This window comes from Siphateles boraxobius, unplaced genomic scaffold, assembly GCF_051911475.1.
Source record: "Siphateles boraxobius isolate OS27281-9 unplaced genomic scaffold, OSU_SipBor_1 18, whole genome shotgun sequence".
NCBI classification, from domain to species: domain Eukaryota; kingdom Metazoa; phylum Chordata; class Actinopteri; order Cypriniformes; family Leuciscidae; genus Siphateles; species Siphateles boraxobius.
The window spans coordinates 1,430,603-1,574,781 of record NW_027508788.1 but is presented as its reverse complement, the minus strand read 5'-3'; the positions used below and the strand labels follow the sequence as shown (position 1 = coordinate 1,574,781).

General features: G+C 37.8%; 9 protein-coding genes and 1 long non-coding RNA gene across 15 annotated transcripts; 1 reads left to right on the top strand and 9 right to left on the bottom strand.

Moving 5' to 3' along the window:
• Window positions 1-1,325: 1,325 nt before the first annotated feature.
• fam169ab (family with sequence similarity 169 member Ab) lies at window positions 1,326-22,503 on the bottom strand. 3 transcript variants are annotated; one of them, XM_077232793.1, is made up of 14 exons: window positions 22,047-22,394; window positions 16,501-16,637; window positions 15,216-15,315; window positions 15,013-15,098; window positions 13,860-14,031; window positions 9,058-9,237; window positions 8,611-8,733; window positions 8,294-8,388; window positions 7,706-7,748; window positions 7,502-7,619; window positions 6,167-6,323; window positions 5,756-5,920; window positions 3,874-4,068; window positions 1,326-3,783 (listed from the first exon to the last, which is right to left on the bottom strand). In XM_077232793.1, exons 2-14 carry the CDS (start codon window positions 16,633-16,635, stop codon window positions 3,139-3,141), a joined length of 2,214 nt encoding a protein of 737 aa, XP_077088908.1. In that variant the 5' UTR covers window positions 16,636-16,637; window positions 22,047-22,394; the 3' UTR covers window positions 1,326-3,138. The 3 variants fall into 3 exon arrangements, with proteins under 3 accessions (XP_077088908.1, XP_077088909.1, XP_077088907.1); XM_077232794.1 differs by having other exon boundaries at window positions 3,910-4,068; XM_077232792.1 differs by having other exon boundaries at window positions 1,326-4,068; window positions 22,047-22,503.
• A 24,291-nt stretch (window positions 22,504-46,794) lies between these two features.
• LOC143740769 (beta-1,3-galactosyl-O-glycosyl-glycoprotein beta-1,6-N-acetylglucosaminyltransferase 4-like) lies at window positions 46,795-63,789 on the bottom strand. Of its 2 annotated transcripts, XR_013204896.1 has the most exons (6): window positions 63,180-63,282; window positions 63,034-63,092; window positions 61,546-61,647; window positions 59,172-61,450; window positions 50,918-51,377; window positions 46,795-49,192 (listed from the first exon to the last, which is right to left on the bottom strand). XR_013204896.1 is itself a non-coding variant. In XM_077232791.1 (4 exons), the coding sequence occupies exon 4, from the start codon at window positions 61,447-61,449 to the stop codon at window positions 60,190-60,192; it is 1,260 nt and encodes a 419-aa protein (XP_077088906.1). In that variant the 5' UTR covers window position 61,450; window positions 61,546-61,647; window positions 63,034-63,092; window positions 63,700-63,789; the 3' UTR covers window positions 59,473-60,189. The 2 variants fall into 2 exon arrangements, 1 of the variants encoding a protein (XP_077088906.1); XM_077232791.1 differs by lacking the exons at window positions 46,795-49,192; window positions 50,918-51,377; window positions 63,180-63,282 and adding an exon at window positions 63,700-63,789 and having other exon boundaries at window positions 59,473-61,450.
• Window positions 63,790-64,685: 896 nt separating this feature from the next.
• Window positions 64,686-66,462, bottom strand: gnrh2 (gonadotropin-releasing hormone 2). Its single transcript, XM_077232684.1, has 3 exons — window positions 66,325-66,462; window positions 64,808-64,891; window positions 64,686-64,724 (listed from the first exon to the last, which is right to left on the bottom strand). The coding sequence occupies exons 1-3, from the start codon at window positions 66,460-66,462 to the stop codon at window positions 64,686-64,688; spliced, it is 261 nt and encodes an 86-aa protein (XP_077088799.1).
• A 3,559-nt stretch (window positions 66,463-70,021) lies between these two features.
• Window positions 70,022-111,065, bottom strand: ptpra (protein tyrosine phosphatase receptor type A). The gene is made up of 22 exons (XM_077232816.1): window positions 110,637-111,065; window positions 90,235-90,281; window positions 89,937-90,024; window positions 86,229-86,627; window positions 84,898-84,982; window positions 84,547-84,620; window positions 84,015-84,151; window positions 83,090-83,180; window positions 82,837-82,913; window positions 81,679-81,715; window positions 81,484-81,581; window positions 81,166-81,285; window positions 80,624-80,790; window positions 78,855-78,990; window positions 78,619-78,768; window positions 78,408-78,501; window positions 77,519-77,595; window positions 76,076-76,210; window positions 74,476-74,601; window positions 74,215-74,366; window positions 72,823-72,958; window positions 70,022-72,388 (listed from the first exon to the last, which is right to left on the bottom strand). Exons 2-22 carry the CDS (start codon window positions 90,253-90,255, stop codon window positions 72,314-72,316), a joined length of 2,475 nt encoding a protein of 824 aa, XP_077088931.1. The 5' UTR covers window positions 90,256-90,281; window positions 110,637-111,065; the 3' UTR covers window positions 70,022-72,313.
• A 428-nt stretch (window positions 111,066-111,493) lies between these two features.
• idh3b (isocitrate dehydrogenase (NAD(+)) 3 non-catalytic subunit beta) lies at window positions 111,494-120,958 on the bottom strand. Of its 2 annotated transcripts, none has more exons than XM_077232790.1 (11): window positions 120,823-120,956; window positions 119,841-120,011; window positions 119,479-119,599; window positions 119,290-119,350; window positions 119,060-119,192; window positions 117,944-118,077; window positions 117,761-117,863; window positions 117,532-117,678; window positions 117,307-117,401; window positions 116,690-116,750; window positions 111,494-111,873 (listed from the first exon to the last, which is right to left on the bottom strand). In XM_077232790.1, the coding sequence occupies exons 1-11, from the start codon at window positions 120,862-120,864 to the stop codon at window positions 111,796-111,798; spliced, it is 1,146 nt and encodes a 381-aa protein (XP_077088905.1). In that variant the 5' UTR covers window positions 120,865-120,956; the 3' UTR covers window positions 111,494-111,795. The 2 variants fall into 2 exon arrangements, with proteins under 2 accessions (XP_077088905.1, XP_077088904.1); XM_077232789.1 differs by lacking the exon at window positions 111,494-111,873 and adding an exon at window positions 112,128-113,558 and having other exon boundaries at window positions 120,823-120,958.
• A 670-nt stretch (window positions 120,959-121,628) lies between these two features.
• p2rx4a (purinergic receptor P2X, ligand-gated ion channel, 4a) lies at window positions 121,629-126,345 on the bottom strand. 2 transcript variants are annotated; one of them, XM_077232788.1, is made up of 12 exons: window positions 126,020-126,345; window positions 125,797-125,944; window positions 124,019-124,090; window positions 123,691-123,763; window positions 123,469-123,565; window positions 122,942-123,022; window positions 122,719-122,860; window positions 122,468-122,604; window positions 122,286-122,379; window positions 122,117-122,182; window positions 121,938-122,033; window positions 121,629-121,808 (listed from the first exon to the last, which is right to left on the bottom strand). In XM_077232788.1, exons 1-12 carry the CDS (start codon window positions 126,157-126,159, stop codon window positions 121,788-121,790), a joined length of 1,167 nt encoding a protein of 388 aa, XP_077088903.1. In that variant the 5' UTR covers window positions 126,160-126,345; the 3' UTR covers window positions 121,629-121,787. The 2 variants fall into 2 exon arrangements, with proteins under 2 accessions (XP_077088903.1, XP_077088902.1); XM_077232787.1 differs by having other exon boundaries at window positions 125,770-125,944; window positions 126,020-126,282.
• A 933-nt stretch (window positions 126,346-127,278) lies between these two features.
• Window positions 127,279-130,754, bottom strand: gstt1b (glutathione S-transferase theta 1b). Its single transcript, XM_077232784.1, is given in 9 exon segments — window positions 127,279-127,696; window positions 127,803-127,842; window positions 127,844-127,974; window positions 128,178-128,217; window positions 128,219-128,304; window positions 128,306-128,327; window positions 130,124-130,211; window positions 130,558-130,588; window positions 130,590-130,754. Coding segments are annotated over 9 exon segments (720 nt in total). The 5' UTR covers window positions 130,671-130,754; the 3' UTR covers window positions 127,279-127,495.
• A 544-nt stretch (window positions 130,755-131,298) lies between these two features.
• Window positions 131,299-134,416, bottom strand: ddt (D-dopachrome tautomerase). The gene is made up of 3 exons (XM_077232785.1): window positions 134,211-134,416; window positions 133,896-134,071; window positions 131,299-131,998 (listed from the first exon to the last, which is right to left on the bottom strand). The coding sequence occupies exons 1-3, from the start codon at window positions 134,316-134,318 to the stop codon at window positions 131,926-131,928; spliced, it is 357 nt and encodes a 118-aa protein (XP_077088900.1). The 5' UTR covers window positions 134,319-134,416; the 3' UTR covers window positions 131,299-131,925.
• Window positions 133,958-134,606, top strand: LOC143740766 (uncharacterized). Its single transcript, XR_013204895.1, has 3 exons — window positions 133,958-134,044; window positions 134,192-134,287; window positions 134,420-134,606. It is a non-coding gene; the product is annotated as an uncharacterized LOC143740766 (long non-coding RNA).
• A 320-nt stretch (window positions 134,607-134,926) lies between these two features.
• Window positions 134,927-137,388, bottom strand: chchd10 (coiled-coil-helix-coiled-coil-helix domain containing 10). The gene is made up of 4 exons (XM_077232783.1): window positions 137,164-137,388; window positions 136,327-136,555; window positions 135,303-135,444; window positions 134,927-135,114 (listed from the first exon to the last, which is right to left on the bottom strand). The coding sequence occupies exons 1-4, from the start codon at window positions 137,205-137,207 to the stop codon at window positions 135,095-135,097; spliced, it is 435 nt and encodes a 144-aa protein (XP_077088898.1). The 5' UTR covers window positions 137,208-137,388; the 3' UTR covers window positions 134,927-135,094.
• Between the last annotated feature and the right edge of the window lie 6,791 nt (window positions 137,389-144,179).

Sequence of the window (144,179 nt, the reverse complement as noted above, 5' to 3'; positions counted from 1 at the left end):
TCCTTGAAAATATTTCAAACTACAATTTATTTAAAAAAATGTAATGCATATAGTACGTGCATATGTATATAGTAAATGGTATAGTACTATTTCTTATTCTAAACACTTTATTGAATAAATTATTTAATACATTTTGCTAAAAAATAACTTTTTTTATTTAAAAAATAGATTTATTTTATTTTGCATATGGTACATGAAATACCAATATTTAAGGATTTAATGTGGCTATTAACATTTGATATATTCCAGCTGTATATCTTTAATGATGACGAAATAAACTCCAATAAATTATAATTCCTAATTTTCTAAATATTTGTAAATATTTCAATATTATAATTAACTTAAAACCTTTTCCTCAAAATTTACTCCAAACTACAAGATTTTAATCTGTCAAGTGATAAATTACAAATATATATATTTTTTTTTACCAGTTTCTTTCCCCAGAGGATTTACCCTTTTAACACATTCTAATTTTCCCACAGCAGCCCAAATTCTCTTCTCAAGCGCAGCCCGACCATCCAGAATCCTCTGTAACCTCTCACCTCCACCTGCTCAAGCCTCCTGCGTTGTCACCTCTCCTATCACCCTCTCGCAATCTGCCTCCCCTCTCCTCTCCTCTCCTCTCCTGCACACTTCCTCATGCGCACAGCCTCTCCTCGCTGTAGCCCGGGGCTGGGAAATCCTATTAGCCTTTACCATGGGAGAGAGCAGGAGACACATCATTAATTACACACACAAACCCACTCCTGACAGTGCCAAGCTTAATCAGCCAGGACCATAAAACACTCGCACACACACACAGAAGCTAGTGCGCATACATCACATACACACAGACGTACATGCAGGTACACACACTTGCAGAGATATAAACCATGTAAAATTCAAAAGGTGAAATATGCATAAAGAGGTGGACATCTTTGTGTTTGGTTTCCATCTATTTCTCTGAAAAACTATCAAAATATCCCTTAATATCCCTTTTAAGATTAGCAATGTTACATGCATATAGTCAATGGAAAACCCAAATTCAAAAGATGTGGAAATTGCCTAAAATTTGCTAAAATGGATAAAAGCAGGAAGAACAAGGTATGGTAAGGCAGAGGAAGCCAGCTGGGTGGCTTTTGTTAGAAAACACAAAAGAGGTGGAACATGCACTCTGACACACCTTGTTTAGCAAATGATTGGCACTGAAATATCATTCCACCCACCCTACAGCTATAGAAATCACGCCTCATCCATATGAGTATGTTCACACAGAGGGGCATTAATATTTATGCATTTGTGTGAAAGAAACTTGGTTGAATAAACTGATGAGGACAAGAAACATATACAAGAAAGGTATTTATTTACTACAGGAAAATCACAGTTTGAGAAAACTACTCCAGAAAAATATTGCTCAAACACCTAAAACAAGTAAATAAAGTTTAAAGCACTAAAGATTCAGACTCGACTCTTCCTCTCAACAAAAAGCATGACGTTTGACTCCTTTAAGTTGAGAGAAAATTCGGTAGAATACGCATAAAATGGTGATTTCTAGTGTTCGTTCATATTTTCACCTGATATAAAAATGCAAGCAACCGTCCTATTAACAATGAGATAACGGTGAAGACAAACAACAGTCTTGAAGACTCCAGCAATGGCTTTTTTTAGCATCCAAGTGCGCCCTCATGTGGTCGCCCATATTACCCATGGAGTGTTAAAACTCAAACTGTAACCGTGCGAGCTTCTTTCACAGCTTAAACACAATATGGATGCGATATGTGATTTGATAACACGTGGGTTTAGATTTTTAGAAATTAAAAAGGTGATGCTCAGAATTAAAAAAAAAAGTTAATTGAAATTCAGGACGAATACAATTCAAACGGCGTCAACACAAATCTTGAGATTACATTTCTTAAAGGGATAGTTCACCCAAAAATGAAAAGTCATTATTTACTGAAGTTGTTTCAATCCAATGAATTATCCATTTAAAGACACAATTATAAAGATCCACCGCTCCTTTTATACCTGGATGCTAATGTCAGTCCTTAGTTTGTTTGTGTGTGTGTGTGTGTGTGTGTGTGTGTGTGTGTGTGTGTGTGTGTGTGTGTGTGTGCGTGCGTGCGTGCGTGCGTGTGTGTGTGTGTGTGTGTATATATATATTAACGCATTCTCATCCTTTGGCGTCGTATGTGACGCCATATGACAAAACGGCGAAATACTACGCACATGGCACCCTTTATCGTCAATATAACACGCACTGTGATGGGTAGGTTTAGGTGTGGGGTAGGGTCTGCGTCTCATATTCAAGGATGCCACTAAAGGGTGCCATGTGCATAGTATTTCGCCGTTTTGTCATATGGCGTCACATATGCCGCCAAAGGATGAGAACGGGCTCATATATACACACACACACACACACACACACACACACACACACACACACACACACAGTAAACATATTAACCTACATGTAAACTTTATACAACCCTGCACCTGCCCCAGGTATAAACATACTTGCATATTTAAGTGTTATATAATAAAGTATTTATAGAGTAGTGTATGTATGGACATGCACATTAATTCACATTTTGTGAAAACACTAAAAAACCTGTAATTACGTGAAATTGCAGAAGAGTTTCCTTGAAACCTTATTGTTTGAGGAGACACTAAAATTTAAATGGTTTTTAATGTTTAACACTTGAAAGAACTTGAAATATCACAAAATCAGAAACAATATTAGTGAAACTCAATTCACTGCATATCTAATATAAGATCTTCACATTATAACTGGGAAATTATGGGTAATTTGCAAGCTTGGCTGCTTTAAGCAGTGGATCAGTAAATAAGTCAATTAAAAAGGTAAATACGAAGAAAAGTGTGATTAAAATCACAGTTATAACTGTTAGAAGTCAGCACTGTAAATTAAGGGCTGTGCTTACAACATACTAACATAAACTTCTGCTGTTTTTTGTTTGAATTTTGTCTTTTAGTATTACAACAAGACCTAAACCAAAACCTAGATGTTGTAAACACCACTTGTTACAAACCCTAACCCAAGTATAAAAGACGATCAACACTTTCTAGTTCAGTAGTGCTGCTAACTTACATACTGTGTTTTTTGAATGTAGTGTATTGGAGTGTCATGAAGAATGAATGTACTCAGTTTTTACTGCGTCTTTTTGCTTTTGTGGGTGATGACTGGATCACTCTGGTTTTCCTCCGCAATACTCTCCTGTTAATCACCGGAGGCACTTCCTCATCTTCAGAATTGTGTTCGGCAGCTTCACCTTCCTCTGTGCTCCCCTTCTCCTCTTCAGTGCTTGTGAGCTTTTCCTCCTCCTCTTCTTCTTCTTCTTCTTCATCAAACTCCTCATCGAGCACCTGTACGACCACAGGTTTGCTCAGTCTACCGGATGTGCGCTTGGGTGTTGGTGGGACTGGTTTTCCCCTGCCTCCTCTGAGAACTCGAACCCCTGGAGAAGAATCATGAGTTTCATCTGAGCTTTTCCCCTCATCATCATCTTCAGTGGTGACGGTGTCCTCCTCTTCTTTCTGTTCATCTTTTTCACCAGTCTCAGGTGGGTTCTCTTCCTCTGGCCCCTCTTTTTCAGAGTCCTCCATGGCAGGCTGGCTTTCCTCTGTCTCAAGAGGCTCATCAGAGGCTGTCTCACCTTCTTGGTTCATAGTTGGCCCCTTGGTCTCTATAATGACCTCTTCTTCACCTGTAGCACTAGGAAAAGTGGCCATCTCCTCCTCTGGAGCTTCTTGCTCAGGAACAGCTAGTTCTTCTGAAGCCTCACTGTCCTGAACAGAAGAAACACACTCAATCAGGTCAGTCTGAAGGACTGGAGCCTCAGGAACAGCTGGTGGATGAGTGTCCACAGTTTCCTCAACTGCAGAAGCTGCTTCCTCTTTAACTGCAGGAGTTACTTCCTCATCCTGGTCCTGCTCAACTTCCCCATCCTCCTCAACAGGAAGAGCAACTTCTGCCTCTGCTTCCGGTTTCTCCTCAGTAACTAGTTCTTGGTCGATCTGCTCCACCCCTTCAGATGGTTCCTCAGACTCCTCAGGGGTGTTGATGATGTCATCCTTCATAAAACAAATAGGATAATAGTGAATGTGTTTAGTTCTATTCTAATATGAAGGAGTAACATTGATGTTCTTAATCATAAAAAAACTGAGAAATGTCTTGAGTAAGATTTATACTTTGTATTGCCCTCATGACAATATTAACAATTTTCTTTGTTAAACATTTAAAATTAGCCAGCACTGTCAGTTCCACATAAAAAGAGTTTATCAGCACTGTCGGTGACTGAGATCTAGGGCCTGTACCATGATGGTAGTTGAACAAACTCAGGGTTACAGGATTAGTTTTGAGTTGACAAAACCAAACCAATCCAACCAGGCTTTGTTGGTACCATGATACTGATCATCAACTTTCTCTGTCAACTCAGGCTTTGATCCTGAGTTTAGGAGTTTAAGTGTGACATCAGTAGCGAACAGCCAATCACATGTTGAGAAAGAGTGAAACTGAGATTAATTTCTCGCGAGAGAAGCAACGCAATTCACTTATTAAATAAAAGTATTAAAATATTAAGAATTTAAACAAATTTACACAGCAAGAAGAAAATAGCTCTCTATGAAAGAGGACAACTAAAAGAAAAAGTCTTGCTACTGTATATCAGTGCAAGTAAAAGTTATGAAGTTATTTTATACAGCTGATAAAGGTATAGAGAGAATTGAACATTTAAGCTCACATGTAGTCATTTTATAGCTTCATCTATTGATGCTAAAGCGAATTTATATTACCTTTATATATGTATTCATTTAAACTGAGTAATAATAATTAACTGAAATTGTACATGTGTGATTAAGGGTATAATAATTACATAAATAATATCTAAATCATACAAATTTATTATTCTAAATATGCATCACTAAAAACCAGACAATTTTGTCTTTAAAAATCATTTGCTCTGTAGTGACCTTTAATTTGGAGTAGAAACAGGTGGAGTGACTTTATCGCATCAGTCATGTGACACTTTGCTCACAGCTGATTGGTCCAAGTTCGGTTTGCAACCTCTTACCTGGAACATAACCTGCCCCGGACCAGGTTAGCCGTGGAGCGCAAGTTACTATGGCGATGAACACTGCTAAAAGCCAAACCACTTTCATGGTCCCTAAAACCCAGGGTTGACGCAAACTAAACTGAAACATAGCTGGCTAGCCACCTAAACCGGCTTCATGGTATAGGCCCCTGTTGTTGTTGAGATCTGCTGTTGTTGTCAAAAGTTCAAGGTCAATAAGATGTGTTTTGAAAGAAATTAATACTATTATTCAGCAAGGACGCATTAAATTGATTAAAAGTCAAGGCTAACAATATTATAAAATATTTTTATAAATATTTTATTCTTTTTTACTTTTTGAACTCAAAGAATCCGGAAAAAAATGCATCACCATTTCCACAAAAATATTGAGCAGCACAACTGGTTTCTTTTAACACTGACAATAATAAGTAATGTATCTTGAGCAGCAAATAAGCATTTTAGTATGATTTCTAAAGGATCATGTGACACTAAAGACTGAAGTAATGATGCTAAAAATTCAGCTTTGCAATCACAGGAATAAATTACATTTTAAAATATTAAAATAGAAAAGAGTTCAAAATAAGAGAGACATCTTACCAAGTTCAAACTTTGCATTTTGGTTGCGTATACAGATTGCTCAAACCATGCAACAGTTCAACCTTGACCTCAACCTGAACTAAATATCTTACCTGTGCTTCTCTCTCTACCTCCATCTCCTCATCAGCGCCATTTTGGGTGACAGCTTCGGGCTCTAGTGGGCATACTTGCTCAGCCTGTGCATCCTCTGATGTGTCTGCTGACATCTCAATATCCACTTCCTGGCTGACACTTATTTCTCCATTGACTTCTGCCACCTTTAAAGAGAGACAGAGAAATTGAATACCTGAGGTTTGGGTTTTACACATGAATGATGTGTAAAATTTTGCATCTCTGGTACACAAAACATACCGTTCCACAATTGTTTTATGAACCACAAACATAATTTACATTGACAACCTTTGCTTGTAAACTTGTTCATCCTTACATATTATACTAAACTAATGATGAAGTAATGTACCAGATAAGACATCCAACCGCTGTGTTTAGCCCCCGTCCCTCACCAGAATTTCGGTGTCTGTTGCAGGGGCCTCGGCGGTCACAGCCTCCTCCACCTGCACCGAGGTTTCTTCTTCTTGTTCTCCATTTTCTTCATCCCTGTGTTTTTTAGTCTCAGGTACAACAGCATCAGGTTCTGTCTCAGCTTCTGGTTCAACCAATCTGAAGACAAAATTACAGATTTTAAATGACACAAAAAAAGAAAAAAAGAAAAATCCAATCCTACTAGATTTTTTACATTATATTTTGTGGCACAGAAATATTAAGCTGCACAACAGTTTTCAACATTAATAAAAGATTAATTGAGCAGCAAATTAGCATATTAGACTGATTTCTGAAGGATCATGTGACGATGAAGAAGACTCTGTAATGATGTAATAAGTAATGATGCTGGAAATTCAGCTTAGAAATAAATTACACTGAAAAATATATTAAAATAAACTTTTTCATTGTAATAATACTAAACAGTATTACTGTTTTTTACTTTTTTTTAATTAAATAAAAGCAGCCTTGGTGAGAATACAAGAGACTACTTTCAAAAACATCTCACAGACCCCAACATTTAGAATGGTAGTATATCATGAACTAACACTAAAAATAATGTTAATTTATACTAATACATTACCATTTCAAATAATACAGCAATAGTTTGTATATTATGAACAAACATGAATTTATATTTTATATTATTTTATATCACCGGAAGCCATATGGTGATTTTATATCATTATATGGCTGTATATTATTGTATCATGTTTGTGGAGGCGTGAACATTCATATTAGGTGCAGCAATATATATATATATATATATATATATATATATATATACAGAATATTTTGATTTATTATTATCATTATTTCTCTCTGTATTACTCTTGTTATTTTATTACTTGTCTCAGATAATGTTCCTTTTTGTTATGTTTTGTGAAAAATATAAATGAAAAAACATGAATTTATAATTAATAATCCAGTATTTATAAATTAACATTGCCCAAGCTTAATAAATGCTGTAAAAATTGTTCATCATTAGCTCATGACACCTATTGTATTAATTAATGTTAACAAATTGAACCTTACTGTAAAGCGTGTATGTGGTTTTCAGGGTGATTTGGGTCATTCCTTCCTACATTGCACGCCTACGGGATTTTTTTCCACATTAAATATGCTTTATTTGTACTATATTTTATACTGTCAGTATTTAATATCAACCGTTTACTATCACACCCATAGCAGAGGGTCATTTTAAGAGCCCATCTGTTGCATTGTGATATCATGCATTTGATCTCAGTGGCACACATGCGTAAATCCCCATTACTGCAATCTTGAGGGGTTTTAGAGACCTGCTAATTTTTTCAGGTTGTTTCTCTACGTCACTCTCTTCTGGTTCTTCCCTTGGCCTTTTCTTTTGTTTGCGTTCGATGCTCCGCGTACGTGTGGAAACGGGCAAGTCGTTCAATTCTACAGCACGAGGAAGAAAGAAAAAAAGGGTTTTAACACCCACTTGAATTTAGCAGGAAAAAGTGTTTTAAAACAAATATTCAGACCTTCTGCTACTGTAAGATGTTTGTTGACAACCACCACATCTTCCTGTAAAACCAAAATTAAAACAAGTCACTCTTTTAAGTCAAGGGTTAACAGATTCTTTAAATATCTACACGTAAATCTTTTATCTCACATGCAGAGGGGGAAAAAGCACAACAAAGTAGGAATGTGATAAACTACATATTGTTGTATAAACAACTCGTTTAAAAATATCCACCAGAAACCACCAGTTTGAATGTTTTTCTTAGCAATATACTGTTGCTAAACACAAACATTCAAACGTGTAACTGACAAATACTTAAGTTAGGATAAATAGTCTTTTAAAGTTAAAAAAAATCATAATCCTCAAAACACGTAATAAAGACCTAAATATTATTAATGAAAGGACCATTGAGTTGGTGCTTTGAAGTCATACACCATTTGTCTTTTATCAAGGAGTTGAATTACAACAAAAAAAGGGATACATTTAGAGATATAAATTCTCTGAGGTACGACATGCTAAAACCTTCTCTGAGAAGTTGTCTAGCCTTTTTAATAAAATATTAAAACTAAAAAACATCTAGGTATAAGGATAGGATCTTCAAATTTACTGTGATGTCCAGGCAGCTCTCCTCGGTCATCTCCACCTCTTTAACTGCAACCTCTCCATTTTTGCCTTCCTCTGCTGCCCATGAGCTATTGTTACCTGTATGGAGATAGACACAAACAATAAACTTAATATCTAACCTATAAATCAACTGTTGTTGTTGTGAAATTGAGCTGATGGTGTGATGTTACTTGCAATGAGATATACCGGTAAAGGCTGGCAAAAAAATCCTACAGCTAAAAATGCCAGCATTTTACCAGGAGTCCCGAAAGTATTATTAGAGGGTCAGTGACATAAGGCAGAGACAGTGCAAAAGCTTACATTGCAGTATGAAAGAGCCAAGTTTGCTTGCCACTTTCACTTTCTGGTAGGGCCCTCCAACTCCTTCCACCTCCCACAGCAGATCCACATCGACTGGGTACTTGCTCAGGTACTGTCTGCATACTGGAGAACATCATACTTTTTACTTACTCTTTTTATATACTTGGTAAACATATTATAGATTTTTTAATTCATACTATAATTCTACAATATAAAGTAAATAATACACACATTTAAAATGAATTTTCAAAATTTGATAATCAGACAAAATGTCAATACAGCTTTGAGCAAGTATCAAAACAGGTTCTCAATTCAATAACATTGTGGAGTCATTTGCTTACTAAAGTTTAACACTGTGACCCTCATTCAAATCTTTTTCCTTCCTTCTAGAGCATAAGGCTACAAACTGGTAAAGAGGCATACAAGAAAGTGAAGCAGATATCTCACCCTTCTGCATTGCCAATGTTAAAGGGTATTTTAAGCCTAGTTCATCATCTTTAAAAGAGTCCACAAAGTCCTCCAACATCTGCAAGCCATAACCGTTACCCCGGTGATCCTTCCGCACAAATATAGAGTCCATGACCGGAAGTAGGTAGCACTGGCTCACAAAGGTATTACACAAGCTACCTGTGGGTGAGAATGAACACGGATGGAAGAAACATCTGGAGCAAAACCACTGCATGTTTTACTGGTTTCCATCTACAATACCAGTAAAAAAAAGTTTAGATCTTTATCTTGAACACTGACACTTATTTTCACTACCAGTAAAACTTATATTGGATGATAATAATAATAATAATAATAATAATAATAAAATTACCCACATAAAGTTATAGCCATTCCACTACATAAGAAAAATAATCATGCTTTGGTAAGTCAAAATTATGACCAAAAATAAAAGTAAAAAGGATGAAAAAATATAAATGATTGAAATACTATGTCATAATTATGACATAAAAATACAGAATTATGACATAAAAGGGTAAACAATGATGAACGTCATAATTATTACACAAGTCGAAATTAAGATCCCAAGTCATAATTATGACATAAAAAGCCTACATTTGGGCAATCATAATTGTGACAGTAACAATTGATATGACGACAAAATTATGACATACCAAGTACTAATTATTAGATGAAATTCAAAAAGTAATAGATAAAAGTCATAATGATAAAAAGTCATAAGATAAAATAACCTAATTTAATAAGGCTAACTTAATCAAAGCTTGTTTTTTTCCCCTTATGTGGCAGAAATGGGATTTTATATGACACTACTTCTAGGTCTATCAAATAATTTTTGGGGTAATAATAATAATAAATGACTTTTTTATTTTTTTAGCAATCTTTGAATCTACAACCTTCCTTTACAAGCCCAAATCTTTAGTCAGAGGTCACATTTCAGAAGCTTATGAGCTTGCCTTCTTACAAACTAGGCAACACCTGGTTTAACAGGTGCTGGTCATATAATTAGAATATCATCAAAAAGTTGATTTATTTCACAGGGATTAAAGTGAAAAAAATTCTTCTGACTGACATTTTTTTCAGGCCAAGTCATATTCCTTTAACTTTATTTAAATAGTCGAGACCAATAGCGTTTAAAGGGGAGATGTTTTAAACCACTTCAATATTGCCAGTTTGCGTATTTTAAAAGCTATTTTAATCTATGAAAAAAAAATTACTTAGCTTGACAAATACTCAACCATCTACATAACTTTTCAGTGCATGTTTTTATTTATCTTATAAGACCAAACAATGCTAAATTATATTAATATATAGTTTGTTCCATGGCAAATCGTTTTGGCTGAGGGCAAAGTGAAGTTTCATAACTTTATATATTTAGGCTATTTAACTTTAACTTTGTAGCCTATTAGAGAAATGACTAATGTTTGACTGAATTGTTTGCTTTATTTCTCATTGCATAGCTTCTTATAGCCTACCTATTAGGCTACTCATACTTTTATACTGGATATTATTGATCATTAAAACTGACATTTAACAAAAAGAGACATGGTTGTGTAATGTTATATATTCTAAAATATATAAAATATTCTTTATATATTTTACTATGCATTCTCTTAACCCTAACTGTATGTGTACATGCATAATAAAATAAAATGATACAACCCTGTCTATGTTTGTTAAATGTCAGTTTTAATGATCAATAACGTTTCATATTTTTAAAATGAAAACAAAAAGAAACAGGGTTGTGTTTTATATTTCGTGTTGTTAGAAATATATGCAGTTAAGCTAATCAATGTGCGTTCTCTGAACCACATTTGTGTGGCCATTAATATGTTTATGATAATATGTTCATTTATAAATGAAAAGAGGTGTTTTGTATATATTTCGTTTTATTGTTGCCTAAAACATACACAAAGAGATAACCGGAGTAGCCAGAGCGAGCTGAGTGACGCGATCAAGAACGCAGCAGTTCCATTTGCAGAATAACCGGACTCGCGTCCTCTCGTCCTCGGGAGTTCGTTCTCCTGAGTCGAACTTGGCAAGTCCGAAGTTTGCGTACTTGGTATTGAAAAACGGCCAATATTGACCCGCGTTCTGTTTTCTATCATGCACCGTGCACGTTTGCGATGACGTAATATGAACGCAAACGCACCAGGGTTCGATAGAATCAAGTTGAATGTGAAACCAGACCAACGCTGCGGGGGGCGCCGGGCACAAACGCGCTCGGATTCGGGCCGCAGCAAACCAGCTGTAGCCTAGCCTGACATGCACTTCTCCAAAACTACGATTAATTGAGTGAACACGGAGCAGTTTTTCCATGAGCGGGAATTGAAAACCCGGACTGGACCATAAGCAAAGTGATTACAGAATGCTTAGAGTGGAGAGAGGAACGTGCTTTCGCTCCAATACAGGCTTTATCACATCCCCCTCAGCAGGGTGAATACACCTCGTCTTTCCTTAATTTAAGACCTATTCAAACTAAAATTAAGACATTAATCACACTATTTGAGAAATGAAATCCTATTTACGGCCTTAACATTATGCAAAGTGAATTTAAGACATTAAGGACAGACGGGAACCCTGCAATTGACGGAAATCCGTCATAGACTCGCTGCAATTAACGGAAGTCCGTCGTAGCGACGGAGAACTTTAATCCCTGATTTCAGTAATTCCATTCAAAAAGTGAAATTTGGATATTATATTCATTCATTACACACATACTCATATATTTCAAATGTTATTTAATTTAATTGTGATGATTAAAACTGACAACTAATGAAAATCCCAAATTCAGTATCTCCGAAAATTAGAATATTACTTAAGACCAATACAAAAATAGGATTTTTAGAAATGTTGGCCAACTGAAAAGTATGAACATGAAAAGTATGAGCATGTACAGCACTCAATACTTAGTTGGGGCTCCTTTTGCCTGAATTACTGCAGCAATGCGGCGTGGCATGGAGTCGATCAGTTTGTGGCACTGACAAAAGCTCATTGCTAAAGAGGCTGGCTGTTCACAGAGGGATAACCGCAACCTGGAGAGGATTGTGAAACAAAACTAATTCAAAAATGTGGGGGAGATTCACAAAGAGTGGACTGCAGCTGGAGACAGTGCTTCAAGAACCACCACGCACAGAAGTATGCAAGACATGGGTTTCAGCTGTCGCATTCCTTGTGTCGAGCCACTCTCGAACAAGACAGCGTCAGAAGCGTCTAAAGACAAAAAGGACTGGACTGCTGCTGAGTGGTCCAAAGTTATGTTCTCTGATGAAAGTAAATTTTGCATTTCCTTTGGTAATCAAGGTCCCAGATTCTGGAGGAAGAGAGGAGAGGCACAGAATCCACGTTGCTTGAAGTCCAGTGTAAAGTTTCCACAATCAGTGATGGTTTGGGGTGCCAAACAAACTCTTAATTTTAATTGGCCAGCAAACTCACCTGACCTTAACCCTATAGAAAAGCTATGGGGTATTGTGAAGAGGAAGCTGCAATACACCAGACCCAACAATGCAGAAGAGCTGAAGGCCACTATTACCCCTTTTCCACCAACAAGAACCAGGTGCTGGTTCAGAGCTAGAGCTAGTGCCGGTTCGGAGTTGGTTCAACTGACGAGCTTTCAAAGAACTGGTTTGCCTTTCCACAGGCTAGAGAGCCATCACAGAGCCAGATCTTACGTCACTGCATACATCTCATGTTGCCCAGCAACGCTACCGCGGCACACACAAACACACCAGGCTTCTTCGAGATGGTTCGGCACTGTGAATCTCGAACTGCGAGAGCGATCCAAAAGCAGAAGGAGTCGTATGCTCTCCAAACACTCCCGCAGCTCCGATCAGTCCATGCCGCTCCGATGCATCTCGAACAAGCCTTCCATCAACAATGGCGATCGTTGCGTTACTATTTATGCTCATGGCTTTGCAAACCTACATCGGTATCCAAACACGGCGAATCCAGCATGTTCGTGCAGCTCGCCGTAACTTGCATTAACGGAGATTACAATCGAGCTGCTATTAGCACGATTAGCTGCTATTTAAAAAATGGCGGTCACAAGTTTTGTGTTTGTCTTGTTGGTCACGGTAACCCCGCCCCCAGGCGCTGACGTAAGCGGTTCTTATTTCTAGACCAGCAATGATTTGGTGCTACTTAAGAACCACTTTTACTGTTTCGGAGCTGGTGCTTTGGTGGTCGAAAAACAAATAACCGATTTGAAACTAGGCTCTGGCTCCGAACAAGCACCAGCTCTGCCTTGGTGGAAAAGGGGTATATCAGAGCAACCTGGGCTCTCATAACACCTGAGCAATGCCACAGACTGATCGACTCCATGCCACGCCGCATTGCTGCAGTAATTCAGGCAAAAGGAGCCCCAACTAAGTATTGAGTGCTTTACAAGCTCATACTTTTCATGTTCATACTTTTCAGTTGGCCAACATTTCTAAAAATCCTTTTTTTGTATTAGTCTTAAGTAATATTCTAATTTTCTGAGATACTGAATATGGGATTTTCATTAGTTTTCAGTTTTAATCATCACAATTAAATGAAAATTAACATTTGAAATATAGCAGTCTGTGTGTAATGAATGAATATAATATCCAAATTTCACTTTTTGAATGGAATTACTGAAATAATCAACTTGTTGATGATATTCTAATTATATGACCAGCACCTGTATATCTCACTCATCCTTTAATGAAGACACTGTAGATTATTTATGATATAAATTTACACAGCAGGGAAGAATGAGCAATGCGTCTATCGCACTGTCAGACTCTCCTTGGAGAAGGACTGACCTTTAGATTTGACAGAGTAGAAGCCCACCGCCTCTCCATTCTTCCAGAGGATTTTGGCAAAGACGTCTTCTCCGTGGCACAGGAACGGCACCTCGTTAGAACCCATTTCCGCCGTCCGGTAAATGATGCGGTTCAGCACATATAAGACTATCCTCTCGCCCACAGACCTTACCTGCCCAAACACAATTATACACAAAAGAGAATGAATGGTGTTTGAGGAACATAAGGTTTGCTAGTGGCTTTTCAGGCCTTAAAATCACATGTAACAGAAGTAGTGACAGATCTTTTCATCTGTATTGTGACTATCGAAAAACAAAAAATTGTAGTGCTGGGTTCTATCCATCAGTTTCTGAATGCATGTAAGAAAGGGGTTTAAGTTGACTAAAGATTGGAGAAGTCTTACATTCGTCACCAGAGTGAAGTCTGTCATTTCACTGAAAGATTATGACATTTTGATTAAAATTACAAGTAAAAATAAATGAAAATAAAACACTTGTTCACAATAAGATCGATAATTTTTATTTCATGCCGACTTTAAAACAACAGGTGAACAACATAATAAAGATGACATTCCTGCAGAAGATCCAGTCTGTCTCACAGGATATTACAACACATGGAATGTGTTACGCTACACAGCACAGTGGAATGAACAAATACAAGCCCAAAGAGGATAAGTGCATTGTGTATTCTTGAGTGAGTAAGAGAAAGAGTGCCTGTGAACATTTAATTAACTATTTCAGGATCTTGTTTTGAGGAATTATGAAAGCAAGCCCATGTATGCAAAGCATAGAGTCTGAGACAAAGGCTCACTGATCAGCAACAAACTACTGCCTGCTTGCAATTATTCGTTTGCCCAAACCACAACATTTTACTCCTCTAACACTCCCTAATGTTTCCTCTTCTCTCACTCCATAATTAAACATTCACACACATACCAAAATACATTTTATATATATCTAAAAAGACAAGATCATCATAGGAGTGCTTGTGAACATTTGCAAGTCCTTAACAAGGCCTCAAAGAAAATGCCAGATTCCTGTTTTTATTGACTCGGCAAAGAAGCAACCTTCTAAATAGACACTGTTCAAAGTACAACAATGTGTCTGAATAATTTCATCAAAAACCCAAACCATTCTAAAAAATTAAAGATTACCTTCGCAAGGCCTTCTCTTGTAGTATTTGACGTTCTGAGAATATCTTCCACTGTGTACCACTGATTAGCCAAGAACAATGCCACAGCTAAGATAAAAATAAGCGAAGGGAGAAGAAAAGAAATATAAGAGTCTAAGAAACTGACTATCCTATAAGTCCATCCAAGATGTTATCATAGGTAAAAGGGGCAAGAAAATGGGTTACCTGTGAACTGGTCCTCAGGAGCAAACAGAGCTAGGACTTTGTGTTTGAGGTTGGTTCCATAAAGAGGAACAAACCCAACATTGGCAGGACTGATACGGATCTAAAAGAGAAGCACAGGATTCTTAAAGGAATTTTCACATTTAAAAAATAAATAAATAAATAAATTACATTTACATTAATTAGGGCTACATGATTTATTGTATTTTAGTTGGGATAACGAGATCTGCTTCTCTCGATTAACTAAAAATAACTGTTGCAATATTGGCCCACTGGTTATTTGTAGTGAAAACGTAGTGATAATTTGTCATTTCCGCTATCTTGAATTGGTAAAGAGCCTCCACTATCTTTCCTGCTTGCAGTTGCCAGATGTCAAGAGCATACAGTCGTGCTCAAAAGTTTAAATACACCTTGCAGAATCAGCAAAATATTTATTATTTTAACCAAATCAGGCATCATACAAAAATCATATTATATTTTATTCAGAAAAAAGTTTTTATTTTTTTGACAACTTTTAAACAGGATGATGTCATCCAGATTTTTCTTATTTTGTAAAAAAAAAAAAAAAATTCAATTAGTACTGGAAGCAACAGAATGTTTCCAATTTACCTTGTTCTTCAAATTCCAAAAGTTCTCAGCCCCCGGCTCTTAGTTCACCCAAAAATTACAATTCTGTCATCATCTACTCACCCTTCATACATCATCTTGTCTCGTCATTCCTAAACCCTTCGTTCATCATCTTGTTCTCGCACGTCAAGCAGGTTCGGTTGAGCTTCTGTTTATATTCGCTGATCAATGTTTATATGTGAATAAAAACCTAAATTCAATCTGTTTATCATATAAAGAGATCGAGTCTCTTCTGAAAATTTAGACTAAACGTCTCAATTCATATGGATTAGTTTTACGATCTCTTTATGAACTTCTTGAAGCGTCAAAGTGCCAGTTACATTGCCGTCTATGGAGGGATAAGAAAGCTCTCAAATTTCATTTAAAAATATCTTCATTTGTGTTCCGAATATGAACGAAAGTCTTACGGGTTTGACGTACAACCAGACAAGGGTGAGTAGTTAATGAAAGAATTTTCATTTTTGGGTGAAATAAACTTTTAATTTTTTCAGTACAAAACTTGTATATTATTTGAGCTGTAAAGTTCCTATCATTACAGTTGTTTTAGGGGTTATATTGCCATGGCAAAAAAAAACTTGTAAAATTGGATATAACTTTATGCAAAAAAGGGTTATATTTAGTGTCATCTGAGCTCTGGTCTATGTGTGTGTGTATATTTTACCTTTCTGGTGCTGGGCAGGGTAAGGTATTGTGTGTTATCTGGGTTGCTGTAAAGCAGTTTGTTCATGTAGCTCTGGGCTGAACTTTCCAATTCCTCATGTCTCCCAGACACCAACATATCAACAGGGAACTCCATCCCTGCAGGGGTCAGAGGTCACAAAAATCACAACTTCAGCACTCTGTCATTCAACTGTTTTATTAATCAATTACTATATTAAATTTGATCAGAATTCATTAATGAATCATTTCTGTCAAATGCTTTCAACCTACAAACAAAGGAACATACTGATGAATGAAAAACAGCAAAAAATACAAATTCCTCAATAACACAATAATATCAATTGTTTTTAAGTGATCTCGGTTTAAACCCCTATATTTATATATTTCTTTCAAATACAATTTTTGTTTATATTTAGGTCCTTCTAGTCCTCCCTTTGGTCCATTAGCTGCATGGTATCATAAGGTTGTACAGAAAGATTAGTGCTTTTTGTTATATTGCCATATAGGAGCTGCCATTACTAGTTATGAATAGAAAAAGGTTTGTTATGAGACAATGTAGGATTGATCCAAATGAGAGCCAGACAGATTAATGGGGAACTGCACGTTGCAATCCCTATTCTGTCTGTCAGAAATTCTGCAGTCAACATTGAGCTTTGTTAGCGTAGTTAAGCATGACAATGGACTTATCAACATACAATTGTATTCTCATATAATCAGATTGTGTACAGAATAATTCATTGGTCATAGGGGATGTTTATATGCTTATAAGTGTGGTGTGCATCTCTACTAATTGGACACTGAAATCAAGGTTTTGCTTCATTAAAACTCAACACTTCCACTCAAACAGCTTTCACACTAACTCATAATTCCCTGCACATACTATTTTTCGACCATATCCAAACCTAAAAAAAAATCCAACACATTTTATCCAAACAAAGCAGAGACAAAACTCACATTCATAAACAAAGTATCTGTTCCAACAGTGCAGACACTATCCTGAACATCACAGTTGGCTGCTGTCCATCCTCAGCTGGCCTCAATAAATCCCCTCTCAACAACTATCTGTGTCACACTGACAATCAGACCGAACAGTAGCACGCACACACAAATTCCCAATCACATTTACACACACCCAGGCAAGCTCGATGCTTTAAGAAAAAAAGAAAAGAAAAAAATCATAAAAGGCCAAGGATGAGTGTAGGTGTCCATCAGAGCACCAAGAACCATGATCGACCACTTTTTTACTTGCCTTAGAATTTATGATACAATGTTCTTCTCTTGTTACAATGTCAGGATTCTACAGCTGTGACTTTCAAGGACACAGTGCACACACACAAGAAATCAATATTACATCTATCCTTACAAGCACACCCACACAGTCATATGCATCAGCCTTGAGCCACAAAAACCCAACCAGGCACCAAAACACCCCCATCATATCTGGCATTCTTCCAATGGAATGCATGACCTCTTTACATGTGCCAGAGGGGCGCACACCACAGGACCTGAGGCCCGAACGGCTTGCACACTTATCAGGGAAACCAACTTATATTTCATGCAAATAAATCAAGGATCATAGCGAGACAATGCACAAAAAGAGTTAAAGTTGGCATGAAACAGAAGTTGCGAAAAAATGGAGAGGAGGAGGGGGGGGTGGTTAATTTTGTCCATTGGGAACTGATTGGATCGTTGTTTTTTGCTACTGCTGGGATCTCATCTGAGTGACAGGCTGTCCCACCCTTGCGCCAGTAAACGTGTCATCTTCTTTCAGATAAACACAATTGGAGTTCATTTAAAAAAAAATCCTGGTTCTTCCAAGCTTTATAATGGGAGTGGTTGGGGGGCGAGATTTTATAGCCCAAAAAACTGCATCCATCCATCCATCATAAAAAATAATCCATATGGCTCCAGGGGGTTAATAAAGGATTTCTGAAGCGAAGTGATGGGTTTGTAAGAAAAATATCCATGTTTAAAACTTAAATTAAAACTAAAATTATAACTAGCTTCGGGCGGACAGCTGTATGCAGCGATTCGCGGCGGAAGGGTAACCCATGACATCCATTCCGCATGACGTGATGACGAATGTGGAAGCGCAGAGGATAGAGCAAAACAAGACATTTTAAAGAGAAATTTTGGAGGATTTCAATATAAGAGAAGAGGAGCTTGAGTGTTGCACAGCCCTATTTGTTTAAACCGCGTGAGGCGTCTAAGCTTACGACACTCCTATACGTCATACATCGCGTCAGGGGTTACTCTTGTGGCGCAAGTCGACCTGAGCAGTAAGCGTATGGTCATCTGCCGGAAGCTAGTTATTATAGCTAATAAAGTTTTAAATATGAATTTGTTTCCTACACAAACGCATGTGTTCACTTCAGAAGGCCTTTATTAACCGCCTGGAGACGTATGGATTACTTTTATGATGGATGGGTGCATTTTTTTGGCCTTCAAAATCTCAACCCCCCCCCATTCACTCCCATTATAAAGCTTGGAAGAGGCAAGATATTTTTAAATATATCTCAGATTGTGTTCGTCTGAAAGAAAATCATATACGATGGCTTGAGCGTGAGTAAATCATGGAATAATTGGATAAAATATCCCATTAATGTAATATACTTGCATTTGCATTATCCAACTAATATCATATAAAAAATAATGCTCTCACTTTTGATTTACTGTTAAATGCAGGTTTAGCATCGGTCAAAATCAAGTTCATTAATGTGTGCAAAAGCTAAAACCAATCAATAGCATGTTGTGCAGCGCCACATGTTGCGTAACAGCTGTCTACAGGAAAGGCCGGAAATAAACGGCTGGGGCCCCCAGTGCACTCTCTGCTCGAGGTGTATAGAATGTGCTCGGCAAATGTTACTGAATGTTACTGGGCAAACACTCTTATATGCAGACAGAGAAAGCTTTGTCATCTAGAACTTAATGCACGCACACATTATGTACACAAACAGGATTTTAACTGAAGTATTTCTAAGCATAATAATTCAGGATGCACTATTGGATGTTTGGGGTTGGTAAAAAAAAAAAAAAAAAGTGAAATAGAATTTGTGCTCTTTTCTTTTTTCTAAAAGAAAATTGTTTCTTTTAAATAGAAATCTTTTGTAACATAAATGTCTTCACTTTTGATCAAGTTAATGCATCCTCGCTGAATAAAAGTATTCTTTAAAAAAAAACACCCCCAAAGTGTGACAAATTGACAAGCATAAAAAAAAATAGCACATAGACCTCTAAAACCAGTGAAAATCAGTCTCTTCCTTAAAACACACACTATGTTTGCAACTAAGCACATTTCATATGGAGTATAGCATTCCAAACTACCAGGGCTCTCGCTTTGGCCAAAATGAAAGCAACCCCCACTCTTGAGTGAAGACAGCGATCCGAAACTCCTTACAATCCTGTGTCCACAGCCCTGGTTCACGAGGGCTTTTTGAATCTATTTTTGCCTCTGTTGTAGTATCACACACGCAAGCAGAGCAGGTAAAGCCAATTAACTTAATCAATCCAAAGCTAAAATCAGCAGGAGGGGTTATTAGTGCATTACAGCCACTGCACGTGGAAGGGAACTCATGTTGATAAAAAAATAAAAAATAAAAACTTAGAGTTGCTGATATATAGCATTTGTGACAACTAGCCCCAGTCTCTTTTACATACTAAAAATAGTAGAGGCCTAGTCATCTGACCTGAACAGGGAATGGCTGGTCGTAACACACAAGCAGACAGTAAACACTGTGGGTGAATGTGTGCGTGATCACCACAGCTAACCTTACATAACATGTGAGCCAATTGACCTCTTCTTTCATACTCACCGTGTCAGATAAAATTAGTTGTCAAGCACGAAAAGAAAATTCTGGTTTCTCATGGTTAATCAACACTAATGCTGACAATTAAGGTCAAAGGCTATTAAGACGACGCAAAACATGTTTTACTAGTTCCTAAATGCTATGCCACTGTACATATTTTGAAAAAGATATCATAGACGGTGGAAACATCCTGTTCTCATGAAAACAAGGAGGGTGTGTGTGAGAAATGTGATGTTTCTGAGGGAAGGGAGAGTTGTTTGAACTCTAGTGCTGGATTGAACTGGTTTGGTCAAAAAGGACATGACTAGAAAGCAAACTGCACAATAACTTGGAGATGAAAGTTAAGACGACCAGAGTTCAAAGCCAAAACAAAAACAAATTTTAACAGATATTATAGAGACATTTAAAATAATTTGTTGATCACACGTAAATGCACTTACAGTTATTGGTTAACAAATCAAACTACATTAAATTGTGGCGTCATTTTTTTTTTATACCCTGGTGGTAAGCAAAACTAAATACATGAATCTTTGAACAGAACCGCTCTCTTCTCTCTCGATCTCTTGTTCAAAAAGAACAAAATGTTCTCTTTCCATGGAAGGAGGATTAGCTTTACGACCACCTCACAAACTCCAGTTATCGGAAAGAATCGGTTCTTTCAAACAGTTCGTTTCAAAGAACCGGTTCAAAAACTGATTCATGTTTCATGATGAGCTTTATTGTAAATGTGTGCAAGGTTTTTTGCAGCCATGATTCAGTCACACAATTAAGTTGTAAATAAATGCATTCCATTATGGTTCAGCCTACGTTAACATCTGCTATTCGTAGTCAAGTCATTTAATTTTCACAAGTTCATTAACTCACTCATCATCGGATCTCATGTTTGTACCAAAGAGACGGATCGGTTCAGATCGGTGTTGTAACCGGTTCACTGAATCAAATTTAACTAAAGTTACGATTCGTTCACGAATTGGACATCGCTATAGCTCTCAAATTTAGCTCTATTGACTTATAATATGCGATAATGGTCTTTAAAAAAAAATATAGGCCTATATTACAATTATAAACGAAGCATCTTTGTTTTACAATGTGCACTGTGCAGGATACGATTCAGACTAAGGGGGGTGTGTCAGAAAATGTGTCTAATCATGTTGCTCTACGACCAACAAAAAACAGCTTCATGACTAGGCCTACATTAAAAACTACATTAAAATAAAAACTAAAAGATTGTTTTATCGTATTACATTGAAACGCAAACAGAGGCGACATGAAGAATCCAAACAATCAAGAAAAAAGTCTAAATGATAGTGAGAGAATTATAAAGTTCATATACCCGTAATTAATATAATGATGACACCATTTATTGTAAATGCACGCAGATTCAGAACTCATAAAGTATCCTAAATACGAGTTTCGTAAAGCGCGTGAGTGCGCAAACCCATCTTTTACCCAATATTTGTGCGCCTCACCTGAAGTCGCATGCACATTTTGTTCGTTGATTTTCACAAAATGTCCACGAATATAATGCAACATTTAACAAAATAACGTCACAAATACGACCACTCTTGAGTGATTATGAAAGATACAACCGTTAAGATAGATTAGAGCTAATTATATTTAATACTGAAACGTCTAAATAAACTGCATCTCCCAATACTGGGCCGTGCCAATTCAGTTCGTTTTAACAATACACGAGAAACTATCTCACATGACCGCGACTGAAGGAAAACTGTCGACTCACCTTAGCCCTGCTGACGATGTGGTTTTTGAGCGTTTTAAATGTTCCTTTCGGGCGAGTTTTTTAATCCAATAGCCGATATACTCACGGAACCTCCGACTGATGTTAATAGCGTCAGCTCGTGGACGCGGTTAGCCCTGCGCGCGCACGCATCGAGCTGCTTTCTACGGGGTGTGCGAGGTCTCAAACATCTCCACAAAAAAGTAAAAGATTTGAGAAATTCACTATATTTGTCTTATTTGTTTAAGTGTCTTGAGAGGCAAAATCCCATCTATCAAAATTCCAAGAAAAAGATTGTGGTGCATTAGGTAAGGAAAAGTCAGCTTTCACAGGTTCTCGTGTGTAGAATGTGACTTAGCCTATAAGTGCAAGAGGATAAGTTTTTGGAGGTGTAAAAATAGACCATAGTCTTGCATTGGCTATCAGGATAAAGCTGGTGTCATGTAAATCTGATGAATATGTACAAAAATAGCTGAGCTACAGTAGATGATTGAGAAATTGATTCTTTGAGGGAATGCAGAGTATGCTTCATAACAAATTGTTTAAGAGCAACAGAGATTCTGTTCTAAAGTGCCAGACAGTTAAATGAAGTACAAAACTGCTGAAAATAATTAGGCTAAATAAAAAGATCAAACAGGCTGTAAAAAGTTTTCGAATACAATAAGGGTTACGTCCAATTTTTAATTTCAGGTTTAGTGTCCTATGTAATTCATGTATTAAGGTTTACGTAAGCTTAAATGGATTAAAAAGACACATATGAAAACTAAATTGAAAACATTCTTAACCGAAAATTACTAAAAACTATAACTTACATAAAATAAATTAAAGCTGATAAACATGACAACCGCATAACAAAATTACTAAAAACCTAAACTAAAATTAAAATGAAACCTGAAAACTAAAAAATACTAGAATAGTACATACATAATACTAAAATAGCACATCCGTTGTAAACTTGCAGATATTTTAGAGGGATGTGCTGAATTGTGTCCTGTATAGATTAACATATAATGACAGTGTTATTCATCCCTTATAATAAGCAGATTAGGCCTACATTAATCAGTTTTAAGACAGTTTTACTTTATTGGTATGACAAATATTCATATTCTTTGAAGATGAGCTGCATGATGATTTAACAATTCGCATAGATGTTGATGGGCTGAGGACATACACGCATTATCACGCCTTATTCTTTTAATTGTGTTAACTTATTTATTGGTATTTTTTGCTAGAAAAGATGTTTTAAAAGAAGGAATACTGCAAACTGCTCAGTCGAGAGCTATTGATCATCCTATGTTAACAATGGATCACAAAAACAAAACCAGCAGAACTTGTGGAATGGAGAAATGATAGAATCAAAATATAAAAATTCTTTATTGTGCCAGCAATATTTCAGGACACAGGACTTCATCAAGGCTATAAAAAATAGCAAAGGGAGAAAACCCATTTAAATGCAATCCAACGCAAGATTGCAATAAATAAGATCAGAGCGTACCAAATCAAAGGATCAATCATATGACACACCAAGAAAGAGGCCACCAAACAAACCAAAAGTCAAGTCACCTTTATTTATATAGCGCTTTATACAGAATGTTTCAATGCAGCTTTACAGTGATAACAGGAAAATCATGCATTTAGGAGGAAAATTATGCATTTCGGCTGTTGTTTAGCTGAGGTCAGGTCAGTGTTGATTCAGTTCAAGATGTAAAGATCATCAATTATTAAATTAGTTCAGTTCTGCAAAAAGTGATGTCATCGTTCAGTTCAGTTCTCATTCAACAGCCTCAGTACAGTCAGATCAATAACATTGTTGAATATTGTCCCCAACTAAGCCAGAGGCGACAGTGGCAAGGAACCCAAACTCCATCAGGTGACAAAATGGAGAATAGAAACATTGGGAGAAACCAGGCTCAGAACAAAAAAACTGGCCAACGAACAAACACGGTATCATTATGATTCAGGCCGCATCACAAGTCAGAATTCAGATTGAGATCTGTTCTGTAGCATTAAAATATTGGTCCAGGTCGGATTCATCACACCGGTATGGAGCTGAAGCTGGCCAGGGGTCTGACCAATAGAGCAAACATCTCTTTTTTCTGATAAATCTGTTTCGGTACTGGATTTGTTTGTAATTGCACTCCTATGTTCAGTAATATGATCTTTTATGTGACAAAAGGTTTCCATGTCATTTTCACAAGGGCATTCCCCAACAAGTCCACCTTTTTGGTTTTGTAAAGTTGCACCAGAAAAGCCCCATAGGACTTCTTAACAGTAGTTTGCCAGCTCATGCTCGATTGCTTTGTACACAGCAGGGGGCGGCAGAGAACAACTTACACAGCCAGGCAGTCAGCATTACTGCGAACTCCAGGACCAGAACCCATTGCTTATACTTTACTCTGCACATTCAGAAGTTTTTCTGCAAGATTTTCTTCTAAACATTCCATAAGAACAGGATCCACTTTTGGGTCTACTTTATTAGCAAACCAGTGGCCATAGTTTAGGAGCCATCTGAGTTCAGCAGCACCACAAATTATCCACACTGTACGCAATTTAAACATGGAAACATATTTTAACTATATCACAAAAATGAGCGTTTGATGTTGCTTTTATAAAACAGATCAATGAACTAGAATGTTAAATAACTTACATTTTACAGACATGTATTGACAGTTTTTTGTCTATTTGTGCTCTGTCAAAAAAAAAAAAAATTGTTTCACAGAAAACTACAATTTCCAGTGTTTTATTCAATGTTTTGAAAGTTTCAATGAGTCTCTTTTTTGTTTGAGATGCTAATGCCACTCCTTCCAAAAGTATGCTTGCAGTGAAACCAGACAGATTATTTTATTTAACCATAAATAAAAATAAAGGAAAGGAGAAAGGTTATAAAAATAAAATTGGTAACACTTTATAATTAACATGAACTAACAATGCAATACGTGTCGTTCATGTTAGTTCATAGTACATTAACTAATGTTAAGAAATATAACTTTTGATTTTAAGAAATGTTGGAATTAACATTGACATAGATTAATAAACGCTATAGAAGTATTTTGCATTCTTAATTCATGTTAATGGATTTAGTTTACCCAAAAACGAAATTGTTGTTCCAAACCTGTGTGAAGTTCTTTCTTCTGTTGAACGCAAAATAAGATATTTTAAAGATTGTTGATAATCATACAGTTGACAGCCATTAACTTATAGTAGGAAAAATATACTAAGAAAAGCCAACTGGTTACCAATCAACATTTTTTAAAATATCTTCTTTTGTTTTAAACAGAAGAAAGAAACTCAGGGTGAATAGTGATGACAACATATTACATTTTGGGTGAACTATCACTTTAACTAAAGTAGTTAACTTTTTTTTAACTAATAAAACCTTATTGTAATTGTATTAGTAATAGTTAGGCTACATGTTGCTATGGTGTCATTTGGTATGCTTAATCATATTTAACTAACAAAACGAAAAAGGCAGTCAGTGCACTAATCACAGTGCAAAGGGTAACAGGCCCTCAGCAATATTCCATGCATACAGTTATCAGACGCACCCATGTCATTTATTCACAACCTGATCTACAGGATTCCATCCGCCCTTCTTTTTCCCTTTATCCCACTTCTGTTGCCATCTTTATAGAGCTGCTGTAAAGGCCGAAAGTGTCGAAAGGGATACAGTACAGGTTAACTAAGTCAATAAAATTCACAAGATAATCTTGAAGAATGTGATCTTATTGAACATTTTTAAATCAGGTCCCTCCTGCTTATCTTTTCTCATAATGACCATCATAATCCTGGTGTCACACTCATGTTGTCAGGGTCCTGCCCTGGGGCCTGTTTCGGAAAGGAGGTTAGGTGAAAACTCTGAGTATGTTAACCCTGAAAAGAGGCAAACTCTGGGTTTTCCGTTTCAGAATGTGAGTTATGTCAAACCCGAGAGCGCAGAGTTAGTCAAGCCCGTTTCTGAAAGAGGGGTAACTTATACTCAGAGTCAGTTAGCATGGTAACTTACTCTGTGAACCTAACCTGGGGCCTGTTTCAACAAGGAGGTTCAACCAACTCTGAGTTAAAACTTGAACTCTAGGTTGACTTACCCTGAGATGGGAAACTCTGAGTTTTCGGTTACAGATCAGCAGAAATTAGTTAGTTCAATCAACTCTAAGTTGTCTGACTCTGAGTTAAGCGTGTGCACCACAACTATAAAAAGCCATTATCAATGGAGCGCAGATATTATCAGTAACCATGGCAACAGTGCCAAACAAAAAGAGGAATTACTGTTATACAGTGTGTAATTAATTACCAAGTAATTTAAATATTGTAATTTAATTAAAGGGATTACTCTTATTTACTCTTAATAAAAAATCTGATGTAATTACATAAAATTCTGCATAGACCATAGAACAATTCTGTATAAAACAATAGTTGATTTAACATGCATTTTTAAAAGGTATATTTTAAATGTAACCTTCTCCCTCTACACACTTTGGTCAATTCAAGAATAATTAATCCAATTGTATATTGTTAATTTGAAAGCATTAAAAGTGCAGTTTCTTGTGTCTCCTTGTATTGTTCAAGTGGTTGAGGTTGATATGGGATTTATAAAGTAATTAGTAATAAGTAGACCAATACATTCTACAGATAGTAATTATTACATTAATCTAATTACACTGTTGAAGATTTCATTTGTAGTTAGTAATTAATAACTATTTTAGAGTAACTTACCCAACTGTTATAATATCAGAGGTGAAACTGGAAGAACAGTAAACCTCATTTGAATTTTTATGTAGGCTAGGTCATTAAAAGAATGTGGCAGCAGCTGAAAATGAAATATAAAAAACATAATTCAATCAGGTAAGGCTTGAGCATATCATGGGTGTAGGCTACCTGACTTTACAAACATTTTCCTTCTTAAATAACTAATAGCATCCAGTGTCTAGCAGTGCAGCAGCATTTTTGGCTGAGGGAATTCCTGGAGGGACTTCATCAGAGCCAGTCACTCCCAAAGATCCAAGGGCCTTCATAAAATCTAAAAGGTCTTTGTGTTATTTTTTATATAGGGTATTTTTGATACTTCCATTTATTTTACTTTGGGTTGGGTTTTTCGTTGGTCCCAACAGATTCTGATGGTAATATCTGTCTTTTGGAGCCCCCTGTCCCAACAGAACCCCAGGCAGTTGTAAGTACGGTAGCCTGCTCAATACACCAGAAATACACTTCAGTGTCCTGCAATCCTGTGAAACTCCTCTTTGATGGATCTCAAGTTCCAAAGATGACCAAATAAATTGTGAAAAATGTGTGTGTATTTAACAACTGTGGTGGTGGTTACGGCATATATCTCAGACTATCCTTCCATTCCATTTAGTAATCTCTTTCATTTTTGGAAGGTGCGATGATGGGAATATGCATGTCATCAATGCATCCAACCACATTGGAAATCCTAAAGGAAAATCTAATTATTAGGCTACTTTCAGAAGTCACAGCAGGATGTTATCAAATGAACGTCATTTATTAGATTAGCCTCATTTAAACTGATTTCTCCACCACTGTCCTGCAATCCTGAGAAACTCCTCTTTGATGGATCTCAAGTTTTTGTGACCAAAAACACAAAAACTCTCAGAAAGAGCGTCAGAGCGAGGCACATTTTCCTTTGACATACCTCACATTTTGAAACGGAAAACCCAGAGTTTGCTTCATTTCAGGGTTAACATACTCAGAGTTTTCACTTAACCTCCTTTCTGAAACAGGCCCCTGTTCCTGCCTCCTTGTTTCCCTGTACCACGCCCTCTTGTCTATTAAGTCCTCGTTTGTCTGAGTGTTGTCACCTGTTTCTTGTCTGAATGTGCTCACCTGTTCCTTTTGTTCTCAGCTCCCTTTGTGTTCTCTTGCCCTCATGTTTTGCAAGTTTGTTATCATTGAGTGTGTTGTGCTATCTGTTATTTATTGCTCAGTGCCTGGATACCTTGTATTGTGTTTTGTTGTGCTCCCTGTTTGTTCCAGCCCTGCAAGCTGGCTGCTTCCCTCTCTCTACCAAGCAGCAAGACCGGTGCAGTGACTGATCGTGATCTTTAAATGTAAAATCTTTGACTTTTTTTTTTAACTTCTATATAATATACTTTACAAAAAAAAGTGTGCTATAAAATCAAATTTTATAAATGGTGACTTGACACACACACACACACACACACACTGTAAAATACACGTCATTTTTGAATACTTCTGAAAACTTTGATAACATAGTAAACTTGCACACATACAGTCAATTTAATAATGAACAATATTCGCCTTAATACTTCAGTGCTGGTGTTACATTTACTTTTATATACAAAAAAACTGGCATGGGCTGTGACCGAAGGCTTGACTTATTGCCTCACTGCCTTGTCAGGCAATGACTGAATTACAGCATAATGGGTTAATGATATACAACAATATTGGTGCATTGATGATAAGATAACTAAAACACGATTTAATTATTACAATATAATTTCTCAATAGAAATTACATCAAAAGTGGAAAAAGTTGGTCAAAAACCTACATTTACACACACACACACACACACAACTAACCACAACTTTCAGATGCCACCTTTCCAAAACAAATAAATTTTTTTCAGACAAATCATTCAGATGTCATTCAGTCATTATGCTGTGTATGACTTTTCACACCCATGACAGAACAAGGAAGAATTGTATGACTTTTATAATTTTTATTATTGAAATTAGGGGTGTTGTCTCAACCTGTTTGGAAGGAATTGGATAATGATTATGTAATGATAAAGTCACTCTGACTGTCATCATGGCTGTTTTTCATATTTGACAAGTGATATAGGCTAATTGTGTAATAATCTCAAGCGGCTGATGAAAGTGGAACTGGGCTGCAGTCTCCCCCCACACGACGACGGCGAGATGCTAACGTTACATCAACAGGTGCTGTTTCTCTAGCCACATGCGCTGTCTCCAGTGCCCTGAAAATTTATCTTCCACCTGCTTTTAAAGGAGACTGAATCATTCACAAGTTGGTCTCGACGTTTTGAAGTGGCAGTGCAGGCTATGAGTTCAACTGATACAGATCTGCATATGGTGATGGCTTCTGTCCTCCCTACTCGCCTAGCAGATGCTGCATTTCTATATTGGGAAAGCCTTCCTTCTTCGATCCAGAAGGACTATGATTCAGTAATGGAGAAACTCAGGGACGTTTTTGGACCAATATACTCCCTGCCATTCTTCCAGACACATGTGAATGCTCGACCTCGTCGACCAGGTGAAAGTTTGGATGTGTACAGTGCAGACATCACTCGTCTTGTATTAGAGGCCTTTCCCAACTATTACCACAATGCACTAGAGGGTGAAAAATTTCGCCGCTTTGTTGCTGGCTTGGACCCAAATCTTCAGTCAAAAGTCCATGAGATGGGTGCGGAGGATCTTGAGGATGCCCTGCGTATCGCCAGCCGCTGTGAGAGGGCACGTGCAGCGCTCCAACTGACAAATGTAAGGTCTTCACACACTCAATCTTCAGAGCAGGTAGCTATGGTTCGTCCTAAACCTACTGATGATAAGCTTCTGCATGCAGTTGAGCAGCTGACTCTTACTGTCAACAGCTTATAAAGCAAAGTACACCTATTACGAGAGAAACACAGCTACCTGGCTCAGCGTCTGGACTCCCAAACTGAAAGGTTTTCCTCCGACGATGCTCGATACAGTGCACGCAGTGTCTCTCCACAACCCTATCATAACAGACAACACCGCAGAGACAATTACTCGCCTGAGCAGTATCATGGTTGTAATCCAGGGTCCTGCTATGACCGTTGTCCTCCTTCCCCTGTTACTCTGAGAGACGATCAATGGCATGACAATGACAGACGTGACCGGCATCGCTCTCCCTCACGCCAGTCCTATCAGTACTCCAGGTATGGTCGCCATGACAAGGATGATACAAACAGATACAGACGCAGCCCTAGTCCTGCTCCACGGGGAAACAGGGATGCCAGTCCACACGCTAGAGGCAGTGTTCGCTTCAAGTCACCTGAAAGATATCCGCACTCTGACTCCAACCGTCAGGGAAACTTCCATTAGCTGCTGTTGAGGGGCAAACATCAGCTATTGTCTCACTGCCCCAGAAGGATTCCCCCAAGTTACTGCCTGACAAGAATGACTCACACTCTGATGATTCTGTCTCTTCTACAATCTTGGCTATTGTTGAGGGCATTGAAGTGTGCACTTTAATTGACTCTGGTTCTACTGTTTCCATTGTGAGCGAAGATTTTCGGAACTCTCACCCAGCATTGAAAAAACGCCCCATGACACCATCCTCTCTGCCAGCTCGCTCAGTCGATGGACAGTGCCTGGACATTTTAGGCAAGTTAACGATTGGTATCAGACTTGGACATCAGGTATGGGAACAGGACTATGAAATTCTCAAAGGTGCTTGCCAGCCAGTCATTCTTGGTTTCGATTTTCTGCGGAAACACCATGCCCTCCTTGACATACACAACAAAATGCTGCAACTTTGGGACATGAAAATTCCCCTCCTGCCCAAAGGACATGAAGTGGCCGCCTGCTGTAATGTGTCTGTGCTAGCGCCCACTAAGATTCCAGCTATGAGTGAAACCCTCATCACAGCCTGTGCCATCAGAGCAGCTACACCTGCTTCTCCCATGCCAACTGACTATTATGGTGTTCTCATGCCCAACCCATCGTGTGACATCATTGTGGCACATTCTCTCAGTGAGATTCAGAATGGTACAACTGTGGTTCGAATCTTAAATCCCTCCAGAGATGACGTGGAGCTGCATTCAGGTCAACACCTGGGTGAGTTTCATTCGGTTTCATCTGTTGACATCATATCAGGGGAAGGGACAGGGTGTGCAACCTCCCCCGTGCATGATATAGCTCCATCTGTCCAGATAAATGACAGCGACCTGTCACCTTCCCAAGTTCAGTCTCTGAAATCACTGCTTCAGAAATACTCAGCAGTATTCAATACACACTCAGAGGACAGAGGTCGCACAAGCATTATCAAGCATCAAATCCGCACTGGTGAGGCCACACCAATTAAACAGAGAGCCTACAGAGTGACGCCAGAACAGAGAGCTGAAATACAGACTCAAGTTGACAACCTGTTAAAGGCAGATGTCATTGAAGAAAGCTACAGTCCCTGGGCTGCACCAGTTGTTTTGGTGCGCAAGAAAAATGGCACATGGCGTTTCTGCCTGGACTATAGGAAACTTAATACAGTGACAATCAAAGATTCCCACCCTCTTCCGAGAGTCGACGACGCACTGGATGCTTTGTCGGGCTCTGCCTGGTTCTCTACAATGGACCTACAACATGGCTATTGGCAAGTTGAGCTGCAGGAGGAAGACCGTGAGAAAACAGCATTCACAACAGGTAGTGGCCTTTATCACTTTAAAGTTATGCCAATGGGTCTTACCAACGCTCCAGCCACATGCCAGCGCCTGATGGAAATGGTACTTCGTGGCCTCCCATGGAAAACCTGCCTAGTGTATTTGGACGATGTCCTCATCTACAGCCGCTCTTTCAGTGAACATCTCCAGCACCTGGAAGAAATTCTCTCCAGATTCCAGTCAAGTGGCCTGAAGCTGAATCCCTCAAAATGCTGTTTTGCCAGGGATCAGGTACAGTTTCTGGGCCATGTTGTATCCAAAGACGGCATTCAGGAACAAGGAACAACAGCGAGACTCCATACTATCAGAGGTTATTAGCTGGACAGTTAAGGGACAGAAACCACCATACTGGCGCTTGAAAAAAACGCACACTTGTTGAGAAGGCACTTTGGCACAAGTTCCACAGACTTACTTTTCATAATGGTGTACTCTGCCGTAAAGTTTTCAACCCATCCACAACATCAGTGCTCCATCAACTGATTGTCCCTCATGCTTTGAAAGACACTGTTCTGCAGATGCTGCATGGAAATCCTGTAACTGGTCATTCATCTGCTGATAAGGTCCTGAAACGTGCTCAACAGCTGTGCTACTGGCCCTTTATGTCACGTGACGTCAAAATGTGGTGCAAGCAATGTACTCCATGTGACGCCAGACGGAGTCCCACACCTCATCAGAGAGCTCCAATGAAAAAAATTGTTGCTACGGAGCCATTCCAAAAGGTTGCGGCTGACATACTTGAGCTTCCCATCACGAGTCGTGGCAACAGGTATGTGCTTGTTGTCCAAGATTATTTCTCCAAGTATGTCAACCTCTATCCCATTCCGGACCAGCGTTCCATAACAGTTGCGAAATGTCTGTTTGAAAACTTCATCTGTGAACATGGCATCCCGGAAATGCTTCACACTGATCAGGGACGTCAGTTTGAATCTGACCTGGTGAAACATCTGTGTGACCTGATGTGCGTGTAGAAAACACGAACCAGCCCATATCATCCTCAGTGTGACGGCATGATTGAGTGGTTCAACAGGACACTTATTGATCAGTTAGCCAAGACACTTATTCAGCAGTCTGGGGAATGGGATGACTGCCTCAACCAAGTTGCTTTGGCTTACAATACCAACCCACACTCTACAACAGGATTCACACCATTCTTCCTCACACATGGTCATGAAGCCAGGATGCCTGTCAACATGCTGTTACCTAACAACACACCATCTTTGTCTATTACGGGTTCTCCTGCTGACTATGTTGCACAATTGACGCAGAAACTTCAGTCCGCTTTCAGTTCTGCTGCATGGAACAGAGATTATGCCCACAATCAGCAGAAACGACAGTATGACAAGAGTGTTAAGCACACTCCCTATGTTACGGGAGACCTTGTCTGGTTAAATGACCCCACTACAGCAAAACAAAAACTTGCTCCTCACTGGAAAGGCCCCTTTGAAATATTAGAGTGCCTAGGATCTGATGTGGATTCTCCTGGAGTGACATACAGGATTCACTACCTCCTGGATCAGTCTGATAAGTTCCAGATTGTCCACTACAACCGTCTCAGACCCTACCATGCTCCTGTGCCAGATTGTGGACATGAGACACCTATATGTGACTTTTCGCAGTCTCAAATCCCTCATTTGACTGCATTATCAGGTGCTTTGCCCTTTAAGCCTTCAAAGTTTGCAGCCACGAAGAGCTACACCTTATCTGGCCAGGGCAATATTCTCTCATTGGTCCCTCCCACTGCCCATCCACAACCCCGACCACAGCCCCAATCCCGCTCTCCCCTGACTCAGTCTTGCTCTGCCCCCTCCTTTGGCCTAGTGGGCCAGTTTGTCACTGTCACCTCTTCCACTCCTTAGGCTCCTGGTTCTTTGCTACGCCCTGGGAAACGTCCAGTTAGACCTCCCAGATTCCTTAAGGACTATGTTCTGAACTGATACAGTTGCTTTATTGCTGTGGTTACTGTTACTTGTTTATTTGATGGGAAACGGGGACGTTTCTTTTGTGGGAGTGGGAGTAAATGTAAGGTTTAGAAGTGGAGTTCATATTTCATATTGGAAAGTTGTAATGCTTAGAATTTAATATGATTTATATTTGAGTTAATTTACTAGAAGTATATTTACAATGTTTAGTCAGTTAATTATTTACATATTTATGTGTTTACATATTTAATACAGTAGGGATGTTCTGCTGAATAAGCCTCTCTGATTCACTCACGTTTATCTCAGTCTAAGCTCTTGCTTCTGATTGGTTATTGGAGTCACGTGAAAGGCGGGCTCTTAACATGGAAGCTTTACTGAAACTCCTTTTTCCTGCGCATGATGCGCATGCGCACATTAAACATCCAAAACATCCTACCGGTACATCTCACCTTTTAGCTAAATAACATTCCCACCAATAAATGTTTTCCCTGCATTAACATAACATATTACTGCACTATTACTTTCTCATTCAGACTATTCCCTCCCCTTCTTTTTTTTCCAACTCAGTGTCTCTGTAGGAGAAGAAAAACAGTTTTTTTTTTTCTTATACTATATTTCAAGAGAAGAAAAGGAAATAACATCAGAACAGACCTCAACAAGTCAAATTCTAAAGGTTTAGTCTTAATGGTGGTCTGATCACCCTACCCACTCTGCTTCTAACACAGTCCCTAATTTATCTTGGCTGTGAAGGAACTGCTCTCAGATGAGAACGGTGTCTTCTCAAACTACCAGACTGCCCTTCTACAATGTAGGAACGTGGAGCATCAGCAGGACTCATGACTATGCCTGGGTTTGGTACATTCTTGATCCAGACTGATTGCCCAGACTGTAGAGCAGGTTTTGCATGTGCTCTGTGTCGTTTATTGTACCACTTTGTCTGTTTTACCTTCAACTCTTTGTCCTTTCTTTTGAAGGTGATGAGGTTTGGCCAGGCTGGTTTCAGTGTGGATGGACTCACTGGGAGAGTAGTTCTGATGTTCCGTCCCATCAGGAGTTGAGCAGGTGAAGCTCCTGATGCCAATGGCGTAGCTCTGTAAGCCAAAAGTGCCTTGTGAGGGTCCTCACCTTTACGCAGTAGGGTTTTAACAGTCCTCACTGCTCTTTCCGCTTCTCCGTTGCTTTGAGGATAGTGCGGGCTGCTGGTTACATGATGGAAATCGTAATCTTTTGCAAAGTCAGCAAAGTCCGATGCTGCGAACTGAGGGCCATTGTCTGTAACTAGAACCTCTGGGACCCCGTGGCGAGCAAACATCGCTTTGAGCTTCTCCATCACATTTCTTGATGTTGTTGAAGTGAGTGAAGCAACTTCTATGTAGCGTGAAAAGTAGTCTACCAGTCTTGGTATCACAAACACAGGGTGTTTTATCACTCTTCCCAGATGACAAAGTGATGCTTTAAACTGCCCTCTCACCTGTATTGACAAGTTGCTTGGTCCACACAGCTTTTTGTTCGGCGGGCTGAGAACACCGTGGCTCGTCTTTGAGTACATACTCTCTGGGATGGCTGTCACTGCTGCTCCTGTGTCCAGTTTGAAAAGAATTGGCTCGACGTTCACTGCAATGAACTTTTGCCAGACATCAGTCGAATTCTCAGACTTTACGACTCCCAGGAACACAGTCTCTATGCTCTCAGTCTCATCAACATGATATAATTCCTCCAGTCTTTTCTTTGTTTTGCAGACTGCAGCGAAGTGGCCTTTTTTGTTGCACTTCCTGCACTCAGCCTCCCTCGCTGGACAGCTGTTCAGTGAGTGTGCTTGTGGCTTTCCACATCTACCACATCCCTTGCTGGCTTCGTTGTGTTTTATACTGTCTTGTCGTCTTTGCAGCCCTTTTTGTGCAAATCTTGGTTTCATTTTGTATTTTAACATGTCCATGTTTACCTCATTTGAGTCACCGCTTGCTTGTCTTAACCCTTTCGCACGTACGATCACACCGGTGTGATCAGTCTTGGCTGGTCCCTGTAGCTTACGATCACACCGGTGTGATTAGAACGGTCAGTGCATCACGTGATCAACTTCTAAATTCAAACGTGCTTTCGCGCGTTGACTGGCGCTGAGCCAGAGACAGACGCACTCAGTGCTGTCATATATCACAACTATTGAGTGTTTTCAACCACATAATGTTTATTTTAGGTTTCAGACACTTAAATACACATAATTACTAGCAAAACAATGATTTTGAGTTTGTAAAAAACACACTGATGTCTATGGAAGCGGCAATAATTCTTCTTCCTTTCCATTATAATAAGACAACACTTTTATTCATATCAGATACACATTGTGCAAGTAGCTTTACATTTTATCCTATTCTTCTCCTAGTTCACCGGCCACCTACTTTCATGTATTTCGTGAGAAGTGGAGGAATTGACGTGTTGTAAATCCAACAGATCCGATTCTCTGAACTGTGAAACAAACTAACATGGCGCCGCCCATTGCGCATACAGCTCAACTAACGCGATCGTTATAAAGGTGTTTAAACAACAAAACACTTCCACTTGCACATATTTGACAATCGGAATATCAGTGTTTCATGCTATAGCTAATACATTTGTGTATATTTTTAATAAAAAAGGAAAAATTACATAAAAGCAGATCATCATTCATTCAGCGCTGTGTTGTAGTTGCGCTGTGCCACGTGACAAGCAATGACTCGTCACCATGGAAACATTAAAGTGACAAGTTCTAAATAACGGTCGCCTTGAAAAACTCACGCTGGGGGGTCAGTTAGAATATTTTAAACTTACGTGTGAAAGGGTTAAGATCGTCTGCTGCTTTTTTATTTCTTAACTTAGTCTTATCTTTGTGATGGCTTTACTGAGTGTGAGCTCTGGGTCAAGCTGTAGTCTCTCTGACAATCCGTGATCTCGTATGCCAACTACCAGTCTGTCTCGTATCATTTCCTCTTGAAGGACTCCATACTGGCAATTTTCTGCTAGTTTATGAACTGCAGTGATGAACATTTCAGCTGATTCGCCCTGTTCTTGGCACCTCTTGTTGAATTTAGCCCTCTCGTAGATCACGTTATGTTTACATACGAAGTGTTTCTCGAACGCTTCTTTAACTTTGTCATATATTTTTCTGTCTTCTTCAGAAAGAGCCAGCGTACACATGATATCATCAGCTTTATCTCCCATTGTGTAGATAAGCGAATTAACTTGATATTCTTGGCTTCTTTCAGCAATTCCCGCTGCTATACGGAATCTCTCATATCGTCTAATCCAATTTGGCCAGCTGCCAAAATCATTGAAGTCGAAATGTTCAGGCGGGCTTAATGAGAACAAAGTATCCATCTTATATGTTTACCTTGATGCTGTTTTATGTTGAATTTTCTTCGGGGTTTTCTTTTTTCTTTTCTTCTCGTTTTATCGTCTCGGAGCTCACTCACACTCTGTGTCCGTCTCGCAGCTGCCGCCGTCCCGATCGCGTGATCTAGTTTGATTAATCAAAACTTCATTTACACTCTCTTGTTCTCGCCGTACTGGGTCGGCCTGTTATCTTTTAGAAAGCGAGGTAAATCCGCTTCTGACACCATGTTAGATTATTCATAATGAACAGACAGGAGACAGCGGGCTCTTAACATGGAAGCTTTACTGAAACTCCTTTTTCCTGCGCATGATGCGCATGCGCACATTAAACATCCAAAACATCCTACCGGTACATTTATTATCATAAAGAGTGATCTACCACCACATACCGAACCCTCACGTTACACAACTGTGATGTATTGTTCTCTTTTAACATGTTTGATTTTAAAACTCGGATATCATGTTTTATGTGTATATGTTATGTGTGAATATTCCCAAACTCTCGGACAGTGCGATCTCTATGGGTTATGCAATGTCATTTTATTATATATAAAAAAACACATAGCCTATGTCTGTATTAAAGAAAAAAATGATTGATAAACACTTATTTGGAATGGAATTAAATAACAAGTACTTTGTGTGTCTTGTTCATTATATTTATTTTCATATAAAAGCAACAGAACTTAAATTACATCCAGTTTATTAGCAACACTGTGCACGAGCATGAATCCCGCGATATCCATCATTGATCTCGCAGGTGTCGGATCCACTGCGAGAAGCGAGAACTGTCCGGCTTGCCTGCGCTTTTTTCACTCCTCCTCTCACTACAGCCGCCTACTCTCGCCTACATTTAAGGCGAGGCAAGGCGGATCTCAAACAAGCCTATTGGCACTCTCTATGGCACTGACGCACCGGAGCCCATAGGCTTGTTCGACTTGAACTGGCGCTGCACAGACCGATCGGTTGATGACATCAAAGTACCGCGAGAGCGATTCAAAAGCGTAAGGAGCCGTCTGCTCTCTAATCGCTCTCGCGGTACTTTGATGTCATCAACCGATCGGTCTGTGCAACGCTGGTTCAAGTCGAACAAGCCTCATGAGATCCTGGACACGCCCCTACTTGATGACGCACTAGAGCCACTGAGGCTGGCCGCTCCCCTAACAATATAAATAGAGCACATTCGCATCAATTTGCCGCTCACGCTCAATCGTGAGTTACTGTCAGTACTATTATAGTTACTACAGCGCACAGTTTGCTAGTTATGTCTTCGTCACGGTAATGCATACTACCTGGATGCGATCATGTACAAAACAGATCGGTGACCTTATTTAAATTTCCTAAAAACGATCACATCAAGAAGAGGTGGATTAATTTTGTGAAGAGCCACCTTGATGGAGAGCTGAGGATCACCACCAAAACCCGCCTCTGTAGTGATTATTTTACACGGGATAGTTTTATAAACTTTCGTCGGAGACAACGGGGATTCACTGACAATCCGTTTTTACTGGTGAATGGGGCCGAACCGACTATCTCCCTCCTCGGCCTTCATCCTTCCGTCGCGCCGACAACTGGTGCCATCATCGGCAGTGCGTGCCCACCAATGAGTGTAAGTTTGTGTGCTTATGTTATTACGTTAATTAACCTAATAAGCTGCTAGGAGAATCCATTCCGGCTGTAGCGGGTGACAGTTGAGTGTGGCAACGGCAGCTTTATCACGAGTGGGCGTGGTTTCAGCGCAGCCAGCGGACACGCCCCCAGCGTTTGAGAGCAGAGACTAGGCGTACTGCTCATTTTTTCAAGATTTGAATAGCTTATTTTATGTACTTGCCGGCTTTTTTTATCATTCAAATTTGGCTGGGTGGCTAATAACACATTTTTTCTGTGATATGACCAACTCAGAACACATACGTAATTTTGACTTTACAGGGACTTTAAACGTTTGTGTGTCTGTGTGTGTGTCTATACATATATATATATATATATATATATATATATATATATATATATATATATATATATATATATATATATATATATATAAAATATGTATATATTTTTTTCCTTTGTTCTCATTGTATAGCCAAGTTAGTACCTATGGTTATTCATTATATGATTAACTACTGTAGATCACTTGTGATCAAACAGTTGTAACTGTTTGCATGTAGTTTGTTATCCTGTTAAGCCGTTCAGTTCTTTATTTTATGGTGTTTGTGTTTTGAGCTAACTGTTATGTTGCAACTCTGTTGCATCTGGAATACTGTATTTGTTTTGTTAAAGTTATTTTATTATTTGCACACTAACCTTCTTCCTCGTCTTCCTTACGGACCTAACCGTGAAAATTGCGCTTCACGTCGTAGCTGATTTATTTGCTCTTATCTGGAGCACCACCAGTTTCAGAACCCCAGCACCAGAACCCCAGCGCCAGAACCGGAAGTGAGGGAGGGGCGGAATTATTCTTATTGCATTATAGTTATTTTTGCAACAATGTAAGGACAAAATGGGCCTGAGAGTGAGTTCCTCATTTGATACATTGTAAGTTAAATTTATACAGGATTGTTGAGATAAAATGGGCCTAGCGGTGAATTGTTCATTTGTTGTATACATTTTAATTGGTTATTTTAGAACAATGCAGAATTTTCTCTCTCTTTTTTAGATTTTTGACATTATTATTTTACATAAAGAAAAATGCATGCTGCACATGTTCTTGTGAAATAAAGTATATTTTAAAATGCCCATACGTTTTTTTTGTTTTTTTTTATTAAACAATCAAAATCAGGCATTACAAATTCATATTAACAATACATTCCTTCAATATCAAAACAATTTAAGATTTTTGTAAACACAATAAATAAATAGAACATAAAATATCACAGAGGTCTAATCAGTTATCAAACTGTGTATAATTTTGAAAACCTCCAAGACTCGTCTTGTTTTTATATCTTTCAAAGCTTTCTTATACAGAGTTAACTCCTTCATAAAAACCAAAAAAAAAGGTCTTACCTTCATAAATCTACACTTATGTATAAACTGCTTAGCTAAAATAATTAAACTGTTATAGATTAAAATGCCCATAAGTTTCAAGCATTATTTTTGCTGCGGGTCTGCAGCTAGATACTATAGGTTATCTGCTCTCTTACTTATCGGCATCTCGAGAGATTGCAGAATTCATGTGACAAAATTATGTCACAAAGTTAAGGAGGAGCACGATCAAATGTTCTATATCTAATCAGCTCGAGAGGAGGCATATGTGTGTGTGTGTGTGTGTGTGTGTGTGTGTGTACACACAGCCGACTCACGTACTAGGCTACTCGACAGTTTTCTGCATCCCTCTGCCACACCAACTCCTCACTGTACAGGCAAAATGCATTGAATGATGGAGAATAAAACATTGCGCCCAAGTTGAAAATAATGTCCAAATGTGACCAGACCAACTAAGATGATAATGGATATTGCATGATATCCATTATCCATGAAGGGGCAACGTTCCGATTGATGAATCCGAACGTAGTGTTTACATGAACGCTAAACGTGATCGGGTTGATGTGCGTGTTATATGTCACAAGCTTGAAATCGGTTCACAAGATTTGTTTGACATGCGCACACTGCATGAATATACAGAGTTTCCTGCTGTCTGCGCATAATAACCATTCTCCTACATTGGTTCTTCATTTGTTTTAAATAGCAGACTTGATATTTATCCATTTCTGGTTCTGTGCTGCTTATATTTATCACACAGTAAAAATGCCCCTTTCAGTCCGATTGCCGTCAATCCGATTACTAACAGATTATTTGGTTGCATGTAAACGTACCCAGTGTTTATTTTTCAAAACGGGAGAACCCTTGAGGAGTACTTGAAAAAGTTTGTCGACCGTGCCAGCTGTGACGACGTCTACCTGATGGAGGGATTTTGGTGTGGACCAATCCTTGCTGGACCCTGAAGGATTACATACGTTTTGCACTGTGAGTGAATGGATCTCACAGTAAACGAAGAGGATGATGGCTACATCGGCTTCCAGCCTCACCTCACCAACATATTGCAGCCTGACCCAGAGGCCAGCCTGTCACCACCCCGATCAACGGATTTTATACCAGAATCCCCCAGACACCTGCCGCAAGGTGTGAGCCTATGCCCGAGGAAGGGAGAAAAGCGCCCACCATCGCCCCGGATTCGAATAACCTCAGTGAGTCTGAACAGCTTCCCTCTCCCACCACCTCATTAGACTGTCATCAGGAATGCTCTGTTTTTTGTTGGTTTTTGTGCTGTTCTCCATTCTCCTCTTCAGTCCTCAGCCATTCCTGCAACGCAGTTGTCATAATTGCCTCTGTCACCTCTACCTCTTCTCAGTGGTGTGGTTACACCACGGATCAGCTGGGAGCCAATTCCTCCTGGGAGTAATGAGCCCGTGGCTCTGCCTCCAGCCTTGGAGTGCTCTGTCCCACCTCAACCCGTCATCCTGACTTCCAATTCTACTTCTATTGTCAGTCATGTGTTTCACTTAGGCCCCATTCACACTACTGCATTTTAGTTTAGAAATGGAGAATTTAAACAAATACGATCTCCGTCCACACCAGCGTTTTAGCTGCGTTTTAGCTTTAGTTTCTGCTGGAGAGAAAGCACTGACACCTGCAGGATTTAATCTCACGGTACTTTTTATTTAACACTTAAAAGTTAAATAAGCATATCTGTTCCGTGAGAGCAACGGTACCGCATAACGAGTGTGGCTTGCATACTCCAAAAAGCAACGAAATTGTCAGACATCCATTAGTGCATGCGAGGAAAACAACTGGAAATACAGGGCTGGTTCTCTCCATACTCGACAATGACGGAATCCAACGGCGTGGGCTAAGGTATAATGCCTGTATTAAAATGTATGGAATAATCCCGAAAAAAGCACAAACACTGCAGAGATGGCAAGTACAGCAGCTGCTGGAATAGAGTGCCGAAGTTATGACGTCACTTTGTAGGCCAAAACGCGGAAGTGAGTTAGCATTTTAGCACTTCCGGTTCCCTCGCCCTAAAGTCTATGGGTTTTTTGAATGGGTTTTTGCTAAATCGCCTGAAATAAGTTCTGTGGTTAACAAAGCCTCTAAATATTTTCACGTTTTGATCTATGCCATCTATGCCATAACACACGAGTTATAACCTGCTTGTGGTTTTTTAAACTTTATTTTGTCTGCTTGTGGTTTTTTAAACTTTACATAGGCTTCAAAATGTATACATTTTCGATTAACTTGTAAAGATTATCTTGCTAGACAAAACGTGTAAGGGTCACAACTCTTTGTTGAACACAGATCTTATTTTTTGCGATTTTCCAAAAGTCTATGGGGAAAATGCATAGCTTCGAGGGAACCCATGCGCCGCTAACTTCCGAGTTGTCCTACAAAGGGACGTAATAACTTCGGCACTCTATTAGCTGAGGGTGACGTCAACAGATAGACAAACGTCAGCTAGCAGTTAAAGCAGCCTCAATCCACCAGTCACTCAACTGGCCACGCCCTTAATTATGCAGAACTTTAAGGCTTAATATAATTTAAAAGGATGAGTTGTAAAAAATTTTTACCCCCCTCACAGTTGTCATGAAGGGCAAAATTACCTATAGACCAAAACCACTTTTTGCTCCAGGCTGTAAACATATTTTTTTCTGCTGTAAAGTTGGGGATTTTAACATGGGGGAGATACAGATTTTACTCACTTTTGCAGCCTACCTCAAGCAGCCAGTCGATGAATTGCAGTTTAATTCACTTCCGTGTTGGTTTTAAGAGAAAGACGGGAGGTTGCAGTTTGGTTTTGACCCGTCTTCACTAAAACGCCCTCCGGAGATTCAAAACGCAAAATGGGGTAAGCAGCGTTTCTAAACTTCTCCGTTTTAGGTCTTTGTCTTTGCCGTTTTAGTCTGGACGGTAGGTGCAAACGTAGCAAAAGGTCTCCGTTTCTCATGTGTTTTTGGTTAGTTCCAGTTTTCCTTTGTTCAGTTTCCCGCTGCTTGGCAGTTGCTATGGAAATTCATTGAATCATCACAGGTGTTCATCATTCATCAACCTTGTTTGCCTTACTATTTAAGTTGCTGTGTTTTCAGTTCTCATTTGTCTGGTCACTTTAATGTTAAGTTTATGAGCTGTTTTAATTACATCTTTTTTTGCGGTTGAAACACTGAGTGATTACATGAATTACATTTCATTAAGTACTGTATCTTTCAACAGATCCCGGATGTTCACTCGTGCTTATTTGGTGTGTCATGAGCCGGGGTGTGTCTGTCTGTCTGTCTGTCTGTCTGTCTGTCTGTCTGTCTCTCTCTCTCTCCCTTCTCTCTCTCTCTCTCTCTCTCTCTCTCTCTCCCTCCCTCCCTCCCTCCCAGTTTGTCATCGCAATCAGCACTTGCGCATACCTGTTTTCCCTGCTCTTCTAGATCATATCAAGGTTACTTACCCTGTCTTGTCTTGTCTAGCTGCGCTAGTCTTGTTTGTTCTCTGCCCTGTCATCCTGCTGTTCGTGGCCTTCTACCATACTGCTGTCAGCGATTCTGTGTCTACTGACCAAGGACTGAGTTATCCGCTCTGCCCGCAATTACCAAATCAGGAGTCTTCTTCTGTTCACCAGCCAAGTTATTGACTTTGACCAGTTATGTGTCCACCGGACGGTTACTAATTCATTAATTCATTAAAGTTTACTTCTGTACCTGCCTTTGCTCTTGGGTCCTCTGTTCATCCTGACAGTTAAGAGGAAAAGATGATAGGTTCACCCGTTTCGATCGCTTTAACTGAGGTGCTACAGTGACCTGTTACCACAGGTAATCTGTGCAATCAAACCATATGACAGAACAAACAGAAGTGGTATTCCCCTTCAATGTGTTGTGGCAACAATCCTGTTAAACATCATCACTGCGTAAGAGACACTCAGAGTCAAATTAATAAAAGGAAAGTATTTATTCTTGCAAGAATAGGTTCAGTCTAGTAGTGTTGTCAAAAATATCGATATTTCGATAAATATCGATACTGAAATATCTGAACGGTACCAATACTAATTTCCCGAAGTATCGATACACCAATACTAGCCGAGCAGTCACTTTCACTTCTCTCCAAAGGCGCGTTGACAAACACAACACGTGACGCACTCGTCTCATTCGCTCTGGTTAAATAGCAAAAGTGAATGGAAAGATGGCGATTGCGGCGTCCCCGCGACCGGCTTTGGTTGATTGATAAAGAACACCGCGAGCGGGCATGTCGGAGTCGGAGAATGGCGTGGACAGGACACGCGCTACACACCGCGAGCGGGCATGTCGGAGAATAGCGCGGACACGCGCTTCACACTTCGAGCGGGCTGCGGGCACCCAAAAGATTGTTTGACTATCAATATCCCTCTCATCACTCATTTTGTAAAATTATTTTATAGATGAAAACAGACTTAAAGAATTGGCTCCAGGGGTACCATTTAGCAGCATATGCTCAGCATCAGGGGTGTTTGTTTTTTGGACAGACCTGCACCACTGCTAAAAACATCCTAAAACACTGTAACTCTTCTCATTTTAACTTTTCTGAAACATTAACCAAGATGGCCTAGTAATGTTGTTGATATGAGTCTGTGTTTCGTTTTTTCACTGTAATTCTTAAAGTTAACATAATCTGACTGAGGAATCGTAGACAAGTAAATATTGTAACTGTGGTCAGATGTAAATTAACTTGTGTCTGTTTAACTTTATTCAAAAATTATTATTTAATTCTGCAATTTGCCTTCATTAGCGATTATCATCAATTTGATTACACATATACTAATTAAACTAAACTGAGCTAGACAATGGCATCTCTGAATTCAATAATGAAATGCCTTTAACTGAAAATTGAATGTTTAACCTTATTATTATACATTACTGACACTCTATCCTCCAATTTGATACAGTTAAGTGCTTTGACACAATCTGTATTATTAAAAGCAATATATAAATAAAGGTAACTTGACTAGATGCTGATCCAGTGAGCATTGTTTCCGCGTGTGATGCACACACATTTGCGTTTAAATCTGTTCATCAAATTAAGTTAATGTATTAACCAGCATTTATGACCGATGACCAATGCATTTGTTACAGTATATTTTAATCTTTGATAACAGTAGGTAATAAAAACACAACAGATCATGTTAGCTCTGGTCCAATGAAAAAATATTAACAGATAGATCTCAGGACATTTTTGTTCATGTAAAATATACCTCATTGTCATGTTCTAGACTTGTTATATTTAGCTTTAAATAAAAAAAAGACCCCCTTAATATTGTGGAAGTTTTTTTCTCTGTGGTATCGAAAATGGTATCGAATATCGATATTTTTCAAGGTATCGTATCGAAGTTAGAAATTCTAGTATCGTGACAACACTACAGTCTAGTACACAGAAGTTACGCTGTGCAAGAGAGTGACACCCCACAGGAAGATATGAGACAGCCTTTATAATCTTTTCAAGGTTCCTCCTCACCCGCTGTACCTTTCACCCACCCAGATAAGGTCCTTACTGCTGTTCAGTTTCTTCTTAAAGACACAAACTGGTACTGAAATAAACTGGCCAAAACTGACCGTCCCTAATGTCAGAGGTCCTGTCCCATATGTTCCTGGAGCGTCAGACACAAGCACGTACACACATATATTTTTATACATTGAATAGGTTCTCTCTCTTATGATACCTCTTTGGGATCAATGACTATTAAAATTTCTACTACAAATGTTAAGTTTCATAAAGATGTAGAATGCAGGTCTCAACCTGCTGAATCCAAAAATGTATAGTTGAATATTCAAACATTAAACAGCTAAATTAAACTTTGGACTATAAAATAATTAGAAATGTTAAGAATGCTTATGTTAGGGGATTCATGTGTTGGGTTAGTTACCTTTATAACCATAATTTGATTCATTGAATATTAAATTAAAAGCTGCCGTCGGCAATTTAAAAAAAAAAATCATATTCAGTGAAATCGACACTATAATCCGACAGAACAACATAAATAAAGTGGTTTTAGAAAAAAACCCGAGCTTCTAACTCCACCTGGAGCGTGTTATTTGTTTTGCAAAAATCCACCGCTCCCGGAACATCGGTCCAATCAGCGCAGGGGTGTGTGAGATCTGACTGTCAATCACAGGTCGTGCACATGCCACCCCTCGCGCACCTTACAATCACATGGACATGCCTGAAGTTCGCGCAGTAATGAAGAGTGATGGCGGAAAAGATTCCAATTCCTCGGTTAACCTCAAGAGCTAGGAGGTCAAAAACAACAAAAACACCTGCTGAAAAGAAAGAAGTAAAGAAAGAAAGCGACCGTTGCCCGTAATAAATCCAGGATCGACATCGGATCGGCATTTGAAATGTGGAGAGATTTACGTGATTTAATTGGGTTCAAGCTGGATGCAGAGCGTGCAACATTTCTTCTCGACAGGTAATTGTGCTTTATCAACCAGTTACTTTATTTCTTAGTGTTTTGTTAGTAATCTAAGTATGTTGCCCAAATGTGTTGGTATGGATAGATAACGTTAGCACTTGTTGGGCAGGTTCATTAGCTTTGTTTGTTGCACTCTAATCCGTGTGAACGCAACTTTAGGTGGATAAACATGTCCAGATGAAGGGATAAAGTTCGGCTTTTTGGAAGAATCAATGCTACTCTATCTTTCTTACGAGAGTAAGAACAGTAAATCTACTGTTATTGTATGTGCTATCTGACTAACGGTAGCTCTGTTATATAAGCAATAGAACAATGTACAATGACCATGTCTGCCGCATATACCATACAGCAATAATAGCATTTCTGACAGGCGATAGTGTTTATTTACGTTTAATTGGTGGGTAATCCATTTCGTAATGTAAGGTCGTCTAACTCGATCCAATGGCGGTATTCGAATTAGCGGTGAAGGTCTTTGCGTGTTACTGTCTTTTCTCGTGGCAAAGTATTTTTGGTTAAATGCAATACATTTTATCTTATGTATTAACTCGTTTCATCTGACTCCATAAAATGAAAAGGTTTTTCAATGATATCTGTGCATCATTAAATATACGTTAATGTTTGACTATTCCTTTTAACTCCAATGAAAATAAAGTCAAAGTCTTTTAGAATAATCAAATATAACAATTTATTATGTCAGGTAAATGTATTATTACAATTCCATAATCAATTGAAAGATAATCAATGCAAACCATCAAATGTTCTAGAACAAAGAGGAAAATCCTTTACCCGACACTGTATGGCTACGTGAGCTGAGAGTCGCGAGACCCTCAACCAGACGGGCTAATCTGAATACAGAAAAAACAGCCCTGAGCTCTCGTTGCATTTTCCTTATATAGCCAGACCTTATTTGATATGTAAAACTTGAGTTTAGTGGAAATTTACTGTATTCCCCCACCATTACTGGGGGTAGAAGTTGACCATCTGCTAAGAATAGTGGAAATTAGCATTCATGAAGTTACACCTTTGGGAGTGCCTAGAGACCACATTCCTTTGTGTGCCAGTTATTCCTAAACTCTTAAAAACCTTATTACCTTTTGTTTTACTTCTTTGGGAATGAGACATTTGTACCAGTCGCACCGAGACATTTCAAATAATACCAAACATGTATAAACCTTGATGATAATAATTCAAATTAAACCATTTAGATTCTTGTGTGAGTTTGGGAGATCTCTGCCAGGATGAAGAATGGGGGAGAGAAATGTAGAATTAGGATGAGGGAGGTGAGACCTTCGTCTCAATAGTGCATGAGGGGGAGTTCAAATGTTAATTTCCTTTGTTTTCTCAGAGAGTGGCCCTCTCTTAAAGTCCTTACAGTTTTTCCAGTCTTACAGTAACAATCTACTCCAAAATAACAAAACAACAATAACAAAATACTCCATGGTGTTGATGGATGCTGATGAGACGGACGCGTTCAAAGAAAATCTGGTGCATTGACGATCACAAACTCGTGGGAGGGTATTCGTTGATAGTGGGGGAGGGGCATGAGAGTTGTAAACATTCAAAATTTTGCCTAAGTCCACTCAATCTGCCAGACTTGCCGACTGCAGCTTTAAGTAAATGTATCAATAAATGAAATCCAAGAGAAGTGCATATCTTTTCTCTGAAGCCAGGAGTATGAAACTGAACTCAACTGAAATCGTTAAAAACAATATGACATATGAAAACCATTGTAATTAAATTAGATTAAAGAACCAAATGCTTAAACTGCTCCATGCAACAATAGATTTAAATGAATCCATAACATTTACCCTGTTGAAAATGTTTAAAGGAAAACAATAGATCTGATGATATAGCCTACTAAATAGACCATTTTGGAGTAGACATCGCCATTCGTTTTGAATGGTGTGGAGGAAATTAAACAGAAAATTATTATGTATTGTGAAAATACAGAAGAAATAGTAGTGTTATTACAACAAATGAGGAGGAAATGAGTGAATGATACTATCTAATTGAAGGACCTATTAGATCCAGAACAAATAATAATACATTTTTGAAGAATACAGGGGCCTATAGCATGAAGCCGGTTTAGGTGGCTAGCCAGCTATGTTTCAGTTTAGTTTGCGTCAACCCTGGGTTTTAGGGACCATGAAAGTGGTTTGGCTTTTAGCAGTGTTCATTGCCATAGTAACTTACCCTCCACGGCTAACCTGGTCCGGGGCAGGTTATGTTCTAGGTAAGAGGTTGCTAACTGAACTTGGACCAATCAGCTGTGAGCAAAGTGACACATGCCTGATGCGATAAAGTCACTCCACCTGTTTCTACTCCAAATTAAAGGTCACTACATAGCAAATGATTTTTAAAGACAAAATCGTCTAGTTTTTAGTGATGCTAATTTGGAAAAATAAATTTGTATGATTTAGATATTATTTAGGCCTATGTAATTATTATACCCTTTATCAATCACAGATGTACAATTTTAGTTCATCAATTATTATTACGCAGTTTAAATGAATAAATATATAAAAGTAATGTAAATACACTTTAGCATCAATAGATGAAGTTATAAAATAACTACATGTGAGCTTAAATGTTGAATTCTCTCTATACCTTTATCAGCTGTATAAAATAACTTCACAACTTTTACTTGCACTGAGCGAGACTTTTTCTTTTAGTTGTCCTCTTTCATAGATAGCTGTTTTCTTCTTGCTGTGTAAATTTGTTTAAATTCTTACTATTTTAATACTTTTATTTAATAAGTGAATTGCGCTGCTTCTCTCGTGAGAAATTAATCTGTTTCACTCTTTCTCAACATGTGATTGGCTGTTTGCTACTGATGTCACACTTAAACTCCTAAAATAAGGATCAAAGCCTGACTTGACAGAGAAAGTTGATGATCAGCATCATGGTACCACCAAAGCCTGGTTGGATTGGTTTGGTTTTGTCAACGCTAAACTAATCCTGTAACCCTGAGTTTGTTCAACTACCATCATGGTACAGGCCCCAGTTCTAATAAACAAGAAATAAGTTCCCTTTCGAAAGGTCACTTCGTATTGTGTAGCTATACGCAGTGGGGAAACTCCTTTTCCTCGATTTACTGAAGCCTGTATGTAAAACGCATTTGCAGCTGCACAGCTAGCACACTGAGCGTCTGGCATGCTCATAGGCTGTGCTGAAGCAACTGCACATCCAATGGCGCGGGCGACTCTGACGTGCGACCAATGAGCTAGCCCAACGTCAGAGCCCAGCAAGGGGGCGATGCCGCTTCAGCCACGCTGTCTATTCCAAGAAAGAAGAAGCGTCGCAGCCAACGGCAACCGGAGGGTATGGAAGTTGGTGAACGCACGCCGGCCGCGTCCCCGCGTGCTTCACTTACTCCTACTCGGACGACATCACTGGTCCTGTTTGTAGGAGACCAGTGCCATCCCCCCCACGTGGAGGGCCTCGTCTCCTTCGGCGGATCTCTCGTGCGCGACGACAGCCTGTCCATCGCCGCTTCGGAGGATGAGTGGCCAGGCTCTCCTCGACCCTGTCACCGCTTCTCAGTCTGTGGCTAGTGGTTCAGCGACCAGGAAAAACTCAGACGCCGAAATGCTTCGGATCCTGACGAAGGCCGTCGCGGACCTCGAGCTAGAGTGGACCACGCCCGAGGAGCCGCCGCATAGTCGGCTGGATGGATGGTTCCTGTCGGGGCGCCAGCAGGCCCCTCGTCACAAACCAGCGCCATTTTTCCCCGAGGTCCACGAGGAGCGCACCAAGTCCTGGCGCGCTCCGTACTCAGCACGTGTGGGATCTGCAGTTTCCGCGACGCTCTCCTCTGTGGATGGCGCAGCGGAAAAGGGTTATGAGTCTTTGCCGCCCCTCGAAGAGGCCGTGGCTGCTCATCTTTGCCCGAGCACTGCAGCTAGCTGGCGAGCTAGAGCCTCTTATCCCAACAAACCCTGCCGAAACACCTCAGCCCTCGCTGGACGCGCGTATTCCGCCTCCGGTCAGGCTGTGATTGACCAGGTACCTCCGAAGTCGTCTTGTTTGGTCATCGGGTTTTCCCATTCAAGATATTTGTGAGGCGGCCGGCTGGTCCTCGCCTTCCACATTTCTATAATATGGAGGTGCCTTCCCTGCAGGCGAAGGTACTTTCGGTATGATTAAGACCCGACGGTGTCTGGTCTTGTCTACAAAGATTACTGTGCATAATCATATACATATATATATATATATATATATATATAAAATCTGCTTAGGCCGGTTATAAAATTGTGCTAATAATCCCGACAGTGTCTGGTTTTGTTAGTATATTCTGTCAGTTGTACTGACTCATATTTATTTTTCAGGCCCGAAAGTGTCTGGTCTGTTATGTATATAAATATATTTGTTGGGTTCTGGCTTGTTTTGTTAGCTCAGGGGTCCTGAGTTGCAGGGCAACCAGTTACTTAGGGTTCGGCGTTTTGCATGGCGTCCCCAAATGACCGTAGAGAGGGAACGAGTATTGCGTAGCCGGCCGCACTATAGTAACTGGTGAAGTTCTCGCTTCAGTCGTATAAACCTGCTATAATGGCTAATTCGGGGGTCTATATAGGCTAGGCCACGCCCCCTCGGTGGGCTCTGACGTTGGGCTAGCTCATTGGTCGCACGTCAGAGTCGCCCGCGCCATTGGATGTGCAGTTGCTGCAGCACAGCCTATGAGCGTGCCAGACGCTCAGTGTGCTAGCTTTGCAGCTGCAAATGCGTTTTACATATAGGCTTCAGTAAATCGAGGAAAAGGAGTTTCCCCACTGCGTATAGCTACGCAATACTCGTTCCCTCTCTCAGGGAACTGAGGTTACGATAGTAACCGAGTAGTTTGTTTTTGTTTTGTTATTTGCTGTTGTTTTTCTTGTCCATCCTCTTCTGGTTTGGGGGAGTCATGAGCAGAGGCCAGAGCTGAACACGCAGTGCTTATGGCAAGCCGTTTTAGCTTAAAATGTTCTTAGTGTTATGCCTACCCACAAGAGCCTGATTACAAAAACAAAAGTCTCACAATTAAATCCATGCCCCAAGAACACAATTATAATTATGTTCTCATCATAATTGTATTTTTACGAACACATCTTTTTTAGATCTCTCTAATTTAACTGTTACCAGTAAAATGTTATTACAATGAGTAACGCTGGGAACATTTTAAGCTAAAACGGCTTTCCATGTGCGCTGGCTGAAGCCCTGGCTCTCGTTGGCCAGGGGACGATGGGGAGTAGAGTGTCTGGATCATGCTGTTCTGGCTCTCTATGCCCTCTGGTATTGCATTAGTTTGCCGCTGTATTTATTTATCCTACCCTCTAGGGGTCAGTATCTTCTTTAGCGGGTTTGGGTTTTTCTTCTATGTTTTTTCGCGTGCGCAAGTTCAACGCACGTTAGTGATGAGCGGAAGCAACAGGCAGAAAAGTTTGTCTCACGAGGTGTTAGGAAAATGTTCCTGAGGCGTTTACATTTCTTCTCTCCTCTCAAACCCCCGTATATCTTCGAGAAGCGTTGATATGACATAATCTGTAAGTAGCCTAATTTATTGCCCATATTGTTTTTCTAAATAATCTGTTATTTGAGAGGTTATGTTAACTCTTCCTAGCGAACGTTACTAGCTTCGTGTTTAGTATGCGATCGCGCAATATACTATAAGTCGATGCTATATATAACTCTGTTGTTTTTTTTGTCATCCCGGTCGTCAGATTGTACTTATAGGTTGTTTAAGATTGAACGAATAGTCTCGGTGATTCCTGTATAGCTTTGATGAAGACTGGGTGAATTCGCGTTCGACTAAATGTAATGTAGAAAGAACAAATTTATAGCTTTATTATTCAGTAGCGGGAATTTATGCCGGGATCTCAGACACATTGATCAATATTCTGAACTGATTGTGAATTTGTGTACAATTATCTGCAGTATATTCAGCAGCCTGCATGATAGCGTCTTGGTGCAAGTTGTATTGTTTTATCACTGTAATCTGGTGATTCTTATGTTTTGTATTCTAATTATTTCTAATATGTAAAGGCACAACAATGTGTTTTGATTTGTTAAATGTATCTTTGATAGTATTTTTTTGTATGTTCACAGTTTTACAGTAAAAAGACAAGAAGGAAAAATAGTGAGAAGAAAACCGAGTCTTGTCATTCCTAGGAACCTCCTTTCCTTGTTGTATTGTTTAGCTCGCTGCATAGGCTGAGTCGCTACACACTCAGTTGAGGGCAGAAGAGTAAAAAGATTATCCATCTAGCAAGCATTCGAGATGTCTCAATCAGGAACTACGCCACCTATGTCCCAGATGGTAGCCCGGTCGGAGTGCCACTCACGTTCTTCACGCCGTTCGTCCACCAGCCAAGCTGCAGCACGAGCCCGAGCAGACGCAGAAGCTGCCCGCACCAGAGCACAGTACGCCAAACGCCAGATCGATATGGAGGTTGAGAAGGCGCGCATCGAGGCAACGCTAAACGCTCTGAAGAAGGAGGGTGAGGCTGAAGCAGCGCTTGCTGCAGCTCATGTCCTGGAAGCGGCGGCTGACGAGGAGCACCACGCCATCGACCTCACTGATCAGAGCATCTCCCCTAAAACGCCTCCTTCCATCAGACGTGCTCGAGACTATGTAAACGCTCACTTCACCAACGTCAGTTCGGAGGTCAAAGAAGAAAGGCCTGACACAGGACAACTGGTCAGTCATGACGACTCTCGCCATTTACAACAGAGCCAAACACCAGTCGCTTCCTCTCCAGATGAACATCTCACTGATTTTGTAGGCAGAGAGCAGCTGATGTCCCCTCCTACACACATAAAAATGGACATTACACCCCAGACTAGACCTTCAGTGACTTCACAGTCTGAACTGTCGGATCTAGCAGCCTACCTAGCACGCCGTGATCTGCTCACAGCCGGATTCAAGGTTTTCGACAACCGTCCTGAGTCTTACTTGTCCTGGAAGTCCATCTTCGGCAACGCCATAGTAGGCCTCAACCTCAAGCCCAGCGAAGAACTTGACCTTCTAACCAAGTGGCTCAGTGGGGAGTCACTTCAACACGCTCTGAGGATCAGGGCGGTCCATATGAACAACCCACAAGCAGGCCTCCAACGTTTGTGGCAGCGTCTAGATAAGAGTTATGGCTCCCCAGAGGTAGTCGAAGCGTCACTCTTCCAACGCTTACAGACTTTTCCAAAGATATCGAATAAAGACGCTCATCTGCTGCAGGAGCTTGCAGATCTTCTGCTAGAGTTAGAGTATGCTCAAAGTGAAAATTATCTGCCAGGCCTTAGCTTTCTTGACACCCCAAGGGGGATAAACCCGATTGTCGAAAAGCTCCCTTATGGACTCCAGGAGTCATGGGTGAAACAAGGGACAAAATACAAAAGAGACAATGGTGCAGTATACCCACCTTTCTCATATTTTGTTCAGTTTGTAAATGACTATGCCGAAATGAAAACAGACCCTAGCTTTATGTTACAAAGTCCAAACATAGTAGCTCCAAAGGTTGACAAGACACTGGTAAAACCAACCAGATACAGAGTTCCTGTTGCAGTGAACAAAACAGATATCAGTCAAACAAACGGCACAGCCCAAACATTCTTTTTCAATCCGGACAAGCAATGTCCTATTCACCACAAGCCCCATTCACTCGCTAAATGCAGGGGATTTAGGTCAAAAACACTAGATGAAAGGAAAGGTATTCTCAAAGAACACGCTATTTGTTATAAGTGTTGTTCTTCCACAAGTCACAGAGCTAAAGACTGTAAAGCCATCATCCAATGCTCAGAATGTAATAGTGATGTGCACGTCTCCGCCATGCATGCTGGTCCACCTCTGTGGACACCCAAAGACTCTAACCCTCGGTCTCAGAGCCACGGCGGGGAGTCCGATTCCCAGAGCCCTGTAACTACAACCAGTTGCACAGAGGTGTGCGGCCAAGGCCTCAAAGGTAAATCCTGCGCTAAGATTTGCTTAGTCAACGTGTATCCCCGCACATCCCCTGAAGAGAAAAGGAGGATGTACGCCATGTTAGATGATCAAAGCAACTCATCCTTAGCCAGGTCTGCCTTCTTTGACATGTTTAAGGTAAAAGGTACCATACTCCCATACACCATGAAAACATGCGCTGGTTTATCAGAGACTGGAGGGCGCAGAGCCAGTGACTTTGTTATCGAGAATGTAAATGGCAAAGTGTCCATGCTGCTGCCCATACTAACAGAATGTGATCAGATTCCAGATAATAGGGACGAGATTCCCACCTCTGAGGCTGTGTCGGCTCACCCTCATCTACAGGCAATTGCTTCGCAGATTCCTCCCCTGGACCCATCAGCAGAAATCCTTCTCCTCTTGGGCAGGGACATCATCCAAGCTCACAAGGTCCGCAGTCAGGTGAATGGTCCAAACAGTGCGCCTTATGCTCAACGCCTTGATCTGGGATGGGTAGTTATAGGCGATGTCTGCCTCTCAGGGGTCCACAAACCCACAGTGAACTCTTTTAAGACGAACATTCTTAACAATGGCCGCCCTACCTTCCTCAGCCCCTGTGAAAACAAAATCTGTATCAAAGACAAATACACAGAAAGCTGTCATACCCTCAATAAGGCACAAATTGAATTGGGCAGACACATTTTCCAGCAAACAGCAGATGATGACAAAGTGGCACTTTCAGCAGAAGATGCTTTGTTCTTGGAAATTATGCACAAAGAATTTGCAAAAGATGATGCGAATAATTGGGTAGCTCCTCTCCCATTTCGCACCCCCAGACAGCGTTTGCCCAACAACAGGGGCCAGGCCCTCAGTCGTTTAATGTCGCTCCGCAAAACGCTGAAAAGGAAACCTGAAATGAGGGAGCATTACGTTGAGTTTTTGGATAAAATCTTCAGTAAGGGCCACGCCGAACCAGCTCATGCTCTTTCTCCAGACCAAGAATGCTGGTACCTCCCTAGTTTTGGAGTTTACCACCATCAAAAGCCAGGGAAAATTAGGGTAGTCTTTGACTCGAGTGCTCAATACGACAATGTTTCTCTCAATGACGTGCTACTAAAAGGGCCAGATCTCAATAACACTCTCGTGGGAGTTCTGATGCGTTTCAGATTTGACCCATACGCAGTCATGGCAGACGTGGAGCAAATGTTTCACAACTTTCTAGTCAGAGAGGACCATCGTAACTACCTTCGCTTCTTGTGGTTCAAAAACCACGATCTGGATGGAGAAGTGCAGGAATTCAGGATGAGAGTGCACGTATTTGGGAACTGCCCCTCCCCATCAGTGGCCATCTATGGACTGAAACGGTCAGCGATGGAGGGGGAAAGGGAATACGGCAGTGATGCAAGAGAGTTCATTGAACGTCACTTTTATGTAGATTATGGACTAAAATCATTCTCTTCCACAGATGAGGCCATTGACATTCTCTTTAGAGCCCAGAAAATGCTGGCTCAGTGTAACATACGCCTGCACAAAATCTCATCTAACTGTCCTATCATCACAAGTGCCTTTCCAAGTGAGGACCTTGCAACGGACATGCAGGGCCTTGACCTCGGGCAGACTGCCCCTCCCATCCAGCGCAGCTTAGGCTTGGGCTGGGACCTGTCCACAGACCTGTTCAAGTTTCAGGTAACAGTCAATGAAAAACCCTTCACTAAACGGGGAGTGCTGTCAGTTATTAATAGTGTGTTCGACCCACTTGGCTTTGCCGTCCCAGTCATTGTAGAAGGTAGGGCCATACTGAGAGACATTTCCACTGACATTTGTGAATGGGACACCGAACTGCCTAAAGGAAAATTACAACAGTGGCAACAATGGAAGGACTCCCTCAAATATCTACGACAACTTGAAATCCCCAGAATGTACACCTCAATACCACTATCTGCAGCTCTAACTAAGGAGATCCATGTCTTTTGTGATGCCTCCACTAAGGCAGTGGGCGCTGTTGCTTACCTCAAACTCACAGATAGAGATGGACACAGTGAAGTGGGTTTTCTTCTCGGCAAAGTACGGCTTTCCCCAAAACCAGACATCACCATACCCAGACTTGAACTTTGCGCAGCAGTCCTGGCTGTTGAGGCGGCCGAGTTAGTCCAGGAGGAGCTAGACGTCACAGTCGAACAAATGAGCTTCTACACAGACTCCAAAGTAGTGCTCGGTTACATCTTTAACAAAAAGAGACGCTTTCATGTTTATGTGCACAACAGAGTAGAACGCATCAGGCGCTTCACACAAACCCACCAGTGGCATTACGTGCCCACTCATTTAAATCCCGCTGATCATGCCACACGATCACTGCCTGCTGAGCAGCTTTCTAACTCCACATGGATCAGTGGACCCGTTTTCCTTTCCAATTCAGGAAAAAGTCAAGTACAGGCAGAGTTGTTTGATCTTGTAGACCCAGAGACTGACAATGAACTGAGACCTGAGGTCACTACTTGTGCCACCACTATCTCAAAGGATGGACTCAGTAGCGTCAGATTTGAAAGGTTTTCGAGTTGGAATGTACTACTCAGAGCTATATCCAAACTCCAACACATTGCCCAGTCATTTAAGCTGAACCCAAAGAGCTCATGTCACGGCTGGCACAGCTGTAACGAACACTCATCCGAAAAACAACTCAACCAAGCCAAGAAAATGATCATTCACACTGTTCAAAAGGAGGTTTACTCCGAAGAAATGAGACAAGTTGAAAAAGGGGTACCCCTTAAGAACTCAAGCCCACTCAGCAAACTGAGCCCGTTTGTCGACTCGAATGGAATCCTCAGAGTAGGTGGGAGGCTGAAGCGTGCACAGTTGACATCGGATGAAACAAATCCCATCCTCATCCCTGGAAAGCACCACCTTGCTCAGCTCATTATAAAACACTTCCATGGTAAAGTATGCCATCAGGGACGGCATTTTACGGAAGGGGCAGTTAGGACTGCAGGTTTTTGGATTGTGGGAGGTAAAAGAGCAATAAGCAGAGTGATATTCAGATGCGTCACATGCCGCAAACTAAGGGGGAGACAACAGGAACAGATCATGGCTGAGCTACCAGAGGACAGGCTGTCCACGGACCCTCCTTTCACACATGTAGGCCTTGATGTGTTCGGCCCCTGGCCTGTCATGATCAGAAAAACACGTGGTGGGCAATCAGATGCTAAGCGATGGGCAGTCATATTTACGTGTATGAGCACACGTGCCATCCACATTGAAACTATAGAATCGATGGACACGTCATCGTTCATAAATGCCCTGCGTCGTTTCTTTGCCATCAGGGGAGCAGTCAAACTTCTTAGATCTGATTGTGGCACAAATTTTGTGGGTGCCTGCAAGGAACTGCAAATAGACAAACAGGGCTGTCACAACAGCAAACTTCACAACTTCCTCAAAGACTCCGGCTGTAAATGGCATTTCAACCCCCCACATGCATCTCATATGGGTGGCTCCTGGGAGCGCATGATTGGGGTCACACGTAAAATCCTCGATGCAATGCTCCTGGAACACAGACATGTAAGGCTCACTCATGAGATATTAGTGACATTAATGGCTGAAATCACTGCGATAGTAAATGCTCGTCCGCTCACAGCAGTTTCTACAGATCCAGAAAACCCAGCCATTCTTACCCCTGCCATGCTACTCACACAAAAGGTTGCGACTCCACCTATCCCACCAGGTCAGTTTGAAAGCAGGGATCTTTACAGAGCGCAATGGAGGCGCGTGCAATACCTTGCCGATGTTTTCTGGAGCCAATGGCAAAGGGAATACCTCTCAGGACTTCAGAACCGCCGCAAATGGAAAGCAGTAAAACCAAATCTACAAACAGGAGATGTTGTTCTGCTAAAGGAGGCACTTGAACATAGGAATAACTGGCCACTTGGACTCATCACCAAAATCTTCCCAAGCGGGGATGGACTTGTTAGGAAAGTAGAGGTGAAGATTTTCCGCGATGGTGAACTCAGAGCATACATAAGACCTATAAGTGAGGTTGTGTTGTTGGTGTCCAGGGACAATGCTTAAAAAAAAAAGAAGAAATCAGGCATTTTGGTTTATTGTATTTTATCTATATTCACATGCTGGTTATGGATGACATCTTACTGATGTCAGGCGGGGAGTGTTCTGGCTCTCTATGCCCTCTGGTATTGCATTAGTTTGCCGCTGTATTTATTTATCCTACCCTCTAGGGGTCAGTATCTTCTTTAGCGGGTTTGGGTTTTTCTTCTATGTTTTTTCGCGTGCGCAAGTTCAACGCACGTTAGTGATGAGCGGAAGCAACAGGCAGAAAAGTTTGTCTCACGAGGTGTTAGGAAAATGTTCCTGAGGCGTTTACATTTCTTCTCTCCTCTCAAACCCCCGTATATCTTCGAGAAGCGTTGATATGACATAATCTGTAAGTAGCCTAATTTATTGCCCATATTGTTTTTCTAAATAATCTGTTATTTGAGAGGTTATGTTAACTCTTCCTAGCGAACGTTACTAGCTTCGTGTTTAGTATGCGATCGCGCAATATACTATAAGTCGATGCTATATATAACTCTGTTGTTTTTTTTGTCATCCCGGTCGTCAGATTGTACTTATAGGTTGTTTAAGATTGAACGAATAGTCTCGGTGATTCCTGTATAGCTTTGATGAAGACTGGGTGAATTCGCGTTCGACTAAATGTAATGTAGAAAGAACAAATTTATAGCTTTATTATTCAGTAGCGGGAATTTATGCCGGGATCTCAGACACATTGATCAATATTCTGAACTGATTGTGAATTTGTGTACAATTATCTGCAGTATATTCAGCAGCCTGCATGATAGCGTCTTGGTGCAAGTTGTATTGTTTTATCACTGTAATCTGGTGATTCTTATGTTTTGTATTCTAATTATTTCTAATATGTAAAGGCACAACAATGTGTTTTGATTTGTTAAATGTATCTTTGATAGTATTTTTTTGTATGTTCACAGTTTTACAGTAAAAAGACAAGAAGGAAAAATAGTGAGAAGAAAACCGAGTCTTGTCATTCCTAGGAACCTCCTTTCCTTGTTGTATTGTTTAGCTCGCTGCATAGGCTGAGTCGCTACACACTCAGTTGAGGGCAGAAGACATGCTAATAGTAGGTGTCGGTAATGCACAAGCTTTGGTGTGATCCGCCAAAAACTGAAGAAGAAGTAGAAGTTACAGTAACTTGCAGCTGTGCATGTTGGCAGAAAAACAGTGGTAACAAGTGAAGAAAAACAGGCGAGATCAGAGGGATAGTCTACATGTGAATAAATGCCTAAATTAAACCTGTTTATCAAATAATGCAATCGTGTCTTTTCATCATATAAAGCGATCAATTAGCTTGATGATCTCTTGTCAAAGTGGTAGTTACATGGACTGACAATGGAGGGACAGAAATCTCTCAGTTTTCATTAAAAATTACTTCATTTGTGTTCAAAGAGGAACTAAAGTCTTACAGGTTTGGAACAACATGAGGGTGAGTAAATGATGACAGAATTTTCATTTTTGGATGAATGCCCTTTAAATAAATTAGGGATGCACCGATATTAAAATTTTGGTCATACCGATAACCGATAATTAATTTTATTTGAAAGCAGATAACCAATATAGTGGCCAATAAATCTAAATCCAAATTTTTATATAATTTTTGAGAGCCTGATTACAAAAACAAAAGTCTCACCATTAAATCCATGCCCCCAAGCACACAATTATAATGATGTTCTCATTATTATTGTATGTAGCCTTAACCTATACAGAGTTGCTTGACTTTTTAAATTATTCCATTCATATTTCAAACAGTTCAAAACTATCATGGCGAACAGTGTGTGCATCTGAAGTGTCTCAGACGAAGGAAATAATTCACTATTTCTCAGCTTTAATCGGACAAGTTTTCTCATTGGGCTGATAATGATAACATTTAAAATGAATATATATCGGCCAATACTGATATGGTATTGTTGGCAAAGAATCGCACTTCATGCTGGCTAATAACTATAAAGAAATTTACAACACAATAAAAGGGCATTTTCAAAGTATACTTCATTTGGTTTTTCCAAAAATCCCAATATATCTATTTTTTTTCACCAATGCAAAAGTATCAACAGTATAAAAATAAGATCATTTTACTGCAGTTGTGGACGCTTCTCTAAAAGTATCTCTTCTAAACATTCCATAAGAACAGGATCCACTTTTGGATCTACTTTATTAGCAAACCAGTGGCCATAGTTTAGGAGCCATCTGAGTTCAGCAGCACCATAAATACACACTTCTCGCACATGGTCTCCAGTGCACGGTGGGTAAAGATTCTCTTCTAAATAGGACCACTTAACTAGGCGAGTTTTACTGATCAGTTCTGAGATCTCAGGATCAGATCTTGGCACCTCACCTGGTACTCCAGGCACACGAACCAAAGTCGCCCAGAAATGTTCGTCAGGTGAGTATGTATCCTCAGACCAAGCCAAGAAATCCCTGGCAAGGAAACTCCAGTGAACAAAAAACACAAATTCCCTTGAGAGAGTAAAGTATGCGCTGCCCACAAACATTTCAATGTTGTGAGGTGGTGAAGATTTCTCCTCAGAAGTGGCAACAGGTGTTTCATAGTACTCGAAATTGTTATTTTTCAGGATATGATGAACACTCCAGCGCCATTCCTTTCCTTCAGGCCACTTGCTCTCCACCATGTTCCTGCCTTTCAGCTCCTTCAGATCCGACACCAGCTCAGCGTTTGTCCGCAGTGGAAAGTCCTGACCACACAGGTTGATGACATACTTCCACTTTACCTCAGAATCTAGCAGGTCAGAAAGGCAATTCAGATCCGCTTTGAGTCGTGAGATGCCTGCATACTGCACCCTCTCCAGTTTAGAGGCAATGAAGACTTTGGGGATGCAACGGGCCAGACCTTTCATTGCTGAAATAAAGTCAGCTGAGGACTTCAGATCATAATGTATGCAGTATATGTTATGCGGCATATAAATGGCCCTGAGCATCCGCTCCACAAGAGCTGCATCCTGGTGAACAACCAAAGAGTAAGCAATAGGAAATTCACGCTCAAATTCAGTGCCTTGAATTGCATCATAGCCCTGTGATGCAAACAGATCACAACCAGAGGTGGCATCAGCGATAGTCTGGTCAGTTGCTGGTACGTAGGATTTTTGCTTGCGGATGGCTAAAGTTTTGCCCACTTCCACTGGTTCCATTTCATATATTGCTGTGCAATTAATGCCATATTGTACTGTCAGCCATTGCCTCTCAGAAACTCTAGTTTTCCATCCTCTGCCTTTATTTACTCTTGAAAAAGTGATCGTAAAAAAACATATAAGTGCCAGTGTTAAAAAGATAAATATGCCAGTTCTCAGTTTGAGGTGAAGCCAAAAACTTCTCATTCTGTAGAGAAAAATGAATGCCCATGTTAGTAAAATTCATGCAACTGTAACCAATGAATTTGATGTTGTGTATGCTATATGGAAGTGTGGTCATACCTTTGCAATGCTTTGAGGTATTAAAATGAAACTTTCTCAGCATTGAAAAAAAAACCTCTGAGCGAACATAACAATGAGTTTGGTGAGCATGAGCAGTGCCACCTATTGCCATAAAAATAGAATAAAAAAGATTAAAACTTTGGTATAAACTTAAGCTTCAATTCTTCAAATTTTCCAGATTGATTGATGACTGTTATAAATATATCCAGGTTGAATGGCTGTATATGCTGTTTACATTTTAGTAACCCACTCCACTAAGCTTTCAGGCCGGCTTTTACAGCAACACAACAGCCCCTTTGAGGTAAACCACTGTGGGTAGACATGAGCACAGTTGAGACACCTTAATAACTTGCATGCGCAGCATGCAAAAGTTTTGATTTTTGCTGTGCACATGTGTATTAGTGTCCTCTTTGATCATGGGAAATTTTAACAATGTAAACATATCCGATCCAAAGATATCAGCAAAAGTTTTTTTTCTAAATTAAGACTTTCACTTCACCATGCCCACTCCACAATGAATAGCTTATTATCCTTATGTGACTGTTAAACGTAACTGGTATCAACACAAACGTTATCCTGTGGCCTAAAAACTGGCATATTTCATGGTATTGTGTCATGCAAGATCATTGCAAAATCTAGAGAAATGTGCGAGGTGACCATGGTTGAGACACACGTGTATCTGTACCCCCGATAGAGTTCTATTAAGAAATACAGTTTAGTTGTTCAGTGTTATGATAACAGGTTTAATGTCGCAATTAGCCAGCATAGGACACAAATGAAAATAAAATTTGATATTTGTGATATTTAAACTGTGTATTATTAATAAATATATTACATATATTGTTCCTGTTTTATATATTTAGTGCTAATTTAAATAAAATGAATGAATTTAAATGGATGAATAAATAAACATGTTGCCCAATTGTTCTTTTCTTTATTTGTCTTTATTTATTATGTTTGAAATGAACATCTAGTTACCTTTACATCATTAAAAATGGGTGTCTCAACTGTACCATGGTACTGTCTCAATTGTACCACATGGGTACAGTTGAGACAAAAAGCACCTTATTTTTATGAGTGAATTTTGGAAAATACAAACTACTTCTGGCTATTATTGATTGATAATATCTTAGTCTACATGCTAATGAAATGTCATGTGGTGTGTCATGTAGAAATTCACTTCTTTTCAGTATCTATTTTTGTGTGAAAATCAAAACGCAACTTTATCAACTGTACTCAGTCGACCCTATGTACAACCAGAATACATTTGATCAAATTCTCATGTTTATAAATGCAATTGGAGATAAAGTAGAAAGCCAAGTAGGCTATTTGAATATCATTCTGGCATGTTTTTTTGTTTTTTGCAGATTAATGTAGTAGGGTATTTATAAATGCTTAATAGTAAATGTATTTACATGAATCGTTAGTGTTCTACAGTTTACGTGTAAGCGGATAACTCGCCTAAATTAAAACATTAGTGAAACTTACTATGCAGTTACATCGACGTCCTCCGCAAACATGAAAGTAAGATTCTGGAGCTGCGCCATCTGGAAAAAAAAAAAGATTTAAAAATAATAATAATAATAAAATGTTAATTCCACATCGACAGATGCCAAACTAAACAAATTATTTACATAAATCAAAGACCGTGTAGCCCATAGGCTAAGAGCATGCATGTTACAAAATCCACTCGGCTTGCTGACACTGGCTGACACATTGCTTCCCTTATTTCAAATTAAAACACACCCCGACACACAGCAATACATTCTCGAACGATGAGACACTGAGTTGAGAAAAGTCCATTGCCATATGAAGACATGACGTTGATATTATAAAGAAACAACATTTATCTTTGACACGTTTTGGCCAAAGATGTAGGCATTTAGAAGATACACTTATCTATAAACTGAATTCAGTAAGCTGGAAAATATCCAGCCAATAAAGTCTTTCGCCTTAACTCACCTATTACGCAAGAACTCTAGCAAAAATGCAAGCTATCAAATGACTATCACACATCTGTTTTTGCTTATGACTTAGTTAATGTATGAGAAATAAAAAGTGATGTTCGAAGAGTTTCTCTCTCACACACACACACACACACACACACACACAGGGGCCAAGATGAAACATGTCTGGTTTTCGGGTATAGGGTACCTGAACCACACACATGAAATGCTGCTCCATTTTCGAAGTTTGTGCAGAAATAAAAGTTGGGGGCTTGCCAAAGTGACTTCCTGCTTATTTCCATTTTCATTCGGTCCCGCTAAGTTTGTAGGCCTATTACGAAAACAGTCCATGCTGGCCTGATGGTGTAGACTAGTTGTTAATGAAAAGGTCCCCCCCACCCCCCCATTTTTAATCGAAAGTACATGCTTTATTACACAATTATCATATTGGCTTGCATGACATTGATTTTAGTTTTAACAAGAATGTCAATAGTAACTTGATTATTCAAGTGCCTAATACATTTAGATAAGTTCGTTCATTTCCGCCATCTGGTGGGTAAACAAAAATACTGCCGAATCAAACGAAATATATTTTGTCATCCAAGTAAACAGCTTTAAAATATACAAATTAAAACAAAATAAGAATAGTATATATATATATATATATATATATATATATATACACTTTAATGTTTTATATATTTATGTATAATATATTATATAATGTATATTTAATATATGCTACTAACATATTTTAAATATAATACAATAAAACATATATAAATTTGCTTAGTCTAATAAACATTATTTCCCTAAATAAATAAAATGTTTGCCACTTTTTTCCAGCTGATAACAGTTATTTTATATATAAAACACAACAAACAATTTCTCTCATGTCTTTGGCAAATTCTGTGAACGTACCTAGGACTAATACAAAAAAGACACTGAACAATTAAAACAAAATACCAAAATAAAGCCTTTATTGTAGGAACTGCTGCAAATGGTTACACAATGCTGGCAGTAGGTTTACTTACAAACAGAACAAAATGTAGAACATAATAAATAAATAAATAAATAAAAATCACAGAAAAAAAATTATAAAATGATATTCATATATTTGGATGTAAATGCAGGTCTAATGTGTTCGCTGGAATGCTTGTTTCTTTGGACAAGGGCTGATGAGTCATCTTAGTGTCACTTTCTCTTTTGGAAATCCCGTATGAGGGCATTCATCTGTTAAAGCCATTGAAACAAGTTAGTCATGTCTTAGAGAATCGAAGAGAAAAATCAAGCCAAAACAAGAGCTGTATACCCACCAGTATTGTCTTCAGAATGTTTCTTCCCTGTGGTCTCAGGTAGCTGCATTTTCCTGCCTCACATAGTTTAATTTCCCCTGAAACCTGATTTTAAAGTAAAATAGAAGACAACGTGATGGCTTAAAGTTTACCAAAATATGTCTTTCCCAAACAAAGGCTAATAAGACATGTAAAGACAGTACATTGCTTCCACACAAACGCTAAATCCCATCGGGGTAAGAAACGTGACACTAAAATAATGCTGTAAACATTCACTGATAACACTTTTCAATAAGGTTTTATTAGTTAACTTATTATGAACTGATAATGAACTGCACATCTACAGCATTTATTAATCTTTGTTCATGTTAATTTCAACATTTACTAATACATACTAATACAACTAATAATAATACATTATTACAAAGTGGAATTTGTTAACATTAGTTAATACACTGTGAACTAACATGAACAAACAATGAACAGCTGTATTCTTAATAACTAACGATAACAAAGATTAACAATACAGTAACAAATGTATTACCCATGGTTAGTTCATGTTAGTTAATACATCAATTCATGTTAACAAATAAAACCTTATTGTAAATTGTTACCCATTAATTAACAATGTAGTTAATAAGTAATTAAATCTAAAATAAGAATAAACTTACACCTCAGTTTAAAATTTTGAGGTCAATAAGAATTTTATTCTTGAAAGAAATTAATACTTTTATTCAGCATGGATGCTTTAAATTGCTCAAAAGTGACAGTGACAACATTTATAATGTTACCTGCATTTTCTATGTCAAATAAATGCTGTTCTTTTGAACTTTATATTCGTATTAGGGCTAGAAAAAGAATATTAGGCATCATAACCGTTTTTAACATTGATAATACAAAATGTTTCTTTAGCAGCAAATCAGCCTTTTACAATGATTTCTGGAGAATCATGTGACACTGGCGACTGAAGACAGATTCTCCATCACAGAAATAAACTGCATATTAAAATATGTTAAAATGGAAAAAACTGTATTTTACTTGTAATACTGTTTCACAAAATGTTCCCTGTTTTTTTAATCAAATAAATCATTATGCATAGAGACTTTTTTTAAAAAAAAATATTACAAAATCATAACACAATGATTCACTGTAAAAATAAATGTTGATTAAAAGAAATAAAGATATAGATTTTTAGTGTAAATTATATAATACTTAATATTTTTTACTTTAAAAAATTTAAAAACATTTTACAGTAAATTACTTAAAATATTTTTTTATGTAATAAAAAAAAAATTTTTTTAATTCATAAACTAAAACATATATATATATATATATATATATATATAATTTTTTTTTTTTTACCCTTTTAAATCTAACTCCTCACAGTATATGAAAAAAGCAACTCACCACATGATAACCAATCAGTCAACTAATCGTTTTTCATTAGAAATGATGAAGAATTTTACATTGTGTGCCACATCACAACAAGACCATGCTTTTCGAACTGTCTTGTACTTTCTTTAGTAATATTCACACACCTCTGATGTATCGTAAATGTCTATCTCTCGCTTTCCTCCAGGGTACCAGCCATGAGACCAGTGCTGAGCGCTGGCAAACTGGGCACTTAGACACAGCAACATACCCATCAGCACAAGCAGCCTGCAGATGTGCACCATAACTGAGGGAAGAGGACAGATTTCTCACACACAAAGAGAATAAGCAATGACTGCACTGACACATTTAACAGTCAAATCAGTTTTATCAGCCTAATCATTTCAGGGGAAAAAATGACTGAAAAGCTCTAGACAACATGATGATGATCATGTTTAAAAGACAACGAAGCACAATGGATTACGCCGAATTACTGTCAAAAAATCAATAACAACAAAATCAATATTTCAATCACAACTAAACACATTTAAATACTGTTCTTACCTTTTATCTATTGGCACGTCTTCTCTTGAAATGTCTTCTCTAGTAGTTCCTCTACTGTGAAGTCCTGGTCTTGGTGAACTTGATATGGTCTGCTTTCCCTCAAGTGAACGGTTATGTTCAATCACAGAGCTTCTGAGATACACCTGCAACTCATTCTCTGGAACCTTCCTCCTCCTCTTCCTCACAATTTATGTTCCACACCAGATCTCCCCTCCCTGTCTAAAACACACACACACACAAACACACACACTCTGACCACTCTAGTCCTCAAACACTTTGCTCATTGTGGTTCCATTGGGAAGAGAGCATGTTGAAGATGAGCTCAATGCCAATTATCATCTTCAAACACTGTTGACCCCAGCGTCCCCTATCTCACCAAAAAGTAAAAAATAAAAAAAATTCATCAATGTACACATGAGTTACGCCCAGAAACATTATGCAACTACATCACACCTGCGTAAATTTGACGCTATCCAGCAGTTTGAAAAAAAAAGTGTCACGACCAAGTGTGCAGAAGTGCTAATTAAAGAAAAGAGAAAACATGTCTGAGCACTAGGGAAATTATTGTATTTGTTTTATATTTTTAATTTATCGAATTACTGTATATTAGGCTATTGTATATTAATTTAGGATTTAATCTGAAAAGGAGTATCAAATCTATACATGCTGATTCGGTGCTCAAGAAACATTTCTGATTATTATCAATGTTGAAAGCAATTGAAATCCTGATACATGTTTGTCCATATCATGTTATACATGTCTTTACTGTGTTTTGATCAATTGAATGCATCCTTACTACATAAAGTTTTAGTTTCTTACACAAAAAAAAAACAACAACTATAACAATTGATCTTACTGACCCCACAAAATAAGCTATTCTCTGAGGTCAGCTTTAAAGACATGGTACATTTTTAAGACATTAATTGTGCCATCAGCTGTCTTGGATCATTGTAGATATCTATTGAACATGCATACAATATTCTGTGGATTTCATTTTTTTTTCCAGACATGTCAACTCCAGTGACCCCAATATCAAACATTCTAGATGTGCATGTTTCATTAAACGAGTCAATGTCTAGCTAATTTCCTCTAAGCTGTAAAAAGTGTCCACCGTGACCTCACGTCCGTCGTTTGTGACCCCCTGACCCGACACAGGCCCAGAGAGAAAAACACTGTGCAAACACTCCAGTGTTAATTACAGAGGAGGTCTCCCTCGAGGTGATCGCAGCAGAGAATGTGACGGACGCCGTACGACTGACTCATCACAGAGTTCCAAGTTCTGATTGAGTTCCTGTCGAACAATGTTTAAACACGCCCTGGGGTCCGGTTGGATAATCCATCCCCATCCCAGGTTTGACACCAGGTCTTATGGGTCAGGAAGGATGGAAGACAAGGTGACACCATGTGACGTGACTCACTCCCTGATTTACCCTCAGGGATCAAATGCTCAGAGATTCAAGATTACAAATGCAGTTTATAAGAGATGCATATACCACTTCAAAGATTGAAAAACATTCTTCTTAAGCCTTTCATGCATGAATTATTACAACCTCAGTCAGGATTTTTTTCCCCATGTGTTTTTATTGCTCTTAGGGCATGAAAAACAAGATTTGAAATGTTATTTTTGTTTTTACAATTTTTTTTAGAGATTTACAGATGTCCACTTGAGTGGACAATATGCGTTTATGGTTTTAACTGAAGAGATACTATATTCAACAATACAGAAATAACACAACAGTATTGTGTGCATTTAACAAACCAATTAATAAAATGATATAAAATCATGTTAAAAATAAAATATATATAAAAAATATAAATGCAAAATATTGAACTTCATACAAGTTGAGCTTCATGTGTCTTTGATATCAGAACATGAGGATGTGATTCCATCAAAGATCGGTACAACTTGTCAAGGTAGAAACCCAACTCATATTGTGTAGAAAACGGTCATGTTCCCTCCAGTCTACCAGTGTCGATTTACCCTAATTAGCTGATAATTCTAATTGTATTGAAGATGGACACATTTCTACCATAGCTCTTCTATGATTACAAGTAACTTGCATTATTTAATCTGATTACTTTTTGATGTAAAGAGTAAAGAATTGCATTAAAATTAACATGCATTACGTACACATTACTTTTTTGATGTTACGAGTACAGTAATACAAGTAACGTGCACTGCGTAATCAGATTACTTTTTGATGTAATGAGTAAAGTAATGCATTACAAGTAACGTACATTACGCAATCACATTACTTTTTTTGCATTAATGTTAATTCAAATTACTTTCTAATAACACAAATGCATTTATTAACAGTCCAAAAAGTTACTGCAGATGAAGTATTTACAAAAACAAGTCACAGTAATAGTATAAATTGAAGCTGAAATAGCCTATAGCTGTGATGCATGATCTTCAATTTAATGGACAGATGATTTATCAGAATTTCCTCGCAATCTAAAATCAATACTTAGAAAATATAACTGATATAACTTGTTAGATATTGCTTTATACTACAATTTTAAACATTTTTACCTGCAAGAGTCTCCTATGGATGGATATCCCAGAGTAACTTGGCATTTCTGACTGGCAATCGGCCATCTTGGTTTGGTGAGGGGGAGACGACATACAACGGCTTGCCATTTGGTGGAAATGTATAGATAAACTAGGGTCTACTGTAGTGGTTTATGTGCAACTATGCCATCAAAACCCATGCATATGCAAGAATTTGCAACTTTTTTTTTAAATAGCTGTCCACTGTAGTGACATCTATGCATGAAAGGGTTAATATTGATGTTGAAAACAGTTGTGTTACTTAATATATTAATGTAAACAGTGACAACTTTCAATTAATCAAAGAATGCTATTTTTTTTATAAATTACAAAAACCTTTTGTGAATATATAAAAGCTTTTACTGTCACTGTAGATCAATTTAACGTGTCTTTACTGAATAGAATTATTATATATATCTATATATATCTATATATCTATATCTATCTATCTATCTATCTATATATATATATATATATATATATATATATATATATACATATATATCACGGAACTTATACACACAGCAGATAAAATCCCAAGCACTTTTATTAGGTTTGAACAGTATCTTGTTTAGAAAGGCCGTTTGGCATTATATAATTATATATAATTTGCATCATATATATAATTATATATACATATATATTCAAATTTAACAAAACACTATAAAAAAAGATGCAAATTAAAAAATATGCTTGTAAAACAATAATAATACCGAATTAAAAGCGGGGGGGAAAAAACATCTAATACATTTCAAAATGGTCCCAATACAGTTTAATATACAAGTATCTTAAAAAAAAGTGATAAAGATAAAAATAAAATAAAAGCAAGGCAACAGATAGGAATGAATTATAAATAACCTTACATTATGTACAGAGGGGTGCATAAAGAGAGAAGGAAAAACAGAAAGGGGAACGTTTTAGGATTCATGGAACGTAAACAGTCGGTGGTTTAAAATTTTGAATTGATCCAATCGAAGACAGAAAAGTAATCAGATAAAATCCTCAAAATTGAGTTTTTAGAGAGCAGAATCCTTTATTTTTCAGTCGTTCTCCTCGTTCTTTCATTCTCTTATCTGAGCAGGCCGTTTCAATGTCACATTCAACAGGAGAATGAAGTGAGCCTCCAGACACGTGGCTTCCCTTCTCGACCAGAAGATCTAGATTGCTCCTCATACATTAAGAGCTTAAGTTTTGAGGGATTTTAACCTGAAGTCTGGAGCTTCCTCCAGGAGGAAAAAAAAATGCATAAAAATCTGAGACACCAAAAACCCAGAAAAGCAACCAACCAGTAAAAGTTGGGGTTCCATTACAGATTATCATACGCCATATGGGCCACAATGTCCGTCTGTGGGACTGGGAGAACAGGCTTACAAAAGAGCTGGCGGGAATACGCTTGAAGCTACAGGAACGTGATGAGGCACTTTCCCACCTCTAAAGAAGGATCCTGCCCCTGAGAGGCTGCTATAGGCACAGTGTCTCACGTGGAAAAGGTTAGTGTGACTTTAAGCAAAAACGCAACAGTCGACTCACACAATATTCAAGCAAATCCATCAGCATTTCATGGAATATCAAGCCCGTAAGAAGCTGTACTAGAGATCCATAATTCTTTAATCCGTAACAATGTGGATCCGAAATAACATAAACGCAGTTTCCATCGAGATCCCTGTTAATTATGGAATGACTGATGGGCGTGTTATTTAGAGCGACACCCATTGGGTTTACATACTAAGGAGCTAAAACATACATTTCATATAACTTATGTTTCCTGACACAAGGAAGTGTGGAACGAGGACTTAACCTACATAAAACATTCGCTGGAAAATAACTTTGTTTCCACTGACAATCAGCTTTAATCACATAAGTGACCTAAATGTAAAGACAGTCATCCTACACTGACCTTTTTATACCATCTACCTGTTCTTTTTGCAAGAAATTGAAATTACTCTACGGACTGAAAGCAACAAGTATCGATCTAACTGGCTCAGTGGAGCTGGAAAGGGCTCATTGACTTCTGCACAACGACCGAAGTCCTTTATATGGGCAGGAACAGATGATCAGGTGATCATGTGTCATTTCTTCTGAATAAAACTTGAAGGCAAAGTAGGGACAACAAATGAATTGAAGAGTCCGTTAAGCTGTATTTTCCTCTGATCTAAACACTCAGGGTTTAGTTTTCTCTGTCTTTTTAAGTTTACTTTATCTTCCTCTACAAGGCAGAACACAAGTCAGGTCTGGCACGCAAAATTAACAAAATTAACACCACTAAGACGGTCTAAACATCTTACTTCTGACGGTCTACACATCTTACTTCTAAGGAATTCTAAGGGATGCCTTAGACACGCCCCAAAAAAAGGTTCCTGTTAAACACTCAAAATGTTATCCGTCACTCCAGTGAACCCAATCAAAAAGGACAGAGAAGTATTTTCATGCGTTTACTGCGGCTCCGCAATTGGTCGATTTTGCCACATTGTGCATTACGTAGCTACAAGCAACAGCAAAGTGGGATTGAGCTGCCATTCAAATCGCCTTCAGTCACTCAACTGCAGAGAAAAAAGAAATTTTCTTGTAAAAACACCCAGTGAAAAAAAAAGCACCCTCATCTTGCTACCGCTCTTTCGCGTCTGTCTCTATAGCGCCATCTTAAAATATTCATGTATGCATTTATATACCAGTAAACTATATTAAGGTCACTATAAAAACCGCAACAGAATGGCCTCTAAAACCAAAAACAGACAAACAAAACAAAACCAAAAAAAAAAAATTACAAGAGAATATTTACACTGAGAGAAATGGGTAAGGGCCTTATTAACAAGAGCAATATTACAAAATATTCAAGAAGGCATCTCTAATGGTGTTTTCTTTGTTTTTTTTTCTTTCCAACTTCGGCAGCCAACGTGTTCTCGTGCTTGCTGGCCAAAGGATTTTTTGATTCCCTTTTGCTTTGCGCTGGCAGTCCGTCTCATTGAGCTGTTTACGTGAAAGCGTGGACGTGAGTGCATGACTGGGAAAGTCTGTCCAATTTTCTGCAGGTGGGCGTGGCTTTACTTAAAGTTGGCGTAGTCAGAGAAGGCATCAATGTATTCCTGGACCACTTTGTAGCAGAACTCATACTGCTCCTGAGGGGAAAAGCAGGGAAATGAGTTGAGAGGGACTTGAGATGTTTGGATTAAAGAATTAGATGCAAAACCAGACAAAAAAAAAGGGGTGTAGGAATCTAAAAAAAAAAACATTGTCAGCATAGGCCATAAATATTAATTAGGTGCTGTAATATTAGACCAATAGTCAGCTTGCAGTCCGTTGGTGACACAAACGGTTGGCTGAGGCTTCTGCTCAATCTTAATAAAAAAATTATTATAACAAAAATAAAAATTATAAAAATTTCTAAGAGTGACAGTAAACAACACAATTTGAGTGTTTCCCCAAATAGTGAAGCACTGGTTTTTATGCCACTGACCAAAAAAAAAAAGAAAAAAAATGCTCAACTGCACTTTATTGTTCCAGTTAAATTCAGCCGGTCAACACCTGCAGCTGGAGCGGTGTGTTTTCTCACCAGTGTCTGCACCATGTGGGGTCTCTGTAGTCTTAAACTCTTCACTGTCTGAAAAACGTCCAGAATGCCCTCAGCCTTCACCCGCTCGAGGACCGTGCTCAGAGCACAGAATGTCCCTGTGCGCCCTGCGCCGGCACTGTTAACACACAAAATCACAAAAATCAATTAAGTCCCTTTCTTACTTTCCTTTCCTTAATTGCCTGACCCTGAAATCCCACTGGACACAGCAGTCTCTATCTCGGTTTCATCATTACCCAGCGCTTTGGACAGGTTTTTGTTAAGTCAGACCAAGCAAGCTCCCATGGATGCCTTCCAGCATTACAAAACCACTAAACCTTACCTGAGCTGCCAAACCACTGAGACCTGTTAAAGTTGGCATTCATGTCTAACCAAAAGGTCCAGTACCCACGCTAGAAAAATTATGGTTAGGTTGAATAACTATTTATGTAATAAGCCAAGTAGTGTACTGCTGTACCAACCATAAATCATGCGTAAAATAACGTATTTCCTGTTTTTGTTTTATGGAGCACACAAGGACCACACAAATGTTTTTTCAAGTGTAATATAGATTACCATTAGAAAGAAAGAAAGAAAGAAAGAAAGAAAGAAAGAAAGAAAGAAAGAAAGAAAGAAAGAAAGAAAGAAAGAAAGAAAGAAAGAAAGAAAGAAAGAAAGAAAGAAAGAAAGAAAGAAAGAAAGAAAGAAAGAAAGAAAGAAAGAAAGAAAGAAAGAAAGAAAGAAAGAAAGAAAGAAAGAACATTTATAATAATACAAAAGATTTCTATTTGAAATAAACACTGTTCTTTCGAACTTTCTATTCATCAAAGAATCCTGACAAAAATGAATTATGATTGATACATTAATAATTTCTTAAGCACCAAAATAGGCATAATAACTTGATTTTTGAAGTCAATGTGAGACACATGAGTAATGACTGATGGAAATTCAGCTTTGCCTTCACATGAATAAATTACATTTAAAAATATACTAAAATAGAAATGGATTTAAATTTTAACAATATAATGTATTAATATTTCGTTTTCTACTCTATAAGATACTTCTTTAAAAAAAAAAAGTACTGACCCCCAAATTTTGAAGGGTAGTTTACATTTCAGCAGTCCAAAATGAACACACACAAAAGGAAAATGAATCCAATCCAAAATGAACACACACGCAGAAAACAAGAGTAAAAATAGGTTTTGCAAGTGGAATGTAGAATACTCCTCTCAAAAAGAAGCCACCAAATTAAAAAAGAAATATGAAAAAAAGAGTTCTGCTGTCACAAAGACAAAAATGTATTACAATCTGAATATATATTAATATACAAGTATATTAATACAAACAATGCAAAATAAAGTTGAATGCTTCTGATTGGCCAGAAGTGTGGCTTACCTGCAGTGCACAGTGATTGGGTGGTTTCCAGACTGTTGCTGCTGTTTCTGAACTGCAGCGATGATGTTGATCATGCCCTTCCCGTCGGAGGGGATGCCCACCTCTGGCCAGCCGTGGAAATGAAACTGCCTCACAGCGCGAGACTTATTTTCCTGCAGAGAGAAAGAAAACGGCAAACATTACAATATAGAGATAGAATTAAAATGAATACGTAAATAACAAATCATTTTTGTTCCAAGAGATCCTCTGAAGTGAACTCACTCTGTTGTTGGTGACGAGAAGGTCCCTGACAGTGTAGCTTTCACTTTCCTCCTCCCTCTTCAGCTCAATGGACATGTCCCCACAAACCATCACACCATCATTAGACCAATACTGAGCACACTTCTCCTGCAGATAGTGGGGAAAAAATACAGATTTTTTGTTTTGTTTTAATGCCCCACCAGGTGGGATGGAATGGGATCAAACTGCGCATCAAAAAGCACTTCTGAAACAGCCTGAAGGCTCTTTTAGGTCTTTTAAAGAATAGACAGAAATGATGAGATAATATTTAAAACATCTTTATTTGTGTTCCAAAGATGAACGATAGTCTTATGTGTTTGGAACAACATGAGGGTTAGTAAATGAATACATTTTCATTATTTGGTTGAACTATCCCCTTTGAGTTTACGTGTCGTCTGGTCCTTCTCTTTCATACTTGGTTTTCTTTTTTGTTTTCCTTATCCATGTTATGTTGTTCTCTGTGAAAACTTACCGCTATCATACTGAGAAAGCAAGAGAGAATAGGAAAACATAAAGGTGTGTGTTTGTGTGTGTAAAGTCAAAAGTGTGCATGAGCTGGCATGGGTGGGGGATGAATGAAAAAAAAAATCCGATTGTCTAGTTTAGTTTTGTTTAATTGACGCTTTTTCCACACATGAAAAATGACATTACAGATAGTTAATGTTTAAAATCAAGCACAAAGTGAGTAAGCGCTCTTTAAAACAGCTATACGTAATTGAAACATTTGCAAAAAGGCATAATAGGAGTAGGGATGGAGAAATGACGCCTCTAAATACTTTTTTAAATAAGTTTTTCTCTGTTTGTTTCGGGAAAAGATTCACAGCATCAAGAGTGTTGAAATCAGTGCTATCTTGTGGCAGATCAAATTTATAACAGCCATAATCCATTACGCTCAAATAAAAGCCTGACCACTCTAAATGTGTTTAGTTTTCTGATAATATAATTCACATATTAATAAATGAAATGTAACAACAACAATACTATAATAGTACAATACAATACAATACTAATTATAATAATACCAAGAGTGTTGTTTGAGGCAAGTAAATTGTGCTCTAATTATTTTATGGTTTTTATACTGTTTATATGGCAGAATATATGATAATGTATTAGGCTATAGGCTTATATATAAAAAATGTTAGTGAATGGACTTGAATTTCAATAAACATGTAGAGTAGTGGTCTGGTTTCAAACATTCAACGCAAAGTGAAGCTTTCACGTGACAGGGAAGAAAGCAAGGCTTCGTTTTTTTGACCACGTTTCTCTGAAAACAATATTCGCTCCGGGATAAAGCCGCTCAGCAACTGGTGTAAAGTAAAAAACTTAGTTCTCCGTGTACCCTGTGATAAAATACCACAGGCGCCCCTGCAATAGAATTTTGTTATGGCAAATCCTGGGCACTTTACAGTTTCCCTTATCTAGGAGAAGTGGTTTAAGGGATTATATGCAACACCCTTAAATCATTCCCTTGGGAGAGGGTTAAAGTGTCACATTTAAGGTGCTTTATGCAACCGGCACAGATCTTTAACCACAAAAAGACACAAAGCTAGAATGATGAAAGTCAGGAAGCAGGTGATCTTACCTGTCCTCTCTCCTCCAACTCGGTCAGCATAACAATAGAGCAGCTCCTCCACTCCCAGATCATTCTCCAGAAGTCCTCGATGGTGTGCTGCAGGGGCCCCTGACATGCCATGTACGAGTCCTTTTGCCGATAACCCTGCATTCACACACACACAAAGTACGTCTACTTCAGGCACTTGTATACACTGGGCATTTTTCCAACTGTAATAATGGATACACACTACTGTTCAAAAGTTTGGGGTCATAAAAATTTAAAAGGTTTTTAAGGAATTATGCTCACCAAGGCTACAATTTATTTGATCAAAAAATACAGAAAAATATTTAATATTTAAGTTGAATTTATTCCTGTAATGGCAAAAGTCAAAAAATGTCTTCAAAGTCACATGATCCTTCAGAAATCATTCCACTATGCTGATTTGGTGCTCAAGATCCATTATCAATACTGAAAACAGTTTTTGTGGAAATCGTGATCCATTTATTAGATTCTTTGCTGACTAACGAAGTTCAAAAGAACAGCATTGACGTTAAACAGAAATCGTATAAAACTTGATCAACTTGATGTGTTCTCGCTGAATATAAGTATTCATTTTATTATTTTAAAAAGAAAAATCTTACTGACCCACATTTTTGAACAGTTGTTTATATGATTACTGTATTAACAGTACATTAAAAGCATTTATGCACCACTGCACATTTTAGATTTCCAGCACTCTTTGGGTGGTACCAAGGATATTTATTCATATTCATTTATTCATGGACAAGTACAGCAAGAAGGCACAATGCTTATGATAAAACGGGCTTTTGTTCATTACTATAGCTATCTTCCAGATTGCAATGCAACTTGGGTTTCCAATGTAGCAGCCCTGGTGATGTTTTCCTCTGTCGATTAACTTGATCGAGTGTTTCATTCAAACAAAAGAAAGAGGAAGTGAAAGGGCTTTCAGCCAAAACAAAGCTGTCCCACTCTCACTGCAGATCTGCTATGGAGGGACGGACACTTGAGGTCCGTCTCAAAACATACTGAATTGTCTTGCTCCCTAGTACTGACTACTTAAGCTGCTGTCTTCCTAATCATCATGGAACTTCATAAGTCATTGATTTGGAAAAGTCTACATTGGTAGCAAATCAGGACATTCAGATTTCAATAAAGTTTTTATTACCGATACATTTCAGTGTAGAAGGAAAATACATATATTTATAATAAGTCTCTAGGCCTTGGAACAGAGCGATGGCCACCTTCCCAGGCTGCTTATCTCAGTATGGATATCCATATAACTTCATGACTAAAAAAAATGTTTCTAAACCACACCCAAAAAGAAAAATGCAGGCTGTGTGGTCTCTCAATAGAGCGTAGAACATTGTAGCATTACCTCGAGGGTTCACTGAGCGGTATTTCGGTTAGTTGGGAGTAAATGCTGTCTGAAGTCAGACGGGTTTTACTCACATCTATAAAAGAAGCGTTGATGTAGTCTGTGTTCTCCTCCCCTCGTTTTACAGGGATGATCACTCTGTTAAACTCATCTAAAATAAACAGCAAAGGTTCAGAAAGAAACACAAGAATGCACATACTGATAAATGGACACCTCAAATTCACTGCATGTCGTTTTAGATAAAAGCAGCTGCCAAATGTATAACATGTAAAAGGATAAAAGTATAAGGTTAAAGTGTGATATAATTGGATAATATAAAGAAGTATAAACTAGGAAACTCTGAAGGATTTTCCCCAGCAGAGAGCATGTTAGAAACAACTACACTACCATTAAAATGTTAAGGGTTAGTAATATTTTTTTAATGTTTTGAAATGACTCTTATGCTCACCAAGGCTGCATTTATTTGATCAGAAATACAGTAAAAAACAGTAATATTGTAAAATATTATTACCATTTAAAATAAATGTTTTCTATTTTAATATATTTAAAATGTGATTTATTCCTGTGATGAAATGCTGAATTTTCAGGATCATTACTTCAGTCTTCAGTGTCACATGATCCTTCAGAAATCATACTAATATGCTGATTTGCTGTTCAAGAAACAATTATGATTTATTATCAATGTTGAAAACAGTTGTGCTGCTTTATATTTATCAAAGAACCATGAAAAAAGTATCGCCTTTTCCACAAAAATATTTAGTTCAAAAGAACAGAATTTATAATTACATATATATATATATATATATATATTTTTTTTTTAACATTATAAATGTCTTAACTGTCACTTTTGATTTGAATGCATCCTTGCTGCATTAAAGTATTAATTTATTAATTAACTTATGTATTTTCAAAGTTATTCTCCCAAATAACAGTCTGGTTATTAAACATGGACACAGAACTCACATGGAATGATTTGCAAAACACGATTTTTCTTCATGTTGGCAGGCAGGTTCCCTGTTCTCATCTTGTCATTCTGGATTTTAATGGAGGTAAGTTTCTAAAAGAGAGAACGAGATATATAATAATAAATAAAACAGAAAATAAGAAAACAAAATGGTCCTAAACATGCAGAACACAAGAAATAAATACAGAAAAAAAAAAACAGTTGTGCCACCTTAAACTCCGCCTCCAGGCCTCCACAGCCTGCTCCAGGTAAAGGAGCGTAGAGTTTAGACAGGTGAGACTCCAGAGACGTCACCTCTAACTCTGTGTCCCCGTACAAGTAGTGCTCTAGCAAAGCTTGGAATATAAACACGTACTGCATCTGTAGGGAAAAGAAGAGGGTGGGAGATTAGCTTCTTGATACATTTCTTGAGGTAACTTTATTGAGAGTTTTTTTTATGAGCTCACATCAGTCTGGACCATCTGACAGCGCTGGGCTCTGATCCGTGTGACAAACCCGAAGACGTCGACCTTTCTTTCTGCACCCATCATGTCCAGCATAGCGTCTATCACAATGAATGTCCCCGTTCTGCCCACACCCGCACTGAGATAAACAATTGAGAATCAGTTAATGAATGGACATTACATACCTTCAACAACCAAAAACAAGCACAAAAAAAATCCCAGTTCACATACATTACTGTTTCGAAATTTTGGAATTTCGAATTATGTTAAAATATTTTTGAAAGAAGTCTCTTATGCTTACCAAGGCTACATTTATTTGATAAAAATATTTGAAATAATTGAGTAAATAGAAAATATTGAGTAATATTGTGAAATATGTGAAACTGTTTTCTATTTTAATATATTTTAAAATGTAATTTATTCCTGTGATGCCAAAGCTGAATTTTCAGCATCATTACGCCACTCTTCAGTGTCACATGATCCTTCTAATACAGTGGTCTTCACTATTTTTTTCATGAGAGCCGCACTGATAGGACAAAGTCAGTAGGAGAGCCATTTTTACAGGAAAGTATAAAAAGTTACATCCAGTCATAAATACCATGTCTGTTTATTAATATGTCACCCCTGAACATTCAATATCCAATGCAATAAAAAAATTTTTTTTAATGATTTACCAGTCAAATTTGTAACTGAGACAACATGATTTCCCTTAATGACAAAAAAGCAGGATTTCCAGAATAGATTCATCCCAGAATGACATTAAGTTATTTTTGTCTACATTAGCCCCTCATGTATCTAATCATCCAAGAGCACATGCGGCGCTAAGAGCTGGAAATACCGCCATAACTGGCAACTCCGCAGGGACTGGATATGTTTACATGCACAACTTTTGTTTCAATCGGTCTGAATTCATTGTGATTGATTAATCCGAACGTATTGTAGTTTACATGAATGCTTAACATCGTGATATGATGCATGATCGGGGTGATGTGCACGTTTATAAGTCAAAAGATTCAAATTGGGAATAGGTTTTTTGACATTCCCACACTGCACAAATATACAAAGTTTCCCGCTGTTGTCGCGTAATAACCATTTTCCTACATTGGTTCTTTATTTGTTTTAAACAGCAGACTTAATATCAAATTCTGGTCATAATTTGGAGACTATGATGAACCGTTATGCCGTGCTGTTTGTATTGATCACGCAGTAAAAATGCCCAAAATCAGTCGTCTGTGGATGAGAATCTGAAACAAGGACTGGTGAGCCGTTGTCCTGGTTCACTTCACAAATACTGAGTGAAAGGGGAATTATAGAACGACGTGACACTCGTTTATACGACCCTTTATTCATCAGAAGAACAGCGCGTTCAGCGCGACGGACGGCGTCCTTTCAGTTTCGGTTTTCAATCGATCAAGTGAACATGTTCTCTTGATAAACTACCCCTTTCAATATGATCAAAATTATTTGAAAATAGAGCTGACACTGAGTTTTTAATGGGTTATGTTATAGTCCTACTTCTTTTTAAATGTTTTTATGAAATATCTGAAGTGACTGCTTGATCATATCACTGTATTATTTACCGCCATGCGAGCCACAAATGAAAGCTTGGCGAGCCGCGCAATGAGTAACACTGTTCTAATATGATGATTTGCTGCTCAAGAATAATTTCTCATTATTATCAATTTATAATGTCCTTGCAGAATAAAAGTATTAAATTCTTTAAAAAAAAATCTTACTGACCATAAGCTTTTAAAGATAATGAAGCTCCTTACCTGCAGTGAACCACTATGGGTCCAGCATACTGTGGGTTGCAGTTCTTGACCTTTTTTAGGAACTTCAGCATGCCAATGGGAGTGAAAGGAACCCCGAAATCAGGCCAGCTGGTGAAGTGAAACTGTGTGACCAGCCTCTGGGGCTTCTTACCAGACACATCACCCACCTTAACACACAAAAGAGTTTTTCAATCTCATCATTCACCAAACAAAATCTCAACAATATTTCTTGTAATAACAGCCTTGTCTCTTTACAGGTTACTGGAATAGGCCTTTCTAAATATTATAATCTGATATCTAGGGGGCAAGTTGGCTCACTACCAAAACTTTTATTACTGTCCTAAATACTGTCACAACCATCATGTCAAGCATATTGTCAATTTCTTTTTGTTTGTACTAATTCAGACTTAACTGACTGCTAGTAAAGTTGCTGTGATAGTCTAAGGATGTTTACACTTGTAGTTTGGTTCTTTTGGTCCAGGCGAACTCCCCCCAAAAATCAACTGAGTAATCAGCCTGTCCGATAACCCTTGTGGTCCTACCTGCTGAATGCAGAACTTGCGGATAGTATAGTCAACCAAAATCATCATGTCCTCCACTGACACGCGGATGTTTCCATAGGTCCAGCATCCCTGGTCTGGCCAGTACTGAGCACATTTACACTGCGGATATGAAGCACAGTATATCATAATCACCATCACTGCGTTGATCATACATCTTTATTAATGGCCATCTTCCTCAAAGTTGCACACTAAATCCATTATGTGAGACCGCGATAAGAGCTGAGGCTGTAAAATCAAAGATCAGCTTACTCCTCTTTGACACTAGACTTCATCTAATAGATTTCTTGTGGTATTTACCTCTTTCCTCTCTTTCAGGTTGGTTACCATGACGATAGTGGCAGTGTTCTGTTCCCAGATCATCCTCCAGAAGTCATTGACCGTTTCCTCTTTTGGTCCTGCAATAAGAAAGTTTATTTTTTTTATAATCATTAATCAAAAAGCTATGTAAAGCATTTGGATATTTATGAAAAATACTAAAACCATTTTTTTTACCTTGTGCAGCTATGAATTTGTTTTTCTCCTGGTATCCCTGGAAAGAAAAACAAAAGTGTGGAAAAAAGGATTATTATTAAAGATTTACGCATGCATCCTCATTTCCCATATTTTTACATTTAGATGACCTTTCATCCAACACTCATTTAATCTTTAAAAATACTAATGACTTAAATATAGTGTTAATTGTAATCTTCAGCAGATCTCAAAATGAAAATCCATTTTTCATAATGTAAATTATAATGTTGTGATGCCTAAATTCAGTGATGTTATTGTTAACCAAAACTAAAATGAGTTAAACGGTTTTCAGAAATTGGAATTAGTTATGGATGCACTGATATAAACATTTTGGCTGATACCAATTCTTTATATTTGAAAGTTGATAACAGATAAATCTAAATCAAAATTTTTATATAATTTTTAAGAGCCTGATTACAGTCTCACCATTAAAAGCCTTGTCCCAAGCAAACAATTATGTTTTCATTTTAATTTTATGTAGCCTAAATGACAGATATGCGCTGGGACATGCTGCACTTAACTGTATTTCCTTTTTTGAAGTGATTCCAATCATATTTCAAGCAATTCAAAAACATCATGGCGAACAGTGTGCATCTGAAGTGTCTCAGCTGAAGGAAACAATCCATTTTTTATTAGCTTTTATATATCGGCCAAATTTCATAAATAATTTGTATATATATATATATAAAAAATGTACATATATTGGCCAATACCGATATGGTGGCTGATATATTGTGCATCCCTAGAATTAGAATAAAATAAAATATAAATTTTAGATTAAAAATGTAAACTTAAATTCAAATGCCTTGGCAACTAAATGAAATAAGTTCTAAAATGACTAAAACTAAGACTGAAATTAAAATAAATTGAAGCTAAACAAATAAAAAACTAAAATTGAAATGAAAAGATAATTAAAAATATAAATAAATACTATAATACTATTTAAATAATATTATAATAAAACTGCCTAAATGTACTTGTAGCATTTAAAACAAATGATTTTATGGTTTAGGGATTTTATTTATTTAGACAAAATAGTTTTACGTTTTAAAATCTGCAGTAACATAAAAATACTTGTCGGCTAGAATTTAAGTAACAGTACACTCCTTCTCATGACTAGGCTAGATCTTGGAGTCTTACATTTATGTAGGAAGCGTTGATGTAGTCTGAGTCTGGAACACCCTCCAGAGAGGTCAAATGCACCCTACAATGGTCATCTGTGATAAAAATCAGAAACAAATTAAGAAAGGAGATTAAAAGGCTCATAGCATTAATGTTTCATTGATTACAGCCATTTTTCACATGAGGAACTCCTTTGTAGGCCTTGCAGTTCTGGTAAAAGCATGCTTTATTATCAGCTCTGGTTTAGAGATAAGTTGTGGGAAAGCCTTACAGGGCAGGATGTTGACATATCTGTTCTTCTCTTTATTCTCCTCCTTCGAGGCAGCATCACATGAGGCTTGAATGGGACATACAGGCAATGCCTGCAGAAAAAAAGAAACCAATCACACAGTTCAAGTAGGGCGAAAGCATTGACAGGGACCATCTAAACAGCGGTACAGGAATATAATCAAGTTAGATTAAAGCACTCTTTGGTGCTTCAAGCTGTATAGGAACTGAATATGGTACATAAAAAAATCTAATCTTCACTAACTAGAATTATGTGTGTGTGTGTATTTGTGTACTGTCTAATATGGAATTTTGTACTTTATTCTATGTGATCGTAAAGGTCCTGCGTTTTATGTGGTAATATCTGTGAATAAACATTGTAAGGGTCTGAGGAATTAGGGGTGATATTTGTGAATGAACATAACGTTACGCCAGAAAAAAATTCAGATTTAGTCAGAGAATAAAAGTTAATCTTCATCATCATCCCCATCATTATCATACATCAACGGGACAAATGTATCTGCCTAATGTGCACTCTTTTTAGGATGTATTTAAAATGTATGTGATGTATTTAATGCTGCCTTCATGTGTTATCAGAAAAGTCGTAATTTCAAGATCATCACATTCGGAAAGAACAGGAATAATGGAGGATACCAGGTTTATTCTTGTCTATTTATTGGGAAAAACTTATTAAAGCCAAAATGATTTTTAGTGTCCTATTATGACAACCATTCATCAAAATTATCCCCAAGCGTTCCAGTGGTAAAGAGTTTATGTCTAATTTCTAACTAGGAAACTCATATTTACGATAATTCCGATGGCAAACAAAAGCAGCATAAGATGCCATTTTTTTTGGTCATTCCAAAGTTGGTAGAAATTTCCAATCAGGTCAATTGCTGAATCAGAGCTGTGTGTGTTTGTGCACCTACGTTGAACTCTTCCCGGAAGAGTTTATTGTCATCGGCCATTCTGCGGTTCATCTCCTCCTCAAGCTTGTCGACAAGAAGGGGTGGGTACTTCCTGTTGGTGCTAGGAGAGCGAGCCAATAGTGGCACACTCTGAAGTTCTGTGAGAAAGGAAGTGTAAGGAGCAGGAAAGCGACATGGGCAGGAGAAAGAAATATAAATATATGTGTTAACGACAAAAAAAGAAAAGAGTTTTTTTTCCCCTCAATTAAATATTTTAAGAATGACTTGCAGTTTGTCCTTTATCCAGTTGTGTACAGGACAACCAATAGGGGGCAACACAGTACAATTCAAGGTCAAATGTGTTTCAATCAAATCACTCAATCAAGATGGAAAATAAAAGATGACACTAGTAGTGCATCCAACTTATGAACCAAACAACGTCCTTTACTGTTAACCTTAATATATTTGCTGCTTTAAAAGACAAACATTAAACATGGCCAAGAACAGTCACAGAAAAACACACACACACACACACACACACACTTATTCCTACCTGTGTCGTCAGCTCTACCATTGGTCAGGCGGAAGGAATTGGAGTGGCTCCCTGCCTGCTTGTACTTCTTAAACCTGCCACAACGGAGCGAAACAAAAAGCCAATCATTACCATGGTAACTGGACATTCATCCCCATGGCCCCCTGCTGACACTGTGGGTTTCCTAATGAATGGAGCTTTCTGAACACTTTTTCTCATCTGTTCTATTACGATTACGCATGTGTGTGCTGGTTCTTCTAAGCTCAACTGCTCGTAACTTTGTCTTTATGTTGTTTTTTGAGCTGGAATCTATGCTATGAGCACTTTTTGTACTGCATGAACAGCTGAAAGATTCTGAATACTGGGACTTACCGGAGCATGTACAGGACGATGATGATAAAGACAATGACCAGCAGAGAGGACAGGGCCACCATCACCGCCATGATCGCCGTGTCATCTGAGTGTAGAGGACAAAAAAGAGAGCTGTTGAAATTTTTTATTTTTTTTTACATTAGCCACCCAATTCCTGTCATCATTTACTCACCCTCAAGTTGTTCTAAACCTGTATGTTTTTACACAAAAGACGATATTTGGAATAATGTGGGTAACCAAACATTTAACTGTAGCCATTGACTTCCATTGTATGGAAGAAAATACTATGGAAGTCAATGGCTACAGTTCAGCAGAAGAAAGAAATTCATATAGGTTTGGAACAAATTAAAGGTGAGTTGATGACAGAATTTTAATTTTTGGGTGAACTATACCTTCAAAACTTTGTACATATTAGTAATTATACTAATATACTACCATTCAATAAGATTTTTTTGTTTAAGAAATTAATACTTTTATTCAACATGGGTGTAGTAAATTGATCAAAAGTGACTTACATTTATAATGTTACAAAATAAATGCTGTTATTTTGACATTTCTATGCATCAAAGAATTCAGGAAAGAAATGAATGATTTCCCAAAAAATATTTATCAGCAAAACACAACTTTAATGTTACTTAAACACCAAATGAGCCTATTAGAATGATTTCTGAAGGATCGTGTGACACTGAAGACTGGGGTAATGATGCTGAAAATGCAGCTTTGCCATCATAGGAATAGATTACATTTTAAAATATAGAAAAATAGAAAACAGATAACAATAATAGTAATAATATTTCAATACTATATATATAAACGGTACTATATATAAGATTATAACAAAGTGATTAACAGTAATATAATTCCTTATTTCAAATTATTTTAGTTAAAATATGTTGTAGTGTTTTTTTCTTTATTTTTATTTTTATCACGTAAAAATTAAAAAAAAAATCACAGAAAAATTTTTCATGTTTTATTTCAAATATATTATATTTCATCGACCACTCTGCTCCTTAAGATTTGGACAATATAGCTATTTAAAAACCCATTTCGGTTGACCACTTGTTGATTAAGTCCAAACTATTGACTGGTATTGTAAAAGTAACTCCTAACAGGTTGTGTAATAAATGGTTACTAATAAAACATAGAAAAGGCTTTGCAAATGTTAGTGACAAATAAAAGGGTTAACAGAAACTTACCTTGCCCATCATCTTCATTACATAAGAAAAACAACAGAAATAGATTAGTGAATGACATAAATACCTGGAAAGAGCAAATGCAGTTCTTTACAAATAGTTGGAAAAAGAACAGATCAATTTTCTTCGAAATGGTACCTGGAGGCTTGCTGGCATCAGCTGAGGTGGCATCCGTAGGGGCAAATGAAGTGTTTGTTTCGGGCACTGAAAAGAACTGAGTGGATGTCAGATCAGTTGTAGGGATCTCCGATTTAGACAAAACCGTAGTCTTGGCGGAGGTGAGGGATGGGGACGTGGCAGATGGGGTTGATGGGGCAAGTGGTGTTGCGGTGGGAACGAGCACAGTTGGAGGGGGGGCGACGGGAGGGGCAGTGGGAATCTCCGGCGTCACCATGCCCTCAGAGTCTTTGAATACTGTTGTTCCTACAAGTTCAGGGGACGGTGTCATAGATGGGGTGGCTGATGGGGGCGCCTGGGTGACTGCGATGAAGGGTGACGTGTGAGGAGGGTCTGTAGGTTTGGTGGTCAAGACTGCACCTGAGAGAGAGAGATTTTAAAGCTTTAAAAACAGATGCAATAATATAAATATATATATATATATATATATATATATATATATATATATATATAAATATAAATATATATATATATATATATATATATATAAAAATAAATAAATAAAAATATATAAAACATTATATTAAACCATCAATGCTAAATTGTACATTTCCGTTCAAAAGTTTGAGGTTAGTAAGATTTTATTTGAAAGAAATTCATACTTTTATTCAGCAAAGATGCATTAAATTGACCAAAGTGACATTAAAGACATCCATAATGTTACAAAAGAAAAGTTATATTAATCAAAGAATACTGAAAATAAAAATATGTATCATGGTTTCAACAAAAATTAGGCAAAACAACATTCTGTTTTAAACAGTAATAATAATAATAATAATAATAATAATAATTCACAATATTCACAGTATTTTGATCAAATAAATGCCATCTTGGTGAGCATACTGAACTTCTTTCAAAAACATTTAAAAAATCTTACCGACCCCAAAACTCTGAACAGTATTGTATGTTCAACTGAAGTTTGGGATCTCAACGTTAACACTGGACATAGAATATCTCACAAAACAAAATTAGATGTGTGTGAAAATGTTCTATCCTCCAGGCAGTTTTTGGAGGATAGAAATTTTTCTCAATTTTTTTTTACATTTTTGGAGTTGTTGGTTTATGTTTATGGATTACAAGGATTAAACTTCACATACTTTAAAGTATATCAATAACTGATATGAATATTCCAGATTGAATACAATTTATCTCAATTTATTAAGATTACATCATAACTTACAGAAAGTTTTAACTCACAAGCCAGGATCAATCTGGGCTAAAAGACTCTGCAGGAAATGCATCATCACCAAAAAATACAGAGGCCTTTTAAGGATAACTAGTTTGTTTTTCAAATGGAGGAAATGCGACTGCGTTATTCAAAGCTTTTGTGTATGGAAGTAAAACAATGTCAAATGTTTTTGAAATTAAAAGCCTGTTGAATTGCACTACTTGAAAAAAAATAGGCATTGCATTAACCATGCTTGAATTTTAATGCATTGTATTTTTAGGGCTTGCATTTTTATGGGCTGAAATTCAACATGGTTGAATATTTAAGCTGTGAATATTTCAATTAAAAACTTTTAAAACACAATTCCATTATTAAAAATTCAATAATCCATATTCACCATTCATATTTCACTTCCAAAATATTCTAACTGTTTAAAAATACAACCTATAATATTCAACAGGCAATTTTAGGTCCATTTTATTTCGGTTTGCAAATTCGCTTCCACAAATTCAGTGGTTCAAATTCGACAGTAAATTCAACATTGACGTCCAGGAACTGCAGGAAAAGCAGTAGATTGCCGAGCATAATCTACATCTGCTGTTAGTCGACCTCACCATCAGGGGGTGCAAAAGCGCTTATTGTTGACGAAGACCAGAAAAATTAGAGCAAGTCATTCATTCATAAAACTCATTTACAGCAATGCAAGTTTATTTGTGATTATTATGACGTCTGTTTATGTTAATTTCGGTGCCTTCACGGTTACTTTTCCTGTGTAGCCTACATGCATATTTCTCTACCGTGAACGAGATCATAATGTTATTCCCCGATGCGGATATACAGATCCAATGTTACATTTTTGAGGTTGACATATATTTCTCTTGGTTGTTTAGTTGCCTTAACTTCATATTGTGGCGATGTGCTGCATGCAGGCTATTAGGGTTTCCCTCAATACTTCAGGATTCCCCTGCTGGACATATACAAGGCTTAACGTAGCTTAATGGAGTATTGATGTAAAAGTCCAAACTCACAGGAAAGCAGAAGAACTCAGAATAACGCGCACAGCTCAGCGTTTCCCAGTGATAGACTGGCATAAAGATGGCTTGATGTTGGACATTCGCACATTTAGGGACCGTCTCTAAAGTGTATACGACTTTGGTATACACGTTTCTAACTTCAATAGCAATTGAACAGAACGACTTAGAGTCATAAAACCAACTGTAAAGTGTTCATGTAGTGTCAGGCATAATATGCACCCTTTGGATTTTTGATATTTATTCAAATAAATTTAAGTTTGCTATTGAAGTTAGAAACGTACATGCCAATGTTGTATGCAACTTTAGAGACGGTCCCTAAATGTGCCCAATTTTACATTTAGTCATTTAGCAGACGCTTTTATCCAAAGCGATTTACAGTTAAACTAACAATAGGAGGACAACAATTTGCAAGTGCTATGATCCCAGTTTAAGCTAATGCAATACACATAGGCATTTTAGGACTTGGACTTATATATATTATATATATATATATATATATATATATATAGAGAGAGAGAGAGAGAGAGAGAGAGAGAGAGAGAGAGAGAGAGAGAGAGAGAGAGAATAGAATAGAAAGTGTTAGTATTAATTGATCAAGTGTTGATTTTATGCCAGTATATCACGAAACGCTCAGCATGAAACTTTGCGCGTAAAGTTTACAATCGGAGTCCATCTTCTTGCCTGTAGCCTATATAGTAGCCTACAGCCTACATCCCCAATAAGGTGCAAGATTGGTCTTTCATATCACTGTATTTGTTAAGCGTTTTGTCCCAACGGAAAGGAAATCCTTGAGTATGAGGTATTGAGGGAAACCGATTATAATCCTGTTCATGGTGGAGAAAGCTGATGACATGTAGAATACACAAGGAAAGTAACAATGAAGTTATTGAATGAAACTTCATCTTTTCCGCATATACTGTCACAGATAATCATTTCCATTTTATAAATGAATGTCTTCGTCAACAACAAGCGCTTTTGCACCATCTGATGGTAAGTTCGACTAACAGCAGATGGAGATTATGCTCGTCAATCGACTGCTTTTCCTGCAGTTCCTGGACGTCAATGTTGAATTTACTGTCGAATTTGAACCACTGAATTTGTGGAAGCGAATTTGCAAAGCGAAATAAAATGGACCGAAAATTGCCTGTTGAATATTATTGGTTGTATTTTTAAACAGTTTGAATATTTTGGAAATGAAATATGAATGGTGAATATGGATTATTGGATTTTTAATAATGAAAATGTGTTTGAAATGTTTTTAATTGAAATATTCACAGCTTAAATATTCAACCATGTTGAATTTCAGCCCATAAAAATGCAAGCCCTAAAAATACAATGCATTAAAATGCAATCATGGTTAATGCAATGCCTATTTTTTTTCAAGTAGTGCAATTCAACAGGCTTTTTATTTCAAAAACATTTGACATTATTTTACTTCCATATTTGTGTGTCTTAAAAGTGCCTTACCTGAAGGGTCAGGGATTGTCTGGGCCGTGCTGAGGGCCACAAAGGCCACATGGAGTAGCAGGAGCAGGGGATACACACCCATACTGCCCTGAAACAGAATACACACAAGCCAAAATCAATCTATGACATGTTTCACTCTTATAAATGAGCACTACTTCACAAATTAACACGTTAACGGCACTATAGAGACGTTTTGGCAGCGATCGTCCGATGGGGATTGTTGTGCTTGTCAAGGATCAAATTAATTCTTAAAGTTTGGTACGGGCTGTTCTGATGGAGGTGGAGTGAAGAGACTTACCTGAAGAAACGAAACCTGCATCACTCACTCATTCGCACAATGATCTCCTGTAGATGACAGAAAGAAATGGAGAATTCATCGTTAAACTCAGCAACTACATAAATGTATGAAATTATAGATGCAAATGTTATTCACATCGTTCGAATTGGAATAAACTTTTTTTTTACTTGAGGAAACTTGAAGATTATGATGCAATTGTTTTAATTACATTTTTAACATTATTTAATTACTTAAATAAAATATAACAAAACAAGACAATTATTAATTACCTTTTTTAACTACTTTGTATCAAAATTTATATTGAATAGTGAAGTTTGACGAATATTGGTATCAACAACTGTTTTTTATTATTGTGACAAACCTACTGCCATAGATAAAATTACATGCAATTCATAATTCAGAAATAATTCATAAATTAATTCATAAATGTGTTCACAGTTTCTGTATTGAGAAGGAAAATTAGTCATTGCTCTCAGAATATCACAAGCAGAGATTTGAAGCTCGTGCCATCAATGTGACATTTTAAATTCATGAAAACAAACTATCTCGCTCTCAAAACAAATACAAATATATGAAAAAAATTACTGAAACAGATTGGCATCATGGCAATTTGGAAAAATCAAAAAAAAAAACTCTACACACGATCCAGCCAACCATGGCGCACATGGCCACGTATCAAGACAAGAGCCACAGATACTAGACAGACAACAAGATGAATAAGTGTCTTTATTCATCCAGCAGATTGCCTGCGGATTTGGTCCGAGGGGATTAAGCTCTTAGTTGTGAGATGGTTTGATGCGAGTAGTGAAAATATCATCACAGCATCCGAAGCCAAGAGCCTGAGTGTTGCGGGCTGACCGCTAACCCATGCAGTAATCCCAATGGTGTCTCACTGACTAAACCGTGATAATCCAAGTGCCAATCTGAAGGGTCAGACCCTGAAATAATCCAGCCCGTCTGCCACACGTCAAGCAAGAGCATCCGTGGTACTGCTGCTTCTCGGACGGTCCAATCAGCTTCCACCTGACATCCAAACATCAGCAGGATCCGCCCAGTAATCCTCCAAGAGATTTCGGTGGATCATCAAGAGTCAGTTTGAGCTGCTTACATGAGAATTTCAGGACTTACACCACAATTTATTGCGATGTCTACATTACATAAAGAAACCTGTCTTATGGGAATAGCTCACCCAACAAATTAAAATTGTTATTTGCTTACCCTCATGTTGTTTGAAACTCTTACAGGGCTCAACAATAAGAGTTTTGTCTAGAGAGGCACCAATTGCAATTTTCTTGGTAAACTCAGAAAAACTGTACTAGCATGCCAAGCCAGTAGTTGGTGACATCACATTGTAAAAAAAAAAACACTATGCGTAATACGCAATACGATAGCGATATCGTTTTCAAAAATGTGCACTTTGAAACCCGTTTTCAAAAGTTTGCGTTTTAAAGCCCCAATCGTTTTTTTAAATGAACGGCCAAAAGTTTTGGTCCCTTTTTTTGTTGTATAACGGCAGAGGTCGGCACCTCTGGTGTACTTTAGATGGGAGCGGGTGGTCTGACAATAACCCGGCCGCTCCAGACATCCTTTGACCAATGCGTGTCTGCCCTTGAACTTGAAGTGAACAAGACTTACTGCAGTGGTGCTGTTCACACACTTCCCAGTTCCCTGACCTGAGCAACCTGGCAAGATTTGTTCTTTGCATCCCGGCCACGAGTGCACCTTCAGAGAGAACATTCAGCCTTTGTGATCGGATTTTGGAGGAGAAATGTAGGCTACTGAAACAGTGAATTTTTTTTACTGTGTTGAGAGTATCATGAGACAAAAATAACAAAAATTTAAAAAAAAATCTTGTACAGCCAACATTTTATATTTGTTATACCCAATCACTCTCGCTTTCTTTATGGGAAATTTAAAATAAGATGAATGGGATTTAGCGGGATAGGTTGGGTCGGGAATAAATCATTCTAAGCAGATAGTGGATGAACAGACTGAATTTTAAGTGGGAGTATGTGCGGAATATAACCTAGGAGGAGTGGGTGGGAGCAAGACAAAAAAAAAAAATCCTACGCAGACCTCTACAAGAAACTTCCAGACTGGTGTGTTGAGACAAGTTACGAGCTAAACTTTGCAGGACAGCGGCCCTCTTGGACCGAGTTTTGGACACCCCTGCATTAAGTGATTACAAATCTCACCCAATGAACTATAGAAGGGCAAAGAAATTCCATAAACTTACACCATTTAGATTAGTAAGACTTTTAAATGTTTTGAAAGAAGTCTAAATATGCTCACCAAGGCTGCATTAATTTGGTTAAAAATACAGTCAAATATTACAATTCAGCAGACATTACTCCAGTCATCAGTGTCACATGATCCTTCAGAAATCATTCTAATGGCAACCACTCATAATGTGATAGCATTGTAACAGCGAGTTTTACCAAACAGTGTCTTTATTTGTTGGATATCGTTTCGCTCCGTCACGCTGCCTTAGCTCATTTTCTGCAATGAATGGCTACATGTTAATTTGTGTCCCTCCAGCGTTAATTCGGATGAAAATTCACAGTTAGGTAATGCAAACAGCTGACCATTTCCATACAAAGAAGATGCACTGACAGTGACATCCATCTCTGACAATTTAATCAAATCAGCCTCGCCACAAAGCCCGTTATTCTACAGCCAACCACACGAATTCTAAAAGCTCGTTGTCAAATAGAATTTGTTTAAAGGCTGAGCATGCACATGGCTGAGCATTCTTCAGGTGGAGGGCAAATCTGAAACGATTTGAGCTGTTTTAGGCTGAGCCTGCAGAAATCCTTCAAATGGGAGGGACAGATGGTTCTGTGTCTCCTCTCTTGCTCTATACATTAATCGTCAGTCTCTATCTGTTCCCATCTCTCTTTCTGGAGTTGGCAGGAAAGCCGTAAACCCGAGAGAGCACATTGCTTACTTCCTTCCTCCGCCGTCTGTCTGATTGTCTGCCAGATCCGTCATTCAGCCCAAAAGGCACCACACCCTCACCTAACTAACACATCACGGAAAGTAAAACGACATTTAGGAAATGTGCCACGCTATTGCATACTTTTTGTCAAATTACTCAAATATGTATGCAAGCTGTCCATCCGCATGTTTCAGGACTGATGAGTCAGGCATGGTTATCCTCTTAGTGAGTTACTAAGGAAATGGCGCACCTCTAATAGATGACACCCATAATAGGGGTTTTCCTCTGAGATCTGACATCATTTATTTTAAGTGCATAAATGGCCCGTCTCCAGCTCCTCCAAGAGGCTTGTTCCTAAAGGACGAGCCTGCAGCAGCCTCACGTTCCTCAGGCAAACCAAAACACAGAGTTGGGCGTGTGCAGAATATCTACATCCTATAGGGAGAGTTGCATCTAACTTGCATTAGATCGCACCTCAGATTGAAAGCGGGTTTTCAGAACATGAAAAAGCACTACCGCAGAGGTTGCACATTCCTGTCTTGCACAAGTTGTTCCTGTTAAGTTTTGAGTTGAGATAAAGTTTAATGACCCTTACGGTTCTTGTTGTTAAAGGAACAGCTCGCACAAAAATTAAAATGGTTATCATTTACTCACAACATCATGATATGTCTTGCAAGAGGAAATTTTGTGTTAAAGGAAGTCATAGAGGTTTGGAACAACATGATCGTTTTAAGATAAAGGTGCTTTACATGCTGCATTTGAAACATTGTTATCTGAATAAACTTACACTACCATTACAAAGTTTGGAGTCGGTAAGACTTTTCAATGTTTTTGAAAAAAGTCTCACCAAGGCTGCATTTTTGCTATCAAAAATACAGTAAAAAGATATTTCTAGTTTAATATGTTTTACAATGTAATTTATACCTGTGATCTGCAAAGCTGATTTTTGAGCATCATTATTACTTCAGTTTTCAGTGTCACATGATCCTTTGTGATCCAGCATAGAATGACAAGAAATCATTCTATGCTGATTTGCTGCTTAAGAATCATTTCTTATCATTATTAATGTTGAAAACAGTTGAGCTGCTTAATATTTTGTAGAAACCATTATGCATTTTGGTTAAGGATTTTTAAAGGGTAACTAAACACTAAATACAACTTTTTTTAGTTAATGATCTGTAAGAACGGAGCTTCATAAATGCTGTTCACTGATTCAAGTACATTTTTTTGACATTTGGGTTTAAAGTGTTTTAATTCATTGAACGAATGAACGAATTCATTCGTTGAACGGTGGCTACTGCAGTTGAATTTTCCTATTGGACGTTGTGGTACCCTCTGACATCAGAGACAGAGCCATAGAGAGAAAGAGTTGCGACACTCCCATAGACCGCCATAGGAACTTTGGAATGCGGAAGTAACGCGTGTCGTGAAACAGCCAATAGTTCAAAACACTGATAGTTCCAGCATTGAACCCCATTCATTTTCAGTGTTTCCGAAGTACGCTCGCTGGTAAATTGATGAAATTACTGTATTTTTTTACTTTTACACACATTAGCCGACCTCTCGTGAATCTAGTCAGTAGTTATATTTTATGTAGCCAGTTTTAGTTAATGTTTATTGGAAGATAATAGGTTAATTGCAGCTATAGCTTACGTGACACTTACGTTAGCTAAGGTACGGTAACCTAATGTATATAATATATAATATTATTAATAATAATATATATATATATATATATATATATATATAAATAAAAAATATATACATATACATACAAACACACACACAATTCATTTATGTAAATGGGTTAGTGGTGTGTGTATATATGCATATGTGTCAAAATGTGTGTGTAATACATATGCATTCATATATATATATATATATATATATATATACATACACAATTAATATATTATGTGTATGGGTTGGGGTTAGTTATGTGTGATTGAAATATATATACATGTGTACTGTACACAGTGCATCGTATACATGTATTTGTGTGTGTTTTCTGATGAATGGTTTAGTCTATGATTAGGGTAGGATGAAGGGGTACATTAGCCATACTGAAATGAATCCCGTTAACAGTTATTTAGCTACGTATTTAGGAGCATAGTTAATTCACTCATTAACTATCTCTCCGGTTTCATTTTATGAAGTTATTATTTACCGAACATTGCTGCAAATATAGTCGTTGCTTTCTACGTTATGGGAGCTGTCCATTTCCCACCTAAATCATTCATTTGTACATGCACAGCGTAATTATTTATATTTTATGTTGGTTGGAATTCTGAACGGACCGCCACTGCAGACCTCTTTGCGTGACCACAAAGGTAGGCTAATGGCTGAATCGGAATTTATAAGCAAGATCACGGATCAATAGCCTAATACAGCCCAGTTGTGCTAAAATAAATATCATGAGACGTCCATCATCAGATGAAAGCCAGTGTTACTATCCATGCGAACATGAACACTAAGCTTTTCCCTCCAAAAACACCCTAAAACTTATCTAAGTAATATACAGTATTTCGTTGTCACCCTGCCTCTCCAAATGCAAAACTGACATTAACTAAATGCAATAATGCAGTAACAGCTGTAAAAGTACTTGGGTGTGTGTTTTATTTTATATTTACCGTTCAATAATGTAATCACTGCTGTCTGTCCCATAGAAGAACATGACAGCCAGCGTATGTTTTGGAACTATTGGGGCTTACATGAACCACGTGACAGCCATAGCGGCGACATCAAAGCGTGTCGCAACTCTTTCTCTCTATGGCTCTGGTCAGAGGGTACCAGCTAACCACGCCTTTGCCTACAGAGAGATGTGTCTCAGGTACACGCCCCCCCTGCTGGGCTCTGCCCACTTTTCCAGCATTTTTCAAATATTGCCAGTGGATGGAGTCAGGCTCTGACCAGGGGTTTAGTTACCCTTTAATGAATAGAAAGTTAAAAAGAAAAACATATTTCATATAGAAAACAAAACATTTGTAACATTCAAATTAGTAATGATCACTTTTGCATCCTTGCTGAATAAAAGTATACATTTATTAAAAAATAAATAAATAAATCATACAGACCCCAAAAATTAAGTACACCCTGGGCAGAGCCATATAGAGTGAGAGTTGGGACAACTCCATTGACTTCAATGGAACGGTTTTTTTTACTGCAATGGCGGCTCGCGGAGCTTCTCAATAGTTCCTGGAAGTGGCAGCAGCGCGGTAGAGTAACAGCAGAACAGACCGTTTGTGATGCACTTTTAAAAGGTTAGACGTTTAAAGAATAAGACTGCATATTATCAGTACATCTAAATCAAATGAACTTATGTATTACAGCATGCTAGTTGATTATTGCTCTCTAAATTAGTAGTTTTAGGGGACGTTATCAGGTAAAATAAAGGTCTTTGGATAAAGTTAATACCGCATAACAAACTATGAACAGCCTATTAATGGTTAAACCCGTTCTATTAATGCAAGTGTATCCTTTGTTGTGTAATAAGAGGGAAAGACTTCTAAACAGGGGTTAAATATAACATTGGGGAGTGTGATAGTTGTAATTGATTAAATGAAAATATCGGTTTCATTCCATATTAAATGTTCAATAACGGGGAAAAAATCCTTATTTTAGATTTCATATTTGAGTAAGCAAAAACGTATGGTTGGAGTTTTTTATTCATTGTGTTTCTGTTGACTGTTACCTGTCTATTATGTTTCAGCTCAACTGATTAGTAGGCTATTGATGGGAAAGGGAGATGGAAGTTTAAGTAAGATTAAAAACCATTCTTAAAATGGCAGCAAGCCATTTTCTAGATCAAATCACACTAGGCTAAATGGGGTATTATAAATACCATAACTGTATTATATACTAATTACTATATACAATTTATCCCGTTTTTGTTTCCTTTATCTCTTTCAACACAAGAAGCACAAATGGGATTCAGTGGATCCTGAAGACTCCTGCACTGACGCTGTACCCTCACCTTCAGTCTCAGCTCTGTACTTTACTTGCTCCTTATTTTTAATAAACATTAAACTTCCCAGTGTTGGTCTTTGTGAAAAAGTGCAGATACACCTAAGTATGATTAGCACAAAATGTTTAGTTCTATTTAGATTGTTCCTGACTTGAGCATATTTCTGCTCTCTGTGTCGGACAGTACAAGAACAACATAGAGGAAAGGACAGACAACATGCTTGACGTGCAGTTTACTAGACATTTATAAATCCCTTTGTGCTAAATCGGTGCAAAAGTGTGTATATATATATATATAGGTCATTGACAAATAAACAAATAAATGTTTTTTTTTTTTTTTTTCAAAACTGATGTAATGTATATTTTTGTGTCATGAACAATGTATTTAAACAAGTTTCAGTTGTGAACATTTCTAAGTGTTTAAGTTCTCCTGAAAGTGTACCAACCTACTCATACTTGAAAGCAGTTTTTACCAGTATTTGATACATTTACATTTAAATTTATTCATTTAGCTGACGCTTTTATCCAAAGCGACTTACAATTGCTATATTTCAGAGGTCGCACGCCTCTGGAGCAACTAGGGGTTAAGTGTCTTGCTCAGGGACACATTGGTGTCTCACAGTGGATTCGAACCCGGGTCTCTCACACCAAAGGCATGCGTCTTATCCACTGCGCCATCACCACCAACATACTTTAATTACCATAAAAAGAGAGCCATGTTTGCAGTTGTGCCATTCTGACATGCAACTTGCTTGACAAAAGGTTTTCAATTATCTCAACAGCTATAAATCTACTGAAATGTATAAAATTTGTTTATATGAACGGTTAAAATGATACCATAGAATTTAATTTGTATTTTTTTATTCTTAAAACACCATTTAAATTAGTATTTTAGTCTGTTCATTTGACATTTTGGGGGGGTTAAGATATAACAGGACTATAAAATATATTATGTATTCATTTATATAGTAATAAGTGCATAAGCATTGTAAACATTAAGATGAATGCAATTTTCCTTGTTTGCAATGGCTTTTTAAGACAATCAACTGTTTCCTGCAAGTCTCCTGTCCTTGTGAAACCATAGTGAACATTACGTGATAACCCTTAAATAACATACACGTTTAAGAACACAAAAATACTTCAAAACAACAGCAAAACGGTCTTTAACCAAGGTAAAGTTAGCCAGAAAATATGTTAACAAAGGCAGGCAACGCTGGTTGACCACAATAAACATTAAATATTAGCAGATTTTTATCTTTTAAAAACAATATTGCTGTAACTACATACACGTACTACATCCAAATGTCAATGTATTATATACTTATAGTAAACCAACGCATTTATTGACTACAAACTACCAAAAATCACAGTTCTGCTCTCTAACTCCATCGATTTGAATTGGCGTAGAAACACTTCCTGGAACTATCTGAGGTCTACGCGAATCACGTGACAACCAAGCATTTCGAACTTCCGTTGTCGCAACTCTCTCTCTATATGGCTCTGTCCCTGGGTATCGACCCCATGACCTTGGCATTACCAGTGCTATGGTTTACTGGTTGAGCAACAATACTACATCCAATAGTCGACATGAGGAAAGAAAAAAACACTCCAAAATGCATTGCAAAGTGATTTCAGCTAAATTAAATCTGAATGTATGTACCGTAGATTAATTCTGTGCAGGTCAAATCCCTTCACGTGCACAAGCCATACCTCAAATTAGGCCTGCACGATAAATCGTTGCAAAATCGCGATCTCGATTCACCCTGTTCACCATTTAATTTTTAAATGACTTCGATTTAAAAATAAATAAAAAAATATCGGCCTTTATTTTGAAAGGGGCAGGAGTTTAATAAACCTGTTTTCATATTAATCAAACAAAGGACAACGAAATTACTCACTGCTCTAGACTAAATAGTCTACCCTTTTCAACTTTACAAAAAATCCATCTATATTTAATTTATACAGTAATGAATATGCAATGTTTCACATTTGATTACTTTATTCAAATGTATACCGATTGACTCTAAAAACAGTGTTTATTTCATTTGTAGCTTTTCTTTGTTCTATTTTTGTATTTATTTGTCCTGTTTGTAATTCGATTATTTGTTCTTATTTAGTTACTGACTGCTTCCTTTTCTCTAATAATGTTTTAAATTCACATGAATTGGGCTGGTAGTTTTTGTTGTAGTATCAAAATTGGATTAAACAACTGGTATTTCACTGGTGTCTAAACATTTGTACCACTGACCCAATCCTCAGCACTGAGCCCTGCTGGAGCTGCTCTAAATATGTGCTGTGCTATTAAATGAAAGATAAAATATGATAGAGTAGTAGAATGAAAAGTGACAGTAACAGAAACAGAAGCATGCTTTTTAGCAGGATTAAGCATGAAAATATCTGAAGGAAATATATATTTGATGAACAGATTAAGCCAACTAATATGACTTATATTGTTTTGGTTTATCTACTAATACATTTAAAAATTAAAAATGCAGTGAAAATTCAGGGATCGGTTATTGAAGTCCTTGAAATAAAAAAAAGTAGTTCTTGAAAAGTCCTTGAAAGTCCTGGAATTTCATTTTAAAGAATCTGTAGGAACCCTGATTACACTTCATGAGAAAAAAATCATGAAAAAATCGTGATATCAATTCTAAGCTAAAACATTGTGATTCATATTTTTCCCAGAATCATGCAGGCCTACCTCAAATCCTTCAGCTCGTTGAGTATAGGTGTGATATTACTTTTCTAACCAATCAGGATTGTGATTTTCACCTGGTGGATGATAAAACATCCCATAAAGTTGATTGGATGAGGGACTTTAGGGTCCAAAAAAAAACTTGACTTGGGGAAGTAACAACTAAGCTATCGCCCAGAACACCTGTCGCTTTGTCGCTGCGTGTCGCTGGCGGTGTGAACGGGGCTTTAGGAAACACAGTTGTGCAGGGCTACGCAAATTTTAATGTAACTCAGAAAATTAGACTGGCAAGCCAGACCTATCATGATGTTAGGTCTGGGAACTCACAATTAGCATACCTCAATCCGAGGGGAGGGATAAACGGTTGTCTTTCAAATTCCCTCTGCACGTAATAGGACAGCGCTACAACCAACCAGAGCAGCGGACGGCTGTGGCCGAGTGAGTCCCATGCGTTTTTCCACCAGCGGAGCTAGTTGATGTATTAAACTTTTGCCGTATCCGGTCGTCAAAACTCCGAACACATCTTCCTTTTTTAAGAATGACTGAAGTAACGTTCTCTTAACTCCAAGTCATCCAGAGTCGCGGCCAAAGCCTACTCGAAAGACCGCTGTTCGTCAGCAGCATCTTCTTTGTTTTCAAGTAGCAGTGAAATTACGCGGAACTATGCGCGGAACCGTCACAACTCTGCCGTCATTATGTTAAGCCCGCCCACCAACTCTATACACGATGTGATTGGCCTGACCAGAGTTTGGTTTTTCCAGCTCAAAAGTCTATGGAGAGTTGCTAGACCACCCTTTCTGCAAAATAATTTTTGCTGCCGCTAGGGTGCGTCTAGATTTCTAGGCTAACAGAAAATGGGACTGGGAGTCTTACATGCGCGTCATGTGGCACACTAGCACACACACGCAATTTTCAAAGGGCCTTTAATGGCATGAAAGTTTTGAAACAATGTTGCCAAAGCATTAACAAAATATACAAAAAAAAAAAAAAATATATATATATATATAAACATTTAACACAATGTTTGGATATATTTGTGCGTGTGTGTGTGTGTGTGTGTGTGTGTGTGTGTGTGTGTCGGTCACTCACTGCCCCTCAGGTTGTGGCATGTTTGTACATATTGGGCAGCAAGATAAGTTCTGTCTCCTTCTCCCAACAGAAAGTTTAATTTAGAAATTTCATTCAGGTCTTTGAAATTTGGGATTATATAGTTAAATTTGTTGAAGTAAAGGTTCCTTGTGTCTTTGAACGCTTCACATTGTAGGAGAAAGTGCATCTCTGTCTCAACCTCACCTGTCAAACAGTGATCACGCATTCTGTTTTCTTTTTATTGCCATGATTTTTTGTGTCTTCCTGTTTCAATTGACAATGTGTGATCACTGAGCCTGTACCTGGTTAGGATCTGTCTCTGCTTTCTATCTCTGACAGTAGAGAGATATTCTGCTAATTTATAATCTCTTTTTAGGGTCAGATAACATTCTAGTCTTTTTTGGCTTTTAGTTTCTTCTTTCCAATGTTCCAGATTCCAGATCCATGTTCCAATGTTTCTTTCCATTGAGCTATGATTTGCTTGACTCTGATTGGTGTTTGGAAGGCAGTGTTGTTCTGAGGCTGCTCAGACTGTCTCTGACGTGGGGCAGTTTGTCTGAGTACCAGTTGACATAGGGGACTCTTTTCTGGGCTCAGCTCCTGGGTTTGGAGGGCCTTGGAGTGAAGTGTGTCTTGGGGGCTGGATTTCAGGTGGTTAAAAAAGTTGAGTGTTCTCTTTTGGATGTTAATTATTAGTGGGTATCTGCCCAATTCTGCTCTGCATGCATTTGTTGGTGTGTTTCTGTGTACGTGTAGAATGTATCTGCAAAATCCTGCATGAAGAGATTCTGTTGGGTGTTTGTCCCAACGGGTATAGCTCTGATGACTGAGTGGACCCCATATTTCACTACCGTACAGCGCAATGGGCTGGATGACACTGTCAAATATTTTAAGCAAGATTTTAATTGGAATTTGGAAGTTATAGAATTTTCTCTTAATTGCATGTATAGCTCTTCGAGCTTTTTCTTTTAGTGCATTCACTGCCATGTTGAAACTCCCTGATGCAGATATGGTTATACCAAGGTAGGTATAGCTCATGCTGTGTTCAATGACATCATTATTAATGGTGAATTGATGTTTGTTCTCCTGACATCTTGGGCGTTTTTGGAAGATCTTATGATGATATTAGTTTTCCTCATATTTAAAGCCAGAGCCCAGTTCTGACAGTACTTTTCTACTATGTCTAACTGTTGCTGTAATCCTTGTTTAATAGGAGACAGTAGAACGAGATCGTCAGCATAAAACAGGAACTTCACCTCTCTATCTAGAAGGGATAGGCCAGGAGCAACACATTGATCTAACTCAACAGCAAGCTCATTGATGTACATATTAAATAATATTCGACTTAAATTGCAACCCTGCCGAACACCTCTTCTCTGGGTGAAGAAATCAGTTTGTTTGTTGCCAATTTTAACAGCACACATATTTTCTAAATGCATAGATTTAACTAGATCATACATTTTGCCCACTATACCACACTGTAGAAGTCTGTAAAAGGACCTTCATGCCAAATAGAATCAAAAGCTTTTCTGAAATCAATGAAACAAGAGAGTATTTTACCATTTTTAGTTTGGTGTACATGTTTATTAATTAATGTGTGTAAGGTGTATATATATGATCAGTGGTGCAGTGTGTTTTGGGAGAAAACCAATCTGACTTTTACTTAAAGGAGAACTCCGGGCAATTTTTAAGTTAATCTTGATCGTTAGACCTTTGTGAGAACTGACTATAGAAAAAAAAACGAACCGGATTGGTGCTTGCTACGCGGAGTTGCGACCGCGAATGCCCAGAGCTCCCACCCAGCTAAAACGGCAGCTATGGGGGCATCGACATAAAGAGCGTCTTAACAGACACAAAATGCAATTAAAATGTCTGTCCAACATGAACAGGGACCCTACATGTGAACAAGATGCGTTTAGCAACTTAGCCATTGTTTCAACTCACCTAAATAGTCTTTTAGACGGCAAGCTGTAGTCTCGCGCTGCAGTCCCGTGCTGTAGCCGGAAAAGGTAAACAATGTCCAGGTGGGAGGAGCATTGATCATGTGCGACGAGTCTTCGTACATGGAATGGCATTTTTCTTCAAACGGCCCCGCTGTGTTGAGTGTGTGTAGTCATCCTTGTCAAAGTGTTCACTGCAAATGCGGTAATCTTTAGCGCGTAGTACTTCTACGGGAGTTTGCACATCAAGTTGAAATACAACTAGCCACAAACTGCAGAATCTCGAGGTCATGGAAAGGAAGACGATGAAAATTTAAGCTCTTATATTTTCGCATTCTGTTGTCACAATTCGGAAAGGCACAAACACGAACCATTTCTTCTTCACTTGTAAGCAACTCTGATCATAACTCGTCGCACATGATCAACGCTCCTCCCACCTGGACATTGTTTACCTTTTCCGGCTACAGCAAGGGACTGCAGCGCGAGACTACAGCTTGCCGTCTAAAAGACTATTTAGGTGAGTTGAAACAATGGCTAAGTTGCTAAACGCATATTGTTCACATGTAGGGTCCCTGTTCATGTTGGACAGACATTTTAATTGCATTTTGTGTCTGTTAAGAGGTTCAAAAACGCTCTTTATGTCGATGCCCCCATAGCTGCCGTTTTAGCTGGGTGGGAGCTCTGGGCATTCGCGGTCGCAGCTCCGCGTAGCAAGCACCAATCCGGTTCGTTTTTTTTTTCTATAGTCAGTTCTCACAAAGGTTTAACGATCAAGATTAACTTAAAAATTGCCCGGAGTTCTCCTTTAAGATGGAGTGTTCCTCAATGTAATCTAGCATTCTTTTATTTAGAATGCTACAGAATAATTTGGCTAGACAGCTGCTGACAGAGATGCCATGGTAGTTATTAGGGTCTGATTGTGTCCCCACTCTTATGAATGGGGGAAATGAGCCCTTTGCACCAGATGTCATGAAAACATCCTGACTGCAAGGTCTCTCGCTCTCTCTCTGTCTGGCGTGCACACGCTACACGGTTTGGAGCACAAGCTCTTGCTCGCTCGCTCTTCCGGGAGATTTGAACTAATTTGCGGGCATCAGGGAGCCGCTATCAATATGCGGGAGACATCCCTATCTTTGATAGGCAGACGCGTGATAACAGCTTGACCGTGAGTGAAACCTAAGCGCTTGCGCACGGATGGGAGAGGCGGGTGACATTCATTTTCGGTTTACGTTTTCGGCTTTTTTTTTTATTTCGGCCCGAAACCGATAATGCCATTTTCGGCCGAACATTTTCAGCGGCCGAAATTTCGGTGCACCCCTAATTTTGGGTTATAAAGTTTAAGACTTTATTTAAATGTATTACATTTGAACTGTTCTGACTGTTCTCGGCCTGCCTGGTGTGATATTCTGCTAATGTGGCCCCCCGACCTCAAATGAGTTCCCCACCCCTGTCCTGATCAATACAATGGCCACTGAGGTAGCAGAGAATGCAGCAATGGAGGTCCTTTCTGCAGCCAGAGAGCTTTTTCTATGGACAGATAATGGGTTTCTGTCTGTCCCCATTCACAGTTTATTAATACGCTGCTCTGCACCCTAGAGGAGTGTGCAGTGTGACAGGAATAATCTCAATGCCCCTCTTCATCTCCCTCAAACTGGGACAGCGGACAGGCAAGATGACACTGTCACGAGAAGAAAACTCTGATAGTGTTTCATAACACGAACATCCCACCATTCCAGCAACTTCCTGCGCACCGCTTCCAGCAACTCATTCAGATGAGCCGGGATCTAATGATTTACTCAGGTTACCTGATTACAAAATGGCTAAGGGAGAATTTTCGTTCTCTAGTAAGCGCACACCAAAAACACTGATCTAAAGAAAGACTGAACACATCTGACCGTGTTTGCTACCATTTCACATATTTTCTTCCAAAATCAGAACACAAAACTTAAAAAGGTTCTGTCTGGGCCATGGCTATGACTTATTTTGTTGGCAAGTTCCTTAAAATTCTTGGTTTGTCATGATGTTTGTGCAACTCCTAGTTCCTAGGCGTAACTTTAGTTCTTACTTTGATATAGTCTTTATTAATATCATTTTCTGGTATATACATGCAAAAAGATACAAATTATAGTCCATTATAAGCCATACACAACTAACCCTGTTTGAAAACCTGTTTAGTTTAGTTTCTTTTTAAACTTAAGTAAATTATATCCCATTATTATGATAACATTTATGTCCATAATGTGATTTATTTCTGAAAGGAAAGATAAGACCATGTAAATAAAAGACAATAAAATATTATGATTTTCAGAATAGCATATTTATATATGCACAACTGTTCAAAAGTGACAGTATAGAAATTTATAATGTCACAAATTAAATGACATTTAAAAATTTTTGTTGTTGTTTTGAACTTCCTATTAATCAAAGAATCCTGGAAATATACGTTTTATGATTTCCATAAACATAATAAGCAACAAAACTGATTTTAACATTGACAATAATATGAAATCTTTCTTGAGCAGCATATTAGCATATTAGAATGATTTCTGAAGGATCATGTGACACTGAAGACTGGAGTAATGATGCTGAATATTCAGCTTTGCCATTAGAGTAATACATTTCATTTTAAAACATATTTAAAAAAAGAAAACATATTTAAAAATTGTAATCACATTTATCAATATTACCATTTCTACTGTATTTTTGATCAAATAAAATGCCTTTGAGAGCATTAGAGACTTATATATATATAAATATATTTTATAAACTCGTTCAACAGTGAATAGTTTCTGTATCACTTCAGATTATATTAATGGTTAGAATAATTAACATTTAACAAAATAGCCATTAAAAGCATGAAAAATTTAAAATGCAGGCTAAAATGAGAAATCAGACTAAAAAAAAAAGAAGAATTGCGTTAACCAGAGAGTGCACATATAACTATATAGAAGACTTTTTGTCTTTATTTGATCCCTATAATCATTCCCACAGAATGACTTGAGGAATTATGTGCAAAAAAGTACTGAAGTCAAGGTAAACAGATACCTTTGACCCATCTGGGGGAGGAGGGTTGTGTGGTGTCCTGCCGGCAGTCTTGTGTCAGGGTTTCCCACAGAATGCTCTGGACTAGCCACATCACACACAGAGGGCAGGAAGTGGCACAGATGAGGTCAGTATTTAACACACAGTCACACTGAGCCACACAGTGAGTCTACACACATACAGTGGACATAAGAAAGACCGCTTTCTCACAGCTCGTGCCTTTCTCTCTCAGAGTCCACAAAGAATTTAAGGAAAAATAACACATTATTTACTCACCCTCATGTAATTTCAAACCTGTATTCTTTCTTCCACCATAGTTACAATAACCTGGCTTGGTTTTCAATATTATGAAAGTGAATGAAAACTGGGATTGTCAAGCTTCAAAATTGATGCATAAATCACCAGGCATCATAAAAATGGTTCAGGACTTATAGTTCATGTTTTCTAAAGCTTTACGACTTTTTGTGACAAACAAAACAAAAACAAAGTCGTCATTTATTGATAACCTTCACTTCTAGTGATAAGTTAACTTTTCTGCCTGATTTGTGAATAGTAAAAAGGTTTCTAAAATGGATCGTCTGACTGATTTACATGGATACAAAAAATTATTAAAAGTTTGTTACAAAATTATCACTATTTGTACATCGCTACTTCTTTCATGAACTCCCATGAGCCACAAGGAGAGTTATGCCAGATTTAAAGATTTTCAATGAATAATCAATAAAAAAATATGCTCTTATGGACCACTTTTTATGATGTTTTTTTGCTCCAATACTAATTCACTTTCATCGTCTTGAAAATATTGGTGAGGACATTCTTCAAAAAATTCACTTTTTACATTCCATCAAAGAAAGTCATGCATGTTCAAAATGTCCTGAAGGTGAGGAAATAATGACTTAAAAAAAAAACTTCATTGACTATTACTCAAAGCAATATAACTCACTTCCTAATAAGTGATAAAACCCAATCAGCCTTTAACTCCTCAATGAGATGTCTTACAAATCCTCCCATCCGTAGCTAATATAAACGGGCATGGATTGTGGCCTTGTGCTTACTGAAAGCAAGGAGGAAACCAACGGCCAAGAAGCCACCCTCTCCACTGATTCAATGGCTTATCATTTCTGACATCTGTAATTAGCTAAACTGCTTCCGACTTCAGAAGTCTCACTTCAAAAAGTCAACAACAGATGAAAAATGACTACTCATAGAAACTGGATAAGAAGTCCTATATGTCAGAAAGAGCCTTCGAGTCTGTTAGAATACAGTACTATGAACTTTTGAGGATGCTACAGACAAATTAGGCATTACATGCAATGTTTATAAAATGTTTATTTTGCTAAAAAAGAAAAAAAACACATGCATCTTATCAAGGCTGAGACGAAACACAAATATTTGCAATCAGCACATAACAGGCGTGCATTCATGTCTATATTGCTTTACGTGACACAAGTATATAACAAAAAAAGGCATGCTCATGAATAACAACCTCTCTGAAATTAACATTCAATGTCTATTTCAAAAAACACACTCCGACATGCACTATTGTTGGAATTGTGTCAGACTCAGAATGTATATAAAATATGACTAATGCCTGTGATAATAACATAACAAAAACCCACACAAGTATTGCAGGATCTGTAAAGCCATGTAGCTACCCAAGAGGGTTGGATCATCGCAAAAGTTAAGCTGTGGGAGAACTACAGGGTGTCATCTCCAGCTGCCAAAAGTGCAGGTCTATTTCATAACCTCAACGATTGCAGGGAGAAAATAACAGGTCCAAACAGGACAAGTCGATAGAAAACCCAAGCAGGGTAAGAATAGACCAATACATCAAATGTACAATGACATGCCACTAGCTGACTTGTTAAGAATGCAGAGAATAAAATGTACAAAATATGTTCTTCCAATTCAGTGAAGTGTTGGTTCCTTGCCATTGTCACATTTGGCTTGCTCAAATAAAAGACAACTAACATTGAGAAAATATTATCGATCTGACTGTACTGACACTCTCGAAGGAGTTGATCTGAACTGAGCTGGATAATGAGCTGAGACTGAGCTGATGTCATTTCATAAATGAACTTTGCAATGGACACATTGAACTAAACTGAATCAACATTGAACGTGAATTGAGCTGAATAATGACACTACCGTGATCTAAGTTGCTTTATAATTAAAATTTAAGTTGTTTCATAATTGATGAACTTTGCAACACTGACTGTTATGGAACCAACACTGAATCTGAATTGAGCTGAAAAATTACACCAATGTCTTCTGTAGCTGAGCAGCTATACAGCTAAAACTGAAGCGGTTTTTTTCCTGTTTATTGCAGTGAAACAGTTTTGATACTATTTGAATGGAATTAACAGAATATATAATAAAAGTGACTTAGTCTCAATATTCTTTACGTCAAGATACATCATTCAACAGTCTTCAACCATCATGGTAAAATACATATCATAAACATGTCATATATGAAGTAAACTGCATTAGCTAACCATGAGTAGAGCAGAGAGAGGGAACCTTAATCATTTTAGTCAGTTCTCACGCCTTCAAAACGTGAACGAACAATATAGAAACAGTCTTTATACTGCTCTATAACTTTTTTGACACATATGATCATTCACACAAGACACAAACATATCAAGTGGCAGAGGCCAAAGATAGTTAAATTCTCAATCCAGTATTGCCTAGGCATGCTAGCACTGCAGTATGGGGCACAAACTACAGTCGAATAGAAGTAAAACTCCTATTTATAACGCAGAAAAGGGCGAATTAGACTGACAACTCTCACCTAAGTGCAGACAATGAATATAGCGCACTTGACAGGACGTCTAAGCGACATAATTCCTGTGTTTGTGAGATACAATCTACCAACTCCCTCGCGTGCCCCCACCCCTGGACACACACACATAGCCCACTCTTTAAAAACATGTAGCGACAAACCGCTGATCAATATGTTGACTTGCAGCGCGCACACAGCCCGTAACACGAACGAACTGGACTGCCATTGTCTTCCCATTCGTTATTGTTACAATGTTTAGAATGTAGGTCTGGGATGATTAATATTGCTACAATGTATCCAGTCAGATAGCATATGCATAGCTGCAATGTATTCAGTCTGGAACCTCAGTTATAACTTTTTTTAGTCAGAAATAGTACATCTTTTTTTAAATTTAACCAGTCAGAATTTTTATTTAGATTGCTATAATATATCCAGTCTGAGACCAGAATGCATCCATTTGAAATAACAATTAATATTACAGGAATGTACCCAGTTCAGAAACATTCAAACTTGGGGTGGTGATGGCGCAGTGGATAAGACACATGCCTTTGGTGTGAGAGACCTGGATTCGCATCCACTGTGAGACACCAATGAGTCCCTGAGCAAGACACTTAACCCCTAGTTGCTACAGAGGCGTGCGACCTCTGAAATATAGCAATTTTAAGTCGCTTTAGATAAAAGCGTCAGCTAAATGAATAAATGTAAATGTAAACTGCTACAATATATCAATGAAGAAATCATTCATATTACTACAATGCATCCAGTCAGAATTTATTTCAGAAATTATTTAAATTGCTACAATGTAGGCTTACTTTCTAGCAATTTAAATAATTTCTGAAATAAATTATAATACATCCAGTAAAAAACAAAATATTGATATTGCAACAATATATACAGTCAGAAAACATTCACATAGCTACAATGTATCCGGTCTGAGACTATTAACAGTTTTACTGATGGTTATCTATTAGCCTATTATTAATAGAAAACCATTCAGAAACGGGTCATATTGTTACAATGTATCTATTCATAATTTATTTAGGAGTTTATTTAAATTGCTACACTATATCCAGTCTGAGATCATTAATATTATTAGAATATACAAAATATTGATAGTCAAACGATGTAGCCTATTCCAGTCAGAAATGATTTATATTGAAGTAATGTATCCAGTTAGATATACTGAATACTGGTTTATATGCAGTCTGGAAGCATTAATATTGCAACTATTTAACCGGTCTAAAAGAACCATCGTGCCGAGTCCTAAATCACTTATACTGTTACTGTTTATACAGTAAGAAATGATTCATTAATAGTTGTCCATGTAACCAGTCTAAATCATTTATTTTATTGCAATATATCAAATTCAGAACCATTCACGTTGCTGCATCAAGTCATAAATCATAAAGACTGCTAAAATTGTCTATCAACCATTAATAGAAACAATTTTCTATTCAGAAATCACTTATATTTTCACAACCTATCCAGTCTTCTTGAGCCATTAATATCTACACCATGTATCAAGTAAATAATCTTTCATAACGTTCCATTGTATCCAGTCAGAAATCACGCCTTCGTTCTGGCGCACAATCTGCCTGACTTCCACTAAAAGCTGCGCGTCTCTCTCTCTCTGTCTTCCTCTCCCCCTCCTTTTCTCGGCAGACCCCCCACCCCCTCATTTTCCCTCCTTGCCTCCCAGCTAGTTCGGCAAATGTTCGCGTTGCTTCAAACATTATTGGGTAGACTCCCAAAACATCCTTGCGCGGTGCGTAAACATTACATAAATCTGCGTCTGGGTCTCGGATGTGCCACAAAGGGCTTTGCTTTCTTTGGCTAGACGACCCACTAACGTGACAAAACCTGAGTGACACAAGGGATAAATATCAGACAAACTGAGGCGATGAACAGAAGTTTGGGCTGTTAATATACTCAGAGAAGCAGCGTGTAACTCACCTTGACAGCCCTGTCCCGCACTACGGAGCCCGGTGTTCCAGATAAAGTGCGTTTGTTTTCCACTTCCCCGGCCCCTGTCTCCACACCCCAGGAACCGAGAGTGTGTTCGGGGTGGGGGGCCTGGGTGATAGGAATGATCTCGGACAGACAGCCAATTTGGAGTTGGGCAAAGCAGCGAAGGCGCTTACTGGTATCCAAAATGCATGTCTCAGAAATTCTTAAAGGTGTGCGTTGGATTTCGGAAAAGCATATATCCCTGCCCTCTCCACGACACGGGGAATCGGTATCCCACGATTTGTTCGCTGTATCCGGGCGCGTCGGTCGCCTCCTAATCCGCCATGTTGTGCCCCTGCGCCTGGAATGGGAAGCAGCGGATTCCCAGGCCAAGCCCCTCCTCTCCTCTTCCCACGCAGAGACGTCGCGACATCTGGCGGACGACTTGCTTCCAGGAAAGGGGAATGCGCGCGATTAGGCGCAATGCGCCCCCCTGCGGCTGCTTGTGGCATTGCCTTTAGAGTAGTCGGAGAACAGCACAACTGGAGAATTGTTCTAGATTCTAGAAATGTCTAGCCTCTTGAAATTTAAAAGGCAGTCATACTTTCATGTATAAACACCCAATTTAAACTGTGAAAAAACATGTATAAATAGGTGTAAAATATTTAGTTAATAGCTACTTTTTGTACTATAGTACAAAGGTATTATATAATACCTTTATAATATATAATATTATTATATAATACATAAGAATGATATTTCAGTTTTTCCCCACGTAAACATAACATGGATACTGTAGCAGTTGCATCATTTAGCAAATAGAGTACTTATTTACTGTAAAATTAGTGAAACAGACCACACACTTGCCACTATAATATGTTTTATTAATGTTAATGAACTTATAGCAATTGTAATTAAATAATAAATAGCTGGATAAATATTTTTTTTCTTAAGGAGCATCATAAAGCAATCCAGCCGTTCTGCAATAGTCTGGAATGTCAGTGGTTCTGGCCAGAGACAATATATGAATCTTACAACACTTGTGCTCTGTTGTAGACTATGTGATAGTCTGAAATGTAAGGCCACTAGCAAGACTTGAGCAGGGAAAATGAGAAATGCTGGACCAAAAGACTTTGACACTGGAGAACCAGCGCTGTGGATTGGTTTAGACAGCCAGATTAGCGATGACGGCCCTGGTGAACTCATCGCTTGACGCGTAGCCTCCCAGGTCTGATGTGCGAACCTACACCAAAGACAGCAATACAATATATTTTGTTGTCTGTTTGCATTGAGAGGTGTACCAAATAAATACATCAGTATCAAACAGTTTCTCTCGCAAAACACACTCCTCAGTCATTCAGCACATCCCGGCTATATCGATTATTTTGACTTCCAGTTTGATGGTTAAACGCAAAATGTCAAATGGGGATGAAGGTCTTAAAACACTGCAAGCAATGCACACAATACAAGTGACTACAAAGAGACACTTTTCAATCCTTTTGGTTTTACATATTTATTTATTTTTGGCATTGAAAAAATTCATTTGACAAAGCATTGGTCATTTATTCAATGGCACGAATAAACCCTTGAGAAATCTGTGAAATTGAAATTTGTTTCCACCTTCCCAAACACCATAAGATAGAAAATATGAATACTGCAGATGCTGAGCTTAGAAACATATAACGAAAACATTAGAGCAGTACCACAATGACTGAGAGGCAGTGATATCATTTGCCGTTGATATCAGCCAATCATAGTTAATCAGCAATGGCACGGAGCAGACTTTCTGTCCAGAACATTTGCATCAGCAAACAAAACCAATAATTGGCTTTCTGACTTATGCCGGCAGCAGATTTGATTAGTGATGTTTGCATTAGTAACAGTGCGAGGGGAAAAACAATCACAATGCTGGAACTTCTCTCAATATGCCAAATGGCCTTTGAAAACTTGTTGATAATCAAATTCACTGATGTACTGGAACCACAAAGGCAATTCTACGAGGACCAGCCCCAAACAGAGAAGATATAAAAGCAGGAATAAAACAGCAGGGTACGTACAGCTCAGGATGAACAAAGTTCCATTAAAACTTAAAACTGGAGTGAACAAAGTAGTGCAGTAAACTGATGTCAGACATGCACTAGTTCAAAAGTGTGGAGTCCGTAACATTTGGGTGGCCTGGGTTAACACTTTCAGCAAGGACACATTCATTTGATCAAAAGTGACAGTAAAGACATTCATAATGTAACAAAACATTTCTATTTCAAATAAATGGTGTTCTTTTAAACTTACTTTTCATCAAAGATTTCTGGAAGAAAATCTAAATGCATCAGTACAGCTGTTTTCAACAATGATAATTAGAAATGTTTCTTGAGCACCAAATATTAGAATGATTTCTGAAGGATCGTGTGACATTTAGCTTTGCCATCTAGAAATCAATGACATTTTCAAATATATTCAAATAAAAAGGTTTTAGACTGTCATGGTATTAAGATAATACTACTGATTTGACCGATTTTTCTGATCAAATTATTAAAGCACTTTTGGTGAGCATATTTTTATCATTTAAAATATTACAGACCCCAAACTTTTAAATGGAAGTGCGATTCTGGTTAATGATGCATACTGTGAAAAACAGAAATGAAAATAAATGTACATGAATACATAACATTAATTGGTGGGGGGGGGGGGGGGGGGGGGCAACAACAATAAAAATAAAACAAAAATGCATTCAGTAACCAGTCAAAAAAAGGATAAGACAATGAAAGTGTGAGATGGGAAAAGGGGAGGGAAATGTGGCAAATATAGGGGTTCCAGGATAGGTATTGGGTTTGGCAAGCATCTTCAAACAGTCCGATGACCCAGGTTGGCCACAATCGCACGGACAAAGTCACTAGTGGTGCTGTAACCCCCTAGGTCTCGCGTCCTCACCTGGGACACACACACACATACAGAACAGGATGTGATGGCAGAGGAAGAAAGGTGAAGAAAGGGGAGGTGAAGACCACGTCAGAATGTATGGACAACAAGCACAAACTTGAAGGCTAGAGTCTGACTGTAAAGCCCCTTTTACACAGCGCGTTGATCCCGGGAAATTGCCGTAAAATTGCTAGAGTGCCTTCTGTGTGAACGCAAATACGTCCCGGGATTGATGCCGGGATAGGGACCTAGTAACATTGCCAGGATCAGTCCCGGAACGCGCCCTGTGTGAACAAAAGCCAGGACCAATGCCGTAAGGTGTATTTTGTTGCTCTTAGAAGAAAGTTTCTGTTCGTCATCAACAAAGAACGAACTAAAAAATGTCTGCAAACTAAAATGAAGCAGAGACCAGGGAGCTCCTTACTAGCCGTGCTGAAGCTGAGATTGTTCGCCGGCTTTGTGGAACGGTACGCGATGAGTTCGTGTACGACCGAATCCGGGAAAAAAATGCTCAAGCGTGGTTTCTCGAGATCGAAAGCGCAGATCATTAGTAAACTTAAAACGCTGCGTAAAAAAAATCCACCAAGTGCACGACTGCAATGGAAAGAGTGGTAGCGGAAGATTAGACTGGCCTTTCTACAACACATCCTGACGTCATGTGTCTTCATGGGATCTTTACGGGATGGGTGTGAACGAACCTTTTTTTTACAGTCTATGGAACACACTCACAGATTTTGAAAAATCACTGGCAGTGTGAATGCACCAAAATCAAACGATACCGGAACACATTATCCGTGTATTTTCCGGAATCTCTGTGTGAAAGGGGCTTAAGACAGTTTCTTTTAAGAGGAAAAAAAAAGCCAAAGCTGAGGCTGAATATATCCATAGAGGACATCCATGTCCGAGTATTTAATGTATGAAAGTATTGGATTAAAGACCACATTAAATCAAAATGTATATTTTGTGGCTTTTAGTTCCTGTCTTAGTGCACTTCTAAAAGTAACAATTATCTAGCAGATGTACATTTACTGAAAATGCTCTCAATTACAAATACCACCTGCTTTGACTAGCCACAGCAAACCATAAATGATTTCAGTAGTACTGAAGCTTGAACGTTATTTTTTTAACAAGTCAAGCCAGTGGTTCTCAAAGTGTCGCAATATTTTTTTTACAGCATTTATTAGTCTTAATGTTAGTGTTAGTCAAATGATATTAGTCATTTATTAGTGTTAATTTTAGTTAATAAAAATAAAACCGTTCATTAATAGTCATTCATTTACAAATATAAACAGATTTAACTTTAGATTTTTTAAATGTATTAGTAACTGTTGAAATTAACATTAAGCTTTAAAAAAAGCTGCAGAAGTATTATTAACTCTTTCCCCGCAATTGACGGAATTTTCAGGCAATCCATGCGTTTCACTGTTATACGGTAGGGGGAACTATTACGCATCATCTGAAAACATACAGAATCTCCAGACCAAAAGAAACAACAGAAACAAGCGAGAGAAGCTTTGCTTATGCACATGTAAAATAAAGTGATCATCAAATATCAACAGCTTATAAATCGAAACAGTTAATGTTGATTAATGCCGTTAACTAATGGTAACAACTGAGATCTTATTGTAAAGCATTTCATTTTTTTAATTTGCTGTTAAGAAAGAGGCTGGAATGGATTAATTTTGAAAGTCTTTAATTAAAATGAGGATGATAAAATATAAGAAAAGGCGAAGTTAGTGAGTGTGAACCTCAACCCACAAAACTAATCCAAAAAGCCCCACTATCCACATAAAACAAAGAGGGTGTGCTGTGGTTAGGGTCATTAATCCAAAACAATTTGCAAAAGGAAACCCACCAATTAGGATGAAAACCAATGCCACCAGGACTATATAGACTTCCATTTAAAACATCCATCGACAACACATTTTGCATCTTGAACATAATTAAAAACCATTGCAACACTTGCACTTACACGATCATATTCACTACTACACAATACAGAGATACATATATAGTAGGGCTGGGCGATATGGTCAAAAAATCATATCTCGGTATTTTTTGGTTAAATGGCGATATACGATATATATCTCGGTACTTTCTACGTTTTTCTACTTGGATAAAGAAAATCTGTATTTATTTAAAAAAAATTATTTCACATCCTGCTCAATGATATCCAAACAATGTTGATATTGAAGGATATGGAAACAAATATAGTGAATGTAATGTAGGCTATGCAATATATTATGTTCAAAAAGGTGGTTAAAATCACATTACATTGTAACATTACAAACTAAAAACAAATATAAATCTTTTGTTTTTAAAATGACTAAAGGCTAAACTAAAAATGAAAATAAAAACGAAAGCACAAACTAATTATATTAGCCTGCATTTGATTACCTCATTATAATGGTCACTTTCATACAAATATACTTGTAGGTTTAAAATTCCACATATGGCACATTTATTGTCTCCAACAACAAATATTTTAGCAATAGCCTATGTATATTTTAGTCAAAATTATTGCGCTACTGTTCTATTGTGCTTGTCTGTTTGGCGTGCATGCGCGCGGCGGCGCTCATTACTGGAAGCTTGAATTTTAGCGGAGATTCACTTTAAGAAGCTCGTCCTCTCCTGACAGTGAAATGGACATATTTGTTTGATTTTCTAACATTTACAGATCGAGAATATACCTGTGAAATGTAGGTTAAGCACTGAGGAAAGCACCACGTCTCAAACGCATTAAACAGCGCAAGTAAGTTATTTATCTGTCAGTCAGCAACAGTCTGTCAGAGCATCTGACAGGGCAAGCTGCTTTAAACTTGTTAACTATATCATACCAGTTATTTTAAAGCGCTTAATATAAGCTTGTGTCATGTTTAGGACAAATTGTAGGCTACCATGTACTTTCACTGCAGGAGCTCACACTGCGTCCTCCGCTATTTTTCAGATGTGCTCGTATCAAACTACTGTAAACGGTATATAAACGGTATTGCCTCATTCCATATCGTGGGGATAAAAAATATCGATATATTGTACAAACTCGATATACCGCCCAGCCCTAATATATAGTTCTATTAGTTATATCAGCCACACAATACACCATTCTCTCCCATTTTATACATCAACACACTATCACTTCTTACCTTGCCCTGCTTAATGACTTTCTTGACAGCCTCAGACAGCATGTTTGAATGATACTCAAGGCTGAAAGAAAAATAAACCACTCACTCATGGTTTCCACAAAAATATAAAGCAGCAAAAACTTTTTTCCACATTGATAAGAAATGTTTGCACCAAATCTGCAAATTAGAATGATTTCTGAAAGATCATGTGAAACTGAAGACTGGAGTAATGATGTTGGAAAAAATCAGCTTTGCCATCACAGTAATAAATTACATTTTAAAAATTATATATATTTCATAGTTATTTTAATTTGAAATAATATTTTGCTAATAACTGTTTTAACAAAATTTTTAATCAAATACATGCAGGCTTGGTGAATATAAAATAATTATAAAAATAAAATTATTCCAAACTTATGACCAGTAGTGTATATACACAACATCAAGATAACAAACATGATGTAAAGTGTAAATTCAGATAACAAATAAGCCCACATTAGATCTAAAAACAGTGTTTAACATGAATAGAAAGTCAAAACAGAGATTAAAGGTAAAAATCTTAAGCTTAAAAACTATAAGATATGATGGTGAAAAAGTAAATATGGAATATCAGTGCTGGATAACAGTGGGCAACTCACTTGAGGTGTCTCAGCATGTTCGATGCACTGAGGAGCATAGCGGTGGGGTTTGCGATATTCCTGCCGACAGCCTGCGCAAAGGGATGTCTGGCACCCTGAAATGACATGCAAGAATACAGGAATAACTGTAAAAAGCACATGCTGCAAAGCAATTCATGAGTCTGAAACTATTTATGTACAATTAATGAAGAAGGTATGAAAAACAATTTCGATCTAGACTCCAACCGTTTCAAACACAGCATATTCTGCGCTGTAACTCTCGCCTGGAACTACGCCGGCTCCGCCCACCAGCCCTGCCGCCAGGTTATCGATGATGTTGCCGTAGAGATTAGGCATCACTAGCACATCAAACTGATATGGATTCTGCACCAGCTGTGAGACACAGAAAAATATGCCAACTATATTTATAGGCCATCCTCATTGCCAGCCTCCAATAAAAGATTGGAAATAATACCTGCATGCAGCAGTTATCAATGATGATGGTTTCGTATTTAATCTTGGGGTAAAGTTCAGCCAACTCTGCACAGCTCTGCAGGAAGAGACCATCCGCAAGCTTCCTGTGGAGATAATACAAGGCGAGTGAGTCTATGCATTGAGCTTCAAAACTGTATGGCCAGAAATATCCCATCACACTTACATGATGTTTGCCTTGTGGACAGCGGTCACTTTACTCCGGCCCTTCTTGGTGGCATAGTCGAATGCAAATTTAGCGATGCGGCGAGATTTCTCCCTGGTGATGATCTTTAAGCACTCAACCACTCCTGAAACGCTCTGCAAACACAGAGGTGCTCATGATGCAGAGGTACATTATCTTTTTCTTTTCTTTTTTTAAAGAAATTAATACTTTTATTCTGCAAGCATGCTTTAAATTATCAAAAGTTTCAGTAAGGACATTCATAATTTCTATTGCAATTAAATGCTGTTCTTTATATTCATCAAATAGTCCTGAAAAAAAAAAATCGGTTTGCCCAAAAATATTAAGCAGCACATTTTTTTTACTTGAGCACCAACCACATCAGAATGATTTCTGTAGGATCATGTGACATTGAAGAATGGAGTAATGTAATAATAAATTGTAATAATATTTCACAATTTTACTGTGTTTTTGATCAAACAAATGCAGCATAAGACACTTCTTTCAAAAACTTAAACTTACCAATTAATAATATATAATACTACTAAATAAAATAATACAAAAACCTCACATTTATGATAAAAGCAAGAGATAGAAAGGAGTTTATATTAAAAGTCTATGACAATTTTGATATTCAAAAACACAAATGTATTTGTAAAATATTAATGATATAATTTTGTTGGGAGAAATGTGGTCACCCTCATGTTGTTCTAACCCCGTACTAGTTCTTGTAAAACACAAAAAGGAGAATTTCTGACTTTTTACTTCATACCAGGATAGTAACCACACCCGTCAACATAAACAAGAAAATACCAAAAAGTATGATAAAAGTAGCTCAAGTAGCCAAAGTAATATGACAGCTCTGTGTGAAGAGCAGCCCTTAATTGAAATGACTGATTATGAACATTATGATGCCATAATGTTCCCTTCCAGATCTGTTGAATCTTTCAGTCCTATATGTGACTAGGACCAACTAGTTCACTGAGGACAATTGGCTTAAAAGTTTTATTGATGAAATCTGCATGCGTTTTTGCTGCATTACCACATCGGCCTCTTCATCTTTTATTCTTCCTTACTTAAATCCCTTTAAAAGAAATAAATTGTAAGCACTACAAATACCTCATGCTCCAGAGAGCTGTATTCTCCCTCTGTCTGCTCCCGGATGATGACCAGATCCAGGTTATTGTGGCGGGTGCTGTAACCAGGCAGGCTGTTCACATGAACCACATTGGCAAACAGGTCCAGCTTTCTCCTGTACATTATAACACAAGAAATAAATAAATAATACAAAACTAGCAGGAGAACCACGAGTAGTAGAAAGCAGCCATGATAATATGTCAAAGTAGTACCTCAGTCTCATCTCATATGATGCCAGTTCACCCTTGTACTCCATAGGAGTGTGAATCTTTCCTAAGCACAGAGACAATTAAAACATTTATTTTAAGTGCCAAATTAGTATACTGTATGTACAGTCAGCACATCAATATATAAATCCGCTTGCACTATATTAAAATGTGATCAGCAGTTAGAAACGTTACCTTTGATGGCAACTCTGTTGTTCTTCATGGAGGACAGCACCTCTTCCAGTTTCTCCTCACTGGCCATGTTCTGCACCTCGCTCAGATGAAACTCCTCAAACTCCACAGGAACATCAGCTGCCTAGAGGGTGAAATGAAAAGTTCCATTGGAAACAAGCATAGATGCAAGTCTACACAGTCTACTGCTGCAAAGGTATTTCAAACTACTTTCTACCCCTAAGTGAAGCATGAAAGAACTTCACCGTGAGTATATCGGGGCCATAAGAAGGCGGTGGTGGTGGTGTCTAAGAATGCCACTGAAGGTTAGATGTTTAAAGGTTCCTCAAGTCTTTGAAAACATGGCTGAGAAAGTGCATCAGTACCTTGAAAACGTCTTTGACAGCAGTCATCAGCTCCGGTCCGACTCCATCTCCAGGGACCATGGTGACCTTGAAGGTGCTGTCAGCACGTGCTGGGGGACTCTCCGCAACATTCTGACCGCTCAAACTCAGGGAGCGGGAGCACAACGGCTGCAAACGGGCAGCACTCAGACCCTGAGGGGTCAAAAATAACAGGTCAATGTCATGGGTTGACATCACAGACAGCTCAGGCTGTTATTTATGAAGTGAATTTAAATTCTGAATTTAACTGTCATGACAAATAGAAGGGCTATTCAGTCATTGGAAAATGGATTTGCGTGAACCATCATATCCATAAGCCAATTGATCGAAAAAACAATCATTTTAAGTTAGCCAATTAAGAGAATACATTCCCCTTGCATCATATCCCAAAAATATTGACACAAAATAAGATATTTTAAATAATATTGGTAACCAGACAGTTGACTGCACCCATTGACTACCATTGTATTTTTATTTTCCTACTAAGAAGTCAACGGGTGTCGTCAACTGTCTGGTTAGTTACCAACATTCTTTAAAATATCTTATTTAAAAGAATTCTCTTTTGTGTTCAACAGAAGAAAGAAATTCATACATGTTTGGAACAACTTATGACATATTTTTTTGGCTGAACTATCCCTTTAAATATTATGTTAACAACCCTTCAGTGGATTTTCCAATAAAATGCTAATGGAAAATAATAATTAAATAGTAAATAATAAAATACATGTACAGACGAGTTTTAATGGACCTTTCCCGTGAGCTGTCATCTGATTCTTTTTACTATTTTTCCCAGTAATTGCCCATCGTCATGTCATGTGTAAAGCAATTCTGAACTTAAACACGTCTAACGTTACCCTACATACCGCAGTTTATTCCCCAGTTAATAATTGTATTTGGCCATGTGATGCAAACATGCATTAGTAATATTTATGAGAAAATGACAGCATCGTGTTTCAAGACTCACCTTGGCCAATGTTACTAGGCTCCCTCTCAACGCGGCCGCCATCGTGCATTAACGTGAGGAAAAAGGTCGCTGAGATCTTCCTCTTCTTTTCCGAGATTTTATTGGCGGTTGACAAACAACAAAATGTTGTATTACCGCCACCGACTGGTTTGGAGTGTGGATCAAAATGACATTTTTATATCCTCTCCCACAAATCAGTTATGCTTTTAAGATACTGAAAAATAAAACTATAACAAATATTTCCCGAGTTACTTTGTAAAATATCTCATAGTATAAATTGCATTTTTATTTTTTCTAGATTTTGCATTAGAATCCTTCTTTTGGGCTCGTATTTCTGACAGTTTAGCGTAGCATAACATGTTCCACAGTTGCTTCTTGTCCACAAAATTCCCACCTTCCCGTATCATGTTTACCCTTTTTATAAAGTGTACCGTTTAGTCTTGTGTGTGCGATCTTCCACCTGAACTAGTGTTTCTCTACTAACCCCTGCTGGATGCAAGCGTTACCGCAGTGCTTCTCAACCCCCACTAGGGGTCCTCAGTAAACTGAATATACATAAATATTTTTTTAAATAAATGACATAAGATATATATGTTACCATTTAATAATTACAGAGCTCAATCCCTTTAACAAATCTACTGAACTCCACGGCCCTCAAAGGGTTTAATGGTTGTAAACCAATAGTATTTGGCAAATAATTTTAGAGATTTATTTTATATTACCGGTAATTATATGTATTAAAAGAAAACTATAGGGTTTTTTTCGCCCTAATTTGGAATCAAATAGAACTCACATCACCCCAAAACTACATAAAGTAAATCATACTGATAATTTGTATTTTATTTTTTATTCATAGAATTTCCCTGATTGTCCAGTCAGAATAACATTCAGAACCTGAACAAATACATCCACTTCATGATAAAACTTGCATAGAATTAGTGTAGAATCAGTAGCCTGAAGATCTTCTATGTTTCTTCATAAGATAACTAATTGAAAGAAATATCTCATGTTAGTTTCTTGTGAGGCACAATAGCTACTTATTTTCAATTAGCAATTATCGAAAGTTAACCAGGATGATGTTAAAATATTTAATAACCGAGGCCATAAATACTCACAAGTCCAAAGTCATCAACATAAGTATACTTCTGCTCTCTGTAATGATGCTTTCTTGTCATACATGTCAGGACGATCCAATCACATATAATGTTCACCTGAAATGGACAACAAAAATATTTTATTAATATAATTCTAATTTTCTAATTATTGTAATCCAGTAAGTAACAGACATACTTACCAGGCCTAGAAGGGCCAAGCCTGCACCTATATTCAGAAGTGTTGGTACAATATTGAATTTCCCTGCCTGTAGAAACAAAAGAATAGTATGTGCTAAACAGCTACATTTTAATGCTAACCAACATAACAGGACTCTAATTTATAACATTAGAAAGGTCACAATGTCTCACCTGGCCAAATACCATGACATCAAAGCGAATCCCATATCCCTTGATAAGTGTCCTGGACTCTTTGTCATCATTGTTCATGTAATATTTAGCGTATCTATAGAGATTTGACCAAACCACACTGATTTAATGCAACCTAGCTTCCTCTGAGGAATTCTCTTCTACTTACTGCAAACACCTCTTACCGGAAGTTGTAACCTGGTGCCACAGTATTATCTGGGTCTTTGTTGTCTAGTCTGCGGAAACTGTAGCGAGGAACACACCAGCTCTGTGGCATGTCAAGGTCACAATCCCACCGGATCTGAACTCCCATCACTCCCCCCTACGCAGAAGGAATTAAAGTGCACAAAAGAAAAGCACCAAGCATGACATTAAAACATTTTATAACGTGAGTTTGAAACAGCAATGGCAGATAAATATAAATGAAGTGTCTGACATTGACAGCCATTGTCTGAAAATCCTCATCAGCTTCTTTGACAATGTCTTTAAGTCTGAAGATTGGGCAGTCAGGGTCTGTTTTACGGCTGAACACACACTGTGTCAAGTAGGAGCTATTTATATTTGGTAGGATATTCCTTCTGTTAGGACAAAAGGAGCACATTTTGTTTTATTTTGCAGCCATACAAGTATAAAAAAGGTAATGCATTTAAAAAGCTTACTTGTTGAAGTTAAATTTGGGATATCGAATATTATTCTTGATGAGCACAGTGAAGTTTTCAGCATCTGCCAGAAGTGGTGGACTGAGATGTCAAGAAGGGAAATAAAACACAACATTACCAACATTAGACACGTACAGTTTATTCCTTCAGAAATCATCCTAAAAATGGTGATTCAGTGCACAAACTTACTTAACTGTTATGGTTTCCACACAAATATTAAGCAGCACAACTGTTTTCACCATTGATAATAATAGGGAATGTTTCTTGAGCACCAAATTAGCATATTATAATTATTTCTGAAGGATCATGTGACACTAATGACTGGAGTAATGATGCTGAAAAATCAGCTTTGCCATTATAGAAATACACTTAAAAATGTTAAAATTTGAAAACAGTTATTTTAAATGGTATTAATATTTCACAATATTACTGTTTTTACTTATGATCAAATAAATGTAGCCTTGTTGAGTATAAGAGACTTATTTAAAAAAAAAAAAACTTAATATAATTAATTTGCGAGACTTTACTTTGGGGGATCAACAATCTTCTCTAAAGGACACCAAGACAGCACCTCACAAGTCTTCACCGTGTTATTGTAATTGACACATCTGCCTGTCCGAACACCTGAAAAAATAAAACGCATTGTTTTATGTGTATAAAATGATCTGCTTGCTGTCTAAACAGATGGGATTACAAAGATGACAAGACACAGTAATGTCATAATGCATAATGTAAATACTGAGCCACACCGTCCCCACGAGCATCATTGAAGCCTCTCTTGCAGTTCCTGCGAGAGGTGCATATGGATGCTGGATTTGGATTCTAAATCACACAAATTTAAAATAAGATTAAGCTACATGATATAGAAAATAAATTCATTTGAATGTAAAAAAAGCAATATTTTCTAATATATTAGACCATCTTATATTTTTTTCTATTATTTAATTGCACTTTTTATATATGAAATATTTCATTTTACACTAATAAAATCTTTTTGTTATTTGATTTCAGCGAGTAAGCTTTGTTTTACTTTTTATTAAGTGACAAACAAACACCATACCTCCCATAATGGCTCACCTCTGCACATTTGGACTGTGTTTGGTTAGGGGTGATAATCATGTTGGTCAGCACAAAGAATGAGCCATCCTCCTGAAACATTTAAAAGCATGTGTTTTCAAGTAATATCGAAAATATATTTCCTCATAACTCAACAATGCCCAGATGGCATGAACACTTTTCCCATTTCCTCTAAGACGGCGCAAAGTGCTAAATCACGGCTATTAGCAAAGAGTATGGTCTGTTGTGCAGTTTTGATTAAATGGAAAAAAAGGTATATTTTTAGAAAAGAGAAGTGGATACTTCTAAAACAGAGGATTTCTTAAATTTGAAGGGGCCACAAGATGTTACCATTTAAAATAAAATATATTTAATTCATTTAGTTAAAATGCTAAAACTCTGGGGAAAAATTTGCACCGCTGAGCTCTAACTTGACATTATTTACTGTAGCATACAACCGTAGGCAAATTAAGTTGAATAGGGAAATGTTGTGGGTTTTATACTCTTCAACACAACATATTTACTCATATTTGTTTGTTTTGGGAAATTAAATGCTATCTGAGGTGTGAGTATCAAGTACAAGTTTTTACATAAAAGTCTGTCTTCAGAAAAACAAAACACAACTGTTTTTATACAATTAGTTTTTCTGACCTTAAAAAGCAACCAAGTGAAATTACTTGTTTAATTTTTTTACTGTATTGACAGTGCTAGTTTGTCTTATCAAACAAGCATGAAAAGAAATGCATTTAAATTATATATATATATATATATATATATATATATATATATTGGAATATTGACTATAATCTGAATGACCTTTGAGCTATAAAGGTTGAAAACCACTGGTTTAAGAGGATTAAAGCGAACTTGTCTAATATACATTGTTCAAATACACCACAATGAAAAACATATTGTGTATACACAAGGGTGTAACTTTGGTTTGAAAAGTGGGGGGGGACACAAAAAGGGGGAATATTTTTCGATTTGAATCCCATTTCCTGCATTTACATACATTTAGGGACTATGGTGATACAAAATCCAGGAAATAATTAAGTTGATTATAATGATAAATTCTGCCAAAAATAAAAATAGGCTACTATGTATAACAAAAAGATTTGTTACTTTTTTTATTGTTTAATAGGGGCCGATTGCCAAGACTTGATAGAATCATTTTATAAAGTCAAAAATGTTCACCATTAATGTTTTGTGTGTAAATAAAATTGAAATTATGTGAAACCCAATTTCCACTGTAATGTAAAAACAATATAAAGACAGTATATTTTAAATAATTGTTTAATAGCATATTTTTATGAATGAAGGCATCACTGATATTAATAATGATGTCTTGATGAAAAGGACCCCCCCCCCCATTTGAAAAATTTATTAGGCTTCAAAAATATAACAACATAACATAATCCCATAATAAATGTAATATTTACCTGTGCGCTTCCTGTCTAACAGGTACGAAATATACAGAAATTGAATAAGGTTATCAAATAGTCTGCACTGCATAAATTATAAATTAATTATAGAATAATTCTTATTAAAGCTACAAAAGAACACAAACGGGATTTTGAAAAGTGGGGGGGGGACATGTCCCCCCTGTCCCCATAGGAAATTACCCCCGTGTGTATACATTTTCAAAGATTGCACACAGCCTTTAAACAGTGAACACAGCATGCAGGTGTGATTAACCAGGTACTTTGTAACCCATGAAGATGGTGGTGGCACCAGTGAGGGGTCAGTGGACATGTAAATTGTCAAGCCTGTACCTCCTCTTTGTCAAATCGACGGACTACCTGAGGTGGGATGATGTAGTCAGCCACATCCCAGATCCGTACTCCCAATTCAGTGGTGTTTGTTAGAGCAATGCCTTTCACTTTGGTCGTGACCGAGCTGAGGACGGTGTCCGTGTCTTGGTAGCCTTTCTTGAGAACACACACATACCTGTACCCAAATAAGGGCGTTTTTAAACGATATAATTTATTTTTTTTATTAATGAATAGAGTGTAAAATACTTACCCGATGACGTATGCTATGACTAAAGCTTGAGTGAACCGATTCAGCGTTCCCACTTTCTTGCTCCTTATCACCAATAATTTTGACGTGTAGTAGTCGAAAAAACACTGACCAACTGAATCACAGCAACCTTTTTCGCTCATTATGATCGATTGCTTAAATATTTAAAACATTTCCTCCAATCTGCAGTTGAATTCAGTCACAAGTTCAGAAGGTTATTATTAACTTTCCACGACGTCGCAGTCCCGTCCAAACACACACTTCCCGCTGAACTGAAGTATTGTTTCAGTTTCAGAGAATGGAGATACGACCATTTCCTACTCACGTGCAGTTTTAAAGGAATAGTTGGCCGGGGAAAAAGAAAGCTTTGTCAGGTGGTTCCTGTATATTATTAATATGTTTTGTTCAGTGAAATGATGATGACGGTGCTGTTTTCTGCACAATGAAAGTGAGCGGTGACAGAAGCTCCATAAGGTTTTCAAATAGGCCCTACTTGAGCTCTCACTTGAAATTATTTAAAGTTCACAACTGTTAACAAATATTCAACCCTTCATTTGTATAGGCACATTTTGTACATTCTGTTTTGTAAACTTTGTTTAGGAACAGACTGAAATTTAGTTTTCATCAAAATGGGCACAAAACCCAAAAAGGGACATTTAAAATTCAATATAAACAATTAGTTATAGGCTGCATAAGGGGGAAAGGAGAGAAAAATAAACTAACTTTATAAAATGTTTTTTCTTATATGAGGAACAGCAGATTCTGGTGACGAAATATATAATTATGTAGGCTACAATACTGGGGAGATTTATAGGAAAAAATCTGACAATATCTTTTCTCCACAATAACAAATTAACAAAAAGTGCTATTCGTTCAAAATTGACTAAATGTACCTTCTTTGTATCAACATGAAGGTAAAATAAACAGAGAATGGTGACGAAAGATAACTTTATAGAATATTTGAGAGATTTATAGGAAAAAATATCTGACTAAATTTTTGCTATTCGTGCAGAGTAGGCTATATGCTGCAGGAAATCGCATAATATCTGATTACATTCCATAAACACACAGGGAGGAAACATTCATTATTCACATTCAGCATTGTTCCAGAAAATCACTAAAAACCCATGGGAAATAGCTCCCAGTGATTTTCTGGAACAATGCTGTATGTGTCTGTGTTATTGCCTAGTTTTTTAAACTATAAGGTCACAATGAGTGCAGCAATTCCGAATTTGAGAGTAAACACAGCTGGCAACATGCGATTTAACAGTTTGCTTCTTTTTATGATGTAAATTCTACACAGAAACATTAATGTTCGTCATTTGATTGTCTTTATGTCATATAAAATTGAATAAAAGCTAATTTCATTCTTAGTGGTTAATCAAAATGGAAAGTGAGAAAATTATAAAGTATGTTTTGTATAATTATAAAGTTTCATGAATAACTGGCTGTTTTAACCAAAAACGTTTATCAGTTTGTTTATGAGAGGAAATATTTCAAAATTTTGGGTTTTAAAGGCTCCATCTTTTTGGGATCCATGGTTTTCACTTCCTCTTGAAGAGAGAGGAGTTTCTGGTGGGCCTCATCAAACAGCTCAGCCCCAATTTCTTTTCTGACTCTGTCCTCCCATGCCTTGGGCTTGGGTCTGTTCTCAAACACATCCATACCAGCACCTAAAGGCTGAAACAAACCATCAGTTATGACAAGGCGTTGAATATGGTGTCAGATATTATTACCCCAAAATTCTCAGGTTATCATTTTGCTTCATCTTGAATTGAATGGATACCTGCATGATTTCCACAATAGCAACCAGGTCAGCCAGTGAGATCACCAACAATGAACGGTCTGTCTTGCAGGAACTTCTCCTCAAAAAGTATCAGTGATCCGCAAAGATTCTCTACCGTATTGTCCATCTTTTCTTTAGGGACCTCAACTCCCAAAGCTTTTGGGATCAAAAGCTACAGCAATACAAGAAAACAATTTAGTTCCATTAACAAATAACAATCAAAAAGCTAGAAGTTAGCTGAGTGGCAATTCCAAAGATTAGGTTTCAATCCCAAAGTCACAGACCATTTGGAGTCAGCCATTAACAATTTGCTGAAATCTAAGCACTGTTCTGTTCACTAGTGCCTTCGAATGAGAACAAATACGCTTCACTCACAGTGAACCAGAGTATCCTGGATCCATGTATCCGTATGGCAGTGTTGCCATGATAGATATTAATTTACTCTAGCACGCTTTTGCAAGTCAGCTGGGTACCAGTGGTCCGGAGTGTGGAACTTCGTACATCAGGTACATCATAATCGCAATACTAAGGGATCATTTGAACAGGAGGTAACAGTTAATTTACACAATAAACAGTTTCACAGGAGGCACAAAACAAACAACAGCTGTATCTGAAACTAGACACTTATATTCATATTTATCTGGAACAGTGGTTCTCAAGCAGGGAGCCTCAATAAACCACGATTTATATACAATTATTTAAAATAAAACAAAACAGGCAAAAAAATCAGCCATCATAACTAAAAAAACTATTAAAGTAAGCTAAAACCACAACAACAAAAATCAAGATATTTCTTATTTTAATTTCTAACAAGACAGCACACTGGAAAATGTATTCAGAACAAAAAAGAGTCTATCAAAAGTAAATCCTTATTTTTTTTACTTTTGCATTCTCTTATTCCTCCATGGCACAACTAGTGAATATTGGAGGGTTAGCAGAATTCCAAGGGGTCTTAGGATTCATGAGTCTCCAAACATTTAAAGTAGAAGATTCAGAATTGTGTAAAAGATGGTGTGTAATCATGAATAAAGCTTCTTTAGATCTCATCCTCTTAGTTGTTGAATACACAAAGAAAGAATTAAGATAAAAGAAGAGATTGCTGAAACCACAGCCTCAATTATTTTAACCTACAGTGAAGCTGATTTTAAACAACAAGCAAAACTTCTTAATTCATCCATGTTAGAATTCAAGAAAGACCTACAACAAAAGTTTTCAAGAGACACCATCGACTACAAAAAAAAAAGCATATCCCTAGCTTAATCGAAGTGGCATCTAAGCCATCACGCAAGGTCCATTTTCAAGATGAAATGTCTCACATATCTCATACTTGAAGAAGAAGAAGAAGACCCGTTGGGTTAAACAGGCTGGTATTAGGAGGAACATCACAACCAACTCAAAAGGGGTGCGTGCCAAACAAGGACAACTTTATTTTCATCCTCACTGGCAAAGAACTCAAACCTCATGAAGTAAGTCTTCTGAATAAAGGGTTGAGTTTTGTTCCCACCAGAACCACAGATCCTTTTGTTACGTTTTTTTTATTTATTTGTATCTTTAAGTCTGAAATGTTTCAACAAACACAGCAGAATAGATGAAGAGAATGATTCTACCTGTAGTGGTTAGTGAAATGTTAGGCCAAAGAGCACCTTTTGCCCTCATGTCTCAAACTCTTCTACAGATTAGCCAAGATGTTAAACTAAATTTTGACCCTTCAGCAAAGAAAAAGTTCAACCTGTAGACATATCTCTAGAATCATGAGACTCTTCGACAGCTACAACACTACTGACTATAAAGTCATAACATCAGAATCTTCCATTACAAAGATACATTTAAAAAATCTTCTCAATTGGGCAAAGATAGCATATTTGGGTGGTCTGACTTCTGACTAAGAATTACAAAATCTCTTCAATCGCCCCCCTACCAAGCCTGAATTTTATATTTTGACCAAAGTCCATAAATATCTAACTAGCTAAGGCTTGCTGCGGTAATTTGCGTTACAGTTTTCGACCGTACACCGATTCGATTGCATTACTTGCACACCAGCGCACTGTCACTTTGCTTTTTTATAGAAATAAAAACCATTGAGTTCAGTTGGCCAACAGACGTTATTCAGCTATAGACGCTGAAATCATCTGCTCTGCTCCATGTAGCACGAGCTGCAGAGTTGCAGAACAGGAGTCTGTGTCAAAAAGGTTGAGAGCCACTGATCTAGAATATATATATAATATATATATATAGATCTATATATATATATATATATATATATATATTACATCTTAAATTAAATTGAAAACGAGAAATAACTTGCATTCCATAGATCACACCTTTCAGCCAAGCAAAAGTCTCCATCTTTGATTGCGGGTACCTTTCTTAAGAGGTTGATTTTCCCAAACTCTTCACCATATTGATAACCTAAGGGACAATTTTTGTTTTGGTAAAATACTCATGTAATAATATCAGGGTTTTATTTTACGTAAATACAATAGGTAGCCTACAATTTAAATGTTCAAAGACGTGCAGGAGCCTACATAACTGTTTGCCAAGTAAGCTTGACTAACCACATCCGCCACTGGGACTGCATGCAACTTTCTTCACACACATAATTAAATTGTGACAAAAGGGGAAACGATAGTTACATTTCATTATAAAAGGAAGAACTTCTAATATAGCTTTTCCTTTCTATGAAAAAGTTGATGAATGCTGCAAAATAAAGTGCACACAAACAAACTCCACGCAGTTTTATACAACTATATCATACCGTCAAACAGCGAAATCTTCTTGTGGTCGAAACTGGATGTTGTTTTTCTTGGCAAATATGTAAACAGAGCGACAGGGCTGTGAAAACAAATACAAATAAATTTCCAAAGACATTTTTTTAAAGGAACTAACTATTACACTGAAACACAAGCCAGTCTACAATAAAATGACTGCACTGCTGCACAAGAACATACTGCCTACTAGGTTATATCATCGTAAAGTGTGTAACATTTTATCACAAAGAACACAATTTGACCCTGTAACATTTAAAGTTAGTCAATAATGTCAAATGAGAAAGAAAAAACTTTGGATAATTTTTTTCCATTTCTTTTCTTCCCTCTCTGGTACAATGAGCGCCATCTGTCGGTAGTCGAGGGGATTTTGACCGTGACAGCTCATTGAACAAGAAATCTATTCTTTACAAATTAACTTATGCATATTGATATTGCTTTGATCAGTGTCTTGTAAAACTACAGCTATTGAAGATACCCCAACAGAAGATACTACATAATACAAATCAACTATTTTTCTGACTTTAGAAAGTCTTTATAAAACTTGCTTGGAGGTAAAATTGTCTATTCATTTTACAATTACAATTTATTACTACAAGTTTATTTATGTGCAAAAACACTTACAGTGTTCTACCTTTCTTATTGAACCATGAGAAACAGAGTTTCTACTTTCCCTTGGAAGCAAATGCAACCTACGTCGTACCAAATCCCCCGAATGAATTACACAGACATTTTACGCAAGAGCATTTTTTTAATTGTTTTTGCAAATCTTCATTTGGAAGGCTGAATCAATGTTCTTGACAAACACAGTCTGACTCTGTACTACGCCAAAGAAAATGTGTTTGAAAAACTGATGTCTTTAAAATAAATGTGCAATTCATAAATTACTCTAAACTGACTACATTGGCTTTGAATAATTTCTATGGCTTTTGTAAGCTTGTGATTAGATGATTCTTGATTTTTATATGGTCTGATTTGATAGATGTGGTTAATAATAGATAACTGATTGATGTGGCACTTTTCCAGGAAAAGTTTGACAAACACAATGCTAATGGAATACATTATTATAATATACTCTCTTATTATAGCTTAATTTCTTAAACTTAAAAAAAAACAAAAAAAAAAGACAAACCCAACCCACTATGGCTTGCAATCGAAATGCTCAATGCATTTTATAATTAACATATTAGTAAACAGATCATTTTCAAATCACATAAATTAGCTACTTTCAAGAGAACCTGGAGATGTTAATGCAAAATATTCTTAATCCTATAAGAACACAACTTCCTTATAACCCAGCTAGCTGAACCCCAAATAGGAATCACATATGAAGAATTCACTTTCAAACGAGGAAGGCCTTATAAGAAGCTCATAACTGTTCCTTTCTTCCCAATCTGCCATGGCTCCAGAGGGTAGAACAATATTAAAATACTGCAACAGAACAAAGAAGAGAAAGACAATCAGGACATTATATTTTATAATGCAAACTATGGCTGGAACAAAGGTCGCTTTTAAGGCAAGTTGGTCTATTTGGTAGCCATTTTGAGTCTCAATCAGATCCCTATTCAGTAGTCAGGGCCCTGATCAGGGAATCTGACATTTTAAGGGCTGTCTCAATTGCAAAATCCTACCAATGCACTGAAACATTTGCTCCCTAAAAAGTCCCCCATTGCACTATGAAAACCAGGGAGCATTGATGCTCCATAGGGCTGCACCCAAAATCACATAGTCTCTTGAGTAGGTACTTATTTTTAATTACTCCACAACCACCAGAAAGTTTGTTCTATATAGTATGAATGTGTGTAGTATGAATGTAATATGCCCTGTTGTCATTATCATGTGACCTACCAACGTCAGTTATATCGCTTCACCGCCATTCACAAATCCTCTCCCGTGGTCTCATGGGATATTAAAGTGTCCATCATATGCATACTTCAGAATCTCATCAGAAGTAGTAGGTCATCCTACTCTTTTATGATTCCTGTGAATTCGGACATACTTCTTTTGTCACATTGTTTTTCACCCACTATATAGTAGGGAAGTATGCGATTTCGGATGCACCATACGTTCCCGTAACTGAAATTCTGAAGCTCGATACAAAGCACGTGAGCCAACTCAACACACATAATAACACGCGATAGATTTTAAAAAAAACAACAACTATTATTTAATTATATTGCAGCATAAATATACATCTCTAGGCAGATAATGAACAATCTAGCTAGCATTTGTACCTTTGTTTAAGGCTGAAATGTTGCATGTATAATAAGCAAAGTGTTTATCATAATGTACTTTAAAAAACATTTAAAAAATAATGTCAGAAAGACTGTTCTGCTGTTGTTCATAAATACCAGTAATGATGTACAATGAGGATGGTGTCATGTCGCTGAAAATAGAGTCATCAGCAGGGCTGTCAGGTCTGTGCAACAAAAGTAGCCTAAAAATAGCCCAATGAGATTTTCCAACGGGCGGGCCAATTCTCTGCTGAATTTGTACGTCTGGGGGGTGTTTTAGACCACCGAAATCATACTTACAGTGATGGAAAACCACAGACTTGGCAATACTTGTCATCAGTGTCCCAATGGCTGTATCCGAAATTGCATACTTTAGAACTATATAGTTGCTGAAAAACAGTATGTGACAAAAGAAGTATGTTCGAATTCAAAGTACGGAAGAATGAAAGAGTAGCCAAGAAGTACTCGGATGACCTACTTCTTCTGGCGAGGTTCTGAAGTGTGTTTATGATGGATACTTTACTATCCCATGAGGCCGCAGGAGAGAATTTATGAATGGAAGTGAAGCGACACATGATAATAACACCATGGTTAATGTAATAAGCACTACACACATTCATGCTGTATTGAACATACATTTTCAGCGGTCACAAAGTAATTACTTATTCAAAACAAGTACCTACTTAAGTATGAGAATTCAGAGGCAGCCAATGTGTAGTGAGCCAGGGTCCTTACCAGTGCCAGAATACGTGTACATGATATACTAGCCTAATTCACGACCTAGGGAGCTGAATGCGATGCACCCCATGATTTTCTACTTATTAACTTGTCAATGGCAGGTGGGATTTATAATTAAGGGGGAGGGACGATATCAAATAGTCACGCACATTAATGTAACAATACAACAATATTTTGGTCTGTCTTTCACAAAGATCGTAACAATTAAATATGTATGTTAAAAGTTCTTTTTTTGTTGTTTATTAGATTTCGAGCTCTACATTATACATTTTATTGAATTAGGTAACTAAAGATAGCCTAAATATTCAAAGGTGTGTTCAAACCCGTGTTTTCCCATCTTTTTTGTATTAATTTACCGGTCATCGCTCAGCCCAAACTCTCCTTTCAGGAACTGGAAGATTTTGGCGCTATGCTCCTTATTCTTCTCCGCAGTATCAGTCACTCCAATGGCAGACACGGACATCAGCACACACGGGGAGCAGGACCCTGCGATCATCATCGGCAGGTCAGTCTTTACCACCAGATTCATCCTCTGGATACATGGCGGCGGAAGTCATATGACAAGGTCAAGATAATAACGTGGAGAGAAAAATCTCTTCTGTCCACAGACCATTTTAAGAACCACAACGGTTTTTTTCTTTTCTTTGCATAGCTTATTCTGTCATACTCACGTCTTCCGGTTTCCCCAACGCTGCGGCCAATGTAGTGCATAGTCTTTTTAGAAAGTCTTCAGTAAACTTGCTTGCAGGTAAGTTAGTTTCTAAATTTATGAACGGCATTTTTTTTTTACAAGTTACTGCTGCTGACTAATGTTTGAGAGCGACCCGTTACAGACCCTCTTCTTCCTTGTGATACACCGCCCTCTCTGATTGGTTGAAAGACAGAGACGCCTGTTCACCGAGCTCTGTGATTGGTCAGCGTGCCAAATTCCTTTCACGCCTCTTGTATAGATGAGATTTAAACAGGTTGAATCAGTTTTTTTTCTTTTCAAAATTAATATCAAATAAAAATTGCAATGTTACAAAATTGTGTTTCTATTCTGCATAATAAAAATTCAAAATTCACAATGCTCTGTTACTTCTTGTTTGTGTAAAGTAAAAAATGCTGTCAGTATTTGTTTTTTCTTTACTTCTGAGATTGTGCAATCAAGTCTTGCAGTGCAAATTTAGTTAGGAAAGAGTGTCATATCACTAGTTATCAGGCTTTTGTTTTGGAACTCTATTAGATCCTTGCAAGTCATTAAGTCATTATCAAACCCCATACACTTCCACGTGCACATGAAACGGACTCGGGAGTAATGTGCCGAAAAGTTACACATCAGAGCAGCATGAGCAGTCTTATTATTTGTATGACATGTGCCATGCTTAAAAAAAATTAACCAAAGAAAAAAGATAAATAGCAGCTTTTTAATTGTACAACATAATTTACATGATCTCACAATCAGAAGTACTGGTATGCATTTCACAACTATCTACATAATAAGTAATTCACATTAACTGCTGGAGAATTTGAGGACCAATCTTCAATCTAGTGTTTAGATCTTCCAAGTTCTTCATCACACCAGAGATGTTACACCTAAAGGGACAACATATCGTGAAGTCATACCAAAGAAACGAGTTTTCATTTGTCACATTACATAAGTGCAAGTGGATTTTTCACTTTATTCGGGAGTAATACTTACAAAAAATGTTGTCGCATTTCAAGCACTTTGAAACAAAACAATCCGATTTGAAATTGTTGTTGTCTGTTGACGAGAGGCTTACCCTGTGAGAGTTTGCACTGCTTAAGAGCTTCATTGAAGCCTTCGCACAAGCTCAGATCAGCCTGAGTCGTGGCACAGTCCAGGAACTGTCTCACCTCAAAGAGACATGGGCCAGACTGAGAGGGTGGAAGTCGTGAGGGCTCCTGAAAACATGAAGAAAACAGACAGAAAATTACAAAATGAGGAGATGTGACCACTGCCATGCTTCTCGGTTTGTTCCAAATTCTTCATGAAGATTAAAAAAGTACATTAAAATCAATCTTATCATCTTCACATGTGCAAGCCAGCGACCTATTAGACAAGTTTACTGACGTTGATAGTGACATTTTAAGGAAAACTGCACCCATGGAAATTAAGATAATAAATAAAATGTATAAAAAATTTTTGGAGCCTGATATATATGGGCACTATGAACTGTTGTTGCCGAGTGCAACAGTCGGGTTCTGGAAATAAAAATCCCATTCATTTTCTCCGAAAGGCAATAAGTTCTTTAACAACAACATATAAACCATTAAAGACAGAACTAATGTGAGTTACGAGGTTGTTAATTAATGGTATATGCTTTTGTTGATCCAAGCCGTCCGCATTATTTAAACTTTTTTAAATGATCACGTTTAACAGCAGAATTCCTGGTGAAAAACTACATTACCCATGATTCAGAAAAATGTAAGTCCCATGACGCACTGTGAAAGCGCTCCCTATGCTCCCAAACTACTTAAATATTTGTAAACAACATCTCTAGTTTTATATATCTGTGGTTTTATTTTGTCATTTGCGCTGCTTCATGGCATTTTAGTTCTTTCCCTCAAAGCGTTTTAAGTCTTGTACCTTTATCTTTTTGTAAATACTTTTTGCTTCAAATCAAAGTTTGTAATGTTTTAACTTCAGATGTTTTGGTTCATGGCTTATAACACTGTAATGAATCCCTTTTAAAAATCCCAATAACACAGTTGCACTCAATGGAAAAGAAAAATATATATATATATTGTGTTTCACAGAGAAAGAAGACATTTTTCAGGCATCACCTGATATGTAGGAGCTGGTTTGGGTGCCTCCGAGCTACTGCTGCCTCCACTGAAAGCACCTGTGATGGCACTGCCCATCACGTGCCCTACAGCCGAGCCGACTGCCACTCCGGCAGCTGTGGTGGCCATTTGGGCCATGAGACCTGGCTGTTTGGGCTGGACCGCGGCAGGGGCCACTGCCATTGGAGGAGGTGGAGCGGGGGCTGGAGCATAGGATGGGGCAGGAGCACTGACATGAAAAGGTGATAAGGTGAAATATGTTATTGTCTAATAAGTCTAAGTAACTAAGTATAAGCAAGTTATACACACACACACACACACACACATACATACATAAATACATACATATATATATATATATATATATATATATATATATATATATATATATATATATATATATATCGAATATATTTTACATTAACCTGAGTTAGTAACACGTGGTGCAAACACGACCTAGTTTGAGCTGATTTTGGCAACTTCAGATGGAAAGAAGATAAAGTCTTATACCTGCTTGCGTCATTGGCTATTAAATGACAGACATTATGCATAAATAAATAAACAAGTACATGTTAATGCTTTTCAACTCCTTGTCATTAAGAATAAGGTTTTTGGTTTGACCTTTTACCTACTTCTCTGGATGTATTGGATAAAAAAAGGGAATATCTGAATTCCCTAATTTCTAAGCATACAAACATTGTTTAGTGATTTTCTTTCTTTCTTTCTACAGTCCCACAGTCTGGAGTTTTTCCTTGAATGTAGCTAACATATCTTTTAACTTTACTTCTACCTCGCTAACGCAGATTTACAGTGTAACAAAACTATCAGTTAGCATACCTCGCTTGTGCTGTTGAAGGACGACTGCGGCTTCCTCTTGCCATTTCAAAAGTAGATCGTAACCGCAATTAATGCCCAATTATTATAAAGTCGCGAACAAAGCGCGGGGGTAGTTATATCCTCTCTATCCACACAGACTATTGAATGACAGCCGGTTTGCGCACGTGCGTTTGACCTTGTGTGGTAACTAACTACAGCCATGGCGCATGCGCGCGTCAGTGTTCTAGAAATTTGTAGAAAAGCGCCGTGATTAATTTGATGTGTGTGTGTGTGTGTGTGTGTGTGTGTGTGTGTGTGTGTGTGTGTGTGTGTGTGTGTGTGTGTGTGTGTGTGTGAGACGTAAATGTGTTATGTATAACAGTGATGCTCAAGTGATTCCTAAAATTTTCCTAATCTACAAAGTCAAGATTGTAGCCTACGGGTTCATCTCTCTTATAAGATATTTGAGATTTAGGGTAAAATTATTTGACAGATTTTTTAAATTTAATTTTCTAAATTCATTATTGTGAATGTGAAATCCTTTCCTACATTTCAAACTGAACACTCTACACTACATTCCATTCCATTATAGGCGTCTAGTTCATCTTATGTCACACTCACAAGCATTCCCACTAGATGGCACTAAAATATCTGCATTGAAACCATCGCGGTGAACGCAGAGCCATTTGAACTGTAATAGGCCTAGGCTATGTAATAATAGGGTACAGTTATAACAGGGTAATAGGTAAAAGTTTGGCACAGAATAGAGCGAGTGGAAAATGTAGACAAAAACACAGAGGCTCTATTAAATGTTTTATGTTTTATTGTATCATGTGCTTGATTGATATTATTTCATTGTTTAATGCTGTAGGCTATTTTATCTCTCACACTGAAAAAAACAATAAGTAAAATTTACTTAATTTTTCTTTGGCAAGTTTTTGCTAAGTAAATTTCACTTATGGAATTAAGTAAACTCTACTTAGTTGTAAAAACAACTAAGTTAATGAAAGTAACAAAGGAAATAAGTTTTTTAACTTGGCTATATAGTAAAAGGTTGAGTAATAACTTATTATTCAAGGGGTGGGGGGGGGGGGGGTGGAGCAGTTCACCATTTGCTTCCATTATAGGCCTTCTTCTCAAGGATAGCATTTTTGTTCTACTTAAGATAGTCATATATTTGAAATAACATGAGGGTTAAATGAGGACTGGGATTAAATATCCCTTTAAATTATTGAATCACAGAAGCATCTTCTAGTCTTAAATAAATCTGTGAAGAAAGGTTCAACTTTAGGCGAAACAGAAGTTGAAATTTGACATAAATGAGTCCAGGGATAAAAACTTAAAAACAGCACAAATAATGTCCAAGATTGTGTTGTGGTTACAGCTGGCCTGATAATTTCTGCTTAGTGTGTGGCGTGGGGGAGCGACATGATTCACACCCCAATCTCAGATGGCAGGAGGTGATTCTGCATACACTAGGCTTGGTATAAGGTTCTGCCTTATTTTGACATTATAGGTATTTTGTGTCTACATTATATGACTTTATATGAGATTGAACTTTAATAACCATTAGGGCTCAACAGGAATACTGTGTCGACATTGGTCTGTTATGAGGCATGCACCAGAGTTCCACAAGCGTCTATGGTGAATTCCAAAATGAGTCATGAAGTCTAAAAAGCAATTAAAATTAAAACATCCAAGAGGTAAACATGGTGCAATAATTTTGTTATGTACGTTTTGAAAAATTCTGATAGCAGTTTAAAGGGTTATTTCTCACGAAAAAAAAGAAAATTCCGTCATCGTTTACTCAACCTCAAGTTGTTCCAAACCTGAATGAGTTTCTTTCTTCTGTTGAAGATATTTTGACTTACTGGCTATACCGTCAACTGTTTGATTACCGGCATTCTTCAAAATATATTATTTTGTGTTCAACAGATGAAAGAAACTATATGTATCACTGTGCCATCATTTGCATTTTGCATCACTGTGCTAAACAACAAGTTGCACTAAAGCCAGCTTGTGTTTTATAACCTCCACTCCTTCTCCATGCTCTTTCTTGTGGTCACAGGCACATGGGATGGAGGGCTCAGGGTGAGGAGGGGTAGAGGCTATGATTCATTTCCACAGGGCTTTCTTTCATGTTTCCACTGAGTGACGTTTAATAGAGCCTCAGGGGTCTGGTTGAAGCTGCTTCCATGGTGGAGTGTTCGAGGAGTCTGGCTTGCATTTTATCAGACTGAGGGGGCCCCGGACCCCGAGAAAGACTGACAACAACACGAAAGAACCTTGTTTTGAACCTCTTGGTCTTTATGATCGAAACCATAGCTTTATTGGTCTTAATCAACATAGAATTTCACAAATAAACACGTAATTAACAGCTGCATGCTGGTATGGAGCATATGGACCCCTGTAGTTCAACTTGTATAGCATGGCACACACATACTGAAAAAAATATTTTCCTTGAAGGCCCTGTAAGTCGAATGCATAAATGTAAAGCAAACACATTGTCTGATAAGCATAAAGATTGCTATTATTATTTGCTGAAATACCAATACAGCTAAAATAGAAGCGACTCTTTAGTTGAGTTGTTCATTAGAGGCATTTGTAGCCCAAAGGTTCATGATCCTGGTGGGATGTGAGGGTTCCAGCATTGTAATTTCTTCACAGGATTCCTTATTATTTAAAAGTCCCATGTGGCACAGAGGAAGAAAAGGGAGGCTTCAGGTAGTTTTGGCTGTATGATCTTTTTCCACTGTTAACTTTCTCTCCCTATAGGCGTCATTAGTGATACCCACCTCTTACAACCCACTGAATCTCCCAAAATAGCTATATAAATGCTTTAAACATTTGACACTGAAACAAAGAACTTGTCTCAATCAGTAAACAATCAGTGCACATCTTAAAGCTATTGAACATTTCTATATTATTTGCCCTGGAAACCGTTAATTTAAAAACACATTGAGCTATTATGTCCTACATGGGGTAATATATTCAACTGAACCTTTCAAATATCATTAGAGCATTTTCAGCTAAATAAAACAGTAAAAAAATAAAGATAAACATGCACTTGTAATATGTTCTGTTTTGGTTTAGTTTCATTGTGTTTTATTTCTGTTTGCCTGTGTGACCTAGTTTTCTGGTGTGTTCCCTTGATGGTTTAATGATTCTGTTCATCTGTCGTTCTATTAATTACCTCAATTGTGTAAATATTTTCTTGTTTTATTCAGTTCTTTGTCTGGTTCTAAGTGTTTCTACTGTAAGTGTTTTCTATGTGTTTTTCCCTGTTATTCTGCTCTATATTCTGTGGTAAAGACACTTTACTGGAATTATTTGTCCCTGTGCGCTACTTTAGGCCTATAGCCCTTGCAACCTGTGATAGCACTATGGTCCACAAGTTTAGGGTCGGTTACATTTTAATTGAAGGCTTTTACATTTTTTTTAAATATTTTGAATTTTTTTTCTATTCTAATATAAATTGTCAATTTCATTTGATGGTTAAGCTGATTTTCCAGCATCATTACTCCAGTCTTCAGTGTCAAATTATCTTTCAGAAATCATTCTAATATGCTGATTTGGTGCTCAAGAAACATTTCTTATTATTATCAATGTTGAAAACAGTCGTGCTGCTTAATATGTTTTTGTGGAAACTGATATTTTTTTAAAGATTCTTTGATTAATAGAATTTAACAGCATTTATTTGAAATAGTTTTGTAACAATGTAAAAATCTTTACTGCTACTTTTTTAGCAATTTAATACATGCTGAAAAATTAATCTTTCTGACCATAAACCTTTGAACACTAGTATAACTGCATATTCTATTACCATAGCTTTAAGTGTCATTTCAGGTCCTGTACGGACACACCATAATCACTTGTGAAAGAGAACCAGCTGGAGAAGGTATGAATTCAGATGTGCTTGATGATACATGAATCATTTTCAGCATGTATCAAATCTGTCTTTTACCATAAAAACATGTATTTTCTCCCCAAAGCTGTCGTTCACAATTTACTCACCCAACTATTTCTGGAGGAATTAAAAAAGGACTATAATTCATGGAAGGGCGAAAAATAAGTGTTACCAGACACCTTGTAAAACGGAGTTCAAGTGTTGTATGTCAAAAGACACATTTGTATTCCATTTACTTCTAAGGCAAATGTCCTTGATACGTTTAAATGTTTATGAGCCAGTGTGTATGATGGTATGAATTGTACCATTAGACATCACTCTCTTAAAAGGATCAATGTGCCTGCGTGTCAGTGATTATGTGATTCAGTCACAGCTTAATGCAATGATGGGAAGCCTAAAGATCTCCTCCCTAATGACCCCTTGGAGATGCTGACTTTGATTTTCGCAGGTGTGCAGAGAGAGAGAGAGAGAGAGAGAGAGAGAGAGAGAGAGAGAGAGAGAGAGAGAGAGAGAGAGAGAGAGAGAGAGAGAGAGAGAGAGAGAGAGAGAGAGACATATGTTTACGGCCAAAACATCAAATAATGGCGTACAAAGACAAAAAAGCACATTTGAGAAGCATCTCTAGAGATGTTCCTGTTTGCATATACTTTGATACTCCCTGCTGTAAATGTGCTTTGAATGTTCAGTAGCAGAGATTTTACAGCAAGGAGGCCCTTAACTGTACAGCTATCGGTATATACACAGTTAAGCTCATCGCAGGGCTGTCGCAGAAAGGTGTGAGTGAGTTTAAAGTAAATAGTAGGTGCTGTTAAGGTAGACGTACCTTTAGTAGATGTGGAAGCGTCTATTGGTATATTGCGTTCACACGGAGCTGACAGTGCAAACAGAAGTGAATTCACTATCTGTGCTTTTCTGGCTTTGCACACCTGGGATGCCTGGTAAAAAAACGAGATAAATTAAACGTGTTTTTTCACCCTGCCCCCATCTGATGGGGGTTTACAAGTGACCCTGTTATTTGAGATGAATCAGCCTCATTGTGGTTCTTTACACTAAAGTGAGGGGGATTGATGGATTTAAAAGGAAGTCTGGACAGTCTTCCTTTGTTTTCAGACAGCTATCTGAAGACATAATTGATTTATATGTGTGTCTCATTGGCTTTGTTGTGGTTGACTCAGGTCAAAGGGTTAACAAACACTGGCATTTAGTTTGAGGAAATGGGCAGCACTCTTAAAAAGAAAGGTTCAAAAAGAGGTTTTTGCAGCGAAGCCATAAAATAACCCATTTTGGGTTCCCCAAAGACCCTTGATAAATCTCTTAGAATAACCATTTTAAGAACATTTTGATAATCTAAAGAACCCTTTCCCACAAAAAAGAACCTTGTATGCTATCTAAAGGTTTTATGGAACCACGGATGCCAATTTACTTTTTGAGGCTGTAGATGAAATCCACTCACAAAGGTGGAATAGGGTCAGGTGAGTCCTGGATGAAGTAAAGTGTGTAACAACACACTCTCTGTTTATCCACAGGATGGTGCTAAAATGTTTTATTATGATTGGGGAGTTCATGTAAAATTGAATTTGAAATTGAAGCTTCATCTTAAAAAAATAGATTAATGCCTCTTATCGATTTATAGAATGCTGAGGGGAAATAGAGCTGCTGCTGGAGATCAAAGGGGAAAAAACATCTCCTGAAGAAAAGTCTATAAGCTTATTTCTGAAACTGCTCGAAATACTCAGAGGTCAAATCAAACCACACCTTTTGTGATTAGTTCCAGTGAAGTTTAGAAGTAAAAATCGGACTTTAAACTGTAATAAGTGTTTGTTTGTTTGTTTTGAAGAAGCTTGCGTGTCCCTCCAAGGGCAGCTGTTGAAAACCATCATCAGCCCACTCTTTCAAAAAACTGCTTCGCATTGCAAGATTTCTCTTGGTTTGGATCCAAATGCGTGGAGCAAAATTAAACAAGGCTCTTTGTTACAGTGACGGAGACAAAGAAGGGTCTGACTCATTTGGCAGGAGTTCTAAAACAGGATATAGATATAGTTTCAGCATTTTCCCCAGCTGTGATTTATATCAAAACAAAATGAAAAACTGCCAAAAGTTTGAGAAGAAAAATCAAGCTGGATCTTTCTCCGTTAGTTAGTACACAACAAACAAGTGAACAAACAAAGCACATGAAAGATGTAGAATGCTGTTTGAGTCAGACAATATGAACAGTCCAGTACCGTTAGACATTAAATATTTGACAAAGTTGAACGTTGGAACAAAGTTGTTCCTAAGGTCAGTACTTGACACTGGCACATCAGATCCTTTCCTCAAAACTGCAAATTTCTTGACACCATAGACTGATGCGGCTCAAAAGACATCAGCAAAAGCCCTTTAATTTGCATGCTTCCCAAGCAGGCAATTTCCACAACAATGGACTCAACACTAATGACACTGTTCATGCGCTTTAACCAGAGGCATCTGAGAAATGTGTCTTCTCATTGTCAGGTGCTTTTAGGGTCAGGTAAATCAAGCATGCCACTTTCTGAGCGGTGCCAAATAGAGAGCACAGCCTTTGTTTCAATCTCAAAAAAGCAAGTCTCTATATTTTACTCGCGTATAAACCTTTCATCTCCAATATTATTTCTCCTCTATGAATGAATTTAACCCTTATGTATATGAGACAGGTTACTGTTTTATGTTTAAATGATGTTTAGTAATTTCAAAATGAATGCTTTATATTCCTTTGAAAATTTTTATTATTTCTTACAGTAAACATTCAAATTGGTAAAAAAGATCACAAAACCAGTCACAAGTAGCACGCGTATATTTGTGGCAATAGCCAACAATACATTGTATGGGTCAAAATGATCAATTTTTCTTTTATGCCAAAAATCATTAGGATATTAGGTAAAGATCATGATCCATGAAGATATTTTGTAAATTTCCTACCGTAAATATATAAAACATTTATTTTTGTGAGTGAATGCAGCACAATTGCGAACATAAATGGACAACTAAATGCAATTTTCTCAATGTATCGATTTTTTTGCACCCTCAGACTTTCAAATAGTTGTATCTCGGCCAAATGTTTTCCTATCCTAAGAAACCATACATTAATGGAAAGCTTATTAATTTAGATGATGTA

Coding starts and splice junctions, on each gene's coding strand:
- fam169ab (XM_077232792.1), bottom strand. CDS start 16,635: ATGGAGTTCCCTGTTGATATGTTGGTGTCTGGGAGACATGAGGAATTG. Junction 15,316..16,500: donor CCCTGCCCAGCACCAGAAAG/GTAAAATATACA, acceptor CTTCTCTTTTAG/ATCCGTATCAGTCCTGCCAA. Junction 4,069..5,755: donor AGGTAGAGAGAGAAGCACAG/GTAAGATATTTA, acceptor TGTTTTATGAAG/GATGACATCATCAACACCCC.
- LOC143740769 (XM_077232791.1), bottom strand. CDS start 61,449: ATGAGAAGTTTTTGGCTTCACCTCAAACTGAGAACTGGCATATTTATC.
- gnrh2 (XM_077232684.1), bottom strand. CDS start 66,462: ATGGTGCACATCTGCAGGCTGCTTGTGCTGATGGGTATGTTGCTGTGT. Junction 64,892..66,324: donor ACATTTACGATACATCAGAG/GTGTGTGAATAT, acceptor CTTTAAAATCAG/GTTTCAGGGGAAATTAAACT. Junction 64,725..64,807: donor ACATTCTGAAGACAATACTG/GTGGGTATACAG, acceptor TGGCTTTAACAG/ATGAATGCCCTCATACGGGA.
- ptpra (XM_077232816.1), bottom strand. CDS start 90,255: ATGCAGGTTTCGTTTCTTCAG. Junction 90,025..90,234: donor TGCAGGTTTCGTTTCTTCAG/GTAAGTCTCTTC, acceptor ATTCTGTTTCAG/GGCAGTATGGGTGTGTATCC. Junction 72,389..72,822: donor CCCACATGGTGCAGACACTG/GTGAGAAAACAC, acceptor TTTTCCCCTCAG/GAGCAGTATGAGTTCTGCTA.
- idh3b (XM_077232789.1), bottom strand. CDS start 120,864: ATGGCGGCCGCGTTGAGAGGGAGCCTAGTAACATTGGCCAAG. Junction 119,193..119,289: donor TCATATGAGATGAGACTGAG/GTACTACTTTGA, acceptor TATAATGTACAG/GAGAAAGCTGGACCTGTTTG. Junction 118,078..119,059: donor ACAGCTCTCTGGAGCATGAG/GTATTTGTAGTG, acceptor CTGTGTTTGCAG/AGCGTTTCAGGAGTGGTTGA.
- p2rx4a (XM_077232787.1), bottom strand. CDS start 126,159: ATGAGCGAAAAAGGTTGCTGTGATTCAGTTGGTCAGTGTTTTTTCGAC. Junction 124,091..125,769: donor GTCGATTTGACAAAGAGGAG/GTACAGGCTTGA, acceptor TAAATGTTTCAG/GAGGATGGCTCATTCTTTGT. Junction 121,809..121,937: donor ATGTTGATGACTTTGGACTT/GTGAGTATTTAT, acceptor TCTTTCAATTAG/TTATCTTATGAAGAAACATA.
- ddt (XM_077232785.1), bottom strand. CDS start 134,318: ATGCCGTTCATAAATTTAGAAACTAACTTACCTGCAAGCAAGTTTACT. Junction 134,072..134,210: donor CGTTGGGGAAACCGGAAGAC/GTGAGTATGACA, acceptor CCATGTATCCAG/AGGATGAATCTGGTGGTAAA. Junction 131,999..133,895: donor TTTGGGCTGAGCGATGACCG/GTAAATTAATAC, acceptor GTTCTGTTGCAG/TATTTTAATATTGTTCTACC.
- chchd10 (XM_077232783.1), bottom strand. CDS start 137,207: ATGGCAAGAGGAAGCCGCAGTCGTCCTTCAACAGCACAAGCGAG. Junction 136,556..137,163: donor CCTTCAACAGCACAAGCGAG/GTATGCTAACTG, acceptor TTTTCATGTCAG/TGCTCCTGCCCCATCCTATG. Junction 135,445..136,326: donor AACCAGCTCCTACATATCAG/GTGATGCCTGAA, acceptor TCATGTTTTCAG/GAGCCCTCACGACTTCCACC.